We start from the raw sequence: 144,179 nt of genomic DNA on the forward strand, positions 1-144,179 counted from the left end.
GTGCATAGTGTTTCACTTTATTCCTTTATAAAAGATCCGCTACCTGCCAAACAGTGTTTACCCACTTCAACACCGGCCATTCCTGACACTGCACAACATTTTTTTGCTATAAAATAACTTAGAATCTCCAAATATTATATTTTTTAACATAAGCCCTAGAGAATAAAATGGTGGGTTTTGCAATTTTTTATGTCACATGGTTTTTGTGCAGTGGCTTTTCAAATGCAATTTATTTGGAATAAATACGCTCTACTGAATTTTAGTTCACATAAACACTATATAATGCCTAAATTTTGGTAAAATATAAAAGATGATGTTATGCCAAAGAAATAGATAAGTAACATATCATGCCTGTGGAATGGTGCCATAATACAATACCTACAAATCTCCATGGGGGCACTTTAAACACCATTACAGGTTACCAGTTTAGAGTTACACAGGTCTGGAGGTAAAATTATTGCTCTTGCTCTGACGTTCTTGGTGATGCTTCACATGTGTAGTGTGATCACCGTTTACATATACTGTATGTGTGGGAATTACGTGTGATTTAGCATTTCTACATGAGCAAGGGGGGAAGAGGGCACTTTATTTTTTATTATTATTATTTATTTTATTTAAACACCATCCCTTGTGACAGCATGGATCCTGTATTTTAAGGTGTTGGGTCTATTAGACCCCAGATCACTCCTCTGGCCTCTAATGCAGCTGATCAGACACAGATGAGTCTTATGACGGCCAGGTAAAGAAAGAACGGAAACTGGAAGTGGAAAAATCCTCACCACTTCCTATTTCAGGGTTCACAGAGAGGGAGGAACAATTCCAGTTCCTCTTTCTCTGTGTAATGCAGCCAATGCCCCAGATGGGGAACCCTGTTCCACTGCCTGTAGAAGTGATCGAATAGCTGTATAGTCACTCAAATTACTTCTACTTTACAGGGAATTTGCTGCTATAAATAACTGAGATAATGCCTGTAGGTGCAGGCAACAACTTGGTATAGCCCAGGACATTGTATGATGTCCACCTGGGTGAAGTGGTTACAATAAAATGACATTGGAACATGTCCTCCCTGGCAGTGACCAGCTACCTGTGCTGTGTACGGTGTGCACTGTTCGGAACCATCCAGTAAGTCAGGTTCCCAGATCAGCCAATGATGATGTGACAATTGCTACAGTTCCATTGTTACAGAATAACTGTATTTCTGATTAAATATTATTTATGTTAATATATACAGGATTATAAACCACTAACCCTGCTTTTTCTTTCTCTGTGCATCTTCTTTATGCACCGCAGCAGCATATGCAAGTTCAAATCCTGTCAGCGGCTGATGATCAAGTATGCATGCCATCATATGAGGCTTGTTAAAACCGCAAAGAAAATCATCCATCATCATCATCTTTTTTGAAATTCTGTCTATCACACACTATGATTTTTCTGGCCATGAAGCTGAGAAAAATAAATGAAGAACATTAGCACTTCATTTTCAAACATTATCGACAGACAAAGCAAATGGGATGCTTGTTTGTTTCCAGACTGGCAATCATATCTTAGATATTAACCACCTGGATACCGTGACATGTTCAAAAATGGAGGGTAGGTAAATGTGGATTTTTTTCAGTGCCATTTAAAAGTGATGCTCTATTTACTACTTGTGGACTTGCCAGATCACAGGCAAAATGCACATTTAGAGTTGCTCTGTGCCTTGTGATTCCTGTGATGGCCAATCACAGTGATCACTAATGTAAACACCACCAGAGTTTACATTTGAGAGTCCTCTACTTCCTTTCACAATGTATAAAGGAGGATTTAATAAATTAATGATACTTCTTTAGAAGCAGATAAATATGTTGCAGATTCAAGGCCGAGCAGGGGGTATTTGATTGGTTGTGGGATTACTTTTTATCCCTTTCTCTTCCTCCTCTCCTGTAGATTACATTTTGCATCCTGTCTCTGTGGTGACCTATATATTATTGCTTTCATATCCCTTATCCGACTCACTAACCCCCACATCTCCATTCTCCCACTGTATGTGATCTGTACATTAACCAGGTATGACCTGTACACTAATAATGTGCTGTATCTAGTGCATCACCTTAGGGTATCTTTTCCCAAAAAGGGTAATTAAGTGTTCTTGCATGGCAAGACCACTTACTGTTATCTCACATATATATTCTTATTATTATAGCCAAATTTACCACCCTAACTCCTCCCACAGTTTTTACACTACATAGACAGTAATATACCGAAACGTGCGGATTGTTTCCGATTGGTGTGCTATTACTTTGCGGAACGTTTCGCCGAATGATTCACAAAATATCACAGTTTTTGTGGTGAAATTGGTCCCATAGGAATGAATGGCAGAATGTTCCAAACTAGAGTGGGAGCTGACGATAGCTAGAGTGTGAGCTGAAAAATCAGGACATGATTCCTAAACTGCCATCACTCCCTCATTTTCAAGCCCACCTACACAAATCTTATATCAAAACGTTCAGCTATCCCTGCTACCACTAAAAATGTCCACGGCTAAGCTATAGTCCTGATAGTTTTCACAATATGACCATTTGTTTGCAACTCACGCTGATCATTGACATTCATTGAAACTCTACTCTAGCCACCTCAAATTTGAAGGGCAATTTCTAAACTGCGACTGTGCCTTCATTTTTAATATTTCAGAGACATACTATGCATCAAAATGTAGGTCTGGGTCTTGTGATTCTCGCAATATAAAGGTCTTTGGTGTAGGATTTATAATTTTTAAAATACAACCGTTTGAATATGGCAACCGCCAGTGAAGTGAGCAAGTTGGAGCAGTTTGTTTTTAACCCCTCTTCTCTGCCCTTGCTGTAGAGTGAGTTGCCATAGGAACCCAGGTGTGTGAGCAGGCAAGAACACTTCACACAATTTCCCCAGAAATTTTAGTTTTTCTAGTTTTGGGAATGTTTTACTGTCTTGCCATTTTTATTTGATATGCTTTATAAAGGTTTTACCTTTTATGTATAAACTTTTTTATTTTTGGCCTTTTTTATATAATATAATAAAAATATATAGAAATATAAAATAAAAACAGTTGTTAATAAATACCACAAAATTTCTATATGTCTCAAAATAATTATATGTTTACTGTATTGCAAGACTGATTTATTGTCAGCCAAATTATCATGGCACAGAAAACTGAAAACAAAAATGGTTATGAAGGGATATATACTGGCAAGTGCTCAAAGCAGTTAGAGATAATTTGATCCACAACCCGGACTGCTACCTAGATATGCTAATTTTACCATTCAGCTGCTTCTTGTCCACCATCATCCAGCAGTGCCTGCAATATTCTCAAATGCATATTATCATATGTGTGAGAAACTAAACAGAGAATATTTGTCCTCTATTCCCCATGAAAGGTGAACTCCAGTCTTGACAATCATCTTGCACAGTTGTCTTCTCCCGTCATGAAATATTTTACTCTAATTTCACTGCACACTGTGAGTTTCTCACAGTGCATTAGAAACCACAGGAAATAAGATAGAGCCTCTCATTTTCAAGGATGTTCAAAAATATCTGACCTTTTCTCATCCCAGTCTTACTGTTTCTGGCCCACCCCTTTTAGCTCTTTCAACACTTTGTCACCAATGTATGTCAACTACAGCAGCTGTAGTCGTCTGTTGATACTAAAGTGTGGTGTCTTGTGAGCTACTATGGTGTATTCTAAGTGTTAATAAATATTTAAATATTATCAATAATAAAATTGTGGCAAAATCAATACAATAGTGAAAATAAATTATAATAAAAATTGTGTTATAAACTGTGAAAAGTAGTGGTTCGCTTACACTCTACACATACTCATACCATTGTGTCACAGGGAAAGAAATAAAATAAGAAATAGTGTCGCGCTCCACTACCAATTGCAAAAATGTGAATAAAGAAATATTAAATAAATAACAGTCCAGCTTCGAAAGAATGCATATCAATATCTCTGCAATTATATTACTGCTGCAAACATGGCCTTAAAAACTCCATGACCTTGACACTTCTTCTAGTGCTGTGATACAAAATAATACCCATGCAGTTCACCAATCATAAAAAGTATTATGCACCTTCACCGGTTGTACTCTCACCTGGTGTATATGACCAGACCATTAAGTGAGGTCATAAAAGGCTTGTGTGGGGCGTGTCCAAGATGGTGACCGGAGCGGCCGCATAATCCTGAGCTCCGGCGCCGAAGTTTTCAATCCGCTGTCATCCGTGCAGCAGCGGATCACGGAGAGGCAGCGGAGATCCCTGGGGACATCTCCTAGACCTGGGAGAGGGGCTCCGGGTAATATTTCTGCCCTCCGTGGCGGCGGATATCTGCGGCCTGGTGCGGCCGCATGGGCCGGGGCTCTGGCGCCTCACATCCACACCCACTGCCATCCGGGTGGTGGGGGATCGTCCAGGGACATCCGAGGCGCCCTCTGCATCAGCTGGATCTGTGAGGGGGTCGCCGCTCAGTGTTGCCACTCCCTACTGCGGCGGGCAGCTGTGGCCTGCACCATCTGACGGGGCCTTCCTCTCATCCGGTCACAGTGAGTAAGGGGGGACGGGCTGACAGTCCTCAGGTCCCCCCATTGCGATTTGGGGACTGGGTTTCACAGCTGCGGCCCCAGACGCCATCTGCCTCCGTTGCAGCGGCCCCTGTCGGGCTCCGTGGCCTACTGGAGCCCTGATACTGCTCCGAGGGGTGTTTTTTTTGGATTTGCCCTGGAGGGCCCTGTGCTTGATATTGGAGGCCCTCTGCTCCACGCTCTGCATCCCTCTCAGGCCCTGGGGTGGGACATGGTGCTGTGACCCTGCTCCTGCAAGATATAAAGTGGTTACTGCGGCCTGTGTCCTCTCTGCCTTTTCACGGCCTGCTAAATATTTTTACAATATAACGTCTTCGCGGATGACCCCGACAGCATTCATGTAACTACAACCTTTAATCTATTTTGGGCGTTATAGGTCTCCTGGGGTTATTTTCTCCATTTCTTATCCAATTTTCAGCTGATCACCCCCAGGAGACTCCCTGTATGCCGTCCACCAAGAAAAAAAAAGGGACAAGCTCAAAAGTCCCTCACGACATACCTACTTAAGGCACAAGAGCTTTGCAGCATGTCTGCAGTCACTACAGAACGAGCATCCCTGTCCGATCCCACGCAGGATACCATAGCTCCTTCCTTAGCCCTCGTCAGTGAAAATACACAGCAACTCACAAAGGGGGATCTGGAGTCTTGTCTGGAATCTATGTACACCAAGTTGGCCACCAAATTCCAATCAGAATTGCATAAAAGCACTAATGTTCTCTCTCAGGAAATAGCCACATTGGGCTCCAGGACCGACCGCTTAGAAACCAAACACGATGAACTTAGCTTAGCCTATGGTGAACTTTCCAGAGAGCATGACCATCTACAAACGGCTTTTTTACAATTGCAGGTGCAGGTAGAGGACCTAGATAATCGCAACCGCAGGAATAATTTGCGAATCAGGGGAATTCCGGAGTCTATATCTGACCTCTCATTAACCACAACCAAGTTATTCAAGTCACTCCTTCCGGATCGCGACCCTGGGTCTTTTGCCTGTGACCGCATCCATAGAGCCCTGCGCCCTAAACCTCCTAATGACAAGCCGCCTAGGGATATTGTCCTGTGTATGAAGGATTTCCTGACCAAAGAAGACATACTTAGAGCTGCTCGTAATACCCCAACAATCTCCTTCGATGGCTCGGTTTTACAAATCTTTCCAGATGTTTCCCCGGCCACGTTGGAGAAACGTAAAAAAATGAAGGAAGTTACCACTGCCCTGTTCTCAGCTCGTATCCGCTACAAGTGGGGCTTCCCTTTTAAGCTGATAGTTCCACATAATGGGAGCACATATATTGCCACATCCCTTCTTGAAGGTAGGGAAATTTTGGCCAAATTGGGCCTGGCGGATGCCCCATCGCCTCGGCGTCCACCCTCCACCCCTCGTGTTTCTCCCATTTGGCATACTCCATCTCCACGAAGGGATAGAAGGAGAGTCAGACAAGCACCGGGCTGACAGGACCATTTTCACATGCCTGATACCCATTGTTTTGACGGTCCTTGGTCCTGCCTATTGTATATTATGACTTTGACAGGAACTGGGACACAGGGATTTTGCTCTTTATCTCTTACACTGTCAGGATATGCATTTTTGTGGTCGCTGCTCTGATATCTTTGTGGTTCTGCGAACTATGTGTGCCTTGTATTAATAGCTGGACGAGTTAAGTTTTACAAGGGTCTGCGTGCCCTCTTAATTACGCCCATTAAACCATGGTCTCACAACTCTTGGACACGTTTCCCCACCCTGCCTCCTGACATGGCCGGAGGTGTTGCCGCCCGATTGAGGGGTGACGGCTCCGTTTTCCATGTTTTACGGAGACAGGGTCTGGGCCCATTTGGCCCGTTAATGTCTGAATTTTTTGTTTTATCGGGTATGGTAAATTTCCTGCCTGATCCATGTTCTTTAGTTACCCTCTCAACTGTAGGAGCTATTAAAGCTTCGTTTCTATTGTTTTTTGCTCATTCTCTTCACAAAACTTTAGTGTATGACGTTGGTATTGTGCCGGTCTGTGGACGTCACGACCCCCATGTTGGGGTCTGGGGGTCCCCTAGGCTGGTACTGCTGCAGGTAGATCTGTCTGATGTGGACCTGTGGGTCATCATGTCTAGCCAAATAATTTTAGGAGATATCTCTCCAGTGTGTATTTTTACGCTGATAGTGTCAAACTTTGTTTACTATGGTAATTCAATGTATCTCGCATAATGTCCAGGGTTTCAATTCGCCAAATAAGCGCAAAACAGCCTTTCTTCAATATAAGCGTCTAGGAGCTAAAATTATATTATTACAGGAAACACATTTTGCAGCCGCAAAACACCCAACATATTTTCATAAATCCTATAGGCAGGGGTATTATACCCTACATTCCTCCAAGAGTAGGGGAGTAGCCATCTTTCTACATAACTCATTCCCCTTTGAGGTTCAACATGTGTATCGTGATCCGGACAGTAGGTTTATCATTCTTAAAGGCACCCTTTCCGGTCGAGAACTTACGATTGCTAATCTTTATGCACCGAACTCGGCACAATCTTCCTTCTTTTCTAAATTTTTTGGTGCTCTGGATAGGTTTTTATCCCCTCATCTATTGGTGGGTGGTGATTTTAATCTAGTGGCAAACCCTCTTTTGGATCGTAGCTCCTCCTCACACTCTTCCCAAGCTTTCCCAAAATCCCTTACCAAGAAACTAGATGCCCTCCAGTTGGTGGATGCCTGGAGAGCGCACAACATGGGAGCCAGGGATTACACATTTTATTCTCACCCACATGACTCTTATGCCAGATTAGACTATATCTATTGTACCCCGATTTTACTAGCTAATTCTAAGACAGCTTGTATTCACTTGAGCCCCTGGTCGGATCACAATATCTTGGCTTTATCTATCACATTTATAGGATTGGCACCTACTCCCTTCTCTTGGAGACTTAATGACTCTATGCTAACTGATATTGACTCTCGTCAAGAGGTGGTTACATCTATCCGGGAATATTTTCAATCTAATTCAACCCCTGATATATCCTCGGCCACACTATGGGTAGCCCATAAGGCGGTCCTACGAGGCCGACTTATCTCCATGGCTTCATCCAGAAATAGAAAACATTGGCAGCAAGTACTACTTCTTACCCGAGAATTAGAAGCACACTATAGAAGTCATGTTGCTAATCCATCTCTCCTCAATAAACAGTTATTGTCCCAAAAACGCTTAGAACTGAATACCCTGTTTTCTCAAAAGACTGAAAAGGCCCTCCGCTGGTCGAAGGCCTCGTTCCTATTACATAGCAACTCAGCATCTACCATGTTTGCAAGGAAATTGAACCACTCTCTGCGCCCCCCACACGTGTATAAACTACGCACTAATTCGGGTACTATCTCATCTCTACCTCAGGAAGTCTTAGGTATTTTTGAAAACTTTTATTCTAATCTACTAGCTTCTCCGCAGTCAGATTCTGTTCCTCCATCAGACTCATGGCTGGATTCTATATCCCTCCCTGCTCTTACACCTTCTCAGATTGCCTCCCTTAATGCCCCCTGCACTTTGGAGGAAATAACTTGTGCGATTAGTGCGCTAAAACGCTCTACTGCACCGGGTCCAGATGGATTTACCGCTAGTTATTATAAGCATTTTGCCCCCACGCTGGCTCCCTATTTGATAACTTTATTCAATGATGTTTTGCAGGGGGGTAGGTTCCCTGAGGAGATGCTATTGGCTAATATGTCCCGAATACCTAAACCGCAGAAAGACCACTGTTTGCCACAAAACTATAGACCAATCTCAGTAATGAATAACGATCTGAAGATATTTAGCCGTATTTTGGCGAACAGGTTGGCCCCTATCATCTCCTCTTTGGTTTCTCCAGACCAGTCGGGTTTTATTCCCGACAGATTTATTACTGATAACATTCGCCTCACTCTAAATGTTATTCAAGATGCTAATTTACATTCCAAAGAGGTTCTGTTGATGAGTTTAGATATAAACAAGGCCTTTGACAGTGTTCTTTGGCCATATTTATTCTCCCTGCTAGGGAAAATGGGCTTTAGTGACGGGTTTTTGGCAGGCGTGCACGCCCTATACGACTCTCCTAAAACAAGAATAAGGCTTCCAGGTTGTAACTCTGACTTTTTTACATTGGGTAGAGGCACCCGCCAGGGTTGTCCTCTTTCACCCCTTCTATTTGCGCTGGTGTTGGAACCTTTGGCATTGGCGATCAGATCACATTCGGATATTTCTGGTTACTCATTATTAGTTTCACATTTTAAAATGAGCATGTATGCCGATGATGTTATGCTTTTTCTTACTAACCCATTGACTTCATTGCCTAATTTATGTGCTGTATTGAACAATTTTGCCTTAGTGTCAGGTCTCACCGTTAATTTTACCAAATCGGTGATTATGCCGGTTAATGTTCCTGACTCCCTAAGTGCATCTCTCCGTAGCTCTTTCCCATTTCGTTGGGTCAAGGACAGGATCTCCTATCTGGGGATTAATCTCACCCCTAGATACTCGGATATGTTTACTGCTAATTATCCATCATGTGTATCACGTCTCTCTACTCTATTGAAGATTTGGCATGGTTATCATATTTCCTTTCTGGGTAGGCACACGGCGGTTAAAATGAATATTTTTCCCAAATTGCTTTATCTTTTTAGATCACTGCCAGTTCCAGTTTCAAAAACGTTTTTGGATCACTTTCAGCGGACTGTTAATAATTTTATTTGGGGAAATAAGCATCCACGTTTTGCTTCATCCATTTTGTACCGCTCACAACGGACGGGAGGTCTTGGCCTCCCCAACTTTTGGCTATATTACCTCTCTGCTCGTTTTGCGCAATTATCACAATGGGCTACTATTAATTCTCAAATCCCATGGATCAAGTTTGAGTCTCAATCAATACGCCCATTTTATTTACCGGGAATTCTATGGTCTAAAATTTCCCCCCGATCGCTTACTTTTCATAACTCCATAGTGACTCACTCGCTGACTCTCTGGTCCAAATACAAATCTAAATTGAATCTAGTCTCTCTTACCCCCCCAGGTGTTTCATTTTTTGGTGACCCCACTTTTGTTGTAGCTTTTTCTTTCCCTCAACAGTTTCGTTGGTGGTATGATCGATCCTTTATCAGATTATCGGATTTTCAAAGAGGAGGATCTTATATTACCTTTGATATGCTACGTGTGTTGTTTGATGTTCCTCTTCGCGAGTACCTTCGCTACCGACAGATTAGACATTTTTTTTAATTCACACTTTGGCCTTATGCCATCTTCCCCGATTTATTTTTTTGAACGTATCAGCCGTGACTCTCCTAGGGGTAGGGGTCTTATCTCAGATCTTTATCACCAATTTTTGATCTGCCTTTTTCATACACCCCCCTCTTATCGACAAAAATGGGAGGAGGATTGTGGTATCACTTTTTCAGAGGAGGATTGGGATTCCATGGTGGATAATATATGCAAGAGTTCTAGATCTCTTTCGGTTCGTGAGACAGCCCTTAAGGTTTTAACCAGATGGTATTACACCCCATCAAGACTACATGTATTGTTCCCACAAACGTCCCCTTTATGTTTCCGGGGCTGTGGCCTCACAGGTACTTTGGTTCATATATTCTGGGATTGCCCGACCATATCTTTGATTTGGTGTAAGATATCTGAGGTGGCTACCTCACTGTCGGGTACCCCGATACGATTGTCCATACAGACCTGTTTATTGGGGAACATTATCCCAGGGGTCTCTGATGCCAATCTGAGATTGATACATACATTATGTATTGCCACCTTATGGTCTATTGCCTTACACTGGAGGTCCAATGCTGTACCCTTGGACTCCGTTTTACACAGAATTGATACTGTAATGCTCATGGACCGCATTCATTATACCCTACTGGATAAGATGCACTTATATGATAAAAAATGGGAGTCATGGAGAGATTGTAGACACTTATTGCATGTTTAACAATATTCTCAGTAAAAGTTGCCTGACATGTACTGTTGACGGATGTATCTTTTAGCTTATCTTATTGTTCACGTATTTCATGCACTCGTAATTTACTCTTTTCCTTTTTTTTTTTTTTTTTTTTTTTCCTCTCTTTCTTATGTTAATATACTTTTCTGTATTGTACATTTCAAAAGTGCCTTGTTTTCGTTGAAAATAACACTTGAAAGTGTGCTGTTGTTTTACAGTCTACTTATATTCAATAAAATCGTTTGTAAACAAAAAAATAAAAGGCTTGTGTCCCTTTAATAGGGCTTAATGGTAAATGGATGGGATTATCCCTCTTTCCCTGGGATGGATGGATGGACGAACGGAGTGTTCCCTTTTTCCAGCAGGGGGTCTCCACGCTTCCTTATGGATTTTCCTGGAGGCGGATGGATAGACGGGAATATCCCTCTTCCCACTAGGGGGTATCCTTGCTTCCTTAGGGATATATCTCCATAGGTGTAATGGCCACGTTAGATAATAAAAGAATATAGTGCCTTATCCTCATAAAAACATAATTTATTAAATATAGTAGTGCACTCACATGTGTTACAAGTTAAAACCACATTAAAATGTTGAGATTTTAATCCACAGTAAAGTTTGCCAATATTGATGAATACTTGCTGTATGTTGCTTTAAGCGTTGTGACTAGAGATGAGCGAATTTCTCAAAAATTCGATTCGGCTGATTCGGCGAATTCCAGTGTGAAATTCGATTCGATGCGAATTTCTTCGCTACGAAGATGACTTATAAAAAGGGTTTCTAGGCTTCAGAGAGCCTTTAAATTAGTGCAGAACACTGTACCTTTAATTTAAATGCCCTTGGAGATGAGGAAAGAGAAGGAGAAGGAGAAGGATGAGAAGAAGGAGAAGGATGAGAAGAAGGAGAAGGATGAGAAGAAGGAGAAGAAGGAGAAGGATGAGAAGGATGAGAAGAAGGAGAAGGATGAGAAGAAGGATGAGAAGAAGGAGAAGGAGAAGGATGAGAAGAAGGAGAAGGAGAAGGATGAGAAGAAGGAGAAGGAGAAGGATGAGAAGAAGGAGAAGGAGAAGGATGAGAAGAAGGAGAAGGAGAAGGATGAGAAGAAGGAGAAGGATGAGACGAAGGAGAAGGAGAAGGATGAGAAGAAGGAGAAGGATGAGAAGAAGGAGAAGGATGAGAAGAAGGAGAAGGATGAGAAGAAGGAGAAGGATGAGAAGAAGGAGAAGGATGAGAAGAAGGAGAAGGATGAGAAGAAGGAGAAGGATGAGAAGAAGGAGAAGGAGAAGGATGAGAAGAAGGAGAAGGAGAAGGATGAGAAGAAGGAGAAGGATGAGAAGAAGGAGAAGGAGAAGGATGAGAAGAAGGAGAAGGAGAAGGATGAGAAGAAGGAGAAGGATGAGAAGAAGAAGGAGAAGGATGAGAAGAAGAAGGAGAAGGATGAGAAGAAGAAGGAGAAGGATGAGAAGAAGAAGGAGAAGGATGAGAAGAAGAAGGAGAAGGATGAGAAGAAGGAGAAGGATGAGAAGAAGGAGAAGAAGAAGGATGAGAAGAAGGAGAAGGATGAGAAGAAGGAGAAGGATGAGAAGAAGGAGAAGGATGAGAAGAAGGAGAAGGAGAAGGATGAGAAGAAGGAGAAGGAGAAGGATGAGAAGAAGGAGAAGGAGAAGGATGAGGAGAAGGAGAAGGATGAGGAGAAGGAGAAGGATGAGAAGAAGGAGAAGGAGAAGGATGAGAAGAAGGAGAAGGATGAGGAGAAGGAGAAGGATGAGAAGAAGGAGAAGGATGAGAAGAAGGAGAAGGAGAAGGATGAGAAGAAGGAGAAGGATGAGAAGAAGGAGAAGGAGAAGGATGAGAAGATGGAGAAGGAGAAGGATGAGAAGAAGGAGAAGGAGAAGGATGAGAAGAAGGAGAAGGAGAAGGATGAGAAGAAGGAGTAGGATGAGGAGAAGGAGAAGGATGAGAAGAAGGAGAAGGATGAGAAGAAGGAGAAGGATGAGAAGAAGGAGAAGGAGAAGGATGAGAAGAAGGAGAAGGATGAGAAGAAGGAGAAGGATGAGAAGAAGGAGAAGGATGAGAAGAAGGAGAAGGATGAGAAGAAGGAGAAGGAGAAGGAGAAGCAGAAGGAGAAGGATGAGAAGAAGGAAAAGGAGAAGGATGAGAAGATGGAGAAGGAGAAGGATGAGAAGAAGGAGAAGGATAAGGATGAGAAGAAGGAGAAGGAGAAGGATGAGAAGATGGAGAAGGAGAAGGATGAGAAGAAGGAGAAGGAGAAGGATGAGAAGAAGGAGAAGGAGAAGGATGAGAAGAAGGAGAAGGAGAAGGATGAGAAGAAGGAGAAGGATGAGAAGAAGGAGAAGGATGAGAAGAAGGATGAGAAGAAGGAGAAGGATGAGAAGAAGGAGAAGGAGAAGGATGAGAAGAAGGAGAAGGATGAGAAGAAGGAGAAGGATGAGAAGAAGGAGAAGGATGAGAAGAAGGATGAGAAGAAGGATGAGAAGAAGGATGAGAAGAAGGACAGTTCTGTGACAGTTTCTGTCTATTTCTGACAGTTCTGGGACATTCACTCCATACAGCTGTTTCAACCGCTGTATGGAGGGAATGTCATAGAACTGTCAGAAATAGACTATTAATGACAGTTCTGGGACTGTCCTTCCATACAGCGGTTGAAACATTGTATCTATTTGTTTCCATAAATGGATCCATTTATGGAAACAAATAGATACAATGTTTCAACCGCTGTATGGAAGGACAGTCCCAGAACTGTCATTAATAGTCTATTTCTGACAGTTCTATGACATTCCCTCCATACAGCGGTTGAAACAGCTGTATGGAGTGAATGTCCCAGAACTGTCAGAAATAGACTATTTATGACAGTTCTGGGACATTCCCTCCATACAGCGGTTTCCGGCAAAAAGTGTATGTGCAGAGTTCCTCTATTCTGCAGATACACTTAGAGGAGCTCTGCAGATACACTTAGAGGAGCTCTGCACATACACTTTTTGCCGGCTTGGAATTATTCTTATTTTCATCCTACTTCTTCTTCTTCTTCATCCTCATCCTCATCCTCTTCTTCTGAGGATGAGGATGAGGATGAAGAAGAAGAAGAAGAAGAAGAAGTAGGATGAAAATAAGATTAATTCCAAGCCGGCAAAAAGTGTATGTGCAGAGCTCCTCTAAGTGTATCTGCAGAGCTCCTCTAAGTGTATCTGCAGAATAGAGGAACTCTGCACATACACTTTTTGCCGGCTTGCAATTATTCTTATTTTCATCCTACTTCTTCTTCTTCTTCTTCTTCTTCATCCTCTTCTTCTTCTTCTGAGGATGAGGATAAAGAAGAAGAAGAAGAAGTAGGATGAAAATAAGATTAATTCCAAACAGGCAAAAAGTGTATGTGCAGAGCTCCTCTAAGTGTATCTGCAGAATAGAGGAACTCTGCACATACACTTTTTGCCGGCTTGGAATTATTCTTATTTTCATCCTACTGCTTCTTTTTCTTCTTCATCCTCATCCTCATCCTCAGAAGAAGAGGATGAGGATGAGGATGAAGAAGAAGAAGAAGAAGAAGAAGAAGAAGAAGTAGAATGAAAAGAAGAATAATTCCAAGCCGGCAAAAAGTGTATGTGCAGAGTTCCTCTATTTCTGACAGTTCTCTCACAGCTTCTTCACATGTACAGCGGTTGAAACATCTGTATCCTAAATGGAAACTAATAGATACAAATTGTATCTATTAGTTTCCATTTAGGATACAGATGTTTCAACCGCTGTACATGTGAAGAAGCTGTGAGAGAACTGTCAGAAATAGAGGAACTCTGCACATACACTTTTTGCCGGCTTGGAATTATTCTTCTTTTCATCCTACTTCTTCTTCTTCTTCTTCTTCTTCATCCTCATCCTCATCCTCTTCTTCTGAGGATGAAGATGAAGAAGAAGAAGAAGTAGGATGAAAAGAAGAATAATTCCAAGCCGGCAAAAAGTGTATGTGCAGAGTTCCTCTATTTCTGACAGTTCTCTCACAGCTTCTTCACATGAACAGTGGTTGAAACATCTGTATCCTAAATGTAAACTAATAGATACAATGTTTCAACCGCTAAACATGTGTTCCTTCTGTCAGAGAAATGTCAGAAATAGCGGAGCTCACTGCAGGGACACTTTTGCCGGCTGATCGGGAAATGTTCGATTCGCGCACCCGAAGTAGGCAAAATTTTGGTTTCGCCGCGAATTGAATATTTCCTGAAATTCGACTCGAATTCCGGTTCGCCTGGTTCGATTCGCTCATCTCTAGTTGTGACGTCAGAGCCCCTCCCCTACGTGTTACGCTACCGGGTCACGTGGCTTTATCAGGGGGAAGTTGTCTGTTGACTGTCAGGTGGCAGTGGTCTGACAGCTGTTCAGCCACTGGATTGCTTCCACAGATCCCTGGTAGTGTACCCCCATAAACAAAAACCCCATCTTGTTTTAGTGGCACTGATGTCCCACCTGCAAACCTAGGATCCCTATGGCGAGTGCTGCTAGGTGTTCACTGATCTTCCCTAGCTACAATGAACACAGGAGCAACATGCATTATGTCACTTTTGGGTTTGGCATTCATTTTGCCTGGTTGCTGTGGTTTGTGAAGAAACTGAGTAAAATAGTGGAAAAAAGTTACACCCAAGCACTGAGAAATGCTCATATGAACATAAACACATGAGTTGGTGGCATCGACATACAAAAATGTTGATTGAGCTAAACATTACATATTGCTATGTACACTAAAGTGAAACCAATAGTTATATGGCCAATTCTAACTCTAAACCAATGCCCTGCAAGGACCTTTACAGTGGTGGCTATGGAAAATTGTGGGTACCAAAGTTCATTGTTTTTGCAGACAAATGCAATTTTAAGTCTTGACATGTTTGGTATTCAATGATTTGGTGCAACCAAATTTACAAAAAATGGGTAATATATTATGTTTGTGTCCCAAACTTTTGTACCAATATTATTATTATTACATAGAGTTTATATAGCGCCAAAGGGTTTGCTCAGAGCTGTACAATAGAGGGGGGGGACAATACATAAAACAGTACAGCAACAACAAACAGCACACGAGGGGTTAGAGGGCCCTACTCTTTCGAGCTTACAATCTAGGAGGGAGGGGGTAGTGGTACAGGAGGAAGTGGCTGTGGGGGATGGAGTGGTGGGAGGAATGAAGGGGAACGGCTGTTAGGTGAGGGTGGGGTAGGCTTCACTGAAGAGGTGGGTTTTGAGGGAGCGCCTGAAGGTGAGGAGGGAAGGTGACAGTCTGATGGATTGGGGTAGTGAGTTCCAGAGGATGGGGGAGGACCTGGAGAAGTCTTGCAGTCGTGCATGGGAGGAGACCAGGGAGCAAGATAGGAGGTCCAGTGAGGAGCGAAGGGTACGGGTAGGGTGGTATTTGGGTATCAGGTCCGTTAGGTAGTTAGGGGCAGTGTTGTGAATGGCTTTGTAGGTCAGAGTCAGTAGTTTAAATTTGATGCGTTGGGCAACCGGGAACCAGTGGAGGGATAGGCAGAGGGGCGTGACAGAGGTGGAGCGGTTGGTGAGGTGGATGAGTCTAGCCACTGAGTTCAGGATGGTCTGAAGTGGGGAGAGCCTGCACTGGGTAGGCCGGTTAGAAGGGAGTTGCAGTAGTCCAGGCGTGAGATAATCAGGGAGTGTACGAGTAGTTTAGTGGTGTCTGGGGTGAGGAAGGTACGTATCATATATCATATAACATGAACAATATCATATAACATGAACAGTTCTTGAAGTTTTTAACTAATTTTTAGTCATAAAATAAATTATTAAACATGTGTGTAGTGCTAACCGCCATAGGGATGCTGGAAATATATGGGTCTCCCTTGCCTGTTCAGAGGCTGCCAGCCCTGGTACCATCTCCAAAAACATACAGACAAAATTAGGCTCACTCTAGGAATGTCTTTTTGAAGTGTTATTGCAGATTTTGAATATAGGCAGGAAGGAGGGATAAGGGTGCAGGATATGCAAAAACATTGGTCTTGTAGCACAGATTCTCAAACAAAGTCCTCTTTCAGCAGTAATGTGGACCCCCAGCCTAAAAGTAATGCTGGAGCAGAGCGGGACAACTAACTAACCTGATACTCTATATGAGCTGTCACAGTCCTTGCAGCAGCCTCAAACATCTAACCCTTAAATCACTTGCACACCTAGAGCTATAGGTGAATTTCCAGAGGCAGCTCTAAAACAGCTCCAGTGCGAAACTCTTCAGTGAAAGGTTTTCTTATCAGCCCATCTTCTCCAGGTAGTATCCTCCAGCAAGTCCAGTTCCCTTCTGGCCCACAGCCGTAGAACATGCTGAGGCCTAGCAGCAGTAGCTCTGTGTCACACACAGGCTGCATCTTGGAGGGGGAGACCCCAGGAGAAAGAGAGCTCTGATCAGACCCTACCAAACATGTATCTACTGGGTATGCTAGGTAAGCCTCCTAGGGATTGGCTAATGTCCAATAAATATTCCATAGTCCAGTTACTGATTCTTCTACATTATATCTGGAACATTCTTCTAGAAGCAGGCAGAAGAAATCAGCCACTAGGTTTAAGACTGAACCTTATCAGACCTAACAAGCAAAGAACAGCTCAGCTGACTGTAGCAGAGCTATAAACTAAATATAGCCTCCCATGGCAGGGGCGCAAAACGTGTGCAAAAAAAAAACATGCACAAAAATGTCTCTGGCAATGAAAGGGTTAATCATGGGAGCTCAGCATGATGTGATCATTAACTAGGCAGTTTACATGCAAATGCAACCAGCCTAGGAACTCCTATCCATTTAGGCTAACATCTACCAAAGAAATAATTGAAACTGCAAAGGCAGCAGTTCATAATCACAAGCTGTGAATATGAAGCAAACTAAAACTTATCCTCTTGTCATGTTCAGCAGGCAGCACCACCTGTCAAACATGACCCATGCAACTGAATGGGGCCACACCACAACTGCCATTCAACCATATGCAATGCATACAGTTGTAGTGTGATGGCACAGTTTTTTGGTTGGTGACTGAAAGGATGATTTTCTTTGTCCCCTCAGAGACCCCCGGTCTGTGGAGAGATTCCTGGTTTATCAGCAGAATTCTGGGAACACCCCTTGAACACGGAAATAACGGCAGCTTACGTTCAGAGATGTTCAAAGTTTATTAGGCATTAGTAAGATTATATAGACTACAGATAAAATAAGGGAGGGGGGAGCGAGTTTCAAGACTGTAACTTGTAAATTTCCATCATGAGCTGACTACATGAAACATGACATACATTTCTTGGTACAAATTGTTTTGGCTAGCTTTCTGAGAAACAACCAGACAAAGATATTGCCAGGGTCATGTTAGCTTCTGTTGATACATCCTTGAGCAACTAAAACAGTTCCATTAAGCTTCTAATATATCTGCAAAAAGCTAACTTAATACTTAAAATGGCGTACATTAAAACAAAATTCTATCTAATAACACAAGTTTTGGCTTTGCATACACCTCAATGATCTGGAATAATTATGCATTTAAAAAGTAAAGTAGGAAAGCATTAAACCCCTATCGGGGTATATTTTCCAATTTTTTGTGTCTAAACAATAATAGCAAATTCAGCTGACAATACATATGAAGATTGTAAATTTAATGAACTGTACTTTCCATTTCTTATTAAGTTTCAACACATTTTGCTGATGTGCTTGAAGTTTATTTATCTAAATAGCAGGGGCATCATGCAGAAATAATGAGGAGATGAATGTGGCAGTAAGAACAAATTATATTCTGATGTCCCCACAAACTGAAGTGCATATGGTTCCCTAAGGCATCTTAACCACTTAAAAATGAGAGGGCAGTAAAAACATGTGATTGAGCCATGTTTTTACCATCCCCAACCCCTCGCACCTAAACTAAAGAAATAATTGAAACTGCAAAGGCAGCAGTTCATATTCACAAGCTGTGAATATGAAGCAAACTAAAAATTATCCTCCTCTCATGTTCAGCAGGCAGCACCACCTGTCAAATATGACCCATGCAATTGAATGGGGCCACACCACAACTGCCATTCAACCACATGCAATGTATACAGTTGCAGTGTGATGGCACAGGATTTTAGGAGTTAAAACAGGCAATGAGGAAGCAAAATAACACCACATCACAACCTGTCTAACACAAATGCAAAAAACCCTAAATAAAAGGGCAAAAGGACATGAAGGTACATAAAGCTAACAGCAATGCTCTATCTATAAGTAGTATCTATGAGTAGTTGCAGAGCCATTAGTCTCTAAATCCAGAAAATGATATTGTTGAAAGGTAGACTTTTTCATCTTCACAGTTAAAATGAGGAATTTGAGGTGGCGTCCTCCTGCTCCCCAGATTCCCTATGTAAGCATCTGCCTTCACAGCCAAGGTGTAGATAAATCATTACTAACAAATATATGTTCCATAGGGCGCTCTTGTTAGAGACCAACCTCTGTGGGTATGGGATGGAGGTGCCGGATGGATATCAGGGATAGATGGAAGCAATGACGCCGAGGCAGCTCTCTTTAGAGTGGAGGCAAGGCTCTAATACAATGAACATAAAGAAAAGGAAGGCGCCTATCAGTGTAGTATTGATGATTTAACCACTTCAAGTCCGGACACTTTTACCCCCTTCCTGTCCAGGCCAATTTTCAGCTTTCAGTGCTATCACACTTTGAATGACAATTGCTCGGTCATACAACGCTGAACCCATATGAATTTTTTAGCATTTTTTTTAGACAGATAAAACTTTATTTTGGTGGTATTTATTCACCACTGGGATTTTTCTTTCTTTTTTGTTATATAAATGAAAAAGTCAAAAAAGTTTGAAACAAACGTGTTTCTTATAAAATTTTGCAAATAATTAATCTTCATAAAATCTTGGCCAAAATTTATTTGGTTATCATTTTAGTAAAAAAAAAATAACCTAAATTAGTTTATAACCAAAAATTATAATTTTTCAACATTTTTTTTACATTTTTTTTTTTATATTATTAATGGGTTTTTTTTAAACATACTGTCACTCTAGCAGTACAGTGTCACCATAGTGACACTGTACTACTGGTGAGGGGTGATGAAGATTTTTTTTTTACACTGATTGCTTTTACACCCATAAAGGCTGTAAAAGCAATAATTTCTCCTTCTCCCTGGCTGCATTCTTGCAGCCATTGAGAAATACTGTGAGAGCTGTGATTGGTCACAACTTCACACGGTACAAGGCTGTTGTAAATAGCCTTGTACCATGTGATCTCTGTAATAATTCACAGATTTCACAGGTAGTGAGCAATGGTGTCAGAAGCAGAGGCGGACTGACCATTTCGAAACTCTGGCACTGCCTGAGGGCCCGAGGTCAGTAGGGGGCCCCATGAGATGCCCCTGGTACCTTTTTCATAGGATTTTTTGAGTTTGGGCAAGGACACAGGGGCCCCATGATCCCATATTGCCCGGGGGCCCCATGAGTTGTCAGTCCGCCCCTGGTCAGAAGTGACATCTTGCTTACTACTATTCATGTGATCACTGATTGCCCAATCAGTGATCACATGATCCGGACCTCACACAGAAGCCCCGTACAGCGATCGGTATTCTGCTGTGTCGCACAGCCTGAAAATGTGGGCGTCATTTATGAACAGCAACCAGCACTGGTCCCGTCTGACCATTTATGTATATGAGCCAGACAGGAAGTGGTTAACACCTGCTAAAAGCCATCCCTCTATTCACATCACAGCATAGGGCTCTCGAAAAGTGTACTAAGGCCAGGTACTGTGATGTTTTCAGGAAGCTATGTACACCACTCTGCTGGCTCATTGCCAACATTGAATAGAGAATTGCTGAGACCGAATGAAGACATCATTGGATCTGAAATATGGTATCCAATGAAAACAGCATGTTGATGGGTGGGGAGGAGTGGGGTGGTGGAGGAACCATTGAATGCAATATATAAACAGATTCAAATTTGGCTTTAAAGGAAAACAAGTAAACATTTTTTAAAAACCGTGAATGGAAAAATAGCAAAATGCATTGTACAATTTGACTGGAAAAATCAGAGGTGGTGGGGTTTTAAAAACATTTATTATCAATAAGGGGTCTTAATACGACATTCAAATATAATGGAAGCATCCTGCTCACTAGGAAAAAAGAACAATAAAAAGTACAGACAAAGCCTATTGCTGAAAAAAGTAATAAAAGTGCAAAATAGTCATGACTATTCAAGAAAAAAGCAAAAGGAACCCGTTAAGAAATCTCATAAGGTTTATTGTAGGACCACATCTTTGTATAATCCAAGTCTGCCATTCCTAAGACTAAGGTTTTATTAATGTATTGTCACACAGAGGGTTATTTAGTAAAACTGGGGAGTGCAAAATCTGGTGCAGCTCTGCTTAGAAACCAATCAGCTTCCAGGTTGTATTCCTAAAGCTTAACTGAACAAGGTGAAGTTAGGAGCTGATTGGCTAACATGCACAGCTGCACCAGATTCTGAGTGCACCAGCTTTAGTAAATTCCCCCATAGAGTTTACCTAAACAACTTTATTGTTTTACCTTTTGCTTTACAATTACAATATATTGTACAATTTAATATAATAATGGTGATAATACTAATAATAACATTTACAGTGCAAGAAACACATTTGTCATCTCTAAAAACTTTAGAAACATAGAAGCAAAGAAAAGTGATGGCAGAAAACATTTCAGCAACTTTTTTGTTTGAGCATTGATGTATGTCTGTCCCAAGCATGCTTCAAGCCACTTACTGTTGACTGACTCACTACCACTGATGGAAGTTTATTCCAAGCATCTTGTACTCTTAAAGTAAAATAAACCTTTTTCTTTTCTTAATTTTTACATGCTTTTTTTTTGGGAGGGGGGGGGTGGGGGTGGGTTTGTTTGTCTCAGTTTTTTTATTCAGCAACTTTTTTTGTTTGAGTATTCATGTATGTTTGTCCAAAGCATGCTTCAATCCATTTACTGTTGACTGATTTACTACCACTGATGGAAGTCTATCCCAAGCATCTAGTACTCTTTCAGTAATACTACATAATACTTTCTAAGATTTTTTATTCCAGGTACTTATATAGCGCCATCAATTTACGCAACGCTTTACATATATATTGTACATTCACATCAGTCCCTAACCCTCAAGGGGCGTACAATCTAAGGTCCCTTCACATTCATATATACACATAATAGGGCCAATTTACATAGGATCAAATTAACCTATCAGCATGTCTTTGGAGTGTGGGAGGAAACCGGAGTACCCGGAGGAAACCCACGCAGGCACAGGGAGAACATGCAAACTCCAGGCAGGAGGTGCTGTGGCTGAGATGCGAACCAACGCCCCTAGTACTGCCAGGCGGAAGTGCTAACCATTTAGCCAATGTGCTTTGAACTTTCCTCCAGTTAGTTTGAGGTCATGCCCCCATGTTCTTTATCTTGGTTTCATACTGAAAATACTGCCCTCTTGAACCTTATCCGCCACCTTGATGTATTTAAAGGTTTCAATCATGTCCTCCCTTCTTTCCTCCAGATTGTACATGTTAAGTTCCTGAAATCTCTCCTGATATGTTTTATCCCCCAGATCTTTCTCCATTTTGTTATACGTCTCTGAACTCATTCTTTCTTATCAATATCTTTTTTGTAAGTGAGGTCTCCAGAATTGGACACAGAGGAAGCTATTTATTAAAACTTAAGAGTGTAAAATCTGGTGCAGCTCTGCATAGAAACCAAATCGGCTTACAAGTTTTAGCCCTGGTTCACAGTGAATCAGACTTTGAAATCAGGCTACTTCACTTGTAGTTGCATGATTTCAAAGCTGAAGATCAGTGAGCTTTCAAATGTGACTTGCCTGACATCTGTGTAACTTCATGCACACTTAACTGCTTAACACCTAGCTGCCTCTGACACATGCACATGATTTCCTAAAGAAACACATCTTACTATTGAATCACCAACAAGAAGATTACTTCTCCTTTTAGAAGCTTTATCCACAACACTACTTCGTTTTCAACCTCAGACAAAACAGATACCTTTGGAAAAAAACTTTTTTTTCTCTCAGGGACCTCCTTCCTATGCAGAGAAGGGTTGCCAATATCACATGCAACTGTTTGCAACCTTTGTATCTGTTTCTATCTCAGAAAGAACACTATAGGAATTATGCAGTGCCATACCAAAAGCTACATGTTTATGGCCCATAGACCTCACTCCTGGCCCAATAGTTGTCCACACTGCCCTTCTCTTGAACAGTTATTAACCGCTTCCCATCTGCCCTAAATACTGCTTGTCAGGGATCCTACAGCGGTAGCCTCTAGTGTACCACAGACCGGATTCCCCCAAGGCGCGGAATCTAAGTCCCTACCTGCTTGTTCACCAGGGCCCCTGATGGTGGGGATGGACTTGGAGCAGGCTGAGACCAGGTCGCGGCCCCTGGTTCACCCAGCTGTGGTAGAAGCACCGTTGGAGGTGTATAGCAAGTGAGAGTCTGATGTGAGGAGGTAACAGGAGCAGCGTCAGGCAGGCCGGGTCGGTAACAGTGGTGGCGGCGTGGTACAAAATCAGCAGGCAGAGGAATAAACAGGTCACAAGCCGGGTTCGTTAACAGGAGATCAGAACGTGCAGGGTTAAGCAGGAGAATGGTCAGACAAGCCAGGGATCAGAACAGGAGACAGACAGCAAATCAGGGTCGGCAACAAGACAATCTACTAAACAGGAACTTCAGGAAACAGGTAAGACCATATGGCACTTGAGCATAGCAAGAGCAGGGTTTAAAGAGCCCGCCCGACTCCTGACAGGCGCTCCTGGGTCCTAGTGCCTGCCCGGCGCCGTCATTGGTGACAGGCGCGCCTGGGTCCTAGTGCCTGCCTGTATGCTTTGTCAGGATTCTACGCATGTGCAGATTCGATCGCCGCGGCGATCTTCCCATTCCTTCCCTGACACTGCTACTGGGCAGCACGGGTGCATGCCTCGCGTTGGCCCTACCCACGCCACCATGTAGCTGTCAATCACTGGTCCTGACTGGTGATTACTTGCCGGCTCCCGGTGATTTCCGACGATCTCCGACAGGGAGAACTGTTTTATTTACTACCAGTTCTCCTCCCTGTCAGCTCGGGCACACTGCTTTTAATGGCTGTGCACATCACAGCCATCCAAAGCAGTGTGCTTACAGTGAAGCACACGGACACAGCCCCCTAGTAACACAATCCCAGCAGTTAACCCTTTGATCGCCCCTCATGTAATCCCCTTCCTGCCCAGTGCCATTAGTACAGTGCTTTTTTTTTTAGCACTGTATGGTGTTACTGGGGATGTCAGTGACACCAAGTCAGTTCCCCCCAGTGTCTGAATGCCCGACGCAGTCCCACAGCCCCGCTGATCGCCGCCATTACTAGTTAAAAAAAAAATTCCAGTATCTATACCGCTATTTGTAAACGCTAACATTTTCACGTAAACCAATTAATTTACACATTTTTTTTTTTAGCAAAGACATGTAGCAGAATACATTTTGGCCTAAGTTTATGATGAAATTAGATTTTTTAAAATTTTTTCTGGTAATTTTTAAATAGCAAAAAGTCAAAAATATTGTTTTTTTCTCAAAATTGTCAGACTTTTTATTTATACCACAAAAAATACACAGGTGCTCAAATACCACTGAAAGAAAGCACTATTTGTGTGAAAAAAAAGGACATACATTTCATTTGGGTGTAACATTTCATGACCGTGCAATTGTCAGTTAAAGTAACGCAGAGACGTAATGCAAAAAATGGCCTGGTCAGGAAGGGGGGTAAATCATCTGGGGGGCAAGTGGTTAAGGAAAAGGTGGCTTTTTGCAAGACAGCTCAATGGAACAAAGTGGCTTAGACAACCTCCTGATCTCAGACTGAAGGGCACAAACTAAAGAATTCAGACAAGCTTTGTCATCATGTAGACTAGAAATCTGCATACAACTGGCACAGCATCACAGCTTCCAAAAATTACCACAAAAAACAAATGCCAAGAAAGTATTTCACTGAACTAAATTAGACATTTAAAAAAGAAATTATTTAAACTCCTACACTGATATTAACCAAAGATAGTTAGCTGTCTCCAAACTCCTGTGTTTTTCAAACTACTGCTCAAACTATGCACTTTTGTCCTGCTGCAATTTCAAAGAGCAAGCTCCACAGAGGAAACTACAAAGGTGCTACCCCTCTTAAATACAACACTAATTAGGCTCCAGCTGGGATAATAGGTCACCATGTGCTAACTGACAACACCCAGTACTAAACACTTCAGCAGCACAATAACAATTACTCCAGTACCTAGTAAACAATCACCAATAGCAACCCATCCACAATGCCAAGGTTAAAAAAAGTAAACATTTTAGGAAAAACAATTAGAAATACTTTAACCACTTACCTACTGGGCACTTTCACCCCCTTCCTGCCCCGGCCAATTTTCAGCTTTCAGCGCTGTCACACTTTCAATGACAATTGCGCGGTCATGCAACACTGTACCCATATGAAATTTTTATCATTTTTTTGGGGACAGATAGAGATTTCTTTTGGTGATATTTATTCTTCACTGGGTTTTTATTTTTTGATAACTAAAAGCAAAAACAACTGAAAATGTTGAAAACATGTTTTAAATTAGTAATTTTTCTCCTTCACTGATGTGCGCTAATGAGGCTGCAGTGATGGGCACTGATAGGCTGCACTGATGGGCACTGGTAGGTGGTACTGATGGGCACTGATGAGGAAGCACTGGTAGGTGGCACTGATGGGCATTGACAGGCATCACTGGAGGCCATTCACAGACATCACTGATGGGCACTGAAAGGCAGTATTTATATATGACACTGACTGGCGGCACTGATTGGTGGCACTGACTGGTGCTGATAGGCGGCACTGGCTGGCACTGTTAGGTGGCACCGACTGGAGCTGTTAGGTGGCAATGACGGGCACTGTTAGGTGGCAATGATGGGCACTGATAGGCAACTCTGACTGACAATGATAGGCGTCACTGATTGGCAGCACTCATAGGTGGCACTAACTGGCACTGATATGTGGCACTGACTGGCACAGATAGTTGGCACTAAAAGGCAGCTCAGATGGGCACTGATATGTGGCATTGATGTGCACTGGTAGGCACTGATATGTGGCATTGATTTGCACTGACAGGTGGCATTGATGAGCAATAACAGGTGGCATTGATGGACACTGACAGGTGGCAATGATGGGGCTACACTGATCATCAGGGCACTGCTCATCAGTGCCCTGATGATCAGTGTAGATGTCCCCTCTAAGGAATGCCAATTACCGGCTCTCCTCTCCTCACGAGCTGTCAGTGTGACAGCTCGTGAGGAGAGAAATGCCGATAATAATTTTGGGGTGCTGAAAACAAAAATGACCCTAAAAAATGTTGATTGGCTCTAGTTTCCATGATATATTCACCCATCTAATGACGTAAGCCATTCAAAATTATGATGCAACTTCAGCTGCATATTGCGCAATTGATACTGGTGACCAATAGAAAATTGCATGTATACTGAGATGATGCAATATTAGCCTTTAATTGCATCACTTCACTGCATAAAAGCTGCAGTATCTGTAGATAATTGTAGTTCGACAGCGTCTTTACATTTCGTTTTATGCTTATATAGGCTACTCAGTAATGCCTCGAACTTGTGTGAATAAAGCAGATAATTTCTGCTATATCTGCTGTGAAATAACTTTTATCTCACAAAAAAGGAGGATAACAGGAATGATTAAGAAAGCTTACAACTTGTATTTTGGCTGCAAGATAGGAGACCAGGACAAGAGCTGGGCACCACATATATGCTGCAATTCTTGTGGGACGGCACTGGAGCAATGGTTGAATGGAAAAAAGGCATCTATGCCTTTCGCTGTGCCAATGATTTGGAGAGAGCCAACAGATCATGTTAGTAATTGTTACTTTTGTATGGTGCCTCCAATTGTAAAAGGGCTAAATAAGAAGAAAAAGTTATCTGTGCACTATCCAAATATTCCATCGGCAATACGTCCAGTTCCTCATGGAGAGGGGCTACCAATTCCTAAAGCACCAGAATCCTTCGTGGTTGAGTCAAGTGAGGAAGAACCTGAAGCGTGTAGTCACGTGCAGTTGTAAGAGATAGCCCTTTCCTCGAATACAAGAGAAAAGCCAAGAGAAGCAAAACCGACACAAACTGAAGACAAAACTAGTGAGAATCCTAAGTATTAAAATGATTCAACTTAGCATATGGATATAATTTTTCTTGGTAATCCTATGCAATATATTATGCCATTTAGGCTTTGTTATGTAGTCTATCACTTGCTTTATATTTGTGGAAAGACATCTATCTATATAATTATTGTGCATTATGTAGTCATTACGCCTATAGTAGAAAACTTTCCGTTTACAGAAAAACTAGAGCCAATTGACAAATTTCATTGTTATATTTGAACTCAGAATGTGAAATTCATTAAGAAATGGATCCTTTTGTTTCCAAAACTGGCAAAAAATAAAAATTTGTTGAACAGTGTAACCAGCATTTCCTTATTTACATGCGATCAGCTGTGATTGGACACAGCTGATCACATGACAGAGCCAAAGTCATCAGCTCTTTCTGCTGATCGGTGAGCCGCTGTGTCCCAGGGACACAGCAAACCAGTGATCGCCGCGCTGTGCGCCCTCAGGGGCACGCATATGCAGTTAGAGTGGGACGAAGCCATATGATTTCCTACCAAAATGAGAGAATTGCCTTGCACCCATCATTTCCTTATATGGCAGGCGGGAGGTGGTTAACCATTTGCCGCCCGGCCTATAGCCGTTTGGCGGCCGCAAAAATGCATTATCTTTCCGGGGTGTACGCCATTTGGCGTCCTCCCGCACATGCGCAGTTCGCGCGGTTGCAGAGCCGTGCAGCGGCGTGATCTATCACCGGCCGTGTACCTCGGACACGGCCGATGACAGATCTGAGTGCCGGAACCTGTTGCCGGTACCATGTGACCTGCTGTGACCAATCACAGCAGGTCACATGACAGTTGTATACAATGGATGGCTTCATTCATGCCATCCATTGTATACTAGTGTCTAGCTGTGAATGGTCACAGCAAGTCACATGCACATGTCATAAGATTAGCTGTGTCCAAATCACAGCTAAAGCTAAGCACAAAAAAAAAAAAAACCTGAATGAATCGATGTCATTCAGGTAAATGCTTGCTTATAGCAAAGTAATTCTTTGCTATGAGCAAATTGGTAAAAAAAAAAAAATACTGATCACTTCCCCAAAGTAGTACAATGTTACTATGGTAACATTGTACTACTTTGGTCATAGTAAAATCTTAAAAAAAAATCTTAAAAAAAAAAAAAATGTAATAAAAAATTAAAAATAATAAAAAAAAATATATATATTTTTTTTTTTCATACTGTCACCAGTCAGTGTCCCTGTTCACCGCCATGCCAGTTATATGATGATGCTGTACTGCACTGGTGACAGTATGTAAAAAAAAAAGTGAAAATAATTTTTTAAATTTTTTCATTTTCCGAAAAATTATGACAAAAAAAATACAACTTCAAAAAACTTGCCATGCCTTTTATGAAGTACGTCGGACTGTCTACTCTGCAAAAATGGGTCATTTGGGGGATATCTGTACTGTTCTGACATTCTTGGACCTCAAGAAAATAGATTGGCTGTCAGTACTTCAGGATTGATCAATATTCAGATCTATACCATAGTTTGTGAACTCTATAACTTTCCTACAAACTAAAAAATACATCCTAATTTGGGTTATTTTCACAAAAGACATGTAGCAGAATACATCTTGGCCTAAATTTATGAAGAACAATTATTTATTTGTAAACTTTTATAACAGAAACAAAGAAAAATGTGTTTTTTTTCAAAATTTTCAGTCTTTTTTTGTTAATTTAGCAAAAAATAAAAACCCCCGTCGGTGACTAAATACCACCAAAAGAAAGCTCTAGTTGTGTGAAGAAAATGATAAAATTTTAGTTTGGGTACAATGTTGTATGACCGCGCAATTGTCATTCAAAATGTGAGAGCGCCTGAAAACTGGCCTGGGCAGGGTGGTGTAAAATTGCCCGGTATTGAAACGGTTAAAGCAATAAGAAATCATTTAAACTTACTGTATTTAGCTACTACTGTTCAAACATTGCACTTTTGTCCCGCTGCACTTGTGTCCTATTGCAATTCCAAAGAGTAAACTTCAGAGATTTTTTTGTCCAATGTCTTATAATTGTATTATATTGGCATAGCAAAATAGTTTTTGATCCTAATTACTATACTTTAGCTACAAATAAAGTATTCTGTAAATAGAAGTACAGTTTAATTCATGCAATACACTGTATGCTATTCTTTTCCTAGTTATTTAAAATGTATTATTTTTATCTTGCTGATATATACAGTATTATCTATAATTAGCAGTGCCATATTACAATCCGTATACTCATGTAATCATAAGGTGTTTTAAAAAAATAATCTAATCATTACATTTCTCTCACAGGCATGAGTGAGCTAAATTAGATTCATTAAACCTCACACAAAGTACTACTGAACAATCTCCTGAGGACATGACATTTGTTTTTGCTTTAAGTCAGCAATATATCTAAAATAAAATAAAAAAAATACAGAGCTGCACAAACAACAAAATTAGGCAATGAGATGATGACAGGTCACTATCTTTGCTGGACAGTTTTCTTGAAAAATCTGTCGAAACGTCCTGTGTGTAACCACTGTAAAACTCCTATTCACCCCAATTATAAGCCCTGGTCTGTCATTCACTCCCCTGGCAGCAAACCTTAATGCATTCAATGTTTCATGGCTTGGAAAGATGCCAGAGAAGAGACTGATGGACCATGAATGGTGATTGGATCACAGTGTGACAGAACTGTGAGCTGAATGCTTCGATTTTATCAACAAACAAAATGATTTTTTATACACTGTTTACCTAGTACCTATATTATCAATACACTGTCACAGTTAAGGTGGGAAGGCTTATTTTAAGAGGAAGGACTGAATAGCCAGGGGAACATTTAAAGTGCTGTTTAACCTCTTCAGTCTTGTACCCCCTTCCTCCCCAGGCCAACTTTCAACTTTCAGTTTGCTACTTTGAATGACAATACCTCAGTTATGCAACATTGTACCCAAACAAAATGTCTTTGATTTTTTTTTGAGACAGAGAGAGCTTTCATTTGGTGGTATTTTATCATTGATGTTTTGTTTTTTTTTGCAATATAAGCAAAAAACCCTAGAAAGTTTTTGGGAAAAAATAATTCTTAGTTTCTATTATAACATTTTGCAACAAAGTAATTTTTCTTCATAAATGTAGGTCAAAATGTATACTGCTACATATCTTTGGTAAAAAAAATAACCCAAATCAGTGTATATTATTTAGTCTGTGTGAAAGTTATAGTCTACAAGCTATGGTATGCATCATTGAAAATTGATTAATCCTGATGTACTGACTGCCTATCTCAGTAGTTGAGGTCCTAAAATGCTAGGACAGTACAAATATCACCAAATGACCCCTGTTTAGAAATTAGACAGTACAAGTTATTTAGTAAGAGGCATTGTTCTGTCTCTCCAATCTAAACATTGAAAGTGTGATCTCTATAACTTACAGTTGTGATGAGATAGTGATAACTCCAATCTTAGTTGAATAACACAGGCAGTGACTGGATCAGATGACACCTTGAAGATCTTGTGAAGTTTATTCCATAAACTGAGAGAATCTTACAACAATGAACATCGGATAGGTCAAAAGATCATATTGTGATCTGCTTCATGACATGAGGCTAGAAGCTGAAATGGATTACTGGGAAAAGGGGTGGGTTATCTACACAGCATTAACTAAACCAGAGGTAAGGGAGGAGCAGAGACAAAATACAAAGAACACTTAAAGGCATATGACAGTCATGTGAAACATGATAGGCATAATTAGTCTTTTGAAGTTATTATTATTATTATTATTATACAGTGTTTATATAGTGCCAAAAAGTTTGCTCAGAGATGTACAATATAGTGGGGGACAGTACATGAGACAATATAGTAACAAAACAATATACGAGAGGTTCGAGGGTCCTGCACTTTCGAGCTTAAAATCTAGGAAGTTGTAATTTTCTTCCCAAAATTCTTTGGAAAATAAAGAAATTAAATAACATTTGTATTTTTTTTTCACAACAAATTGTCATATTAACAAGTTGTTTCTCGCACATGGCATGGCATACTTGTAATTACACCCCAAAATATATTCTGTTACTCCTCCTGAGTAAGGGGATACCATATGTGTGAGACTTTTTCACAGCTTAGCCACATAGAAGGGCCCAACATCCAAGAAGCAGCTTTAAGCGTTCTAGGGGCATACATTTTCTGACTACCTATTACACCAGGAGCACAAGGACAGTGGAAACACCTACAAAACGACAACATTTTGGAAAGAAAACACCCAAATATATTTTCTTTGAGGCATATTAAGTCTCTTGAACATGTAATTTTTTTCTATGAGTTTTTGAAAAATGTGGAAAGAAAATGAAGACTTTTTTTTTACATAAAGTTGTCAATGTATAACATATTTCTAACACACAGCATAGACATACCAAATACATTTTGCTACTCCTTTTAAATATTACATTACAACATGTGTAACACTTTTTCAAAGCCCAGCTAAATGTGGTCAGCAACATCCAAAGGAATTGTCCAGGCAGCATGCAGAAATATGGTCCATAAACAGCCCAGAGTTGGTAGAGGCAGCAGGCAGAGACATGGTCCATGAACAGTCCAGGGTATGTACAGGCAGCAGACAGAGATATGGTCAGCACAACCAAAGTATTGGTCCAGGCAGCAGGCAGGAACATGGTCCATAAAAAGTCCTAGGTTATTACAGGCAGCAGGCAAAGATATTGTCAGCACAGTCAAAGTATTGGTCCAGGCAGCAGGGAGGAAGATGGTCCATAATAAGTCCTAGGTCATTACAGTCAGCAGGCAGAGATATTGTCAGCACAGCTAAAGTATTAATCCAGGCAGAAGGCAGGGACAACAGGCATAGGGCCTCAGTTAGGTAAGATCTAGGCACAGGGGTTGAGGCTTTTTTCCACCCTTTGACTCCTCCTGACTACAGACCCTGATCCAGAAATTAAAAAACCTGGAGAAAACCAAAAACTGGTTTTCTCTACCCCTTACATATGTGAACCCCCTATATTATCTTGAATCCCAATACTACAGTAACAGGGCAAAATGTCAGTCCAAGCGGCAGGCAAAAACATGGTTGATTTACAGACCAGGTCAGTGCAGATGGAATGCAGAAACGTGGTTGACAAACAATTCAGACGGCAGGCAGAGGCATTGATGATAAAGATACCAGGGCCAATTCAGGTGGAAGGCAGAAACATGGTTGATAAACAATCCAGATCAATAAACAAGCCAGTATCAGTTAAAGTGGAAGCAGAGGCAGAGACATGGTCAGTCAAGGCAGCAGGCAAATGATCAATGAAATGGCAGGATGTTAGAAAAATGGGCACTATACCTTCACTAATATTTTAGTGACGTGTGGTAACATCGGAAGCAGTCTCCAGTGCATAGGCTTGTTTGGGAGGGACATTGGAGACAATGAAAGCTGGTGTCTCTTCTCATCTTCGGCCTGCTTCTGTGGGTAAAATGTGCTCTAGAAAATGTCACTCATGAAGTCTACTCAGAGAATCAGAGTGAATGTTTTTGGGTGGAGATCCTTGCTGGTAGATCAGGGCAGTGATGATATTTACCATAAATTTGAGAAAGGTATAGGGTCTTTGCATGGATTTACAACGAGGGCATCACCAAAGGAACAAGAGGAATGCCCAATTCAATGGCCAGGGACTTCTCTATGAATTCCCAGCTGCCCCAGAATCCACATATGAAGATAATTGATATCAGTTCAGGACCCAATGAATGAATACAGGTGGCAGAATTCAAGTTCAGTTCAAGATCACCACAATCTGAGGGACCTAGACCCAAGGCCCTGAGCAAATAGTGCAGGACTTTAATATGTGATTGTTGACCCCATAGTAAAAGCATAGGACAAATTTCAGGTGATGAGATCGCTCTTGTGGAATGAGGCATGTTTTCACTAATTGCATGGGTTCTTTTGATGCCAGGATAGTTGCAGAGGACAGAACTTGCCACAGATAATGCCACTCTAAGCTGTCGAATGCTTTGGCAGCATCCAGGGAGAGAACTGCTTTTGCTCCCTAACATCCATTGGAATCTGTAAATTCAAGAATTCCCTTCTGATATTCAAAGTTGTTGACCTTCCAGAAATAAACCCAGATTGATCTGGGTGAACCAGGGTATATACAACCTTATTGAATCTAGAGGCCAACACACTCTCTAACAACTTAAAATCTGTGCAGAGCAAAGAAATATGTCTATGTGACAAGGGATGGAGAGGATCTCTTCCTTCCTTATGTTTCATTATAATCATGGCTTCAAATCATGGATGGAGGTAGTTCTCCTTTATCAATTGCCCAATTTAACACATGCAGGAGCTCTTAGAGTAATATTTCTCTATATTGCTTATACATTTCAGTTGGAAGCCTGTCTAGTTCTGGTGCTTTATGATTAGTGGAAGTTGCCACTGCCGTCTAAAGTTCCTCAATGGTAACAAGAGTTTGTAACATGTTTTTATCCTCATCTGAAAGAACTGAAACCTCAAAGTCTTGGAAAAGGTTCCCCAACTGCCTTTCCACCTCTCATGTTTTGGAACTATATAATTCTGATTAACAGTTTTTAAAAGGGTTCATGATCTCCTCAGGGCAAGCGGTGACCCTTCCAAATTCAGCCACGATAGATGATACAATAGTGGAAGTATTATGAGTCCTCGCCAGAAGGGCCAAATTATGCCCAGTGTTTTCCCCCTCCTCATAATATTGCTGCTTCATAAAAAAACGTTTGTTCTCAGCCTTAGTTAGGGAAACCATATGATACATCTGCTGTATCGCAAATCACTTAGATAAGTTATCTGGCGATGGATCTTCACTATATACGTTTTCAACTTCAACCACCTCTCACATAACTGTCAACTCGCAATCATTCATGTTTTTTTTTTATCTTAGAAACTTGCTGAATTAGAGTCCCCCTTAATAAAGGCCTTAAGAGAGTCCCATACCATTACCTGCTATGTTGACATTCTACTACACTCTAGAAACTCAGGGTCTCTATTATTATTATTACTATTATTATTATTATTATTATACAGTATAGGACTTATATAGAGCCAACAGTTTGCACAGCGCTTTACAATATAAAGGGAGACAGTACAGCTACAATACAATCAAAACAAGAGGATTAAGAGGGCCCTACTTATAAGAGCTTACGATCTAATAGAGTGGGGCAAGTGTTACAAAAGGTTATAACTATGGGTGATGAGCTGATAGAAGTGATAAATGTCTATTCATAGGCATGATAGGCTTTCCTGAAGAGAAGAGTTCTCAGGGAGTGCCTAAAGGCAGCAAGAGTATGGGATAGCCAGACAGATTGAGGTAGAGAGTTCCAGGGGATGGGTGAGACTCTGGCAAAGTCATGGAGATGAGTATGGGAGAAGGAAGCAAGGGAGCTTGAGACCTGGAGGTTATGAGTGGAGCGCAGAGGATGTATAAAGACTAAAATACAATTACATAAGAAAAGATAAATGGGATAATGGACCTTGGGTTCACAGTGAACTCTGTAGCAGAAATGTAGCAGAACCAAATTCAGTGCCACATGCACGGATATACAAAAAAACAATAAGAACGATGTAAATTAACAAACTGAAGAATAAATGCTCATAAATAATGTATAAAAAATATATAGACCAGGATAAAAATGTAAAAAATATATAGACCAGGATAACTATAAAAATGCAAGTGAAGTAAGGAATGTCCTAACAAGACTAAAAATAAGTGTGGTGGAAAAGTCAAAGCAGCATATAATATGAATAAAGATAGATAAAATGAACTGTTGTCTATAAAACAATTAATAGCCACTTCTACATTATGGCCATCAGGAGTCAGGTTTCTCATCTCATATATCCATCTTGTTTCCATTTGTGAGACCAATCTACACTTATTAGTGCCTCGCCAGTGACCCTGGGCAATAGCAATGCCAGTAAATTTTAACATTGTCGGTTCTCTATTGTGACAGTATCTGAAATGTTTGGATAGTAAATGTTCCTTCAATCCTTTTTTGATATTGTTGACATGTTCCCTGAACCTGTCTCTGAGTCTTCATGTAGCGCGGCCAATGTATTGTTTTTTACAAGGGCATTCTAAAAGGTACACTGCATAGGAACTGTTACATGTTAAAAATGTGGTAATGCCATATTTTCTTACAGTCTTGGAGGATGTAAATGACTCAATTTTTCAGTTATATGTACCACTTTCTCTACATATGACGCACTTATTGCATGGATAAAAGCCTTTCATATTCGCAAAAAATTTAGTTTTCGGAGGGGGATCAATGATGTTGGGGGTGATCTTATTCCTGAGTGTGGGAGCCTTTCTGAACACAATCTCTGGTCTGTCCGGCAAGGCTCTCGATAAGACAGGGTCAGCTTTTAGAATATCCCAGTTTTTCCTAATGATGTTACTAACGGTCTTATGCTGTATATTAAATGATGTAACAAAAGGGAAAAACATATTATCCTTACGAGTGATGGGATTAGATAACATAGAGTCACGGTTCATATTATCTACGTTATGCATCTCTAAATCTAGAGTGTCTTTATTATATCCCTTTTCAACAAATCTTTGTTTGAGGATGGTAGCTTTACTATGATAAGTGTTAATGTCTGCACAATTTCTTCTCACCCTCATAAACTGGCCCTTCGGTATGTTGACCAGCCATCAGGGATGGTGACAGCTATCAATAGGGATGTAGCTGTTCCTGTCTGTCGTCTTAAAATACACCTCTGTAATTAGATAACCCCCTTTATTAACCAATGTAATATCTAAAAAGTTAATTTCAGCAGTACTGTAAGTATACGAGAGTTCAATATTAAGGTTATTGTTCAATGACCCGAAAAAATGACTAGTGCCTCTTCATCACCTTGCCATAGAAGGAGCATGTCGTCTATATATCTTTTATAGAATAGGAGCTCCGGCCACTCCCTAGAATAGACCATATCCTTCTCCCACCTGGCCATAAAAAGATTTTTTTTATGGCCAGGCTGGGAGCAAATTTCGCTCCCATGGCGACTCCCCTGGTTTGCAGATAGAATTTTTGGTTGAACCAAAAATAGTTCTTTCACATTGCAAAGTCGAGTAAGTCTAAAATGAAAGACTTATGTGCTATAGAGATATTGTCTTTTGTGTTGAGATAGTATTCCACTGCAGACATGCCATCCTCATTATTTATATTGCTATACAAAGAGGCAACGTCTGCAGTTACCAGAAAAGTTAATCGGTCAGAATTCCATGTAAGGGTCTTAGTTTCATTTAACACTTGCTTTGTATCCCTTAGGTACAGAGGTGTAGTTAGGACTAGCGGCTGTAAATAATGGTCTATGTATTGACCAATTCTGAAACACAAAGACCCTATCCCGCAAACTGTGGGTGGTCCGGGTGGGTTGATGGGGTCCTTCTGAACCTTAGGGAGACAATATAGGACTGGGAGTCTGGGGTCCTTTGGGCACAGGAAATCTTTTTCTTTCTTGCTAATGATGTTACTATCATAACCTTTATTAATTAGATTTTTCAGGGAACGTTTGTATGTGACGAGTGGGTCCTTCGGTAGTACCAAGTATGTATCCTTATCATTCAGGATTCTATGAACTTCTTTCATATAGTTCGCCGGCAGGTTTTATCACAAGATCTTTCTTCTCTAATTAAATATTTAATCCTGCGTCTATATCGTTTTGGGTATATGGCCGTTTGATTTTGATCGACTCCATTTCTTTCAATACCATTTCCTTAAAAATATTAATATGTGATTGCGTCTGTTGGGGGGGTTGAAAAGGGAGGCATTTTTTAAATGAGAACCTGATGCTCTATGCATATTAGGGTCTGTTGATAATTGTTGATTCAGAAAATGCCTTTTTATTGCCAGTCGCCTGGTAAACTTATGTATATCAATATATATCTGAAATTTGTTACGTTTAGCTTTTGCTGCATATTTTAAGCCCTTATTGAGGACTTTTAGTTCCTGTTGTGATAAGGTGGTTCCACTTAGGTTAAAAATCCCTTTATTCGTAATATCCTCCTCTTTTTTGGATCGATTGATCCTCTTACCTCCTCTGCTTCCTCTGTTTGGACGCTTCTTTTGCGTGCCTTCCCTCCCCCTAAATAATGGGGCTGTGGAAGAGGCCCATCTCGATTATCATGTGATCTATTGTCATAATCGTTATCCTGGTTATTCTCGTTTCTGTAGTGCGAATGGTTATAAAAGTTACTGTGCTGATTATTCCTGTTAAAATAACGGGGTGTCCCCCTATTCCTTATAGGTGTATTATTTGGATAGAGTATATGTTGGTTCTGGGTCCCCCAATTTTGGTGATAGTTGTTATTCCCATTATATGTTAGGTGTTGAGCTTTCTTCTGCAGATTCCTCCTTTTGTTATGTACAGGGTGCCACCTCATATCTCTTGAACCTATATTATCATCAGATACCTGTGGTAAATGTTCATATCTATTATGTAGCGGGATAGGAGCTCTATAGATAGAGCGTATTCTCTCTGGGGACCTATGGTCAAATTGATTACCCCTTACTGAGTTAGATGTGGGTTTCCTCTGTGGGGTACCAAAATTATTGATAGGGATAGTGCTAGTGGCATACGTTGCGTTATTAGTCTGATCCAATTTGGGGGTTTTCCACTTGAAAATACACTTCTCCTGGTAGTCCCTGGAGTCTCTGGTGTATTTTTTTCTCTTTTTTATTTTTTGATCTCTTTCGACTCCTTCTAGATAGCGTTTTAATCTATTACATTCTATAGTGTAGTCTTCTGAACCTTTATAAGGGATCGATTTTTCTCTAACTTTATTGATCTCGTTATCTAGGTGTATGTTTTTTCTTTTTCCTAATGATAAGAAATTTTAAGAGATCCAACCCCATGCTGTTGAAAAATTGTTGTCATTCTGACTCACTATTTATATCTTCCATCTCCGGGGAAATGTCCCACCTAAGGGATCTTGGGACCATATTTTCTTTGCTGTATTTTTCTAAGAATGATATGTCCCACAGTGTTCTGATTTCGGATGAGGCTACGTTTTGTAAATGTAAAAGTGAGCCACTCAGATCATCTGTGTCATTCTTAACAGTAAAGACATCCTCTGAGATAGCTGATCTCATGGATCTAATTTCAAAAATGTCCATGTTGTAAATAATGGGATAAATGTATGGTAAGCTGCTCAAGCTATCAGGTAATTAAAAAGGCAATGTAAAAGATCAGGTTCAGCGAGCGCTTAAAAATGAAAAACCGGCTACAACACTAAAAAGGGAAACCATAAAACCTTCTATAAAACCATATAAAAACATGTAGTGCATCGCTAAAATATACATGATCTTAATAATTAAGATCACGTATATGCGCATTTAGCTGTGGATCGGATATCATGATCTCACACTTATTTTTGGGACACAGATTATATATATGATGACTCCTCTCAGTGGTTTTCTTTATTGGAGGCTGTTACCTCATTCGTTGCTATCATCTTCTTCGGGTTGTAATAACCCACGAGAAAATGGCACCTGTGTTTCCGTTCATGCGCGGTTAGTACGGATCACCGGCAAAATGGTACCCGCGATCCCGCACATGCGCGGTTAGTGCGGATCGCCGGCAAAATGGCGCCCGCGATTCCACACATGCGCAATTGGCGCTAATCACTGGCAAAATGGCGCTTGTTTAATCAATAGCAGCGCCCAACAACTATAAATAGGTCCAAACTGACGTCCGGCTGCTATGGCGCACACACCTTTTGAGAATGTATGTTTGGTACGAAATGCATTAAGGAGGAGCCCCGCGCGCCAAGACGTCACGCTGCCGGATCACGGAGGTCCGGCGGCCATCTTTATAACCAGCTGGTTAGTGCACTCAGCAGCTTTCAAGCTGCATGCTACCTATTTGCAGATTTTTACTTCATACTGCTACTTGTTACTGACCCATGAGTAATATTTGAATGTGTGTTCATTTATCTTTTACACTACTTAATAAACAAAGTATATGTGAAATACTACACTATGGGCACCATTTTTTGCTCCGCACCAAGCACCTAATCTCCCAGGAACCCAAGGTGACCATCCCAGGGCCCAGAGGAGAGACACCTGTTGCAGACCCTCACCGCAGACCTAAAGGGGACCTCTATAAGTTATAGAAGAGGTTGTTCATTCCAGGCTGCATCTTTACCAGAACAGAGGGGACCTCGGGCTTATCTGACTTAAATGCGCATTTATATTGCGCCTCTGGTGAGTGTGCAATCTTATCGTTTCTCCCCGTACGTCACCGGACTACAGTTATCACTGTGATTAAGAGAAGTCACCTATCGATACACCTGTTGAATTTAATATTGGAATAATTTACACTATTGTGGGGATGTTTACCATTCCTTCTGATATATGGTCACGCGGACGTTATCCATATCCACATGCCTCACTATATATAGTGATTCATATTGTATTTTACAAGTATTAATTATTAAGATCATGTATATTTTAGTGCTGCACTACATGTTTTTATATGTGTATACATGGAGGTAACAGCACGTAGTGTAGTTGTCATTTTAGTCATGTAGATTGTAATTGAGGCCTCGTATAGGGGGGGAGCCCCCTGGAAATATGTACTTGCCAGATGTTTTTTTTTCTATTCCTGAGAGTTCTAACACCACAGAAGAACCCATTCTATCCTCTTTCCATTTTGTATGCAAATGTGTCATTGGGAATGTGATGTGATTCATACCAAACTGATTTTTCTGTGATTTTATGCATACAAACTTGCATTTGTTCGCCTGGACTTGGCTGGAGTATGGTGACCTTGCTTAGATTTCCATGGTGTTGGGGTGTGGAGCTCCAGTAATCAGTCTTATTACTTATATATTCTTATATACTTTGGGTATAGTTTGCTTTAAAACCACCTTTGTAATGCTAAGATAGAAGATGGTGACAGATATCAGTAAGTTTTAGGGATACAATAGGGAGCAGGGACGGACTGACCATTTGGAAACTCGGGCACTGCCTGAGGGCCCGGGGTCAGTAGGGGGCCCCATGAGATGCCCCTGGTACCTTTTTCATAGGTTTTTTTGATTTTGGGCAAGGACACAGGAGCCTCATGATCCCATATTGCCCGGGGGCCACATGAGTTGTCAGTCCGCCCCTGATAGGGAGCAGTCAAATGTTTTGTGGTTAAATAATGCAGATACAGGAAATGTTTCATCTTTAAATTAGTAACAGAAATCAGAAAGCTAAAGATAGAAAGTATTTAAAACTTGCAGAACTTTAAGTAAATCCTTTTTTATGTGTCGGTGATGACCAGGGGCGGACTGACAACTCATGGGGCCCCCGGGCAATAGGGGATCATGGGGCCCCTGTGTCCTTGCCCAAACTCAAAAAAGCCTATGAAAAAGGTACCAGGGGCATCTCATGGGGGCCCCTACTGACCCCGGGCCCTCGGGCAGTGCTCAAGTTTCCAAATGGTCAGTCCGCCCCTGGAGATGACAGTTGTGGACTGTCCCTGAAACAATGCTCAAAACAGTTAACCCAAGTATTCATGTAAGTTATAAACAAAGGGAATGTTTGTATTCTTAATTGAATTTACATACTCCAGCACTGGAGGCAGAGGCAGGCTCCAGCAGCAGAATTCCCAGAGTTGATGTTTTTGACCATTCAAGTCAAAAAAGTAAAAACTAAAATTGGAATTAAATCTTTTTCAAAAGCGAGACAATTGGAAACATTAGTTAGTTATTGTAAAGGGTACATTTTTTTTAAATAATAAACTTGTTATACGTACCTGCTCTGTGCTCTGAATAGGTTGTTTTTCAATGTAAAGGTTCCCATATACTTTAAGGTGACCTTTTTCAAGTGATTTTGCCTGAGTGCCATTGACAGCACACTTGTGACTTTGCAGTCAACAAAAAGAGGGAGTCTTCAAAAGCTACTTTTACTTCACAAGTTGGAAGCAGTAATGCTCACTGAATGTCCAACTGGTTTGTCTTGCCAAACAGAATCATGACTCAGGTTTCCCAGGCTCATGTCATGATGCAAACATTCTTTGACACAAAAATCAGTATTGGAAATTTGAAAAAGGACACATACCCTATTTCTGCCTTGTTGGTAAACATTTAGGGTTTCAGTATTAAAGATAACATTTTTGTAAAACCAGAATTTTTTTGTTAGAAAATAGGTGCAGAAACTGACCCTCCAGGCTCCACACCCACAACCCCAGTGTTTCTCATGGACAGACATAAAACAGTGCCAAATAATCTGCGCATTGCAAAATGTGCAAGAGGCACACAGTACTGCACTCAGTACTGCATAAAACACAGGGCTGAGGAGTGTGTACTGTGCAGTGCTGTGGTGTTTGTATCACACAGGGCAAAAATAGCAGAAAAATAGCAGCATAAGAAACAGTATTTACATATCCCCGCCCACAGTAACTATGTATTGCTCACCTATGCACACCTCTTTGCTTACCTCTGTGCTTCTTATCCACTGGTTTTATCTGTACCCCCTGTCCACAGCTCACATGTGCAACCTGCTTCCACAACTCATCTATGCCTCCTCTATCCACAGACCACTTTTTTCCCACAAGTTATATTAAAGATGTGAAAATATTCTCAGTAACATAGGAAGAGGGCAAACTGGTCACCTAGTAAAATGAATGCTGATTTAACTTCCACTTTAACTCTCTAGGCTGATAATACCCTAGCATGCTGGAGTCACAGCAGCCATGGTATTCTGCAAATCTTATTAGCAAAGGTTGGGAGCTAGCATCTGCAAAAGTGGATATATTGTGGTTATAAGGGACTAATGGCATTAAGGTGCTATTAAACCCAAAAACAAAAATGTATTATATTGCAGCTAGCCAAAGTGTAAATGGTAGATGCATTTGTTATCAGTTGATCATGACAGTAAGTCTGTGGTATTTCAACCTCCCTTAAGGGGCCAAGCCATCAAGTAAAACTGGCACTTAGAGGGTAGAAAGAAACTATTTAACACTTGTATTTATGATAATCTTTTATTCATTTATGTAAAACACGTATCCCAAAATGAAAAAAACTGTTGCTTCAACTGCTTAAAAAGTGTTAGATGGAGTTCAGGTCCATCTAAATCTGTTAGTCCATCTAACACTACCCACTCCCCAGATTGACAATGCTGTTGTCCAAAAGTGTCTCCGTTGCTCCTCCATCCAGAGTGGAGACACCCTAATACAGAAAGTGTGTTACTGGCCAATTTTGGAATGAAAAAATACTAAAAAAATGAGAAATTAAGGCAACCAGTACATTTAAGGTTTAATAAGCTACAATATATTACATGCTTGTTTTTTTAATGCTTTAATGATTTGTATAAACAACCCATCATGCTAGAGGTAGTTTGGAAAGAACAAGCAACCTCTCCAACTCTTTTCTCAGTGTAGGTAGTATATAATAGTTTCCAGGCAATGGATATCAATGTTTCTTATATCCTCACATTTACTTGTAGGCAAAGCAGTAGTTTGCCAACATCAATAACAAGTTAGAACAGTTCCACACTTACCATCAGTACTGGTAACACATTTACAAATGTTTGGTGTGTACTATCGCTGCACACAGGGGTGGACTGACAACTCATGGGGCCCCCAGGCAATAGGGGATCATGGGGCCCCTGTGTCCTTGCCCAAACTCAAAAAAGCCTATGAAAAAGGTACCAGGGGCATCTCATGGGGCCCCCTACTGACCCTGGGCCCTCGGGCAGTGCTCTAGTTTCCAAATGGTCAGTCCGCCCCTGGCTGCACATGTCAAAATATGCAGGCTTACACATTTATGATTTGCAGGTTTCTCTAGCAGATGTTCCTACCTCTGTATTCTAATGGCATAGGCACAACAAGGCACTTATATTTTAACTTTTTTGGTAAAACAAACATCCTTTTGAATGTATTATGAAGAAATATGGCTGAGGTACATGCATATTCAGTTAAAAAAAAAAAAAAACTTTCATCAGCACCACCCTTTCTATGTCAATGCAAAAAAGCTAGAATTAGAAACTACAGTTGTGTCCAAAATTATTCAACCCCCACTGAAATTGAGTGTTTTGGCCAGTTTGACATTGCTTTTGATCATTCAGTCATCTTGCTTACATTTACATTAAAGAGGCACTTGTAGGTCAGACAAATATAACATAACAGTTATAATGAAATAACCACAAATGTCTTTTCTGTGCTCACAGCATTATCAGTTTTATTCAACCCCCAAGTGACATTCAATCTTAGTACTTAGTACAGCATCCTTTTACAGTTATAACAGCTTTTAAACGTGAAGCATAGCTTGACACAAGTGTCTTGCAGCGATCTACGGGTATCTTCGCCCATTCTTCATGGGCAAAGGCCTCCAGTTCAGTCACATTCTTAGGCTTGCGCACTGCAACTGCTTTCTTTAAGTCCCACCAGAGGTTCTCAATCGGATTTAAGTCTGGTGACTGCGATGGCCACTCCAAAATGTTCCAGCCTTTCCTCTGCAACCATGCTCTAGTGGACTTGGAGGTATGCTTGGGATCATTGTCCTGTTGAAAGGTCCAACGTCTCCCAAGCCTCAGGTGTGTGACGGACTGCATCACGTTTCCATCCAATATCTCCTGGTACTGAAGAGAATTCATGGTACCTTGCACACGCTGAAGCTTCCCTGTACCTGCAGAAGCAAAACAGCCCCAAAGCATGATTGACCCTCCACCATGCTTCACAGTAGGCAAGGTGTTCTTTTCATCATAGGCCTTGTTCTTCCTCCTCCAAACATAGCGTTGATCCATGGGCCCAAACAGTTCTAATTTTGTTTCATCAGTCCACAGAACACTATCCCACAACTTTTGTGGTTTGTCCACATGGCTTTTGGCATACTGCAGTCGACTCTTCTTATTCTTTGGAGACAGCAAGGGGGTACGCCTGGGAGTTCTGGCACGGAGGCCTTCATTACGCAGTGTGCGTCTTATTGTCTGGGCTGAAACTTCTGTACCCACATCTGACAAATCTTTTCTCAGTTCCTCAGCAGTCACACGGGGACTTCTCTCCACTCTACGCTTCAGGTAGCGCACAGCAGTCGAAGTCAGCATCTTCTTTCTGCCACGACCAGGTAGCGTTTCAACAGTGCCCTTTGCCTTGAATTTGCGAATGATGCTTCCTAAGGTGTCTCTTGGTATGTTTAACATCTTTGCAATCTTCTTATAGCCATTGCCCTTCCTGTGAAGAGAAATCACCTCTTCTCTTGTCTTCCTGGACCATTCTCTTGCCTTCACCATGTTTGTAACCACACCAGTAAATGTCTAGAAGGAGCTGAGTATCACAGTCATTTTAAAGCTGCCTAATTGGTGCTTATTATGCTTGATTGCTGCTCGGTGACATCCACAGGTGTTTTCAATACCTGATGGAAAGCACCTGTATGAACCTCTGTTCTTCAGAGTGGTAGTCTTTAAGGGGTTGAATAATTGTGGCAATGAAGAAACCACATAAGAACCATTTACTACTGTATTACATAAACAATTGATGTCATTTTAGTTGCATTTGGGTAGTTACAACGTCCTTGTAGGATTTGATTCTGAATACAATTCCAAATGTACACTATAGTCCCTAAACCCCTTTACAGCATTGGGGGTTGAATAATTTTGGACACAACTGTACATTTATACCTGGGCTTCTCTTGGTACTATATCTTTAACATTTTAGCTGCTTTGTATAGAAAGCAATTATACAAAAAAATGCAACTCTACATGGATAATGTTTTTGAAGTTATTCATACAGCTGCACATGCAAATTAACAATGTAATCCCATTTCCATCTGTAAGTTATAACAGTAATAATAGAATGCAGATTATTTTTTCCAAATAATATATATGCAAATTTCTTAACCCTAAAAATTTATGACTATGAAACTGCTTTAAACAACAAATTGCAGTTTTTAAAACAATAGACTTTAAAAATGCAATGAAAATCCCCTGTCTCAGCAAAGTTCGGCTAATTGATTATTATATAGTAACCTTTCTGTTAAATTATGTGTCAGGAATACAGCTGATGCAATGCTAAATTTGCAAATACGATGCTAAGTGTGTTTAACCTGTACAAAACTAATGACGTGATGACAATAAAAAGGAATAATTGCTTTGCTTAAGTAATTTACATGCATCAAAGTGGACAGCTTCTGGATGTTAGATTAGTATAATTTGCATATATACAGTTAGAAAATTACAGTACCTTAAAACTTGCAAAGTACATTAATCAAGACATGCATTAGGTTCACAAAGATCTGAATATATAACTCAATACAAGAAACTGTATCTGTCAAAACATCAGTCTGCAAGAAAAAAAAGCCTTACACTGTTATAGTAAATCTCCAGATACAGAAAAAAAAGCAAAATAAATTAGAATGACCACACTGCAAATGAATATGAATACAGCAATAGTTAGCAAAACAATTTTGTACATGCAGGTCATCAATATCTGAATGAAATATCTTGGCAAACCCAACAAACAAAATAATTAGTTTTGGAATACGGTATATAGCTTCTCATTGGGGATGAAAAAGAAAGAAAGTTAAGTTTAGTATCCCGGTATTTCTAGGCATGCCTGGAACACACATTTGTATCCTTCTGGTTCAGCAGATCACTACTCTATCTACGGTATATGCAGGGTACCATCTAGTGGGCGATGGAGAAATTCAATTATAGAAGCAAAGGATGCCAATTTACACCTTCCTTAGCATGACTCAGAGCTGCCTGTAGTAATGTGCACAGCTGTCTGAGTCAACATTTGTAATTTAGGTGACATCACGACCATGTGGATCATAATTCAGTAAGTGTTTTCACACAGAGAGGACTTTAATTCTTTAAAACTGCAGTCACATCTTAAACCCCTGTCAGATTTTATTTTTTGCTGTCACTGTCCCATTGATACGATTTCCCTTCACTTCCTGTCCCAATGTCATAACAGGAAAGGAGATGAAATTTCTACAAGGTAAGGATGTCCCCTCTGCAAGATTTACTCTAACCTCTTGTTCTGTTGCCAACTGTAAAATTCTGGATTTCTCATCACTTCCTGTCTTGGTGGCCATGGTCACCAAGACAATTAGAGAGTGTAACAGAGAATAGGTGTCTATAAATGCTTGACAGGGGTTTCAAACCCTCCCTTCTCTATCCTAAACTGAAAAAAAAACGTGAATACATATATATTTCTCTTTTAATATATTCAAATTCTAGAAGAAATCTTTAATGTCTTTCTTAAAAATGTACATGAAATAATGACAGGATACCCAATAGCATTGACAGGATTCCAAACCAAATAACTACTAGGGAAGAAGCAACTTCACTGGAGTTTCTAAAAAGTCTTAAATGCAGCAATAGTTAATGTAGTGCAATGTTTAAGAGATTTAAAAAGTATATAGAAATGTTCACATAAATCTCTGCTATCACTCCTTCCATAGACATGTAGAAAAATGTATGCTTATTCTAGGGACACATCATTCAGAAATCACTTTTCTTATTATTATTACTTTGGATTGTAGAGGAACCTAAACATAAGCGGAGGTGAGGACATATAAACTCCATGCAGCTAATATCATTAGCAATCCAGAGTGTCTAGTTTTAGACTGGCAAGAAAAAAATGTCACCAGCACACCGAGGATCACCAATATGGGTCCAAAGGTTTTAATAAACCATCACATAGTTACAGCAAGGCAACATTTCGGAGTCTCGCAGGACCCCTTCATCAGGCATAGTTTTAGACTGGCATACTTAAATTTGTATTCCATATGCATTTAAACTACTTATGGGGAGCATGGCCATTGGAAACAGCAATGGCTGCATAACCCACAGGCTCTTCTCTGCAGCAACCCATTAAGTGACCTCAGAGTGGCAATAGCCAATAAATCTCTCCCAGCCTGGCAGACATTAATCCAGCTCCCCCTCCGGACATGACTAGGAGGAACAAGAATAAGATGGAACCACAAAACCTTATAGATTTCTACCCTGCAGCATCACTGAAGAATTCACACGATGGCACCAGCTACATAGCACTCAACTAGCTCCCTCCCAATTCTGGCAGCAGCATCAAGGGGAACGGGGTAGGGACAAGGGGTGGGTAGGAGGGGCAAACACCATGGGAAATCAGCAGGACACAGCTTCCTGTTTGCTCTGATAGCTATCCCATCTACCCACAGCAGACACAAAACACTGTGCATGTGAAACTACCTTTTAGCTGCTTGTGTGTGCAGTGCTCACTTTACACCAACCATGGACAGCTGCAGCAGTGGGGAAGAGAATGGGCGCAGGGCAGTACACCCATTATACAGCATGCAATTAGAGCATGGGAGGAGGGGTGCAGTTTGGTATCCTTGCTCTAGGCAGTGGATGAACTTGTTCAGGTACTGAAGGAGAATGCAGACAGGAGAACACACAGGAAAGTATGGATCAACAAGAAAAAACAGTTTCTTCTACTGTTGAGCAATCTTCTCCTGACTCCCCCACAGTGTGCAGCCCTGTCAAACAGAAATAGAGGAAAACGGAGAACAATGTTCCAGCAATAGAGCACTCCCTGCCATATGCGATTTACAGGCTGTATTATCAGGTACACACATAGAAAACTTTCTGGAACAAATCAATGGGTCTCTGCTGCTACTGTGAAGCACATGCTTATGCACATGCCTGAAGACATTCCCTACAACAACATATGTTGCATATTCTTAATAAAAGTGGCTCTCATGTTCAAAACCTGGGAAACAGAGTGTCTCCTGTAGAAAATAGAATAACTGATATATCCACAGCAGGGGCGGACTGACCATTTGGGTACTTGGGCACTGCCCGAGGGCCCGGGGTCAGTAGGGGGCCCCATGAGATGCCCCTGGTACCTTTCATAGGCTTTTTTGGGTGTAGTTTGAGTGTGGGCAAGGACACAGGAGCCCCATGATCCCCTATTGCCCGGGGGCCCCATGAGTTGTCAGTCCACCCCAGATCCACAGCACATAGAGATGTGGTAAATTATTATCCCAACCAACAAACAGAAATCAAAGTTAAAAATCAAAATAATTGACTCTTCAGAAGAAACAACCTCAAATACCAAGGTATAACAGAATCTCTGACAAAGGCAGATTTATAGAAATATCTACACCAAATAATTAAAGTTCTAGTCCCTGAAGCTAAGAACTTTGCATTTATCATTGATAGAGTCCACTTATTAATAAGAGCTCTATTCCTTTTAGAACACACTCCTAGAGACATTCTAACTAAGATCTACTTCTATCTTATTAAGGAAGAAATAATGCCAGCCTCTTAGGAAGAAAGGTTCCTCTCCCAGCAAAATTCGCAGGCATTTCAGTATTACAGATTTGCTCCAATTTACTATGTAAGCCAGAAAAAATCTGACACTGATTACAAAAACACTGAGAAATCATACGGTATTATACAAATGGGGATGCCCAATCAAACTCATCATCAACCAGTAAGGAAAAACTACCACCATCTCCTTCCTGGATGCAGATATAACTCCTGAAAGATTGAAGCATTATTTCTGAAAATACTTCAGCTCCCAGACAATCATTCCCCTCTAAGCTGTCCCTAGAATGGCAATGATCAAAGACTTATATCTTTCAACACTCCAAGCACTGGCCTTACAACACATTATTTAGTATTTACTAGGAAAAAATATAAGTGAGCGCTTTTATGAAAAAGCTGCTAGCACCAAAAAGGTTACACACTAACCTTATAAAATTGTACAGAAAGAAGAATAGTGCAACGTTAAATAGCATTAAATAGAAATATGACATTACCTTACATGTGAAGAATCATCAATACATGAAATATACAAAATTATACAGTACATGTGCAAAGGAAATCACTCCCAATTGCTACAGTCAATGCCCAATTGAAACATTAATCCATATATGATAAATGGACTGATACTACAAGTACTAATCAGACAGTGGTAGAAAATAGATAAGTCCAATCCATAAAGTGTATATCCAGATTCATATAGTGTCCAAAACAATGCAAGGAAAAAAAGATCAAAGAGCTTCTTCACCCTGAAACCACAATGCAATCCTCCACCCATATGCACACACCAGAGGGCTATAATTCAAGTGCATGTATCATAGCCAGCGTATTAATTCCAAGCAATAACTTCAGCTTTTCAATCCCTGGTCACCATTCAGATGTCCTAGATGGAAAAGAGCTCACACCATAGAGATCAGGAAATGGTATATAGTGTAGTATATTTTATTAAAATCTATATTACATGAAACTAAAAACAACCATGTGGATGCATCAAACAATCAGTCCAGACTTACAGAGATGGCCGCCGCTCCAAATTCCGGAACCGACAGCGTGAAGTCAGCATGTAAGGTCCCCCCAATGTGTTTTGTGTGCATATATGTCTTTAGGGGATATGCCTACTGTTGATGTCAATCACCCTTAAATAGCCTGCCAGCACAAAAAGGAGCAGAAGCCACCAGCGCCATTTTGTTGTTGTCATGGGCGTAAAGATATCAGATTCCCTAATACAATAGACATCACCAGTACCATTTTATTGTGGTCACAGTATGCAAACGCGAAACTGCATTTTACAATGGACCAATAGCCCAATATAGACCAATAGACTCCATTTTGCAGTGGATTGTCAGGCATCATAGGAGCAAAAGTTACCAGCACCACTGTTCAATAGTCACAAGTGTACAACTATAACCAGCTCCATTTTATATTGAAACAATTTTTCATGTATTGATGATTCTTCACATATAAGGTCACTTCATATTGCTATTTAGTATTATTTAGCGCTGCACTATTCTTTTTATTATTTAGAATTTGCTGTAAGAGCTGTATTTTAATTTTTTTTTTTTTTTACATATGTGTATTTTCTTTCACAACACTGGTCAAGCAGTTCAATCTGTATTTTACAACTGAAAATTTTATCAGGAATTTTTTTCTTATTGTTCATTTTTTCTTAATAATTTACAACCAGTCTTTCTCTACCCAGAACTCTTTAGATCAAGTTTTCAAAATGAATGTATCTAAAGCCACACACTTTAACTACAAAATTGATGCATATCAAGTAACTCTGGGCCTTTACCAAGGACCTCTAGATGCTTGAAATTGTCTAAGATACAATTTTATATCTTCTTGCAATGAAAAATGAGCTGCTTATCCATGGTATTGAAATTTAACCTCATTACCCTAAATACAGAGGGTCCAAACAGCCCCTTTAAGAGAACTGCCCTGCAGAAAGACTTCCACACAATGAAAGGGGATATATCATTTGTCCAAGAAACCCATTTTCCCAACCAAGAACATTCCTTACATATTCTTTGCAAATTCAGGAAAACATGCAGAGAATGTCATCTCAATATTCTGTTATGTAAAATTAATAATGTGCCCTATACTACTGTAAATGTTTATGTGCCCAATAACAAACAGTGTAATATATGAACTTTTTTAAGAATATTCATAAAGTCCAGACAGGGTTGCTATTAATAGGAGGGGACTTAAACTTAGTCCAAAACACCAAATAGATTATATAGCTGATCTTCCAAAATCACACCCTTCCCTTTATTATGGTACATGGTACAATGGTACATGCCAGGGATGCTCGTTTTCCCCTTGTTGTTTATCCTCTGTTTGGAACAACTGGCTATAGCTATCAGATCCAATCCAGATATCCATGGGATATGCATCCACAATAGTGACTTTAAATTGTCTTTGTTTGCTGATGATATCTTGCTGACACTGACAGAGCCCCACATTACTCAGCCGGACTTACATTGTACTCTACATCTTTTCGGTGCCCTGTCGGGTTATAAGGTTAACGCGTCTAAAACCGAAGCATTACTGCTCCACATACCACCTACCATTTTATCTTCTCTTCAGTCAAAGACCATATCAATGGTGCCCACACGCCTTGAGATATTTAGGTATCAACCTTACCTCCTCGTACCACTCCTTTGTGAAGCTAATTTCCCCCCTCTGTTTCATGCTATTTCTCAATCCTTAAAATCTTGGAACAATCTTGCCATCTCCTTCCTTGGAAGGAATAATGTGCTAAAAATGCCCATACTGCCCGAACTTCTGTATCTGTTTGAGACGCTTCCTGTTCCTATTCCCATGTCCAAGTTGCGCTCCCTTTACAAATCCTTCCTCCACTTCATCTAGCATAATAAATCTCACCAAATTGCCCATACTGTCCTTCTCTCTCCTCGATCTAGGGGAGGTCTAGGGGCCCTAGAAATTACGTTGTATTATTTGGCTGCTCACCTTCGTACTCTTGTCTCGTGGTCCTCCCAGCGCCCCCCTAATAAATGGGCCGAAATTGAAGGGCTACAATTACGTCCAACGCACCCTTGTTCTCTACTCTGGTCTATGGCCAACTTTGAAACCACCTCTCACAAACATCTCCTGTTTGGGCCCATGCATTTTACATTATCTATATGGAGGCGGTGTAGGGTTAGATTCACCCTGCCTTCTTTGTGTTCCCCCCTGACCAATGTCATACTTAATCCCAGTCTCCTTAATAGTTTGGCTTCGGCTCGCGTGAGTCCCTGGGCCAAGGCCAATCTATTTCATTTGCGACACTTGATCCACCCAGTGACCCATAAGCTAAACCCTTTTCTGAGATTCAAAAAGCTACTCATATGTCACCTCACCAGCATTATGTTTATCTACAGATACATCACTTTTTCTCCTCCAAAGCCCCATCTCTAACCCTTGAGAAGCCTACTCTCTTCAAGGCATCTGCATTCGGGGTCCATACCAACGGGGCATAATTTCCTCTACTTATAAGCTGCTTCAAGACGCCTGTCCCCTTGCTATTGATACACACCTTTATATGCGCAAATGGCCCTGAATCCTCCAACATGATATTGCCCTGGATCAATGGAGTAGGATTTGGTAGACTGCCTCTAGATCTTCTGTATGTAGTATATAAAGAAAACACTTATAAAATACTGATGTTTGGTATAAAGCCCCTGAGGTTCTCCATGCTCGCAATCCGAGTGTTTCTCCTGTCTGCTGGTGATGTGGCGAGGAAACTGGCGCTCTCTTTCATATTTTTTGGACTTGCCAACACATTGCACCCTTCTGGAGAGAAGCCGTTAACCTTTTGCAGCTACTTTTACAGGCTCCTATTTCATTTGTGCCCATCCACTTTTTGCTGGGCCTACCTTTTCCAGGCCTCTCCAAATTTGCCAGGAAACTATGACAAATATGTTTTAACGGCGGCCAGGAGAACCATTCCCATGCATTAGCTTTCTACTACGCCTCCTACATGATTGGAATTGGTAAAGGTTATAGCAGAGATTAGAAGAATGGAGTACCTCACTGCTTTGCATGCTAACTCTGTCCCCATCTTTGAAGCAGTTTGGGAACCGTGGGATCTTTCCATTTCCGATTTGCAGTTGTCTGAGAATGATGGCTAATTCACTGTTATGCACTGACATTGATGTAACTATATGCCTCCCATCAATTAGCCTATTTCTTTGTTATTGTTATTTAGCAATTATATGCAACTCTGTTTGTTGTAAGCTCTTTAAAAGTTAATAAAAAGTAAATTATAAAAAAAACGATCTTATGACACTAAGGTTTGTACATTCTTGCATTGTTTTCTTTTTATCTAATAAATAGCTCAAAAAATTGCACATAATGATTATATTGCTATTCAAACACCAATCACATTTTTAATCTGAGTTCTATAGTAAGCTTATTATTTTGTGAATACCCATAATTAAATAGGAGAAACTTGTCTTTGTTGCAAATTATTTTAATTGCTTATTAGCTGTATACACAGAACAAGTCATTTAAAAGCTTATGTATATATCTTTTAATAGCAAAAATTCAATCTCTTCTATGCTTTTTGAATTCAACCTGTTGACTCAGTGAGGAATTGTATGTTTCTTTGACAGCATCATAGATAATTATACCTGACTCCAGCTGCTAAGGAGCAATCTTTAATAATTTGAATTGTTTGCCTTTGGATGTGCTGTATAGATTCTTGTGTTATTAAAGCTGGCATTTATTGTACCTATAGTTATACAGTTGTCAGGTGACAGTCTGACAAAGAGTCATCAACAGAATCCTTTTGAAACTAGCGTTGGATGGAAAAAAACAGCAAGTTAGAATTGTACACTGGATTGTTACTGGGTGCACAGAGAGAAACAAAAGTCAAGATACAAACTAGTTTTACAACATAATTTGCTGTGCTGTATATAAAGCATATTTAAAACCAAAGGAAAATGTATATTGCAGCTTTCCAGTACTCACATGTGGTGGCTGCATTAAGACTTGTGTCCCTTTATTTTATATTTTGGATTCTGCCAGTAACACAATTCCTGTCCTAGGATGAAAACATTTATCCCTGGGCTATATCCCTGAAAGAACAGCGTTGTCAACCTAAACTTCTTTCTAGATTTGGACTACAGACAATTCCCTCTCTCCTCATCCCCATTACATATAGAGAAAGGATAACGTAGTTCACAAAAAATAGCATCTAAGGCCAATCACAGTGTTTCAGATTTCAGCTTATTACACAGAACGTTATAGGCACAATACATTTCTATCATGATCAAAAGGTACTTTTCTGTTCTTGGGTTTAAATATACTACTGGAGTCTAGGGGTGTATATTAGTTAAAGAAAGTAGTGTGCTCTATTAGTTTTCCATACTAGCGGCAAGGTGATGGACAGTGAGGTGTGGGTGTTGGTTTAAAATAAAAGGCAAGTTGCTGACTTTTTCTAGACTGCCATTATGCCTGCTGCTTGAGATAAAATGTTTGCCTTAAATTGTGTTGGAAAGGTGGAAATGTGTCATGAACCTGGCAGAGGAGTATGAAGAGATGAGGGTGACCTCTCTTATGCCTCCAGTTCAGGAACCCTGAACTTAACTGCACTTTCTGTCTCCTCCTGGTTTATGGTTCCTGACCACTTTACAATGCAAGTCAGACCTGTTCCTTCGCAGCTGTTTACTGATTCCAATAGCACTTTTATCTTGTTTTGTATAAATTAATAATATTTATAGAGTTTTAGTGCAATGCATAACCTCTGTGATCAGAGATACAGTATATATAGTTTTCTCTCCAATGCCAATCGCACACTTAATTTTTTTCACAATCATTTATTTATTTTTACTTTTACAGTTTTATCCTAAAAGATAATAATATGCTAGATTTGACAAAGTTTAGTTTGATTTTTTTCCTGCATACATACATTTGTGGTGGTTGGTGAACTTCCTTATTTCATGAATACATTCTCCAACATTTTCTACTGTCTCAATCCATTCATGCATAAAGGAAATACATCCTAATGTCTAAACCCAGATTTGAAACTTTTGAATATGTTAATAAAACTGTATATATCATCACAACGTTGTAGTGTATCCAGGTAAATCATACTTTTACTTTTTTTTTTTTTAAATTGGACCTTGATTTTGTTATAAATGGTAATGCATATATATATATATATATATATATATATATACTGCGACAGTGTGGTGATCTGTCACGATGTTGAAAGGTGTTTTCACCCGGGATTCTCAACAAGGAAGGTTGAGGGGCTCCAGGGTAAGTGTTTGATACAGAGGAAAGTGGCTTTTCACTTTCCTCATTCGTTTGTAAGGTCCTTTTTAGGACCTGGAGCATGGAGATTTCAAACCAATTTGGGAGGGATGAAATCTCCAATCCTTGGACCAGGTTTTGGGAATGGCCAGGATACTGATTGCTCAGGTGTGCATGGCTCTTTTCTAGAGTCAGGACCAGGGTTCTGGGCTCCACCCCGGCAGACAGGAGTCAGGAGGGCTCCACCCCCAACAGACAGGAGTTCTCTGCCTTGGAGTCAGGAGGGCTTCACCAAGAAGAGGTGAAAGCCAGACTAGCTGTGTGCTACTGGCTAGCTGTGTGCGGAAAAGTCATTTTAGAAAGAGTCTGTAGGAGACAGACATAAAACTGTGCACAAGCCAGGAGGCTGAATATTCATTTGCATTTGTTTGATGGTGGATACCCCTGCATGGGAAGCTTTATGGAACTTTTTCTTTTAAATAAAAGTGGGCTAAAAAGGCCTTAAAAAAGAAAGCGAGTTGCTGTATGCTTTAAAAAGCTCTACCATTTGAAGCGAGTTCCCACAATACATTTTTTATAAAAAAAAAGAAGTGATGCAAAAATAATAGAAACAAATGTATATTGGTAACTATAAATATCTTGTAATTGCCATGACCCACTACCAAACATACCCCTACTCCTAATGTTTGTGCTGATACCACATATGTATTGTTTAGACCCATAGGTGAGCCAATAAACAATGGTGGACCTTTTCATTTTTTTTTACACCACCTAAAACACACTAACCCAGACATTTGAACCTGATCCTTATACTAACACTAACCCAGATCAAGCCCTAATTCTGCCATTTTATATATTTTTTTTAATTATTAATTTTTTTGCACTCTTCTCTTCTTACTGGGAAGAAAATATGCAATGTATCCTCCATTTAGAGGAGAAAGACAATAAAAGGGCAGATTTTATTGAGTAATTACTTTGATAATCACTTATTATCACAGCAATCATCTGATTGAGATCCAACCCTCCCAGCTCCCGATCATTAATATGAGACCAAGAGCTGTCAGTGTCAGCTTGGTCTCTGTGATTGTTCTGCCTGCATCAGGGAAATTCAGCTTGAAATATTACATTTGGCCATTAGATGGGGCCTGTAACAAATTCACTGTTTTACAGAAACCATTGTTTATGTGGTTAATGAAATCTATCATCCTTCAGTCTGGGAAAGAGAGGCAGGTGCATCTTGGGAGTTTGGACTCCATCTTAAGAACTGAGGGAAAGAAACCAGTAAAAATTCTCTGCAGCACATGTATTGGATTGAACTTATGTCCCATACATGCATTATCACTGGTGAGCATGGACGTATTGTCATATACAGCTTAATCATTTCTGATTGTGTTCTGTATGTTTCATGCATTGATTGTATGTATTTCTTATCTGTTTTTTCCTAATAATTTCACCCACCCTGTTTTGTTGATAAAGCTTCAAAATTACATTCATGGCTTTTTTCAGAATAGGAGGGTTTAGCTGCATGGCAAGTTAAACTTAGTGAAATGTGTAATGAGGACAAAACAGTGATCTTCCAGCACAAATGTCTGTATGTGGTGCCTCAGAAGAAGGCTCACTTACATCATTCCACATGTATTTGTGAGCTTTATTATAAGCTTACCTGTAGGTAAACGTATAAAGAAATGAGTTTACTTCCAGATTAAGGGTAATAGAAAACAAGGAATAATCTCAGCCTCTGGATGTTGTGTTAGTTGTTAACAAGCATCAAAAAATAGATGCAAATTACATGAACGCATTATGTAAAACATTAGTTCAGCAGGTTTTTTTGCATAACTTGTCTAAAAAAATTCCTTTTATCCACATTTGTAAATAATATGTAGACCCTTGCCGTTATACAAATGTGTTGAAACAATGTTACCAGAAAGAAAGGCAGAATTTAACAGCATAACATGATTAAGAAATACATATTTTATTTCTGCATAAAACTCAAATAAAAGGAATAAGTGCAACACCATCTAATCACAATCAGTTTTATGCAGAAATAAAATGTATGATACATACAAACACACAACAGTACAAAAAATGGCCACTGCCCCAGTCTATAAATGGCCCTCAGAACAAGGAGCAAAGGAAAGGGCAGTGCATGTCAAACAACAAAATAGAAAAATTCCCAGCTCAGCTTGCCAACCAGCCTGCAAACAAACCGAATTAACCTGTCTAGCAGTATGCATTAAAAACAGGGGTTTATTAGCATGCATTTGCAAATACATGCGTAAGCTACAGAGCCTCGTCACGGCACCCCGATATTCTGTAGTTCCTAACTCTTCAAATTTTGAGAGCCCCCATAATAGAGGCACATGTATTTAATGGATAGACCAAGGGCAGGTGGACCTGAGGGAGCCCACCCCTCCTTAAAGGTATAGGAGCGCACTGGACACCAAGCATGTAGCACAATGGCAGCTAAGGTGTCCAGTGCGCCCCCTCACCAACAATTCAACAGTACAAAAAAATGGCCACTGCCCCAGTCTATAACTGACCTTCACAGCAAGGAGCACATGGAAGGTTCACGCATGTCAAACAACAAAATAGAAAAATTCCCAGTTTAGCTTGCCAACCAGCCTGCAAACAAACCGAATTAACCTGTCTAACAGTATGCGTTAAAAACAGAGGTTTAGTTAGCACACATTTACAAATACATGCGTAAGCTACAGAGCCGCGTCACGGCACCCTGATATTCTGTAGTTCCTAACTCTACAAATTTTGACAGCCCCCATAGTAGAGGCACATGTATTTAATAGATAGACCAAGGGCAGGTGGACCTGAGGGAGCCCACCCCTCCTTAAAGATATAGGAGCGCGCTGGACACCCAGCATGTAGCACAATGGCAGCAAATGTGTCCAGTGCACCCCCTCACCAACAATTTAACAGTACAAAAAATGGCCACTTCCCCGGTCTATAACTGGCCTTCACAGCAAGGAGCACATGGAAGGTTGACGCATATCAAACAAAATAGAAAAATTCCCAGCTCAGCTTGCCAACCAGCCTGCAAACAAGCCGAATTAACCTATCTAACAGTATGCTTTAAAAACAGGGGTTTAGTTTGCATACATTTGCAAATACATGCATCACTACAGAGCCTTGTCATGGCACCCCAATATTCTGTACTTCCTAACTACATATACATATATCATATATTGATAATGAGTTTCAGGTGGTATGCCCAGATCTGACCTTAATTGTGGGAAAGGTTTCAGTTGATTTTGTGAAAATAAATTGCCTATGGATAAATTAGTGTAGTTGGGCCTTATCTGAACGTTTAAGTTTGGAATTAGTAGAGACAGGGTAGAGAGTGTGAGCCTGATATGAAAAACTTGAGTTTGTGTTCCAAGAGGAAGCTAACATTTTATGCCAGGTTTTCGCTGCTGCAATTATTGAAAGGGAGAGATGTTTAGGGATCTTTATAGTGGTATTAAGGCTGTAGAGCCAATACTTTAAGTTGTTGCCAGGTACGACGTTATGCTCTAATTCCGTCCAGTGAGTTGATGGTGTTGGGATAAACCATTCCATTAATTGGGCTAGGATAGTTGCATGAAAATAATCTTTTATTTCCACAAGGCCTGGTCCTCCCTCTGCTCTATGTTTAATAAGTCTGCTTTGAGAGACTCTGGGTTTCTTTCTTGCCCGTATGTGTTTGCTTAGTAATGTTTGAAGAGAGTTTAGGTAGGAAATTGGTACTGGTATGGGTAAAGTATGAAAGATGTACATCAGTTGTGGAAGAGTTGTCATTTTGAAGGCTGCTAATTTACCAGCCCATGAGAATTCATGTAAAGATAATTGGTGCAGGGATTGAATAAATCTTTGTTTGTAGGGGTAGTAATGTTCTTTAAATAAGCTTTTGGTGGATCTCGTTAAGGTGATACCCAAATAGGTAATGCCTGAGTCAGCCCACTGGAAACGAAATTGCATTTATAAAAGATTTTGTGTGGTTCCATCAATTCCTACATCTAGAGTTTAGGACTTAGCAGTGTTTACTTTGTTGTATGAAACTTCACTGAATCTCTGTAAGATAGAATGCACTGCTGCCAAAGATGAGTGGGGGTTTGTGAGCATTAATATTACATCCTCTACAAATAAGCTAATTTTGTGTTCAGCCAAAGCTATGCGGAATCCTGTAACTAGTGATGATGTCCTAATGTGTTCATCAAGGGGTTCTATAGCTAAGTTAAAATGAGGGGTGAAAAGGGGCAGCCTTGGGCAGAAAAGGGGCAGCCTGACGTGTTCCATTCATTATCTGGAACAGTGTCGAGATCATTTCAGCCACATGTACTTGAGCTGATGGGTTGAAATATAGTGCCATGATGGCAGAAATTATTCTATGGTTGAACCCATATTTAATAAGTACTGCTCTCAAATAGGCCCAGTGAAACCTGTTGAACGCCTTCTCCACATCGAAAGATAGGAGCAGAGAGGGCACTCTAGAACTGCATCATGGATTATATTTATTAACCTCCTAGTGGCATCTGAGGATTGGCAACCTGTGATAAAGCCCATCTGATCTTTGTTGATCAAGGAAGGCATTATGTGTGTTAATCTATTTGTCAACAGCCTAGCATATATTTTTATATCCGTACTGAGGAGCAAGATGGGCTTAAAGTTTTGTCGAGTGTTGGGTTATTTCCCCAGTTTAGGCAGGGCGACGACTAAAGCAGACAACTTTTCCTTAGGAAAGGAAGAGGAGGAGGCAGCTGCATTGATGGTAATATTCCCTTGGGATTCAGGACCTGGGGCCTTGTGAAATGGCAGGGTTTCTATGTCTTGAATTATTTCTTGGATGGTAAAGGGTAATTCAAGGCTTTTAAGTTGGTCTGTAGTAAGGGAGGGGAGTTGAATATTGGCTATAAAAACTTGAATATGTTCTTAGGTGGGTTGGGTGTGGATTGGTCGTTTTTGAGTTTATAGGGATTCCAAATAGGATCTAAAGGCATTAGCCATATCTTGGGGGTTCATGATTTTTGCTTTTTGCTATCCGAGGTGGCCACCTCGGATATCCTGCGCCAAATCAAAGATATGGACGGGCAACCCCAAAAAATATGCACCAAAGTGCCTGTAAGACCACAGCCCCGAAAACATAGAGGGGACGTTTGTGGGTACAATCTATGTAGTCTTGATGGGGTATAATACCATCTAGTTAAAACCTTATGAACAGAAAGAGATCGAGAGCCATCCATAGTACCATCTAGTTAAAACCTCACGAACAGAAAGAGATCGAGAGCTTTTACAGATATTATCCACCATGGAATCCCAATCCTCATCCGAAAAAGTGGTACCACTATCCTCCTCCCACCTTTGTCGGTATAAAGGAGGCGTATGAAAAAGACAAAGTAAAGATTGATGATAAAAATTAGAAATAAGACCCCTACCCCTGGGAGAGTCACGGCTGGTACGTTCAAAAAAGGAAACCGGAGAAGACGGTGTAAGGCCAAAATGTGATTCAAAAAAGTGTCTAATCTGTCAATAATGATGGTACTCACGAAGGGGAATATCAAAAAGTGCGCACAGCATATCAAAGGTAATGTAAGATCCTCCTCTTTGAAAATCAGACAATCTGATAAGAGATTGATCATACCACCAACGAAACAGTTGAGGAGAAGAAAAAGCTGGTGCAAAAGTTGGATCACCAAAAAATGAAATACCGGGGGGATAGGAGAGACCAAATTTAATTTAAATTTGTATGTGGACCAAAGTGTCATTGAATGGGTCACTATGGAATTATAAAAGGTAAGTGATCGTGGGGAGACCCTGGACCACAGAATGCTCAGTAAATAGAATGGGCGTATAGACTGAGATTCAAACTTGACCCATGGGATCTGAGAATTAATAGTTGCCCACTGTGATAGCTGCGCAAAACGAGCCGAAAGGTAATATAGCCAAAAATTGGGAAGACCGAGGCCTCCAGTCCGTTGTTAGCGATACAAAATAGCTGAGGCAAAACGTGGACGCTTATTACCCCAGATAAAATTATTAATGGTCCGCTGAAATTGGTTCAGAAACGTTTTTGAGACAGGAACTGGAAGTGCTCTAAAAAGATAAAGAAGTTTAGGCAAAATATTCATTTTAACAGCCGTGACTCTACCCAAGAAGGAAATAGGATAACCATGCCAAATCCTCAGTAGAGTAGATAGACGTGATATACACGGTGGATAATTAGCAGCAAACATATCTGAATAACTGGGAGTGAGATTAATACCTAAATAGGATATCCGGTCCGTAGACCAGCGGAATGGAAAAGAACTGCGGAGAGATGCACTTAGGGAATCAGGAATATTAACCGGCATAACCACCGATTTGGTAAAATTAACAGTAAGACCTGACGTTATAGCAAAATCATTCAGTATGGCACATAAATTAGGCAATGAAGTCAACGGGTTAGTAAGAAAAAGCATAACATCATCAGCATACATGCTTATTTTAAATTGTGAGACTAACAATGGGTAGCCTGAAATATCCGGGTGTGATCTAATCGCTACTGCCAAGGGTTCCAACACCAGTGCGAATAAAAGGGGTGAAAGGGGACAGCCCTGACGGGTACCTCTACCCAATGTGAAAAAGTCTGAATTGCAGCCAGGGAGCCGAATTCTTGTCTTCGGAGAGTCATATAGGGCGTGTATACCGGCTAAAAATTCATCATTAAAGCCCATTTTCCGTAGTAAGGAAAACATATAGGGCCAAAGAACACTGTCAAAGGCCTTGCTTATATCCAGACTCATCAGCAGGACCTCTTTAGAATGTAAATTGACATCTTGAATAACATTGAGCATGAGGCGAATATTATCAGTAGAGATGAGCGAATTATTCAAAAATTTGATTCGGCTGATTCGCTGAATTTGCGGGAGAAATTTGATTCGATGCGAATTTATTCGCCACAAATTTAACTTATTTAAAGGGTTTCTAGGCTTCAGAGAGCCTTTATATTAGTGCAGAACACTGTACCTTTAATTTAAATGCCCTTGGAGTCTGCTGGGGAAGAGAAATAATACTGTCAGTCAGTATGACATGCAGATGAGTGCCGTCGATCTTAGAATCACCGCACACTTCACTCATTTGGGCAGTCACGGGGCACGATGAAGAAGAAGAAGAAGAAGAATGAAAAGAAGAATGAAAAGAAGAAGAAGAAGAATGAAAAGAAGAAGAAGAAGAATGAAAAGAAGAATGAAAAGAAGAAGAAGAAGAATGAAAAGAAGAATGAAAAGAAGAAGAAGAATGAAAAGAAGAAGAAGAAGAATGAAAAGAAGAATGAAAAGAAGAAGAAGAAGAATGAAAAGAAGAAGAATGAAAAGAAGAAGAAGAATGAAAAGAAGAAGAAGATGAAAAGAAGAAGAATGAAAAGAAGAATGAAAAGAAGAATTAAAAGAAGAATGAGAAGAATGAAAAGAAGAATGAAAAGAAGAAGAATGAAAAGAAGAAGAAGAAGAATGAAAAGAAGAATGAAAAGAAGAAGAATGAAAAGAAGAAGAAGAAGAATGAAAAGAAGAATGAAAAGAAGAAGAAGAATGAAAAGAAGAAGAAGAAGAATGAAAAGAAGAATGAAAAGAAGAAGAAGAATGAAAAGAAGAAGAAGAAGAATGAAAAGAAGAATGAAAAGAAGAATGAAAAGAAGAAGAATGAAAAGAAGAATGAAAAGAAGAAGAAGAAGAATGAAAAGAAGAAGAAGAAGAATGAAAAGAAGAATGACAAGAAGAAGAAGAAGAATGACAAGAAGAAGAATGAAAAGAAGAAGAAGAAGAATGAAAAGAAGAAGAAGAAGAAGAATGAAAAGAAGAAGAAGAAGAATGAAAAGAAGAATGAAAAGAAGAAGAATGAAAAGAAGAAGAAGAATGAAAAGAATAAGAAGAAGAATGAAAAGAAGAAGAAGAAGAAGAATGAAAAGAAGAAGAAGAATGAAAAGAAGAAGAAGAAGAATGAAAAGAAGAAGAAAAAGAATGAAAAGAAGAATGAAAAGAAGAAGAAGAAGAATGAAAAGAAGAAGAAGAAGAATGAAAAGAAGAAGAAGAAGAATGAAAAGAAGAAGAAGAAGAATAAAAAGAAGAAGAAGAAGAAGAATGAAAAGAAGAATGAAAAGAAGAAGAATGAAAAGAAGAAGAAGAAGAAGAAGAATGAAAAGAAGAATGAAAAGAAGAAGAAGAAGAATGAAAAGAAGAAGAAGAAGAATGAAAAGAAGAATGAAAAGAAGAAGAAGAATGAAAAGAAGAAGAAGAAGAAGAATGAAAAGAAGAATGAAAAGAAGAATGAAAAGAAGAAGAATGAAAAGAAGAATGAAAAGAAGAAGAAGAAGAATGAAAAGAAGAAGAAGAAGAATGAAAAGAAGAATGACAAGAAGAAGAAGAAGAATGACAAGAAGAAGAATGAAAAGAAGAAGAAGAAGAATGAAAAGAAGAAGAAGAAGAAGAATGAAAAGAAGAAGAAGAAGAATGAAAAGAAGAATGAAAAGAAGAAGAATGAAAAGAAGAAGAAGAATGAAAAGAATAAGAAGAAGAATGAAAAGAAGAAGGAGAAGAAGAATGAAAAGAAGAAGAAGAATGAAAAGAAGAAGAAGAAGAATGAAAAGAAGAAGAAAAAGAATGAAAAGAAGAATGAAAAGAAGAATGAAAAGAAGAAGAAGAAGAATGAAAAGAAGAAGAAGAAGAATGAAAAGAAGAAGAAGAAGAATAAAAAGAAGAAGAAGAAGAAGAATGAAAAGAAGAATGAAAAGAAGAAGAATGAAAAGAAGAAGAAGAATGAAAAGAAGAAGAAGAAGAAGAATGAGAAGAAGAATGAGAAGAAGAATGAAAAGAAGAATGAAAAGAAGAATGAGAAGAATGAAAAGAAGAATGAAAAGAAGAAGAATGAAAAGAAGAAGAAGAATGAAAAGAAGAATGAGAAGAAGAATGAAAAGAAGAATGAAAAGAAGAATGAGAAGAATGAAAAGAAGAATGAAAAGAAGAAGAAGAAGAATGAAAAGAAGAGGAAGAAGAAGGAAAAGAAGAAGAATGAAAAGAAGAAGAAGAAGAATGAAAAGAAGAATGAAAAGAAGAAGAAGAATGAAAAGAAGAAGAAGAAGAATGAAAAGAAGAATGAAAAGAAGAAGAAGAAGAATGAAAAGAAGAATGAAAAGAAGAAGAAGAAGAATGAAAAGAAGAAGAAGAAGAATGAAAAGAAGAATGAAAAGAAGAAGAAGAATGAAAAGAAGAAGAAGAATGAAAAGAAGAAGTATTCCAGTATAGCAAAAAGTGTATCTGCAGAGAGCTCCGCTATTTCTGACAGTTCTCTGACAGTTCCTTCACATTTACAGCGGTTGAAACATTGTATCTATTTATTTCCGAATAAAAACATCTGTATCCTAAATGGAAACAAATAGATACAATGTTTCAACCGCTGTAAATGAACTGTCAGAACTGTCAGAAATAGCGGAGCTCTCTGCAGTGACACTTTTGCCGGCTGATCGGGAAAAATTCGATTTGTGCACCCGAAGTTTGCTAAAATTCGGATTCGATGCGAATCGAATTTTTCCTGAAATTCGAAACTAATTCCACTTCGCCAGGTTCGATTTGCTCATCTCTAATTATCAGTGATAAATCTGTCAGGAATAAATCCAGATTGGTCCGGAGAGACTAAAGAGGAGATAATAGGGGCCAACCTGTCCGCCAAAATTCGGCTAAATATTTTCAGATCGTTATTCATAAATGAGATTGGTCTATATTTTTGTGGTAAGCTGTGGTCTTTCTGTGGTTTAGGTATTAAAGACAAGTTAGCCAACAGCATCTCCTCCGGGAACTTACCCCCCTGCAAAACATCATTAAATAAAGTTATCAGATAGGGAGCCAACGTAGAGGCAAAATGTTTGTAATAACTAACAGTGAATCCGTCCGGACCTGGTGCAGTAGAGCTTTTTAGGGCACTAATTGCACGAGTTATCTCCTCCAGAGTGCAGGGGGCATTAAGAGAAGCAACTTGAGAAGGTGTAAGAGCAGGGAGGGGTATAGAATCCAGCCACGAGGCTGCTGGTGAAACAGAGTCCGACCGTGGAGGGGCTAATAGGTTAGAATAAAAGTTTTCAAAAATGCCCAAAACCTCCTGAGGTAGAGATGAGACAGCACCCGAGTTAGTACGCAATTTATAAATATGTGGGGGGCGCATGGAGTGATTCAATTTCCTTGCAAACATAGTGGAAGCCGAGTTGCTATGTAACAAAAACGAGGCCTTTGACCAGCGGAGAGCTTTTTCAGTTTTTTGGGATAGCAGAGTATTCAATTCTAAACGCTTTTGAGATAATAACTGTCTATTAAGAAGAGATGGGTTAGCAATATGACTTCTGTAATGTGCTTCCAACTCTCGGGTAAGAAGCAGAATTTGCTGCCATCGTTTTCTATTTCTGGATGAAGCCATAGAGATAAGACGGCCTCGTAGGACCGCCTTATGGGCTACCCATAATGTGCTTGGAGAAATATCAGGCGTCGAGTTAGATTGAAAATATTCCAGAATAGATGTAACCACTTCATGGCGGGAGTCAACATCCGTAAGCATAGAGTCATTGAGTCTCCAAGAGAAGGGAGTGGGTGCAAGTCCCATACATGTGATAGACAAGGCTATAATATTGTGATCTGACCAAGGACTCAAGTGGATGTTAGCTATCCTAGAGTTTGCTAATAAAATAGGGGTGCAATAAATATAGTCTAATCTAGCATAAGAGTCATGTGGGTGAGAATAAAATGAATATTCCCTAGCTCCTACATTATGCGCCCTCCAGGCATCTACCAACTGGAGGGCATCTAGTTTTTTAGTAAATGATTTTGGGAAGGCGTGGGAAGAGTGCAAGGGTGAGCTACTGTCCAAAAGAGGATTTGCTACCAGGTTGAAATCACCACCCACCAACAGATGGGGTGACAAAAATCTATCAAGAACATCAAAAAAGTTTGAGAAAAAGGTAGCTTGTGCTGAATTCGGTGCATAAACATTTGCTATTGTAAGTTCTCGGCCTGAAAGGGTACCCTTAAGGATAACAAAACCTACTGCCTGGATCACGGTACACATGTTGAACCTCAAAGGGGATTGAATTATGCAGAAAAATTGCCACCCCTCTACTCTTGGAGGAGTGTAAAGTATAATACCCTTGTCTATAGGATTTATGGAAATATGTCGGGTGTTTTGCGGCTGCAAAATGTGTTTCTTGTAATAAAATAATTTTAGCCCTTAATCGCCTATATTGGAGAAATGCTGTTTTACGCTTGTTTGGCAAATTGAAACCCTGGACATTATGCGAGATACATTGAATCACCATAATATGCAAAAAGTATTACTATCAGCAAAAAAATACACATTGACAAGACATCTACTCGAATTATTTGGCTAGGTGTAAGGACCTTCAAGTCCGTAACAAATAGACTTACGGGCAGCATTACCAGTCTAGGAGACATCCAGACCCCAAAATGGGGGTCGTGACGTCCACACACCGGCACTAAGCCAACATCATGCACTAAAGTTTTGAGGAAGAAAAAGACAAAAAACAGTAGAAGTGAAGCAATGATAGCTTCTACAATGAAAAGAGTAACTGAGAGACATGGATCAGGCTAGCAATTAGCCGTACCTGAAAAAACAAAAAATGTCAACATCAAAGGGCCAGTCGGGCCCAAACCCTGTCTCCATAACACATGAGAAACGGAGCCGTCACCCCACAATCGGGCGGTGACCCCTCCGGTCATGTCAGCAGGCAGGGTGGGGTAACGTGTTCAAGAGTTGTGAGACCATGAATCAGTGGGCGACATTTAGAGGGCCCGAAGACCCTTGTTAGACTCAAACACATCCAGTTATCAACGAGAGAGCATACATAGTCCATAGAAACACAGAAACAACACAATAGTGTCCACAAAAACACACATCCCCAAGGTGTAGGGGACACTGAACAACAAAAGTCCCTGTGGGTTGCCTCTTATCCCAATCAAGGGAAACAGCGGACCAGGAATATCGATACAAGTAACAATAGGCAGGAAGGCATGGTCCCATCAGCCTAGTTCTTGTCGGGCCCTCCTCCTATCCCTCCGTGGAGATGGAGTGTGTCAGATAGGAGAGACACGAGGTGTAGAGGGAGGACGCTGAAGCGATGGGGCACTCGCCAGGCCCAACTTGGTCAGGATCTCTCTTCCTTCAGGAAGGGATGTAGCAATATATGTGCTCCCATTATGTGGAACTATCAACTTAAAAGTAGCAATATATGTGCTCCCATTATGTGGAACTATCAACTTAAAACCAACGTAGCCGGAGAAACATCTGGAAAAATTTGTAAAACCGAGCCTTCAAAGGAGATCGTTGGGGTATTGCGAGCAGCTCTGAGTATGTCTTCTTTGGTCAGGAAATCCTTTAGACACAGAACAATGTCCCTAGGCGGTTTATCACTAGGGGGCTTAGGACGCAGGGCTCTATGGATGCGATCATAGGCAAAGGACCCGGGGCTGCGATCCGGAAGGAGAGATTTGAATAGCTTGGTAACGGTTTGTGAGAGATCAGATACAGATTCCGGAATTCCCCTGACTCGCAGATTATTCCCGCGGTTGCGATTATCAAGGTCCTCAACCTGTGCCTGCAGTTGTAAAAAGGCCGTTTGTAGATGATCATGCTCTCTGGAAAGGTCCCCATAGGCCAGGCTAAGTTCATCATGTTTAGTTTCCAAGCGATCGGTTCTAGTGCCCAATGTGGCTATTTCCTGAGAGAGAACATTAGTGCTTTTGTATAATTCTGATTGGAATTTGGTGGCCAGTTTGGTGTACATGGTTTCCAAGCAAGATTCCAGGTCACCCTTTGTAAGTTGCTGTGCATCTTCACTGACCAGAATTAATGAAGGAGCTGTGATATCCTGCATGGGTTCGGATGGGGACGCTCGTTCTGCGTCACCTGGAGACATGTTGCAAATCTCGTGTGTCTTAAGTAAATATGTCGTGAGGGACTTTTGAGCTTGTCCCTTCCTTTTCTTAGTGGACGGCATACAGGGAGTCTCCCGGGGGTGATAAACTGGAAATTGAATAACCAAAGGAGATGTTGACCCCAGGGGACCTATAACGCCCGATTCAGGTCTAGGGTTGTATTTACATAAACGCTGTCAAGCTTATCCGAAAAAACTTTATATTGTAAATATAGTTAGCAGGCTGTAAGGATGTAGAGTGGACATAGGTTGTGGTGAACCCCATTAATAGCTCCAGGATCTGGGAGGAACAGGGGGGCAAGCATAGATCGGAGGATCCCCCATGATGGCCTAAGAGTCCTCCAGGGCAAATCCAGTCAGCCCATGCACCCCTCCAGGGCAGTATATAGGCCTCAGTGGGCTTCTGGGCCCAGCAAAGGCCGCAATCACAGAGGAAGGGGGTCCCTGGAGCGGTAGGCGGGAGTCCCATCTCCCTAGTCACTGAAGGGGGATAGGATGGTCAGTATCCACCAGCTTCCTGCACTTACCGTGGCACGGATGTGAGGGGGAGGAGGTCCGGACTGGATGTAGTAGGCCGCAGCCACAGGGAACGGCAATATGCTGCGCCGCCTCTCCCTCAGGCCTAGGGGATGCAGAGGGTGTCACCGATGTCCCAGGGAGATCCGCCGCCGCCCGGATAGCAGCGGACGCAGACACGGACCTCCGGAGTCCCGGACCATGCGGCTGCGCCAGGCCGCGCGTGTCTGCCGCCACAGATGGCGGAGATATCCTCCGGGGCCTCTCTCCCAGGCACAGGGGAAGCACCCAGAGTTCCAGCCACTCCACCGTGGTCTGCAGCAGCACAGATGGCGGTGGATTATGTGGGTCGGCGACGGAGCTCCGGATTATCAGTTTCAACACATTTTGCTGATGTGCTTGAAGTTTATCTAAATAGCAGGGGCATCATGCAGAAATAATGAGGAGATGAATGTGGCAGTAAGAACAAATTATATTCTGATGTCCCCACAAACTGAAGTGCATATGGTTCCCTAAGGCATCTTAACCACTTAAAAATGAGAGGGTAGTAAAAACATGTGATTGAGACATGTTTTTGTCATCCCCAACCCCTCACGCCTAAACTGCAAAGGCAGCAGTTAATATTCACATGCTGTGAATATGAAGCAAACTAAAAATTATCCTCCTCTCATGTTCAGCAGGCAGCACCACCTGTCAAACATGACCCATGCAACTGAATGGGGCTGCACCACAGCTGCCATACAACTACATGCAATGCATACAGTTGCAGTGTGATGGCACAGGTTTTTAGGAGTTAAAAAAGGCAATGAGGAAGCAAGATAACACCACATCACAACCTGTCTAACACAAATGCAAAAAACCCTAAATAAAAGGGCAAAAGGACATGAAGGTACATAAAGCTAACAGCAATGCTCTATCTATAAGTAGTATCTATGAGTAGTTGCAGAGCCATTAGTCTCTAAATCAAGAAAATGATATTGTTGAAAGGTAGACTTTTTCATCTTCACAGTTAAAATGAGGAATTTGAGGTGGCATCCTCCTGCTCCCCAGATTCCCTATGTAAGGATCTGCCTTCACAGCCAAGGTGTAGATAAATCATTACTAACAAATATATGTTCCATAGGGCGCTCTTGTTAGAGACCAACCTCTGTGGCTATGGGATGGAGGTGCCGGATGGATATCAGGGATAGATGGAAGCAATGACGCCGAGGCAGCTCTCTTTAGAGTGGAGGCAAGGCTCTAATGCAATGAACATAAAGAAAAGGAAGGCGCCTCTCAGTGTAGTATTGGCGATTTAACCACTTCAAGTCCGGACACTTTTACCCCCTTCCTGTCCAGGCCAATTTTCAGCTTTCAGTGCTATCACACTTTGAATGACAATTGTGCGGTTATGCAACACTATACCCATATGAATTTTTTAGCACTTTTGTGAGACAGATAAAACTTTATTTTGGTGGTATTTATTCACCTCAGGGATTTTTTTTTTTTTTTTGCTAAATAAATTAAAAAGTCAAAACATTTTGAAAAAAAGTGTTTTTCTTATAAAATTTTGCAAATAAATAATCATTCTTCATAAATATTGGCCAAAATGTATTCAGCTATCTTTTTAGTAAAAAAAAACCCCTCAAATTAGTTTATAACCAAAAAGTATAATTTTTCAAAAATACTGTGAGAGCTGTGATTGGTCACAGCTTGTCACATGGTACAAGGCTGTTGTGAATTGCCTTGTACCATGTGATCTTTGTGATCATTCACAGATTTCACACGTAGTAAGCAATGATGTCAGGAAGTGACATCTTCCTTACTACTATTCATGTGATCACTGATTGGCCAATCAGTGATCACATGATCAAGACCTCTCACAGAGAGCTCTTACTTCCTGTTCCTGTACAAGAAGTAAGAGCAGGAAAAACTCTTGTTTCCAAAACGAGGCATGGAGCGCAGCTTCAGATGTGACAGGAGAAGGGGCGGTAATGCATTTTGGAGTATGCTCAGTAAGCTCCTTCATCAGACCTAAGCCCCAGTGTGGTGCTGACAATTTTATAGTGTGAAGAGAATCAGGAAAGCAAGTGGCTCCTAGGTCCTAAGGACCTGTTCATTAAACTACATTGTGGGAACTGTACAGCAATAAATACAATGATCAAAACAGGATGATTGCTATAATACTTAAGGATTAAAAATGATATATATGTATTTAAGCTGAAAAACTGTATTGTGATAAGGGGTGAAATAAATAGAAGACGGCTGGATGTCTCATCAGGAACCATGGATACCACACAATGAGCCTTTTTAACACTTTTATCCTGTAAGTGAAATTCACTAATTGTTCTCTAATAAATCGTTAATGCTACACTGAGAGGCGCCTTCCTTTTCCTAATGTTTATTGCATTAGAGCCTTGCCTCCACTCTAAGAAGAGCTGCCTCAGTATTATTGCTTCCATCATCCCTGATATTCATCTGTCATCTCTATTCCATAACCACAGAGGTTGTCTGCTATGTCTGTTAGTAAATCGGTGATATGTGAGAAAACTGATGGGGTGAGCTGAGGAGTAGAGAGATAGATTTGAGTGTCATCAGCATAGAAATGGTATTGGAAACCATGGGAAGCCATCAGCTGACCCAGGGAAGAAGTGTAGATCGAGAATAGGAGAGGTCCAAGGAAAGAACCTTGGGGGACCCTGACAGTAAGAGGAGTAGGAGAGGAGGAAGTAGAGTTGTAAGTGACACTGAAGGTGCGGTGAGATAGGTAAGATTCAAACCAACGGAGAGTACAGTCATAGAGACCAAGTAAATAGAATTTTTTAAAGAGGAGGGGGTGGTCAACTGTATAAAAGGCAGCGGAGAGGTCCAAGAGTAAAAGTACAGATTAGTTACCATTGGTTTTAGCAGTTAGTAAGGTGTTTGTGAGTTTTAGGAGAGCAGTTTCTGTGCAGTGTTGTGGGTGAAATCCAGACTGAAGGGGATAGAGAAGGTTATGCTCAATAAGGTGGCAGCCTTAAAGTAAGTTTATTCAGGATCTGTTTGCTAAAGGTCCTGGGTTATAGTTACGCCACTCTGATGCATTGTGCACTAATTGGCCTTAGTCATAAAGATAATTATTCATATTTATATCATAACATAATTAAAAACAGTCACAACATCTTTTCATACCTAAGGGGGCATGATACACATTAATCAAAGTTCTCTGCACACATATATCAGAAAGCATGCTTATTATAAACATTTTATTTTTCACAAGACAATGGTGCTTATATTCAGTTTGCACTGTCTCTCTATAACTGCACAAGTTAATCAGTGATTTTTATTCCCTTACTGCTTTACTTTCTACAAAACTTTGCAAAATGGAATCATTTTCATTTATCTGGAAAATAACAGCAACAACTTCTATAGAAATTTGATGGTTTTAGACAAATAAAAGAAAATAGCTGATGTTGGGTAATCTTTTACAATACAATACAAAGGCTTTAATGAGAATGATACATTCAGCTTGATATTTTTTTTTTGTTTATTAATATTTTAAAGATTGTTTTTAAAAGTTGCAGGGGTGGCAAGAGTCTCTTTGGGGTTATATACATTAAGACTTAAGCAAAATGAACAGGTATATCACCACTGGTGCTCATTAAGGAAAGCATTCTGATATATCAACAAATAATAACATTTGGATCCATCAACCAAACATTTGCCATGTGGCCTGAAAGCTATTTAATTCTACAAAATGATTTATTGAATTTACAGACAGTTATCTACTTCACATCAAATACCCCTTCTTCACCCATCTGTGTTACAACAGTTACTAGCAAGTTGACTTTTTTCCAAACATCCTGGCTGGATATGACTGGATCAGAAATTAATTTAGAAAGGGGATAAAGGGTTGGCACCAGAGGCACACACTGTTACGAAACACAAAGAGAATAAAATGTGACATTTCTTAAACAGCAGGCTCTGTACTTTGGTCAAAAACTTTTCTATGCTGTTCAGGATTGTTCACATGATTAACTGAACGATTAAGTATGCTTAGCAAATTCCTTTATGTTTTTTTTTTTTACTACTTTACTTTCCTTCCTCAGTCACTTATTCCACCTCAACAATTCTTACCAAAGTTTTATATTTCCAATCAACCGTACAAAGCATACCTATACCAACTAATTCTAATAGATATTATAATTAATTTAATGGAAAAATGAAATATCCTGATAAGTCACTATCAACTCCAACTCAGCAACATTTATTTGTACAGTTTTAATAAATCAGCATTAGGAACAAGTGTTGCCCCATGCATTCGACCCAAACCCAGCTTTTTTTTTACACCTGCTGAACAAGCAAACAAAATGGCCAGATATGGCCAGTTTGCCCACACATCAGAATCTCTAGCTGCTGCAAACTGAAGTCATTCATTTAGTGGCAGTATCACGAGGTCCCTTCCTGGGAGGTGCCCTCTAAAAGCAGAGGGGATGTGGTGATATGGTTCAGGATGTGGAGGGAGAAAAGCTCACTGTCCTCCCCTCCCCATTTTCTGGCCAGCTAGGCTGTATGCATGGATAAAGGTCTAGTATAGATTTAGAGTAGACCACATGGCCCTTTCTTTTTTCCTGAAAAGGACAGTATATATTTTTGTAAACAATGTATACTATCTTTCTAAAAACAAAAAAGGTATTTATATTGATGCAGTTTTTTACAAACAAAATCAAACTGGCTGGAAAATGTAATTTAGAGTCAATAGTTATTTTTCATTCCAAATGTCTTTTTTTCTGATGTACATCAAACAGGTATGCAATTTCACATGCAGATTTAGGCAACTGCCCAAGTATGTTATTTAGGATATACTTAAAGACCCACGTTATGTTGAATGTTTTTTTGCATAGGTATATGTATACCTATAAATTTTTTGCATAGGTACATATCCATTTTTGTAAAAAAATTCTTGCAAATTGGACTTGAGGAAGGCCAGAAAAAAATAACACCCACGCCTCCTATAGACTTCAATGAGATTTGGATGCCATATTCGGGCATATTTCCCACTGGGTTCAACCAGCATCCAGCAAATGTAACTTTGCTTAGTTCATTTTTTTCTATTGAGCATCTATGTTTCAACTTGTTCTTTTGTATGAAATAATAAACAATTAATAATACTTATACAATAACCCTATCTAGGTCTAAAATCATCTGCATAAACACATTTCATTTGTCAATATATTCTGTAAAGTGATATTTTGAATCTGTCTTTCACTTCCTGTAAATTGTTCACACATGTCCAGTCAATCAGTTGAAACACAATACTGGAAATATTGTAATATTATACAGACTATTAGTGGCAATGTCTGATAATACAGAAGTACTGGTATATTTACTAGTCATGGACCACTGTTTTCTGGCAGAATTTTTTTCATTCACATTGATCAAATTGAGGAATTGTTTAGGTTTGTTTTTTTTTGTTAAATCCATGGGCTGAACAAAAAAAAGAACATTACCTGTATGTTCAACATTAGAAGATTGGATATGTGGGGGAAGATTCTAATGGTGGGCATACCATACACTTTTTCTGGAAGAGATTTCTTCATCCACATATATTTATGTGAATGGAAGCATCTGTTAGGTCCTTTTTTTGTATGCCCAATCATTAGGAGCATGGGTGGTCAGTGGGCAGTGTCTCCTGTGCTGTAACATATACTCTTTTCAATCTTTCCTGGATGAGATTTCTCTATCCACATCAATCAATATGAATGGAGGAATCTATTTCTTTTTTTTTTGTTCATGTATTCCCAGCATTAGGTTTTATGTGTATTTTGCAGACTTTACAACCACTTTAACGATGTTATAAATGGAGCATCATGTCTTTTTTGTCTCTTAATAGTTTTGTACTTACAATATGTTTTCATTTTAAACTGATTTTTACCTTGGAATTGCTATAAAATACCTTTGTCTTTGGAAATGCACTTTGTTCTCCCACTCTAATGCTGGTATAAAGGAGTAATAGCCCGATCCCCCAATTAACACTTGTGCTGATGAGGAAGTAAGGAACCTGTTATGGTTTCTTACATCAAACTTGGGTGTCATTGGATTACAAAGTTATGTTCATTCACACTGTTAATGAAAGTAATTGCAGCTTTCTTTTTTGAGGGGCAGTTGGAAAGCAGAGGAACTGCTGCAACCAGCATAAAACATTACCGTAAGCTTGCATACCAGTATGGAAATAATAAAAACTTTATATTTTAAAAGAATAATAATAGCACATACATCCAATGTACAAACATGTATTATCTACAAAGTGTCCTACAAGAATCTTGGCGGAATTGTCCAAATTTTTCACTCTCCAGTTTTAATAAATCAATCCCTCTATGTCACAGACTGAATTATCTGGTGTAGTGCATGCGAGATAACAAAAAAGGGACCAAGGGGCGCATGCGCGACCAGGGACGATGGCGGCTGTGTAATCCCTGAGCTCCGCTCATCCCCGGCCAGCACGGACTCACCCGTCATGCGCCACTGCCTTCCTTCAGCTCCGGGTGAGTCATACACCCTCTGCACCCAGCACGGCACCAGTACGAGTCCTCTATGGGGAAGATAGGGCGCTGGAAGCCCCCCTCCCCGCAGCCACAGGATCCGCAGCCGTCACCGCTTCGGCGGTTCCTATCCAGGCCGCAATCCCCGGCCTCTGGAATGTCCAGGAACCCAGGGAACGATCCCGGACTCCCGGTGGTCACGGAGGGTACTGCACCCTCAAGCATTACAGCTCCTCTGACTGCCTCTGCCCTGCTCCAGCCCCAGATGGAGGATCCTGATCCCCAGAATATAACTGGGGGGGCAATAGTTCATCCTGCCTCAGGCAATCAACACCCCTCCACCCAGATTTCCCAGCAGGCTGTCACATCATCTTCTCTCACAATTTCAGCGCTAGATGATAAATTGCAAATATTCTTACGCAATATCACCGCATCCATTTCCACTGAAATTGGAAAACTGGCGTTGGATCTCAGAGGGGAAATAGCGCAGATTGGTGACCGCACGGATAAATTGGAAACTGAGTTTGATGATTTGGTGCAATACGTTCATGTTCTGGAAGAGGACAACGCGTATTTGAAACATTCCATGTCCCAAATGCAGCTCCAACAAGAGGATTTGGAAAACAGGGAACGGCGCCAAAATATCCGTATACGCGGTATGTCCGAATCTATTGATGATGCACAACTACACCGTCACCTATTATCCTTTTTCACCGCAACTGCTCCCTTGGTTCCAGAAGCTGATTGGCGTATGGACAGGGCTCATCGCTCCTTGGGCCCAAAACCTGTTGAAGGCACCAGACCTCGCGACGTCATTGTTCGCTTCCATTTTTTTCAAAGCAAGGAAGCCTTATTATCAGCAGTTCGCCACAAGCCATCTCTGGAATTTAAAGGTGACAGACTCCAACTCTTCTGCGATCTGTCCCCGATTACCCTGGCCAAGCGGCGAGCTCTGAAGCCGATCACCTCACACCTCCAGCAACACCGTGTCCTTTATCGGTGGGGGTTCCCCTTCAGGCTGATCGTAACTAGGGACAATACTCAAGTTGTGCTCCGTGATCTTCCTGAGGCGGATTCTTTTTTTAAGCGCCTGGGACTTCCACCTTTGTCAGATGACATGACCCCTCTGCCACCCACTCCAGTCCGTCCATCTGCCACCCCCAACAAGATCTGGACTCCAGTCCACAGAGGCCGGAAGAGGCTCTCACGTACCCCACAACGTCCACGACATCCTCGGACAACTGATCCGCCTGTCTGATGACTCCCTGGGGTGCTTCTCCGAAGTGACTGCGATGCCGATCCTTTCCTCCTGGTTTATACATGTTTTTTTCCACAGGTTTTTCATTTCTGGCCGGCCGAACCATTGTTGGGTGTTTTGTTTTTTTTTTTTTTTGTTTTTTCACTTTTGTTTTTTCTGGCCGGGTTTGGCGATCTCCCTGATGTCTTGGTTGTCGTGTTGCTCCCGATTTTGTCTAGCCATAGGCCTAGACGACTTGGGCCAAATTGTTGCTCCCAAGTTTATATCCTTGCGGATACTTATGTCAACTACTGTGTTTGTTCTTTCTTGTGTTAGTTTAATGTTTTTTGTTCTCCATTTTTCTACATCGATGGTATATTATGCATTTCTCATGCTAATACATGTGCTTAATTTATTATTATTTTATAATGGCTTTGAGGTTTTTGTCATATAATGTCAAGGGTCTCAATTCCATTCAAAAACGTTGGATGGCTTTGCGGGAATTTCGATCCTCAGGAGCAGACATTATTTTTGTCCAGGAGACCCATTTCAAATCAACTGGCTCCTTCCGTTTTGCCTCGAGATTTTTTTCTCAAGCCTATTCGGCCTTTGATCCTTCCGGAAAGGCTGGGGTGGCAATTTTGATTAGGTCTCACTGCTCCCTTTGGGTTGTTTCCTCCAGGGTTGACCAACAGGGTCGCTTTATTATTTTGGAATGTATGCTTGGTGACACTCCCCTTGTTTTGTTGAATCTATACGCCCAAATTCGGGTCAATTGCAATTTCTTTCACAAACACTCGCCAACTTAGATTCCTTTCCCATTTCGCATGTGATTGTTGGGGGCGATTTCAACTTGGTTTTTTCCCCCCATAAAGACAGGAAAGTTCTTTTCGAGTCCACACCCTCGAAGCGGCAATGCTCCTCTTCAAAATCTTTCCGTAGACTGATAAGGGAGCATCGTCTCTTTGATGCCTGGCGGATTAAACACCCCCTCCATAAACAATTTACTTTCTACTCCACCCCTCACCGTAGTTTTTCCCGCCTAGATCATTTTTTTATCTCTGCCCCACTTCTTCCACTCCTGGTCGCCTCTGAAATCAATCCCATTACCTGGTCTGACCATGCCTCTCTGACTTTAAACCTTTTTTTCCCTCCTATTATACCCAAACCATGTCATTGGCGCCTTAATGAGACCTTTCTTTCTACAGAACATCTTAGGGATGAACTGTCACGGGGACTTGATACCTATTTCACCCACAATGTTGGCTCCGTGGCTTCTTCCTCAACCCTATGGGAGGCTCATAAGGCGGTATTTCGAGGACTCTGTATTTCTATGGGTTCTCGTTTAAAAAAATCTTCAGCGAGTGCTAGGGCTTCTCTCATCCATCAACTATCTTTGGCAGAATGACAGTTGTTGGCCAAGCCGTCCATTTCTGGGCTCCGGAAGGTAACATCTCTACGTGACCGCATTAAAGCTCTTGACTCTAGTAAGTCTGCGCAATCCCTCTTATGGGTTAAGCAAAAATTTTACGAATTTTCCAACAAACCTCATCGTATGTTAGTCAATCGACTCAAAGCTCAGTCTCCTTCCACGATGCCTGATCTTTTAATCCAACCAAATGGACGCCCTACCTATGATCCTCAGGTCATGGCATCCCTTTTTGGCTCATACTATAAGAATCTTTATAACTGTTTGACCCCAGACCTTCACCCGCCCCTCACACAGTTATCTTTTGATAATTTTTTTGACCCCCTGTCACTTCCGAGTCTTTCACCCTCAGACATTGCCACCCTTAACGCTGATATTACGCCAGAGGAATTGTTTGACACAATTAAACACCTTCCCTCTCGTAAAGCCCCAGGACCAGACGGATTGCCCTACTCCTACTATAAATCTTTTGTTGGTATCCTGGCTCCTCATCTCCTCTCCTTTTATCGAGATCTTTTCAAGGGGGTCACACCCCAGACTGAATTCTCCCGAGCATATATCTCGGTTATCCCCAAACCCGATAAAGATCACTCTATAGTAGACAATTACCGCCCCATTGCCCTACTTAACTCCGATTACAAGATTTTCACTAAAATCTTGGCTAACCGACTGTCTGGAATTATTTCCAAACTCATACATAGGGACCAAGTGGGCTTTGTACCTGCCAGACACGCTGCAGATAACACCAGGCGATCCATTGATCTGGTTGACTTGATTAACCGATCTTCCACCCCCGCTATATTATTAAGTTTAGATGCTCAAAAAGCTTTTGACCGTTTAAGTTGGCCTTACATGTTCATGGTCTTGGAAAGATATGGTTTCAGGGGTCCATTTGTAGAAGCCTTGAAGGCCCTTTATTCTTCCCCCTTTTCGCAGGTCAGATTAGCCTCTTTTTTTTCACTCCCCTTTCAGATGTCAAATGGTACACGTCAGGGTTGCCCACTCTCTCCTTTACTGTTCATTCTTTGTCTGGAACCTTTAGCCATCGCCATAAGGTCGAATCCGGATATTCGCGGGATACGATCTCATAACCATGAATACAAATTATCGCTGTTTGCTGATGACATCCTCCTCACGCTTGCGAGTCCTCATACCTCCCTACCGATTTTGCATAAGACCTTGAAACAATTTGGGGTCATATCTGGCTACAAAGTTAACACGTCTAAAACTGAGGCGCTCCCGATACATGTCCCTTCTGGCGTTTTATCCTCGCTTCAGGAAGCCTTTCCCTACCGGTGGTGCACCACTCTTTAAAATATTTAGGTACTACTCTGACTTCCTCTTACCAATCCATATACGAGGCCAATTTCCCCCCATTATTTATAGCAATTTCTCGTTCTCTGAAACACTGGGATGCCCTGCCCATTTCTTTTCTCGGACGCATTAATGTACTAAAAATGACCGTGTTACCCAAACTGTTATACCTGTTTGCGACTCTCCCCGTTCCCGTTCCTATGTCCAAACTTCACTCCCTCCAGAAATCTTTCCTGCATTTTATATGGCACAACAAGCGGCACAGGATTGCACGTTCTGTTTTGCTTTCTCCGCGTTCTAGGGGGGGCTTGGGGGTACCGGATATAATAACATACTACTATGCAACTCATCTTCGTTTTCTCATGTCATGGTCTACTCTCTATCCTCCCAACACGTGGGCTGAGATTGAATCTTTACAATTGTCTCCGGCTCATCCATGCTCCCTCCTTTGGTCGACCTCAACAGTGAATGTCTCTTCTTTTCGCCACCTATTCCTTGGTCCCATGCACTTTTCTCTGGCTGTTTGGCGGAAATGTAAGGCTAAATTTACACTGGCCTCTGATTGCTCCCCACTGACAAATATTCTCCATAACCCTAATCTTCCAGATAATATGGCCATGTCCCGGATGTCTCTTTGGGTAGCAGCTAACCTTTTTCAATTGCGTCACTTGGTACACCCGGTGACTCGTAAGTTACACTCATTCCCAGATCTACAGAAAAAATCTCTTCTACCTTCTCAACACCTATATATTTACCTTCAAATACGCCACTTCTTTTCTACCTTATCACCCTCATTAACCCTGGGGAAGCCTACTTCCTTTGAACGTTTATGTATTCAGGGCCCCCACCAAAGGGGTATTATTTCTAACACATATAAACTACTTCTAGATGCCCCCTCCTTGTCCAATGCCACTCACCTTTACATGCGTAGGTGGTCTCAATTCGTACAATGTGATATTGATCTATTAACGTGGAAGAAAATCTGGGAAAATGCATCTAGATCTTCTGTTTGTGTGGTTTTTAAGGAAAATATTTACAAGCTCATGATGTTATGGTACAAAACACCTGAAGTTCTTCATGCTTATAATCCGAATGCTTCTCCTGCCTGCTGGCGCTGTGGTGGAGACCAGGGTTCTCTCTATCATATCTTTTGGACATGCAGCTCCATTACTCCTTTCTGGAAAGATGTTCTCTCCCTGTTACAATCACTAATGCGTACCTCTCTCCCACTTGATCCACTACATTTTTTGCTAGGTCTACCATTTCCGGGTTTACCTAAACCATCCGGAAAACTTGCTGTACATGTTCTGACCGCGGCTAGGAGAAGCATTCCTATGTGTTGGTTGTCTTCTACCCCTCCTTCAATGGCGATTCTGTACAAACTTATTGCTGATGTTAGACAGATGGAATACTTGACTGCACTACATAATTGTTCGTTTGCTGTGTTTGAGATGATTTGGCTCCCATGGGATACCTTCATTTCCTCTATGCCGGCCCAAAATGTAAGGTCCTGATAACCTTCACACTGTTATTTTATGTTTTTGTTGGTCCTGTCCTTACGCAGTTTTGCCATCGATGTAACTTTCTGTTTTGCTTGTTTTCTTTTCTTATCCCTTTTTTTTTTTTTCTTAAACATACTGTTTGTATATTTTTGAAAATCAATAAAAATTGTTATTACAAAAAAAAAAAAAGGGACCAATATACTCGGGAGAAGGGTGTCCAGCACCTATGGCAAAGATGCCAGGCTGTGCCCCCCCTTTCTGTTCATGATGTGTGAGCTTAGGGGATCTGCATAGGGGGTGCAGATCTGGCACCTCCTCCCAGATCTCTCCTCACTGCTCTCAGTTCTGGGCTGGCAAGAGTAGTGACACTGCTGCCACTACTCCTGTCAGCCTTGTAACAGAAGGAACTCAGAATAGGGTGCTCCCATCCCTGCAATAAACCAATGCACCCAGGGCAGCCGCCCCTCCTGTCCTGCCCACTCCTTGTGCCTGCCCTGGATACACTTCTGTCACTAGTCTTTAGATAACATATTAATATATACTATATATATATATATATATATATATATATATATATATAATGTATATACAGTATATACATACACTATATTGCCAAAAGTATTGGGACACCCCTCCAAAGCATTGTATTCAGGTGTTCCAATCACATCCATGGCCACAGGTGTATAAAATCAAGCACCTAGGCATGCAGACTGCTTCTACAAACATTTGTGAAAGAATGGGTTGCTCTCAGGAGCTCAGTGAATTCAAGTGTGGCACAGTGATAGGTTGCCACCTGTGCAATAAGTCCATCCATGAAATTTCCTTGCTACTAAATATTCCACAGTCAACTGTTAGTGGTATCATAACAAAGTGGAAGCAACTGAGAATAACAGCAGTGGGCCACATAAAATGACAGAACTGGGTCAATGCATGCTAAAGTGCACAGGGTGCAGAAGTCCCCAACTGTCTACAGAGTCAATAGCTAAAGACCTCCAAACTTCATGCGGTCTTCAGGTTAGCACAACAGTGCATAGAGAGCTTTATGGAATGGGTTTCCATGGCCGAGCAGCTGCATCCAAGCCTTGCATCACCAAGTGCAATACAATGCATCGGATGCACTGGTGTAAAGCACGCCACCACTCTAGAGCAGTGAAGACATGTTCTCTGCAGTAATGAATCATGCTTCTCTGTCTGGCAATCTAATGGGAGTGTCTTGGTTTGCCAGGAGAATGGTACTTGCCTGACTGCATTTTGCTAAGTGTAAAGTTTGGTGAAGGGGGGATTATGGTATGAGGTTGTTTTTCAGGGGTTGGGCTTGGCCCTCTTAAGGCGTCAGCATACCAAGACATTTTGGACAATTTAATGCTCCCAACTTTCTTGGAAACGTTTGGGGATGGCGCCTTCCTGTTCCAACATGACTGCGCACCAATGCACAAAGCATGGTCCATAAAGACATGGATGAGTGAGTTTGGGTTGGAGGAACTTGAATGGCGTGCACAGAGTCCTGACCTCAACCCGACAGAATACATTGATGCTTTAGAACAGGGGTCTCCAAACTTCCTAAACATAGGGCCAGTTTACTGCTCATCAGACTTTTGGGGAGCCAGGCTGTGGCCATTGGGAGTAGAACTTGACCTGGCATCAGTGGGAGTAAACAATGCATATTTGGTATTAGGGGGAGGAATAGCTCTCCTTCATTGGTGTCAGTGGGGGGAATAGTGCTCAGTTGTGTCAGTGGGAGGAGTATTGCCCCACCATTGGTGTCAGTTTGAGGAATAGTGTCCTATTGTTGATGTCAGTGGGGGAAATAGTTCCCCATCAAGGGTGTCAGTTGGAGGAATAGTGCCCCATGGTTGGTGTCAATGGGAGGAATAGTGCCTCATAGTTGGTGTCAATGGAAGAAATAGTGCCTCATTGCTGATGTCAGTAACAGTAATTATGTCCTATTTTTGGTGGGAGAAAAGGAATAGTGTCTTGTATCAGTGGGAGGAAAAGTGCCCTGAGAGCCAGATAAAGGCAAGCAAAGGGCCACAGTTTGGAGACCACTGCTTTAGAACACAGACTGCGAGCCAGGCCTTCTCATCCAACATCAGTGCCTGACCTCACAAATGTACTTCTAGAAGAATGGTCAAACTTTCCCATAGAACCACTCCTAAACCTTGTGGACAGTCTTCCCAGAAGAGCTGAAGCTGTTCTAGCTGCAAAGGGTGGGCCAACTCAATATTGAACCCTACGGACTAAGACTGGGATGCCATTAAATTCATGTGCGTGTAAAGGCAGGCGTCCCAATACTTTTGGCGATATAGTGTGTATATATATATATATATATATATATATATATATATATGTACAGTTGTGTTCAAAATAATAGCAGTGTGTTGAAAAAAGTGAATAAAGCTCAAAATCCTTCTAATAGCTTTTATTTCCATACACACAAATGCATTGGGAACACTACACATTCTTTTCCAAATCAACACATGAAGAAAAATATATCAAATTTGTGCTGCTCCTCTAAAAAAAAATTGAAGAAAAGTGAATATTAGACTGTTCAAAAAAATAGCAGTGTTTGTATTCTTCTTTACAAACTCAAACATTCACTATATAAACTGAAAAATGTTTGAAGATTTTGCTTTCCTTTGAATCATAAGGCAGCATGACCTCTTCAAGTATTCTGATGTATTCAAACTGATCCATGATCCCTGGTATGCGATAAATAGGCCCAACACCGTAGTATGAGAAACATCCCCATATCATGATGCTTGCACCACCATGCTTCACTGTCTTCACAGTGTACTGTGGCTTGAATTCAGTGTTTGGGGGTCGTCTGACAAACTGTCTCCGGCCACTAGACCCAAAAAGAACAATCTTACTTTCATTAGTCCACAAAATGTTGCGCCATTTCTCTTTAGGCCAGTCAATGTGCTCTTTGGCAAATTGTATCCTCTTCAGCACGTCTTTTTTCCAGCAGTGAGACTTTGCGGGGGCTTCTTGCAGATAGCTTGGCTTCACATAGGCGTCTTCTAATTGTAACAGTACTCACAGGTAACTTTACACCTTCTTTGATCTTCCTGGAGCTGATTGTTGGCTGAGTCCTTGCCATTTTGGCTATTCTTCTATCCATTCGAATGGTAGTTTTTCGCTTTCTTCCACGTCTTTCAGGTTTTGGTTGCCGTTTTAAAGCATTTGCGATTATTTTAGCTGAGCAGCCTATCATTTTCTGCACTTCTTTATATGTTTTCCCCTCTCCAATCAACTTTTTAATCAAGGTACCCTGTTCTTCTGAACAATGTCTGGAACAACCCATTTTCCTCAGAATTTCAGAGAGAAATGCACTGTAACCAGCATGTACAACATTTGCTGCCTTCCTTCCTTAAATAAGGGAAATAATTGCCACCCGTTTTTCAAAGAATGAATGACCTCACTAATAGAACTTCACACTGCTAATATTTTGAACATGCCCCTTTCAATTAGTGATTCAATTACACAGAATCAGCAGCATGGATGTCATGACTGTTGGGTCTGTTGGATTTCTATTACTCTACTACACCTGCTAGTAAATTATTTGCCATGTAGAAATATCATTTCTACCAAAAACAGTGATTGATCAGGTTAGTGATGTCTGACTGCTATTATTTTGAACACAACTGTATATATAAATATATATAAATATATATATATATATATATATATATATTCATAAACTCACCTAGAAGCTATGGACAACATTACACTAGTAAATTATTAACAGATGGACACTTGCCTGATAATCATAATCCCGGCTTCTGGTATGGAATAGTAACTGTGGCTCCCTGAAGCTTCCAGCTTCTCCTCCTTTTCCCTCCTGCTGGCTTTGGATGCTACAGGGGAGCCAAAGCAAGACTAGCTATGAAAATAGTTTCCCCGTGCTGCTTTGACCCCCCCCCCTTGTATTGGCTCTACCTCACCAATCTTCCAGTGTCCCCTCTCTGCAGCACTGCTGGCTGGCTTCCCCTCCTCCCCCCACCCGCTGGCTGCATGTGCTGCTGGGGAAGGAGATCAGTGTCAGGATGGAGAGCGGAATGAACACAGTGAGCAATGGGTACTGATCACTGTAGCATAGAAAACTGAGTTCAGTTTGGGAACTGGAGCCACTGCTCTGTTCAGAGGCTTCTATTCATTCATCTGCAGTGCAGCTGGGGTTGCAGAGAAAAGTAATGAGTACTCTATGTCCTGAGTTCTTTTCTCTGGCTTAAAAAAGTGACATCAGGAGTAAGTTTATACCTCCGACATTTCACAGAAGCCCCCCCCCAAATAAAACAGTGTAAAATATTAAAAATACCATTATATAAAAATAGTAAGCCCTCATTCACACTGAGTATACTACAGAGTACATCTGTGCAAGGCTATGCTTGTCTATGCATTCCCAAGTATTCAGTCCCATTGATGTTAATTGAGAAGCAGCAACTGCATGAACACTTCCATTTTTCTCGATTTGACAGCCATGTGTATGTGGGTGCATGTCACTGAACTCACAAATTCATAAACATGACCCTCACACAGGCATACACTTTAGTAAGCCCATGTGAACAAGACCTTAGTAGTATCAATACTAAATCAGCACATGTACAATCAAAATATGTTTATCTGTTATTAAAAAAATCAATTAACCTATATGCAAATATTCAGTTCATTTGGCTTGTTAAGCTTTGAACTCTACATTATCAGACACATTTAAATGACAAGGTACTTCACAAAAAAGGATATAAAACATGAAAAAAAACCTACTTTTTTTCATATTAGCTCTGTGCATTATGCTGAATGGTAACATTTTTGCAAGCATTCCCTTTCAAAATAAAACACAAAGCAAAGTGCACATGAACAGGGAATTTTGGCTTGTTCTTCTGGATCACTGGAGATTGCTAATTGGGGCAACAAAAAGTGTACAGAACATTATGGATTCTGTGTTGTTTTCCAGTTAAGTGAGCTGCAAAAAATTATAACAGTTAATGCATGACAGTGATAGTCCTATTAAAAGGAGCAGCCTAAAACTAGTGTATTTGATCTAAAACAATATAAACCAGTATAAATGAGCATAAATTCAAATTTAAAAAAGTATTTATTTCCATGATTATTATTATTATAAACTTTTTTAACATAGAACATGTAGGGAAGAAAGGTTGCACAACAATACTTACCTAAACCTGACAGTCCCTCCTAGGTACCAAGATTGCCAAAAAGACTAGTGTCAATCTGTATTAATCACTTTTGTCTAGGTAAAAGTCCATTTTTTGGAGATCTTTCTCAGTGTATCTACATGGCAAGGCTGGTGTCAGCATGTGGATGGCTGAGTGCTTTTAGGCTCTTTAGTTATGGAATGGTAGCCTGCAATGTGATGGACTAGTACAATTTTTTATTTAGCTTTTCCTTTTTTTGTACAAATACAAATGCAAGTACTATACAAAAACAATGTTTACAAATACTCCTGTAGCATGAGAGGAATGCTTCCATACTTATAGTAGGTGAAAATTGAGAATTAGCAATACTGAGAGTTCACACTTCACTGGAATTTTTAAATAAATTCAGAGTGAGCACATTGACTGAGTTATCATTGGCATGGCTTTGTTGAAAATGTAATCATATTGCTAGAATGGCTTTGTTTATCAGCAAGAACTGACATGGTGATGGTTGGCATTGCTGATAAACAAATGTATTAATCAAAAGTGTTAAACTGAACTGCCAATCTCATGTATTAGGCTACTTCCAGAATCCCTGCCAGGACATCCAGAATCCCTGTAAGTACTTCCAATCATCATCATGGGAGATGCCACGACGGCCACTGTGGAGACTGACTTGGCACATAGGGCCTTATTGCCACCTCCCCAAGATGTCAATAAATCTCGGGACATTATCTGCAAAATCCATAAATACTCCTTTAAGGAGGCCATCATGTCTGCAATGCGAGGGAGGCAATTTGTTGACTTTGATGGAGTACGCTTACTTCTTTTTCCTGATCTGTCCAAATGCGACACTCATGATGAGAAGAGCTCTTGGCCCAGTGTTGGCAATCCTCCATCAGGAAGGGCCAACTTACCTCTGGGACTTTCCTTTCCGCCTCACCGCACGAAAGAACAAAAAATCCGCCAATACATTTACCTTCTCTATTTTTCCAACGAGTGTGTTGGATGTTTATGACCTTTATCTGGAAAGGGAAATGTCCTAGACTGGCATATTCTACTCTCCGCAGATGTAAGGAAGATGGGGGACTGGGTGTACCCGACATCTCTTTATATTACAAGGCTGTGGCATTAGTTTGCATCTTTGATTGGTGCCATATTTCCAAGGGGAAGATATGGGTCTCACTGGAGAAATATGTGGCTGGTAGGAATCTGGCTGGATACCTTCTGAAGCCAGGGGTCTCTCCAGTTGCACACCTCTACTTATATTGAACACCCTGAGAGTTTGGAACCTGATTGATAAAAGGGGGCAACTTTCTCCTCCAATTTCACCTCTAACACCTTTGGGAGGCTTCCCATGGTTCTTCCCTGGGGAGGATATTTCCTTTTTTAAGACTTGGGGTAGAGATGGAGATATAACCTGCCTGAAATTGGCCCCTGGGGGAGCCTCCTGCCCCTTGACAAGCTGCAGAGTTCTTATGGTCCATTTCCCATGGACTTCTGGCATCATAGGCAACTACTGTAACTGACTTCTTTTGAAAGTTGGCTCTTAAAGCATGCCCACACGATACATTCACACCCTTTGAATCTCTTTGTAAAACTCCTGGGGACCTTAACCACTTGCTTACCGTGCTATAGCCGAATGACAGCTACAGCGTGGTTACCCAGTTCTGGGAGGGTGTCATATGAAGTCCTCCCAGAAAGCACCCTCCAGCGGCGCGCACCCGACGGTCTCCTTGATTGCTGTGTCCTACCGACACAGCTGATCACGTGATGAGGTAAAAGGCCAATCACAGCAGCCTTTTACGATGTGATCAGCTGTGTCCAATGACACCGCAGATCATGGAGTAAATACAGCTGCCGGTTATTGGCAGCACTTTCCTCACTCTGTCACAGAATGAGGAAAGTACTGCCGATAACCAGCAGCTGTCGGAGAGCAGATTGGCACTGATGATCAGTGCCCTGATGCTCTTTGCCCCGCAGTGCTGCCCACCAGTGCCACCCACCATGTGCCCAGCAGTGCCTCCCATCAGTGCCCAGAAGTGCCACCTATCAGTGCCCAACAGTGCCCCCCAGCAGTGCCACACATCAGTGCTGCCCAGCAGCTGCACCCATCAGTGCACAGCAGTGTCACCCATCAGTGCCCATCAGTACTACCAGTCAGTGCCGAACAGTGGCGCCAGTCAGTGGCACCAGTCAGTGTTGTCAGTAAGTGCTACCCATCAGTGTCACCCATCAGTTCTGCCTGTCAGTGCCCATCAGTGCCATCTATCAGTGACCATCATTGCTGCATATCAGTGCAGCATCATCAGTGTCCGTCAGTGCTGCCTATCTATGCCACCTCATCAGTGCCCATCATTGCTTACTATCAGTGCCCATCAGTGCTGCCTCATCAACACACATCAGTGAAGGAAAAAAATTACCTGTTTGCAAAATTTTATAATAGAAACAAATAAAAAACTTTTTTTCAAATAGTTTGCTGTTTTTTTGTTTATAGTACAAAAAATAAAACACCCAGTGATGATTAAATACCACCAAAAGAAAGCTCTATTTGTGTGAAAAAAATGATAAAAATTTCATATGGGTACAATGTTGCATGACCGCGCAATTGTCATTCAAAGTGCGACAGTGCTGAAAGCTGAAAATTGGCCTGGGCACTTAGGGGGTAAAAGTGGTCAGTAGGCAAGTGTTTAAACACATACTTTCCCAGATGTATAAAGGCCTGTTGGCTCTCCACTCTCAGACCACTCCTTATTTCATATGGGAATGGGAAGGGAAACTAGGGCTAGCCTTCACACCGCACCAGCTACAGAAAATTGTTAAACTATCTCATGTATCCTCAATTAGCTCAAAGACCCAGGAAGTATGTTACAAATTTTAATCCTGATGGTACAGGACATCTTCTCACCCGGCTAAGATCTTCTCGGGAGCTGATGGTAATTGCTGGAGAGGCTGTGCGCAGGTAGGCACCTTTATTCATGTTTGGTGGCATTGCCCCAAAATTCTGGAAGGATATCCTGCCCTGGATCCATAGGACCACTTTTAAGCCCATACAGCTCACTCCTCTCCACTGTCTTTTTCACTCTACTCCCTCTTCTCTTAAGTCATATAAACATAGTGTTACCCCACATCTCCTGAATGCGGCCATAAGGCAAATACAGAAACTTTGGAAGCAGCCTCTTTGTCCCACTTTAACCGCTTGCCTAATGGGCACTTATACCCCCTTTGTGCCCAGGCCAATTTTCAGCTTTCAATGCTGTTGCACTTTGAATGACAATTGTGCAGTCATGCAACACTCTACCCATATGAAATTGTTATAAATGTTTTCATACACACTCAAAAAATTAGCAAATCATTTGAAAAAAAAGTTTTTCTTTGTTTCTATTATAACATTTTGCAAACAGGTAATTTTTCTCCTTCACTGATGTGCGTTGATGAGGATGCACTGATAGGCAGCACTGATGGTCACTGATGAGGTGGCACAGATAAGCAGCACTGCTGGGCACTAATATACTGCACTGATGAGGCGGCACTGCTGGGCATTGATGAGGAGGCACTGATATGCAGCAATGGTGATCACTGATAGGCAGCACTGATGGGTGACACTGATGGGCAGCACTTACTGATGGCACTGACTGACAACACTGACTGGCAGCACTGACTGGCGACACTTATGGGCGCAACTGCTGGGGCAGCACTGATGGATGGCATTGCTGGGGGGGCACTGATGGAGGGCACTGCTGGGCATTGATGGGCACTGGTGGGAGGCACTGATTGGCGACACTGCTAGGCACTGGTGTGTGGCACTGCAGGGCACTGATGATCAGTGCCGTTCCTCTCTGTGACAATTGCTGGTTATTGGCAGTACTTTCCTCGCGTTGTGACAGCGCGAGGACAGTGCTGCCGATAACAGGCAACTGTATTTGCTCCATGATCTGCTGTGTCATTGGACACAGTTTTTCATGTGTTAAAAGGCCACTGTGATTGGCCTTTTACCTCATCATGTGATCAGTTGTGTCCGTAGGACACAGCGATCACAGAGATCGCCAGGTGCGTGCCGCTGGGGGTGCGTGGGAGGGCACGTTCTGGGAGGACATCATATGACGCCCTCTCAGAACTGGATAACTGCACTGTAGCCGTCATTCTGCTACAGTGCGGTTAGCAAATGGTTAAAGGATTGGAGGGGGGAAGTGGATAGGATAATGGAGGCTGAGCGCTGGGTCCATACCATTAACAATACCCTTGTCAGATTCCACGACTTATGGTCTGGCTGGATGTACTAATCTGTAGAACTGGATAGTCCAGACTCCTGACTGCTACTACTCCTGGGAAATTCCCTATGAGTTGCCTTTTGATGACATCACAAATGTTTGGAGATTCTTGACCAACAAGGTATTTAGTTTCATATTGGTTGTATACGCATAGACCTATGGTCCTTTCTATATGTAACATGTATGTTCATCCCATCCTTAGCTTGTGAATACCCAGTGATAATTGTTTTATCTCTCCCTATTATGGTTTTGTTTTAATCACTTTGGCCACATTTTTTATGTTTGTGCTTTGTACTTCATTTCATGCTGGGACAAGAGACAATACTTATGTCATACTTTCTCGAATGGCCTGTATCTGGTTACAATTCAGTTTCCCGTTCAGAGCCCAGTGTTCGTGTGTAGAGATGTAGCTCCTGCACAACCGCTGGGCTTTCAGTTATTGATGGCACTTATCCCTTTGGCCCATAGCAGTGGGCAGTTGCTACAATGGTACTCGGGCTTATCAACACAGTTTCTCTAATTTTGTAAACTGTATTGTTATCTCTGTCCTTGACTATCTGTGCTGTTCTGTTTTTGTAACTTTATTTTGTTTTATAACAATAAACAGAGATTATAGAAAAAAAACAGAATTTGAAATGGCAGTTGTGCCGTGTCTTCTCAATTTCTATCTTTTGTTGCAAGAGCTATAATATTTGAGATTGCTTAATCATTGCTTACTCAGATTGTCCCTAACTATTCTTCTGCTTGCTATCTGCCTATATCACTGCCTGGACCTATCTATTCTTCTGATAGCCATATGCTAAGAACACTGTCTGGACCTGACTACTCTTCTGCCTGATGCCCACAAAGGCCCCTTGTCTGCACTTGATTACTCTTCTCTCTTCTGCATGCCAAGACTCCTGTCTGGACCTGAATGCCTACCACCTTGTGCTGCAGTCTCCTGATCATAGTCATAGCCTCTCCTTCCTGAACATCATGCAGTCAGCTACCTGATGATGGTTGAAGTGAAGCAAACTAAGGACTACCAGGATCTCTGTCCCATCTTCACTATGAGGAACTCTTGTGACAACCAATTTTCACTTAGACCCTGTACCTCAAGTGAGATGATATCACCTGCTAGAAGGCCACAATAACTGTAAGATATAGCCATATTTTCAGCTACTGGAAACTACTACATTTGATGAAAAATGTATACTGATTTCTGCACTCAGTATTTATGTCCAAAAGATATATATATTGAGAGGCTACCATCAGACAGAGAATCACTTTCAATCCATCTGGATCCTCTTCGGACTTTCTGCTTCAACCTTGCCTAGCACGAATTAACCCAAGGTTTCTCTGCTGGCCTAATTCTCAAGAGACCACAATCAGTTCAGAGTGTTTTGTAGTGCCTGTCTTGTTAACCTCTCTTTCTTTTACCATAGACCTTTTCTAAGGAGTACATTAAAATTGGAGCTATTATTTGCCAACTTCAGGGTAAGCCACTGGTGTCATGGTGCCTCATGGATCAGGGAAGTGAAGTATTCCCTGTTTGAAGAAATGGCTGAACTCTGTGACAGTATTCATCAAGCTGCCACAACAGAGTTAACCTCCATCAGGTCAGAGGCTTGTTGGTTTTAAGAGATTGAGCATAGACACAAAATTGAATAATGTGGCACTCAAAAACCAGTCCTGCTTTGGAATCTTATGACAGGTAAAAGACAATCTAGCTTGTTTTGAATTTCTGGATTCACTAAGTGAGTTGCCCGAGTTAGCCAAGCAAATTGACCTTCACCTTAAAGAGCAGAAACAGAAAAAGAAGGGAGCTTACCATGCCTCTGGAGCTACTTTTTATCTCTTCCTGAAATGGCAATGCCTCCTTCTCTTCTACAACACACTGAAGCACTTGAATCAATTAGTCTGGGCTTGGCCCAGCCATCCCTTGCTCCTGAAGTGCACCTTCAAGCTATCCCCTGTCTCTACTCCAGATAGCTGCATCGTTTTCTTCAGGACTGTCCTGGTAAACCATCCAGTAATTAATCACTTCAAAACTGGACACTTTAACCCCATTCTGTTCAGGTCAATTTTCAGCTTTCAGAGCTGTCGTACTTTGAATGACAATTGTGCGGTCATGCTGTACTCATCTTACACTTTTTGAGAGAGATACATTTTTCTTTTGGTGGTATTTAATCATGTCTGGGTTTTTCACATTTTTTGCTGATTTTGAGAAAAAAAATTGCTAACACCCAAGCTGTTAATCATTTGGGTGAATGTGTGTACTTCTTTGATGCATCTCCTGGGAATAACCTGGTTACAAACTATAAATTCCAGTATCAGCTGGTTGTCAGGAAACTACTGTGAGATATCAGGCAGCACATTTATGGTTTTCATTGGCACCAAACAGCCTAAGCCTTTATCCCCTGCTCACCGTTAAGGATTGGCACATTTGGGGAACAGGGGGGAGTGGGTACACGAATTTGACAGTTACCCACTCCCACTTCCGCTGAGATCGCCTAAGGTGATCGGAAGCGGAAGTTGTCCTCCCTCCCCATAATCTTCTGGGACACATGACAGGTACCAGAATACTATGGGACCATTCAGAAAGCACAGAGGTACTTGTGCATGCACACTGGGCATCCGGCTGTGAAGCCGAAAGCTGTCACTGCTAGGTGCCCACACTGAAGATGCCAGCTCTGGGGAGAGAAAACTATAGCTAAAAAAAATGATAGACCTCCTCAAAATGAACACAAATATAATTTTGGAATGACTGTAGGAATCTTGATAAATATGACATTAACATTTATTTATTGTCTAGGAAATATAAAATAGTGATTTCACAATGACAAGCAGAGGAAAACAGAATAGACTTGCACAGAGTGATAAAGTCTTACAAGGCTTTATTTAAAAATAAAATAACAATTACGAATAGTATAGTAGATCAGCTGTGTGGACTCAGCTTAAGTCTTGGTTCATGTGGACATGCACCACACCCACACAGATGTCAAATTGGGAGCAGTGGCTATGACGATACAGCTGCTGCATCCATTTGAAATCAATGGGACTGCCTGCATGAGGATGCATGGAACACCTTTGCATCCCTGAGTGGGTAAACACGGCCTCACAATGGCATACGCTGTAGCAGTGTCTCTTTTTTGAAAAAATACAGTCCTCAGTCCCTTTCTCTGCAGCCTTAGATGCACTGCAGATGAATGAATAGGATTGGTTTATATGCACAGCTCCACCAGATTTTGAACTCTCCAGTTTTAGTAAATCAACCACAAAGAGTCTGGTATGTATTTTGTGGGACTCTATGCAATTTTTTTCATTCATGTAATACATGAAATTTACAAAGAAAAAAGAGATACCATTTAAATTGCTATCAAATGACATTTTATTGCCAGAAAATAGGTGTTTATGGTTTGACAAATTCAGCTCCTATTATTTTAATGAGTTTGAATTCAGTATCCAAACTTTTGAAATTTAATGAGCAATGCTTGAACCAAACCCAGGGCTTATCATTATTCATGACTGTGTTGAGCTGATCATGCAAGAGTCAGCAGCTGTGAGTCCAGTCTAGAACTAGCTTCTGGAAGTGAGATACTGAATTTTTTTTTTGTAAATGGTTCTATACTTTATTCTAAGAAAGCAAGCCCCATACTGAATATGAAGTCACTCAAATTGAAACAATACAATAGTCCTCCACCTCAGCCCAAGAGGCCAAGTTACACGTCCTTTCAATGACCTGAAAGTTAGCAGAAGGATAGAGAATCAATATCTACACAGAAAGCTGTCAACCTTATTGGATAGCGCATTATTTTGTCCAGATTTGGAAATCCAAGTTCTTACCTCCAGAAGACAAATTAATTAAGCATGCTTAGCTAGTTGGACAGCTATTGTCAGCTTTCAAGGTTCCAGCTATGGTGGCCATTGAGAAAGTTCAAACACAATATGACAATCCATTCACCAGAAGCAACAATATTGCAGATAAAGCTGTGAAGCAGGCAGATCTGTATAACAGGACACTTGTGGAGTCTGTGAAAATCACAGATTTTTAGAGCTCTGGCCTAGGAAAGCTAAATAAAAATCCAAGAACAAGTCCAAGATTTGTTTAAATCTTGCTATTTTGTTTATATTGCTTTGTGGCAGATTTATGTAATATCAACCGATGATGTTTTTTTCCCTCCAGATGTTTATCTGTCCAATAGTCATTCATTCTGTATGTTAGATCCAATTATTACCAATGTCCTGATAGTGTGTTTCATTGGCCATAGTATTGGCCATTTTTGGCCAGTCTCCATTTATGTTATATTTTTTCCTATTATTAAATGGTGGTTTTGTGGTCTAGATCTTGCTTTAGCCTTGGTTGAGGTTTTGGCTCCTTCCCGTGGCCTTTTTTGATATTACAGGGCTGTTTTTGTGTCTCTGGTTATATTCTTTAACTTGGACGTTTTTTGACATCCGACGTCGCTGACTTATGATGTAATGAAGCTGACGTCATCGCTGTGCGTCATTCCATGTGCTCACAATACTTCCTGTTTGAAGTTTTGGCACCAAACCACCACTATTTAAGGTCCATTGACCTTTCAAGCACCAAGGACTACACTGGAGCTTTTGTTTGGGCAGGTCTTGCCCCTTTTTTGTCCACTGCTGCGACTTCTGCCTCTTTGCCATCCGGGTGCGGCCAATCTTGGGCTTCATCATTGGATCTTGATGGTTGGCTGCCGCATCCTTGCACAATTGGAATGGTATGTTTTCTTGGCTTTATATAATAATTTATCTATTTGTCTATTTACTTCAGCCAAACAATGGGTCTCTTTTGTATTTTGGTCAAATATTTTATTAATTGACCCTTCTCTGTAATATATGCAATTTGTTTACTAACTTTAGGGAGGAGGGGTTTAGTTGGTTTTCAGAGAAGTAAGAGACTTATATATATTCTTTTATTGTGAAAAGTTTTTTAGTCTTTAATTATTATCTTTTGGATTGATGGTTCCCTAATAGGACCAGAGATACTCATGGACTGGTGGTTTCCTTCCCGATGTCCGCTGAATAAAGATTTCTTGTATTTTTTACCAATATTGATGTTCATCTACATCAGGTGTTACTATTGTACAGAGCATCATCATCGGTTTGTAATTTTCTGCCTTTACTGTATTCATGTATTTTTGCTTTAAATTTTCATTGAGTTTATTATTATGTTTCATTTGTATTTTCATTGTTAATTGGTTTTGTATTTTTTTATTCCACTGTAGGCACTGTTTTGTTTTTCCTAAATTCCCTATGGAAATACATTTGCCTAATGACAATCTATTTTTTTAATGTTATCGGTGGGGCTCTTGGACTTTTGCTTGTGATGCTTTTGCGTACCATGCCAGAGCCTTTTCCCACTGGTGCCATTTATATATCTATATTGTGTTTTTGTTGCTTTACTATGTATGTGCCTATTTTGGCTATTGTCTTTCTTAACACTTGTGTGGGTTATTTATAAATATTACAATAAAACATGTTCTATTTTATCTAGTGTTTTCATGTTGTGCATTTCTATACTTTCACATGTTATGGTGCCTTGAAAAGCCCAATTAGTTTTTTCTCAGTTAGGGTTTTTGCTTTTTTTCTGATTAAATAGGGGTGCGGCACCTATAAAACCACTACACAAGGACAGGTGAGATTGAATGTCTCTCCAGCTCACATCCAATTTTCTATCTAACAATATTGTAATATATAATGTATTGTGTAAGACACTTTTCTACAGTTAAACTGGTCTCTGTTTAAAGTTTGTTTTTCAAGATCACATGCTGGGGATCAGATCTGAGAGTACAACCAATAACTACTTTGTAAATAATTCCTTTGTCCTCTTCACTTCTGTATAGTAGTCCTGCCTTCTTGCTAAATAAACTAGAATTGTTTTTAAATCACTCCAAGCAACTTGGTGTCTGTCTGTTTAATTGACAATTAGACTCAACTCATCAACTCTTATGCAGGCCATAGGCAGTTCATTTTTTGGGTGATTTTTTTGTCCAAAAGAATAATCTGCCGATTTTCACACTGTTAGTGGGGCAATGGCATCGGCAGTTCCTCCTCATTTCGTCTATCGGTCATGCTGGAAAATTCATGAAAAACGGCTGATTTTCAAAATCAATGATGGCAACATCGGATTACAGAACGAATTATGTTTCATTTTTCAAGCGAAAAATCGGCCGATAAACGAACCTGTCTATGGCCTGCATTACTGACAAAACTCAAAATTCCATGATGGTGCGTATACTTTATTTTACAACACAGGAATCAATATTTAGATTGTAAGCTCGAAAGAGCAGGGCCCTTGAATCCCTCATTTTGTTACTGTATTGTCTCATGTTCTGTCCCCCACTATAATGTACAGCGCTGAGCAAACCTTTTAGTGCTATATAAATACTGTACAATAATAATAATATTTGCAAAACAAAACCCTAGAAGCTCTCAAGCTTCCATAGCATCTGGCCTTCAGGAGACATAAAAAAAGTTGCAAATTTTTCCCTGTTTGTGCCTCCATTCCTACTAGTGCATGATGCAGACCTTGTGTGCCCTCTTCATTCAGTGTCCCAGCCATCTTTCAAGCCATCTCACTGTCAAATCTATTTGCACAGAATGCATGTGGCCTTTACTATGTATACTGCATTAGATGTGAGTTATTGTGTGAGTGCAGAATTTGCCACTTAGTGGCCAAAATTTGGAATGCACAACCAACTATGCAGTGTGTATATGTCAGGCAATAGTTAAGACCCAACTCTCTGTATCCAGGACATGCTTGGAATATGATTTCAAAAGGTGCTCAGCAAATGCCTCATCCCCCAAAAATGCCATTGGCACAGATGGCTTGGTTTTTCCAGGAAGTGAACAGATGGGGGAGAGAGACCCAGAGCCTTGAAACATGTGAGTGATAATGTCTTTGATTAAGGGCATGGAGAATGCTGTACAGCTGATTCGGGTGTTCCATTCTTGCAATATTGGCTATTGTCAACCTGTGTTCATTCAGGCTGTCATCACTTTTCCTCTTCCCTGGATACCAACTTTTATACAGGGAGTGAGTCAAGTCTGCATACACTAATCCATGTTAGGAAACATGATCTGTGATGACAATTTCCAGGATTTGGTGGGTGCAATTCATTCTTTTGTAGTATTGTTAATAATATGTTTCACCTGCCCTATCCAGTGTGTTTTGCTTGTTCTTTTGTTCTATCCACATTAAAACTCCTAAAAATACAATGGAAATGTGAATCAATATGCTCCAACAATGGGTGTCAATGCACAAAGAACATGTACATTGATGCACGTCAATTCATTAGAAAGGCAAATTAATGTGTGGCAATGAACAAGGGCAAAACATTTGATGCATGCCAATGCACCTGTCGAATGCTATCAAATATTGCACTTCAATGCACACACTTTAAATGGGCCCTTAAACTTTTTTTGTTATAAATTTTATTTTATTGAGTTTTGGATAAACATCACAGTATAAAAAAAAAAGAAACAGTGCACAATGCACCATAGACAATAATAAACAACTCAGTTGTACTCTACTCTTGGAGATTCAAAACATTAGTATCATAAAGAAAAGTAGTAGGCTAGCAAAAAAGGTTATTTGAAGCCAGCAAAAATTAGCAACATGTCTTAGATTTTAGGCAAATAACAACTACATTGCCAACCACCTCCATCTTCATTTACAGAAAATAACATTAAGCCACTCTCAAATCTTGCGGCTGTACTTATAGGAAAGAACATTAATTTAGAAATTGTATCTGATTAACATAGATAATTAAGTACTTACATGAAAGAGAAACATACGCAACAGAATTGCATTAGGACTTTACAAAAATAATTTTTTTTCTAAATCTAGATGAATTACATAAATTATCACATTACTTTGCATGCGTTAAAGGTAGCACTTAAGTTTGCATATATTTTATCTGTGTACATTTTAGAGAACAGAAAGCAGTTATTAAATGTAAAAATAAAAATATGAATCATTTTAATATATGCATAAATGACAAGTATTCTGCAAAGGATATAACATATTGAATAAGTGTTTTAGTATTTGTCTTTGGGTACTTGGTAGTGAATTGCTGCTTTTCTATTTTCTGTTTTACTCTTAAAAGAACCTTTTAGGCCTTTATGGCTGACAGCCTTCCTTATAACCACAAACTTTTTTATAAGTTCTCAGATATAATTTGTTTAACCACTTGCCGACCGCCCACAGTTCTTGTACTACGGGCAGGCAGCATGTACAGGCAGAGCGATGTACTGGTATGTTGCTCTGGCTGTACTAACATAGGGGGACATAGACACACCAGACACAGTGGAATGCAGATCCCAGTAATCGGGACCCGGTGACCATGTGATTGTTATGCGATCACATGATAACAATGTCAACAAAGCTATTATGAATCAATCTGATTCATAACAGCTTTGCTTCCCTTCTTAGCGAGCTGTGATTGGCCCGCAGCTTTCACATGGTACAGAGTCAGTAAGCGTCCCTTCCAGCACAGCACCCTGCGCCATGTGATTATCTGTAGCCAATCACAGATCACTAATATCTTGAACTGTCATGAACCTAAGCCATTTATGACAGTTCAAAGCATTGCTGGTGCAATGATCTTTATTGCACCTACAATGAAAAGTATAAAAAAAAAAAAATCCCTGATCAACCCCCAGTGTATTACAATGTTACTCTGGTAACCTTGAACTACTCTGATAAATGTGTAAATAATACAAAAATGAAATATAACGTTAAAAAAATAAATTATTTTGAAAAATATTTTGTTTTAAGTTTGTTTTTGTTTTTTTAACTACTTGCCGACTGCCCGCCTGCAATGTGTGGGTGAGCAGCGACTCTGGGCAAAGTAACGTACCCTTATGTCACAATTTATTTCTGGGTATAAGTGCGCATGTCCCCTGCAGCCCCCCATCGGTCCATGGAGAGAAGAAAGAGTGAGTAAAAGCACTACATTTTACACGAACACATTATATTAGCACATTTAACCCTTTGATTGCCTTTATTAACCCTTTGATCACCCCTGTCACCCAGCCAGTGCCATTAGTACAGTGTCGGTATATAGAATGTTTTACTGATTACTGTATTACTGGCACTAGCGACATCAGATAATATCAGAGTCAGTAAGCGTCCCTTCCAGCCAGGGTCAGCTAGTGTTAGATTGCCCGCATACTATCGCACTCACGCTATAGGTTGCAGATCACCGCCATTACTAGTATAGTGTTTGCACGAATCAATATATTGATCAAGAAAAGAACTATACTAGTGCCCCTGTCATGTACCAGGATAGTGAGCCTGACATGAAGAGGAAGGCCTCTCGTACAGCTCCGGCTATAAAATATATCTAATAAGAAAAAATAAATAAATAAATCTAGGCCAAAATGTATTCTGCCACATGTATTTGGAACAAAAATCCCAATAAGTGTATATTAATTGGTTTACATGAAAGTTATAGGATCTACAAACTATGGGATATATACTGGAACTTTTATTTAGTTATGTATGTATGTATGTACAGGTGAAACTCGAAAAATTAGAATATCGTGCAAAAGTTAATTTATTTCAGTAATGCAACTTAAAAGGTGAAAGTAATATATGAGATAGACTCATTACATGCAAAGCAAGATAGTTCAAGCTGTGATTTTTCATAATTGTGATGATTATGGCTTACAGCTCATGAAAACCCCAAATCCACAATCTCAGAAAATTAGAATATTACATGCAATCAATAAAACAAGGATTGTACATAGAACAATATCGGACCTCTGAAAAGTATATGTACTCAGTACTTGGTTTGGGCCCCTTTTGCAGCAATTACTGCCTCAGTGCAGCGTGGCATGGAAGCTATCAGCCTGTGGCACTGCTGAGGTGTTATGGAAGACCAGGATGCTTCAATAGCTGCCTTCAGCTCTTCTGCATAGTTTGGTCTCATGTCTCTCATCTTTCTTTTGGAAACGCCCCATAGATTCTCTATGGAGTTCAGGTCAGGCGAGTTTGCTGGCCAATCAAGCAGAGTAATCCCACGGTCATTGAACCAGGTTTTGGTGCTTTTGGCAGTGTGGGCAGGTGCAAATTCTTGCTGGAAAATGAAGTCAGCATCCCCACAAAGCTCATCTGCGGAAGGAAGCATGAAGTGCTCCAAAATCTCCTGGTAGACGACTGCGTTGACCCTGGACTTAATGAAGCACAGTGGACCAACACCAGCAGATGACATGGCTCCCTAAATAAACACAAACTGTGGAAACTTCACACTGGACTTCAAGCATCTTGCAGTGTGTGCCTCTCCATTCTTCCTCCATACTCTGGGTCCTTGGTTTCCAAATGAGATGCAAAAGTTGCTCTCATCAGAAAAGAGGACTTTGGACCACTGAGCAACAGACCAGGTCTGTTTTTCTTTAGCCCAGGTAAGACGCTTCTGACATTGTTTGTTGTTAAGGAGTGGCTTGACAAGAGGAATACGTCATTTAAAGCCCATGTTCAGGATTCGTCTGTGTGTGGTGGCTCTTGCTGCACTGACTCCAGCCTCAGTCCACTTCTTCTGAAACTCCCCAACACTTTTAAATGGCCTTTTCTTGAAAATCCTCTCCAGGCTGCGGTCATCCCTGCTGCTTGTGCACCTTTTTCTTCAACACTTTTCCCTTCCACAGAACTTTCTATTAATGTGCTTTGATACAGCACTTTGGGAACATCCAACTTCTTTTGCAATTACCATTTGAGGCTTTCCCTCCTTATGGAGGGTGTCAATGATGGTTTTCTGCACAACTGTCAGGTCAGCAGTCTTTCCCATGAATGTGATTCCTACTGAACCAGACTGAGAGACCATTTAAAGGCTCAGGAACCCTTTGCAGGTGTTATGGCTTAATTAGCTGATTAGAGTGGGACACTTTGAGCCGAGAATATTGCACCTTTTCACAATATTCTAATTTTCTGAGATTGTGAATTTGGGGTTTTCATGAGCTGTAAGCCATAATCCTCACAATTATGACAAATCACGGCTTGAACTATCTTGCTTTGCATGTAATGAGTCTATCTCATATATTAGTTCCACCTTTTAAGTTGCATTACTGAAATAAATGAACTTTTGCATGATATTCTAATTTTTAGAGTTTCACCTGTATGTATTTAATACTAGTAATGGCAGTGATTAGCAACTTTGAGTGGGACTGTGATAATGTAGTGGGCAATCTGGCACTAACTGATGGTTTGTGGGAACTGACTAGCTGACACTGACATCACCAATGACACTAATACAGTGATCAGTGCTAATATTATACACTGTCACTGTACTAATGACACTAGGTTGGAAGGGGTTAACCTCTAGGGACAATCAAAGGGTTAACTGTGTGCCTAACAATGTGTATTGTGTGTAGTATGTGCTGATTTTACTAAGCAATATGCTTGTTTTTACTCCCTGCTTTGCAGGGAGAAAAAAGGCACATTGCTTCTCTCTGTATAGAGACCTGTGTTGCTTGTCAACACAGGGCTGTGTTCTTTCATTTGCTCAGCTGATCAGCAGGTTCCAGCCATAAATCATTGGCCAGGACCAGGGGAGGACTGACAACTCATGGGGCCCCCGGGCAATAGGGGATCATGGGGCCCCTGTGTCCTTGCCCAAACTCAAAAAAGCCTATGAAAAAGGTACCAGGGGCATCTCATGGGGCCCCCCACTAACCCCGGGCCCTCGGGCGGTGCCCGAATTTCCAAATGGTCAGTCCGCCCCTGGCCAGGACCTACTAATCGGCTTGTGCTGTAGTGAATGACAGAACAGATGGGGCTGTGGGAGCACGCAATCATACCCCCTACCCAGAAGTGCTGGAATACGTACTGTACATGTATATGAACTGGTGCAAAGGGACCACTCTGCTGCTGTAAATCTGCTGTAGGCAGTCAGACTCTGGTTAAAATCATATGGCTTTTTCTTATTTAGGTTATGAACATATGTGTCTAGTCTGGACACTAAATAAAACTTTAGTAGTCGAAAAAAGCATTTTGCTCCAACAACTACAATACTAGACATGTTCAGTATAACAGAACACTCAAGTACTGTACAATCCCAGACCTAACATTGCAGAGGACATGGGACTTGTACTTTTTAGAGGACTGAGTGGTGCTGGATATACGTGAAGGATTGAAAGGTCACAATGTCACATGGAACACTTTCACACCCACCATACTAGGAATTAAAAAAAATAAAGGAATAAATAGAGGAAACTGCAATTTTGAGGTCTGTAAGGCAATAATAAGCCCAAACTCCTCAAAGAGTCTCTGATTGTGGTGGAAAGACACATGAAAGACAAATGAAAATTTGCTTTTACTGACACAGCAACACTGATTTCATATTGCATAAAAATATGTAAGTGCTATTAGAGTAAGAGTTGTTTATTGTTAAAAGGGTCTTCCAGATTTGGAATAAGATGCCCTAACCACGGACCCCCACAATCATTAGGCCTGGGTTGTAAAGAAGAGAGTTTTGTACTCATTAACATGGGGACAAAGTGCTTTGCAGGGAGGTCCCAATGTATTACCAGCCATGTAAATAAATGGGGCCAGGTGACATCAATGTTTATTAAGACCTTTGTGGAGATTGCACCTGCCAGCATCCTTAACAACTATTGACAGCAGCAATCTGTCATGTATATTGGTGGATGTAATACTGTTATCATGACTTTTGGCTCCCACCAAATGCACAAATGTTTGGGACTTTGTCCAAATAACCGTACAGTCAAGGTCTGGTTTAAACACAGCAAACCTTCAGCCAGGGCTGGCGCTACCACTATGTGAACTAGGCAGCCGCCTAGGGTGTACTGCTGCCTAGGGCGCAGCTGAACCTTGTCTCACGTCTTCCTTCTCCTCCTCCTCATTGCCCCCAGCATCCATCTCAGAGTCCCGAAGGGAACAGGACCAGTGTAGGACTATTAGCTATGAAGTTTCCTTCAGATCCCAGCTCCTCACTCGGCTGGAGAGAGGGGAGGATGTGCTGGTGTCCTGATTGCTGATGCTCAGTGCAGCCAATAGGGGGGTAGCACCAGTCCTCCTGTAGGGGTCTCGGGCACACAGAGACACAAACAATAGGGAATTCCAGTTGTAAGCAAGCCAGGGAGGGAGATCAGGGTGGGGGAAGCAATCACAGGAAAAATGCCCTGTGTCTGTGTATCCTCCCCCACCGGTTTTCAGCTGCTGCAGGGAGAGACACAGACACAGGGCATTATTCCTGTGATTGCCCCCCCCCCCCACCGCACCCACGGTTGCCAGATTTTTCAGCCTGGAATGAGGAGTTGTGGGGATCACTGTAGTGGAGGTTCCCCAGGTGTCCCACTACCCCGCACTGACCAGTGATGCTCTCCCTGCACTCCCCCCTCCTCATCAAGGGCAGAAGCTGGCTGGGAACTCTGATGACTGTTCCTCACATTACTCTGCTGTCCAGGGCCAGTGTGAAGATACCAGAGACAGATGTACTGATAAAGATCTGGCCCCAGGGGATCTTCAGTGCCAGAGCCCTGGTTGTGGTGAGTGGAAACTGAGGTCTGGCTATAAGCTGCAAAGTAGATCTGTCACCCACCAGCTGGATGCCCTGACAGCTTCTGCAGGACTTCTATTTCCACAGGAGCTGAGGGATTCACGCGGACAATCCAGGTTTTGAATCACATCTCCATATTTCAGTCCACATGAAAAATGGACACATTATTCAGACCAGACCAGAGGTGTAGCTTCAGGGTGCCAGAGCAGCTTACCTGTCACCCCTGGACAGGAGGGGTGGTGGGGCGGCATTTACTAGAACTATTCACCTGTATTTTCCTCCTGCAGCAGCTGAATGTCATCTTCTCTTCCTCTCCCTCCCGTTATTTAGCCACTGCAAGTGGAAAATACAGGTGAATATTACTAGTAAATGCCACCCCTCCTGTCTAGCTTCCCCTTTCTTCTGCTACCCGCAGCCTCTGTGCTTTCCCCTGATCTGCTCCACTCCCCTTTCCCCCTCTCTTCCCAGCCATTAAAGCAGGTTTCTCCAGATGCAGGGAGCTCAGTGACTAGTAGGTGCTAGGGGTACACTGAATAACACACAGATTGTTTTATTTTTTTGGATGGGTGCAAGTGGCTGGTCTTGCCTAGGGTACAAAATAGTCTAGCACTGACCTTGCCTTCAGCTCATACCTAATGAGCACTATGAATAAATGCATTAGGAAGGATATGACACTTCAAATGATCCTAGACTAAAATGCCAATAAGGGAGGAGTGAACAATCTTGACAAGGTGACAGCAATGTTCAGATTTCAGTGAAGGACTTCAAGATTGCTACTTTTGATTTCCCACAATATTGTTGATGTTTCTACTTCTAATACATAAAGGCAAGCAGAAGTAAAATGACAGTAAATTTGCAAACTTGAGGAATTTGTCAAGGCACTTGTCAATCCAATGACTGAAAGACCAGCACTGTTAACAGGACTCCGTGTCTCTTGCAGCAACCAACATGAACAGATGTATGGCTAATGCAGATGAAAGCTCCTCCACAGGGATGAGCTGAACTGCCCTGGATTTGGTTGGATCAGAGTTTGGCGAACTTCAAAAAAATGTCTGATGTTGAACAAAGACCTCTTTGAAATCAATAGGAGCAAAACCTTTCAAATCAAAAATGCCCATTTTCTGAGCTAGTAGGTAAAGGATTTTTTTTAAATAACATGAGGGTGTGGTGTGCACTGCCCTGGGGAACCAATGAAAACCATTTTTTTTTTTTTGGCAGGGACCAGTGATTTGTTTTTAATGCAATGTCATTTACAAAGGAAAAATGGTTTATCATTGCTGGAAAATGAGACACATAGACCCCTCCAAAGCCCCCCACATATTTGGGGGATCCTTGGAGGCGGTTGTGTGAATTTTTGTTTCTTTTAAGAGAAGCACATAATAAAATGTAATTTGACAGTAATTTGTATCTTTCTAGATTCCACTTTTGCTGTAGCACATCCTACAGAATGTGCCTGGTGGTTGCTTGTCAATGACTTTCCAATCCCCCCTAGTGCACTAACCAATTGCTCGTATGCATGGGTGGCCATCATGCTACTATGTAGCACTGCTAGTGGTGTCCTAGCATAGTAGTATGAGTTGTACACCTATGCCATGCAGTGCGCCATGACATCTGCTGCATTCCTGGTTGTGGCATGGATGTCCAATGCATGCGCAGTGGGGGACCTTCCTTTTAGATGTGTTGTATCCTCCCCTTCCCCATTATGCCAGTGATGTCAACTTTGGGCATGATGGAATGACATCATAGCTATTCCAGGAATAGCAGCATGATGGTCTCCCTTATTGAGTGGGGTGAGATATTTAAATAGGCAGTAATCTCCAAATATGCTCATCTGCTCCCTTGGGACTATGTACTGTTAACAAGACCAGCTTGACTTATACATTTGTATACACATGTTTCATGGAGATGGGGCACTTCATAGAAGCTTGGCCACCCATGGGAATGCTCATGAGACACATGGCCAGTAATAGAATTGATCTTTTGGGTTGCTTTTTATTTTCTTATAGGGCACATGAATTCTTCTAGCATTGTGGGAATATAACTATCTTGCTACCCTCCATGTATATGTGTTTTTTTTATATATGAGTCGGCACTATTTTTGGATGTTCCAGTGACCTTTTAACTATGGTAAGGTATTGTGATTCAACAGGGCATATCACTGTATTTACATCAAATGAGCCTCAGATTATTAACCGCTTCCTCGCCACCATATAGCACAAATACTGCTACAGGGTGGCAGAACTGCGCAAAATCACGTATATATGTGATTTTGTATTTCTGGGTAGGGGGCGCACGTGCCCTACCCACACAGCCGTTGGCAGCTACAGCTGTCAATCACCGGGTCCCAGCCAGAGATTCCCTGGCGACATCCGGTGATCACCGACTATCACTGATGGGGGGAGAGATCTGTATGTAAACAATACAGATTTCTCCCCTATCAGCTCCAGCATACTGCTTTGTATTGCTCTGTCTAGCAGAGCAATACAAAACAGCATGCCTCCCTAGTAAAGCACACACACCGCACACAGCAAAACACAGACAGCACACAGGTAACCCTTTGATCACCCCAGATGGTAACCCCTCCCTGCCCAGTGTTATTAGTACAGTGTAAGTGCTTTTCATTAGCACTGATCACTGTTTTGGGGGTTGTCAGTGACAGTTAATCAGTTCCCACCCAATGTCACAATGCCTGCCGCAGTCCCGCTATAAGCCGCTGATCGTGCCATTACTAGTATAAAAATAAATTCCAGTATGTATACAGCGATTTTTAGATGCCATAACTTTCATGTAAACCAATTAATTTACACATATTGGTATTTTTTTCAGCAAAGACATGTAACGGAATGCATTTTTGCCTAAATTTATGACGAAATTTAATTTTTAAAATTTTTTGTACTGTTTTTTTTTCAAAATAATTTTTTTGTTTATAACACAAAAAATAAAAAACGCACAGGTGATCAAATACCACCAAAAGAAAGCTCTATTTGTGGAAAAAAAAGGAAATATGGGTGCAGCATTGTATGACTGCAAAATTGTCAGTTAAAGTAACGCAGTGCTGTATTGCAAAAAATGGTTTGGTCAGGAAGGGGGGTAAATCCTCTAGAGGGCAAGTGGTTAATCTTTTCCCCATGATTGCTGTTCTTGATAATTATGTCTAATATTGGGAACTCCCCTATGTCCCATGGGCAAGCTATAGTGATAACTTTTTTTGCTATTTTGGAAATGGTGAACTTTATTTATATAATCACTGGGGGGGATGACATATTCAACCATGAGCTCAGTGTTTTTGTGCTCCTAGGTCCTTGTGACTCACAATGTTCCTCCTGTGGTCGACTATGGTTCTCCTAAATTCCAACATGAAGACTGTATTTATTGGCTAATAAATTGGTTTATTCTGACATGTATTGATAGATGCTGTATTTCTTTCACACATCTTTTGTATCTAAAATTTCCTCTTGCCCCTCAGTTTGAAACAAGTCAGATCAAGCCCACGGGTACTACTGCAACAATAGCGGATATGTTGATATCTTAACTTTTGTCAATTTGTTTGTTTGTTTGATTGTTGATGTTCTAAAATATAATGTCAGCCTGTAATTTTTTTTTTCATAAATCCGTTTACAGAATACTGTACAATAATGTGACCAAATCTACATAACAGAGGTTACACACAGTACATGTAGTAAGCTTTTACAAGAATAACACAGTATGTCCTCACAAGGTCCCTACATCATTCCGTATCCAAAGGCGCTAACCTCTCTCAGCATGCTACCAACCCTGAGATGACAGATCTAGGTAATAAAATGACCCAAATAGGATGGAACAGAGAGGGGAGGCCTATCAAACTATGGTGTAGCAGAAAGGAGAAACCTGAACGAAGGGAAAAACAGAAAGGTAAAAGACATAGAAGTAAGAAAGGAGAAAAGAGAAGAAGAGAGGAAAAAAAGAAGATGGGAAGGGTCAAATAAGAAGGGAAAAGGAAGGGTAAGGTCCAATTTCAATCTCCCCCCTCCCCCCCCCCCTCCATTGTAGTGAAAGGGAAGAAGCCTGATCATTTAATTCCTTCTGCAGATGGTAGCGCTATGAGGCATAACAGAGCACAGTGATCAAGTAATATCTGTTACATGTACAGTTGTGTCCAAAATTATTCAACCCCCACTGAAATTGAGTGTTTTGGCCAGTTTGACATTGCTTTTGATCATTCAGTCATCTTGCTTACATTTACATTAAAGAGGCACTTGTAGGTCAGACAAATATAACATAACAGTTATAATGAAATAACCACAAATGTCTTTTCTGTGCTCACAGCATTATCAGTTTTATTCAACCCCCAAGTGACATTCAATCTTAGTACTTAGTACAGCATCCTTTTACAGTTATAACAGCTTTTAAACGTGAAGCATAGCTTGACACAAGTGTCTTGCAGCGATCTACGGGTATCTTCGCCCATTCTTCATGGGCAAAGGCCTCCAGTTCAGTCACATTCTTAGGCTTGCGCACTGCAACTGCTTTCTTTAAGTCCCACCAGAGGTTCTCAATCGGATTTAAGTCTGGTGACTGCGATGGCCACTCCAAAATGTTCCAGCCTTTCCTCTGCAACCATGCTCTAGTGGACTTGGAGGTATGCTTGGGATCATTGTCCTGTTGAAAGGTCCAACGTCTCCCAAGCCTCAGGTGTGTGACGGACTGCATCACGTTTCCATCCAATATCTCCTGGTACTGAAGAGAATTCATGGTACCTTGCACACGCTGAAGCTTCCCTGTACCTGCAGAAGCAAAACAGCCCCAAAGCATGATTGACCCTCCACCATGCTTCACAGTAGGCAAGGTGTTCTTTTCATCATAGGCCTTGTTCTTCCTCCTCCAAACATAGCGTTGATCCATGGGCCCAAACAGTTCTAATTTTGTTTCATCAGTCCACAGAACACTATCCCACAACTTTTGTGGTTTGTCCACATGGCTTTTGGCATACTGCAGTCGACTCTTCTTATTCTTTGGAGACAGCAAGGGGGTACGCCTGGGAGTTCTGGCACGGAGGCCTTCATTACGCAGTGTGCGTCTTATTGTCTGGGCTGAAACTTCTGTACCCACATCTGACAAATCTTTTCTCAGTTCCTCAGCAGTCACACGGGGACTTCTCTCCACTCTACGCTTCAGGTAGCGCACAGCAGTCGAAGTCAGCATCTTCTTTCTGCCACGACCAGGTAGCGTTTCAACAGTGCCCTTTGCCTTGAATTTGCGAATGATGCTTCCTAAGGTGTCTCTTGGTATGTTTAACATCTTTGCAATCTTCTTATAGCCATTGCCCTTCCTGTGAAGAGAAATCACCTCTTCTCTTGTCTTCCTGGACCATTCTCTTGCCTTCACCATGTTTGTAACCACACCAGTAAATGTCTAGAAGGAGCTGAGTATCACAGTCATTTTAAAGCTGCCTAATTGGTGCTTATTATGCTTGATTGCTGCTCGGTGACATCCACAGGTGTTTTCAATACCTGATGGAAAGCACCTGTATGAACCTCTGTTCTTCAGAGTGGTAGTCTTTAAGGGGTTGAATAATTGTGGCAATGAAGAAACCACATAAGAACCATTTACTACTGTATTACATAAACAATTGATGTCATTTTAGTTGCATTTGGGTAGTTACAACGTCCTTGTAGGATTTGATTCTGAATACAATTCCAAATGTACACTATAGTCCCTAAACCCCTTTACAGCATTGGGGGTTGAATAATTTTGGACACAACTGTACTAAATACTTGATAGTAAGACTCAAATTGTTTTGCAATATCATCACTCCAAGCTCAGACTTTACCTTTTTGATCTCGAATATGGCTGAATTGCATTGAAGGACTACAAGAATAGATAGCTCATTCCAGCAGGTGTCTGCTTTTGCTGCCCTGTTCATAGAACACCTTTTGGTGGAGAACATAGCATCTTCTGAATGTCTTTCCCAGTTCTTCTAATAGACAGGAGTGTGCTCCAAATAATTCCTAAAATGTGTTCTGTGTACATGTGCGCTTATGAACAGCTTCCAAAGTTTTAATGCATTCAGTGAGTGACTGAAGTGTATCTTGGCGTTCCCTCTTTACCTTGACAGCTAAAGATAGGAGTTCCCCCTGTGTGATGCATGTATGAGCCTCCCAGAGCTTGAGCAGGGAAATTTCTGATTTGGCATTTTCTGAGAAATAATTTTGGAGGCAATTGGAGGGCAAGCATACATTTTCTACATCTTTCAGGATAGAAGAATTAAGACTCCATATTTTCATTCTGGGCAATTTGTCAGCAAAGACCAGAGAGACTGTAATGGGGTGGTGGTCAAATAGAAACAGGGGTTCTATGATAGTTCCATGGAGAAAAGGTAGATCTGCCTGAGATATGAAGAAGTAGCCTATTCTGGAGTATTTTTGGTGTGGTGCAGAATAGAAAGTATAATCTATCATGAGGAAATAGAGTGCACCAAGTATCATTCAGAGCCAAATTATGAAGCTGAGTTTTAATTTGTTGCAATGCTTTGAAAGACAGTGTCAAAAGGGTTGAGAAAGACATTAAAATCACCCCCAATAGTAGCAGATAGGAAGGTGGAAAGTAGTTCCCCAATGGTACAAAAAAAAAAAAATGACTGTGTTCGTTAGGACAATAAATATTTGTTAAAGTAACTAGTCATGTACTAATTCGGACTTTTAGAAACAAGTAGCATCCTTCAGGGTCCGCCAGCATATCCAAGAATTTGAGTCAGCTTGTAATTTTATCATGCTTTAAGGATTCTGTTATAATAAAATATTTCTGGATTTTTTTCATAACTTTTTGTATTGTAACAGTGCCTAAAAAGGGCCATAATTTTCAGAAAGGTTGTGTTGTCAATAACTGTATATATGAGAATGTTGGCACTTACATCAAGAAAATTGGTCAGTTTCTGAAGTTAAGTGGACTGCTGTCCCCATCTCTTTTCTTAAGTGGCTGGGGACTCCTGGCCATGTAAGGCAATGTGCTGGGATTGTGGCAGTTGCTTGGGAGCCACTGACAGCAGCAAATGTGTCAAATAGAAGTGGTAGAAATACCATTTACTGTATATACATGTTGCTCAGCTTCCACCAAGCAGAGGGGCTAACAGGCAACAGCCTTTTTTTCCTCAAGGACAATCAAATACCTTTATATTGTTCTTGATCAATGACCAGTTAAGCAAATTTAAAATTTCTGACAAAGTTTTTTGTTGTTTGACTGGTTTGTGAAATGTCCTGCATGAGTCAATTTGACCAGACATAATACTGTAGCTGTCCTTTTTTTTCTTACATAATATGAGCGTTTAATGGTTTTAAAAATGTTTGTACATACTAATATGTTGGTTATTAGAACAAATATTATATACAATTGTTTGCATTATGTTTATTGCATTCAGAAAAACCCAAAAATGATTACAAAGATATTTATTGTACATTGAATTAGAATATACAAACGGTGTGAGGTTTCAGGTTGAAGTACTACAAATACAGCAGAGTCCATACAGGATTCATTTATGTTATTTTGGTGGTATTTTATCAAAAATGAATACCTTTTAATCACTACAAAATATTTGCACAAAATAATATATTTATTTCTTTTAGCCTGGGAAACGGAGCCAAGATGTTTTCAGTCTATGCCATCTGCTTGTTCCTTGTGTTGGCTCAAATGAAGAAGTACACTAAGAGATGGATTGATATGAAGAAGATACCCTGCTGTTACATAATTCCATGCACATGTTCTATTTTAGGAATGGAAAAACCCTATCTATATTGTTTTTACTTATAAACAGCTTGTCTTACTAACTGTACTTGCATCTGCTGTGTTCAGAACTGATGTAGATGCATTTATTGTGAACTGGAGGTTGTAGAAGTGGCTATACCTCTAGCATTAGTAGTAGAACTTGTAATAAATAGAAGTGAACAAGGATAGCAGCTGCATTAGCCAGAATAGAGGGGATTTCAAAAAAGAAAGAAGAAAAAAATATTAAATTGTTAAACAAAAATACTGTTGGAAAAGTATTTACTATTATTATTAGAGATGAGCGAATCGAAGTATCCGAAGTGGAATTCGAGTCGAATATCGGAAAAATTTCGATTCGTGCCGAATCCGAAAAACAGCCTAATTCGGACGCGCGAATCGAAATTTTTCAGAAAATGGCGGCTGACATGTGCGGCGACGGAGCGGGGATGTCGGGGAAGGCGCGCAGACAAGGCGCGCTGCCCCATAATGCATTCCTCAACGACATGTGATCGCATCAGCCAATCAGCAGCCAGCCAGCCAGCACTGTGTAATGGTCGAGGTATATATAGCGGCCATTTTGGAAATCTTCATTTGCCTGCAGTCATTGAACAGAGGCAGACCGCTCTGTACTAGGGACAGGGACAGAGTTAGGGCCACAGAAACGAGAATTGGGGACAGAGAGAAGTTACTTAGGGACAGAGAACCATTACTCAGGGACACAGACTTGTTAATGAGGGCCACAGAATCGTTATTTAGGGACAAAGAAACGCTAGTTAGGGCCACAGAATTCATACTCAGGGACAGACAGAATTGTTACTCAGTGCCAGAGAATTGTTACTTAGGGCCACAGAAACGTTATTAGGGCCACAGAATTTTTACTCAGGGACAGACAGAATTGTTACTGAGTGCCAGAGAATTGTTACTCAGGGACAGACAGAATTGTTACTGAGTGCCAGAGAATTCTTACTCAGGGCCACAGAATTCATTCTCAGGGACAGACAGAATTGTTACTCAGGGACAGACAGAATTGTTACTGAGTGCCAGAGAATTGTTACTCAGGGACAGACAGAATTGTTACTGAGTGCCAGAGAATTGTTACTCAGGGACAGACAGAATTGTTACTGAGTGCCAGAGAATTGTTACTCAGGGACAGACAGAATTGTTACTGAGTGCCAGAGAATTGTTACTCAGGGACAGACAGAATTGTTACTGAGTGCCAGAGAATTGTTACTCAGGGACAGACAGAATTGTTACTGAGTGCCAGAGAATTGTTACTCGCACAGACACAAAATTGTTACTTGCACAGACACAGAATTGTTACTCGCACAGACACAGAATTGTTACTCAGGGCCACAGAATTCATACTCAGGGACAGACAGAATTGTTACTGAGTGCCAGAGAATTGTTACTCAGGGACAGACAGAATTGTTACTGAGTGCCAGAGAATTCTTACTCAGGGACAGACAGAATTGTTACTGAGTGCCAGAGAATTGTTACTCTCACAGACACAAAATTGTTACTTGCACAGACACAGAATTGTTACTCGCACAGAGACAGAATTGTTACTCAGGGCCACAGAATTCATACTCAGGGACAGACAGAATTGTTACTGAGTGCCAGAGAATTGTTACTCAGGGACAGACAGAATTGTTACTGAGTGCCAGAGAATTGTTACTCTCACAGACACAAAATTGTTACTTGCACAGACACAGAATTGTTACTTGCACAGACACACAATTGTTACTCAGGGCCACAGAATTCATACTCAGGGACAGACAGAATTGTTACTGAGTGCCAGAGAATTCTTACTCAGGGCCACAGAATTCATACTCAGGGACAGACAGAATTGTTACTCAGGGACAGACAGAATTGTTACTGAGTGCCAGAGAATTGTTACTCAGGGACAGACAGAATTGTTACTGAGTGCCAGAGAATTCTTACTCAGGGACAGACAGAATTGTTACTGAGTGCCAGAGAATTGTTACTCTCACAGACACAAAATTGTTACTTGCACAGACACAGAATTGTTACTCGCACAGAGACAGAATTGTTACTCAGGGCCACAGAATTCATACTCAGGGACAGACAGAATTGTTACTGAGTGCCAGAGAATTGTTACTCAGGGACAGACAGAATTGTTACTGAGTGCCAGAGAATTGTTACTCTCACAGACACAAAATTGTTACTTGCACAGACACAGAATTGTTACTTGCACAGACACACAATTGTTACTCAGGGCCACAGAATTCATACTCAGGGACAGACAGAATTGTTACTGAGTGCCAGAGAATTCTTACTCAGGGCCACAGAATTCATACTCAGGGACAGACAGAATTGTTACTCAGGGACAGACAGAATTGTTACTGAGTGCCAGAGAATTGTTACTCAGGGACAGACAGAATTGTTACTGAGTGCCAGAGAATTCTTACTCAGGGACAGACAGAATTGTTACTGAGTGCCAGAGAATTGTTACTCTCACAGACACAAAATTGTTACTTGCACAGACACAGAATTGTTACTCGCACAGAGACAGAATTGTTACTCAGGGCCACAGAATTCATACTCAGGGACAGACAGAATTGTTACTGAGTGCCAGAGAATTGTTACTCAGGGACAGACAGAATTGTTACTGAGTGCCAGAGAATTGTTACTCTCACAGACACAAAATTGTTACTTGCACAGACACAGAATTGTTACTTGCACAGACACACAATTGTTACTCAGGGCCACAGAATTCATACTCAGGGACAGACAGAATTGTTACTGAGTGCCAGAGAATTCTTACTCAGGGCCACAGAATTCATACTCAGGGACAGACAGAATTGTTACTCAGGGACAGACAGAATTGTTACTGAGTGCCAGAGAATTGTTACTCAGGGACAGACAGAATTGTTACTGAGTGCCAGAGAATTCTTACTCAGGGACAGACAGAATTGTTACTGAGTGCCAGAGAATTGTTACTCTCACAGACACAAAATTGTTACTTGCACAGACACAGAATTGTTACTCGCACAGAGACAGAATTGTTACTCAGGGCCACAGAATTCATACTCAGGGACAGACAGAATTGTTACTGAGTGCCAGAGAATTGTTACTCAGGGACAGACAGAATTGTTACTGAGTGCCAGAGAATTGTTACTCTCACAGACACAAAATTGTTACTTGCACAGACACAGAATTGTTACTTGCACAGACACACAATTGTTACTCAGGGCCACAGAATTCATACTCAGGGACAGACAGAATTGTTACTGAGTGCCAGAGAATTCTTACTCAGGGCCACAGAATTCATACTCAGGGACAGACAGAATTGTTACTCAGGGACAGACAGAATTGTTACTGAGTGCCAGAGAATTGTTACTCAGGGACAGACAGAATTGTTACTGAGTGCCAGAGAATTCTTACTCAGGGACAGACAGAATTGTTACTGAGTGCCAGAGAATTGTTACTCTCACAGACACAAAATTGTTACTTGCACAGACACAGAATTGTTACTCGCACAGAGACAGAATTGTTACTCAGGGCCACAGAATTCATACTCAGGGACAGACAGAATTGTTACTGAGTGCCAGAGAATTGTTACTCAGGGACAGACAGAATTGTTACTGAGTGCCAGAGAATTGTTACTCTCACAGACACAAAATTGTTACTTGCACAGACACAGAATTGTTACTTGCACAGACACACAATTGTTACTCAGGGCCACAGAATTCATACTCAGGGACAGACAGAATTGTTACTGAGTGCCAGAGAATTCTTACTCAGGGACAGACAGAATTGTTACTGAGTGCCAGAGAATTGTTACTCTCACAGACACAAAATTGTTACTTGCACAGACACAGAATTGTTACTCGCACAGAGACAGAATTGTTACTCAGGGCCACAGAATTCATACTCAGGGACAGACAGAATTGTTACTGAGTGCCAGAGAATTGTTACTCGCACAGACACAAAATTGTTACTTGCACAGACACAGAATTGTTACTCGCGCAGACACAGAATTGTTACTCAGGGCCACAGAATTCATACTCAGGGACAGACAGAATTGTTACTGAGTGCCAGAGAATTGTTACTCAGGGACAGACAGAATTGTTACTGAGTGCCAGAGAATTGTTACTCAGGGACAGACAGAATTGTTACTGAGTGCCAGAGAATTGTTACTCAGGGACAGACAGAATTGTTACTGAGTGCCAGAGAATTGTTACTCAGGGACAGACAGAATTGTTACTGAGTGCCAGAGAATTGTTACTCAGGGACAGACAGAATTGTTACTGAGTGCCAGAGAATTGTTACTCAGGGACAGACAGAATTGTTACTGAGTGCCAGAGAATTGTTACTCGCACAGACACAAAATTGTTACTTGCACAGACACAGAATTGTTACTCGCACAGACACAGAATTGTTACTCGCACAGACACAGAATTGTTACTCAGGGCCACAGAATTCATACTCAGGGACAGACAGAATTGTTACTGCGTGCCAGAGAATTGTTACTCAGGGACACCTAATCGTTGAATTAAATAGTATGTCAGACAACATGCAGAGGAGTGGCAGAGGAGGCAATGTTTTAGGAGCGAGCAGACGTGGCAGCAGAGGAAGGGGTCGAGGCAGCAGTATTCGCAGCCAGAGGCCAGTGCTCCCGGTGTCATCCAGCGGTCGTGTCTCCACCGACAACCCTGCCGTCATTGATTGGTTGGCTCGGTCGTCTTCCTCTTCCCAGGTCACCTCTGACACCTACAGCCAACGGTCGGTGGGTACGTCAGACACAACCGTTAGTTGGCATGGCCCGGGACCAAGCCCACTGAAATCACGTGTCCTCTACCTGCCCCTGTCCTTTGCTGTTCCCTCACCAAGCGAAGTATCGCATGCTGTGGGCTCAGCCCCACTGTACAGTGAGGAAGAGCTAACAGAGGGCGGTCAGGAACGGGGGGAGACATCGGCCTTTTCAGCAGCCAAGCGAACAAGTACTGGCGAGGAGAGTGGCTCGGTAGCCGGTCTAGAGACAGGTCTGTCTCCTGACCCAGACGCAGCCGAGGGGGCTAGTAGTGAGGCGGAGACCCTACTTGATGATGAGGAGGTTGATCGCACTTGGCAGCCTCGTCGTCATCAGGCAATTTCTTCCGCATCATCAGGAGAAGAGGGTGGCAGCTTGGCAGCGAGCAAAACAGTCGGTGGGTTGCCCAGGAGACAGCAGCAGGGTCGCATCAGTGTCAGTGGAGCCAAACGTCCACGGAGTAGAGCACCAGCTCCACTGCAGCCTACCACCACGGCCAGTAGTGGTGCCGGTGCGCACGGAGGAAGTAGCAGTCAGCCAGTGAAGAGTAGCGGGGGCAAAGTTTCCTACTCGGTGGTGTGGCAATTTTTCCTCAAGCCGCCCGAGGAAGTAAACGTAGCCGTATGTCGACTATGTGGCCAGAAATGCAAGCGTGGCCAGGGGGCCCATGTTGGGACTACAGCGTTGCGTCAGCATATGCAGCGTCACCATTCGGTGGCCTGGGAAAACCGTGATAAACATACGGCGGTTCTGCCTGCCCCAGCCCCCGCTCCATCACCCGCTCCGTTACTTGCTCCGTCACCCGACGTCGTCAATCGCCCTCTATCAGCCAGTCAAGGCTCCAACACCTCTGCTGAGGGGAGTTGTCGCTCATTGGCATCTTCCGCTCGTTCAGATGCTCCTTCTCCTGCTACTCCTCTTCTCGGATTCCGTCAACAGTCTTTCTTGGAATCCGTATCCAAGAGACAACAGTTTGCGAGCACGCACCCGACGGTGCAAAAGCTGAACGTCCTCCTGTCCAAGTTGCTGGTGCTGCAGTCCCTCCCTTTCCAACTGGTGGACTCAGCACCTTTCCGAGAAATGATGGCTTGTGCCGCGCCGCGGTGGAGAGTGCCAAGCCGTCATTTCTTTGCCCAAAAGGCAGTGCCAGCCCTGCATTCACATGTAGAAGAGATGGTGGGCCAGTCTTTGAGCATGTCGGTCTCTGCCAAAGTGCACGGCAGCGCCGACGTGTGGAGCTGTAACTACGGTCAGGGACAGTACATGTCATTTACGGCCCACTGGGTGAACGTGGTGCCGGCACAGCCGCACCAGCAACTTGGACAGGTCACGACGCTTTTGCCTCCACGTTTGCACGTCCTTGGTCCAGCAAGCATGTCCGCCTCTACCACCTCTTTTTCCGCTGTGTCCTCAGCCGCCACCCCCGTGCCAAGTCCCATTACCCGACCGGCATATCACATGTGCAGGGCGCAACGGTGTCACGCTGTGCTGCACCTGGTATGCCTTGGCGAACGTAGTCACACAGGGGAGGAACTGCTGAGTGTAATGAACAGAGAAATCGACAGATGGCTGTCTCCGCGCAAACTAAAAATCGGAACCATGTTGACTGACAACGGAAAGAACATGGTGTCTGCTCTGCGTCAAGGAAGGTTGTGCCATGCGCCATGCATGGCTCACGTGTTCAATCTGGTTGTCAAGCGGTTCCTAAAATCCACCATCCCACTGCAAGACATCCTTAAAATGTCACGTAAACTGTGCATGCATTTCAGCCATTCCTACACCGCAAAGAACACCCTCATTGAGCTGCAGCGGCAGAACGGAATTCCACAGCATCGCCTGATCTGCGACGTTGCAACAAGGTGGAATTCAACCCTACACATGTTAGACCGCCTTTACGAGCAGCGAAAGGCCATCACCGATTTCCTGATGTTACAAGCGGATAAAGGTACTCCCCTGTGTAACTTAGATGTCAGCCATTGGCAGCTCATGCGTGACACCTGCCGCTTGCTCAGGCCCTTTGAGGAGGCCACGCTATTCGTGAGTCGGCAGGACTATGGGATGAACGACGTCATTCCTCTGTTGCACGTCCTGGAACAAATGCTGTTAACAATGGCTGGTCAGGGTGCGGTAGACGTGGCGCACAGATCTCAACGCCACATGACCCCTGTGGGGGCAGGACAGGAAGAAGAGGAGGAGGTAGAGGAGGACATTTGTGCTCAGGAATTATTGAGTGAAATGGGTGGTTTTTCCACTCAGCGGACAGGAGTGGAGGAGCAGGAGCATCTGGTAGAGGAGGAGGAGGAGGAGACAGAGGACCCAGACGCACCGTGGCAGTATGCTGTGGAGATGGAGGCAGGGAGTCCCTCGCATTCCTTGGCACAAATGGCCCATAGCATGCTCGGTTGCTTGCGTAGCGACAGCCGAATAATAACCATCAGACAGAGGGATGACTTTTGGCTGTCCACCTTGTTGGACCCTCGCTACCGGTCCAAAATGGTGGCCTTTTTCACACCTGCTGAGAGGGAGGCCAAAATTACGTACTATAAAAACCACCTATGTAGTCAGTTGGTCTCTGCCTTTGTGCGCCATCGTCCATCCTCAGACACTGTGGGCCCTGTGCGCTCGCGTTCCGCTGGCATGGCAGCAGGGGAGGGGTGGGGTGGTAGGAGCAGTGGCAGCTCCACCAGCAGCGGCTGCCTCAGTCTGCAGTCGATGATGAGTAGCTTTCTTCACCAGCGCAGTGAGGAAACTACTAACCAGCCGCAGCAGCAGCAGCAGCATCAGGTGGACCTGGAGCAGGAGCTCAAACAACAGGCTTGGGCCTACTTGGACAGCACCCTGCCAACCGAGGTAGACAATCCCCTTGACTACTGGGCAACGAAACTTGACCTTTGGCCCCAACTAGCTGAATTTGCCCTTGAAAGGCTGTCATGCCCGGCCAGTAGCGTGGCATCGGAGCGCGTGTTTAGTGCGGCAGGAGGTATTGTAACTCCGCGGAGGACACGACTGTCCACCCAAAGTGTGGAGAGACTCACGTTTGTGAAAATGAATCAGGCGTGGATTAGTCTGGATTTCAAACCACCAGTTCCTGACACAACTGACTAAATCCGCCATGAATCATGCCTCAAACATGTGCCACTTTCAGGTCTCCTCACACTGCTGGTGTGTTGAATTTTTTGACATAGGGTGCTGGCAGATTACGGGCCTCCTATAGCTGCTGCCAGGCCCCTAATCTGCCATAGGCCCCTATATACCACCTCCTCCTGCTGCTGCCAGGTCCAGAGTCTCTCATGGGTCCCTGTACGGCCTCCCATTGCTGCTGTCTCCATCGCCACACTCTGCTGCCATGTGCCACTTTCAGGTCTCTTCACACTGCTGGTGTGTTAAATTTTTTGACATAGGGTGCAGGCAGATTACGGGCCTCACATAGCTGCTGCCAGGCCCCTAATCTGCCATGGGCCCCTATATACCACCTCCTCCTGCTGCTGCCAGGTCCAGAGTCTCTCATGGGTCCCTGTACGGCCTCCCATTGCTGCTGTCTCCATCGCCACACTCTGCTGCCATGTGCCACTTTCAGGTCTCTTCACACTGCTGGTGTGTTAAATTTTTTGACATAGGGTGCTGCAAGATAACGGGCCTCACATAGCTGCTGCCAGGCCCCTAATCAGCCATGGGCCCCTATACCGCCTCCTCCTGCTGCTGCCAGGTCCAGAGTCTCTCATGCCATGTGCCACTTTCAGGTCTCTTCACACTGCTGGTGTGTTAAATTTTTTGACATAGGGTGCTGGCAGATTACGGGCCTCACATAGCTGCTGCCAGGCCCCTAATCTGCCATGGGCCCCTATATACCGCCTCCTCATGCTGCTGCCAAGTCTAGAGTCTCTCATGGGTCCCTGTACGGCCTCCCATTGCTGCTGTCTCCATCGCCACACTCTGCTGCCATGTGCCACTTTCAGGTCTCTTCACACTGCTGGTGTGTTAAATTTTTTGACATAGGGTGCAGGCAGATTACGGGCCTCACATAGCTGCTGCCAGGCCCCTAATCTGCCATGGGCCCCTATATACCGCCTCCTCATGCTGCTGCCAAGTCTAGAGTCTCTCATGGGTCCCTGTACGGCCTCCCATTGCTGCTGTCTCCATCGCCACACTCTGCTGCCATGTGCCACTTTCAGGTCTCTTCACACTGCTGGTGTGTTTAATTTTTTGACATAGGGTGCAGGCAGATTACGGGCCTCACATAGCTGCTGCCAGGCCCCTAATCTGCCATGGGCCCCTATATACCGCCTCCTCATGCTGCTGCCAAGTCTAGAGTCTCTCATGGGTCCCTGTACGGCCTCCCATTGCTGCTGTCTCCATCGCCACACTCTGCTGCCATGTGCCACTTTCAGGTCTCTTCACACTGCTGGTGTGTTAAATTTTTTGACATAGGGTGCAGGCAGATTACGGGCCTCACATAGCTGCTGCCAGGCCCCTAATCTGCCATGGGCCCCTATATACCGCCTCCTCATGCTGCTGCCAAGTCTAGAGTCTCTCATGGGTCCCTGTACGGCCTCCCATTGCTGCTGTCTCCATCGCCACACTCTGCTGCCATGTGCCACTTTCAGGTCTCTTCACACTGCTGGTGTGTTTAATTTTTTGACATAGGGTGCAGGCAGATTACGGGCCTCACATAGCTGCTGCCAGGCCCCTAATCTGCCATGGGCCCCTATATACCGCCTCCTCATGCTGCTGCCAAGTCCAGAGTCTGTCATGGTCCCTGTACGGCCTCCCATTGCTGCTGTCTCCATCGCCACACTCTGCTGCCATGTGCCACTTTCAGGTCTCTTCACACTGCTGGTGTGTTAAATTTTTTGACATAGGGTGCAGGCAGATTACGGGCCTCACATAGCTGCTGCCAGGCCCCTAATCTGCCATGGGCCCCTATATACCGCCTCCTCATGCTGCTGCCAAGTCCAGAGTCTGTCATGGTCCCTGTACGGCCTCCCATTGCTGCTGTCTCCATCGCCACACTCTGCTGCCATGTGCCACTTTCAGGTCTCTTCACACTGCTGGTGTGTTAAATTTTTTGACATAGGGTGCAGGCAGATTACGGGCCTCCCATAGCTGCTGCCAGGCCCCTAATCTGCCATGGGCCCCTATATACCGCCTCCTCATGCTGCTGCCAAGTCCAGAGTCTGTCATGGGTCCCTGTACGGCCTCCCATTGCTGCTGTCTCCATCGCCACACTCTGCTGCCATGTGCCACTTTCAGGTCTCTTCACACTGCTGGTGTGTTTAATTTTTTGACATAGGGTGCAGGCAGATTACGGGCCTCACATAGCTGCTGCCAGGCCCCTAATCTGCCATGGGCCCCTATATACCGCCTCCTCATGCTGCTGCCAGGTCCAGAGTCTCTCATGGGTCCCTGTACGGCCTCCCATTGCTGCTTTCTCCATCGCCACACTCTGCCATGTGCCACTTTCAGGTCTCCTCACACACTGCTGGTGTGTTGAATTTTTTGACATAGGGTGCTGGCAGATTACGGGCCTCACATAGCTGCTGCCAGGCCCCTAATCTGCCATGGGCCCCTATATACCGCCTCCTCATGCTGCTGCCAAGTCCAGAGTCTGTCATGGTCCCTGTACGGCCTCCCATTGCTGCTGTCTCCATCGCCACACTCTGCTGCCATGTGCCACTTTCAGGTCTCTTCACACTGCTGGTGTGTTAAATTTTTTGACATAGGGTGCAGGCAGATTACGGGCCTCACATAGCTGCTGCCAGGCCCCTAATCTGCCATGGGCCCCTATATACCGCCTCCTCATGCTGCTGCCAAGTCCAGAGTCTCTCATGGTCCCTGTACGGCCTCCCATTGCTGCTGTCTCCATCGCCACACTCTGCTGCCATGTGCCACTTTCAGGTCTCTTCACACTGCTGGTGTGTTAAATTTTTTGACATAGGGTGCAGGCAGATTACGGGCCTCACATAGCTGCTGCCAGGCCCCTAATCTGCCATGGGCCCCTATATACCGCCTCCTCATGCTGCTGCCAAGTCCAGAGTCTGTCATGGTCCCTGTACGGCCTCCCATTGCTGCTGTCTCCATCGCCACACTCTGCTGCCATGTGCCACTTTCAGGTCTCTTCACACTGCTGGTGTGTTTAATTTTTTGACATAGGGTGCAGGCAGATTACGGGCCTCACATAGCTGCTGCCAGGCCCCTAATCTGCCATGGGCCCCTATATACCGCCTCCTCATGCTGCTGCCAGGTCCAGAGTCTCTCATGGGTCCCTGTACGGCCTCCCATTGCTGCTTTCTCCATCGCCACACTCTGCCATGTGCCACTTTCAGGTCTCCTCACACACTGCTGGTGTGTTGAATTTTTTGACATAGGGTGCTGGCAGATTACGGGCCTCACATAGCTGCTGCCAGGCCCCTAATCTGCCATGGGCCCCTATATACCGCCTCCTCATGCTGCTGCCAAGTCCAGAGTCTGTCATGGTCCCTGTACGGCCTCCCATTGCTGCTGTCTCCATCGCCACACTCTGCTGCCATGTGCCACTTTCAGGTCTCTTCACACTGCTGGTGTGTTAAATTTTTTGACATAGGGTGCAGGCAGATTACGGGCCTCACATAGCTGCTGCCAGGCCCCTAATCTGCCATGGGCCCCTATATACCGCCTCCTCATGCTGCTGCCAAGTCCAGAGTCTCTCATGGTCCCTGTACGGCCTCCCATTGCTGCTGTCTCCATCGCCACACTCTGCTGCCATGTGCCACTTTCAGGTCTCTTCACACTGCTGGTGTGTTTAATTTTTTGACATAGGGTGCAGGCAGATTACGGGCCTCACATAGCTGCTGCCAGGCCCCTAATCTGCCATGGGCCCCTATATACCGCCTCCTCATGCTGCTGCCAAGTCTAGAGTCTCTCATGGGTCCCTGTACGGCCTCCCATTGCTGCTGTCTCCATCGCCACACTCTGCTGCCATGTGCCACTTTCAGGTCTCTTCACACTGCTGGTGTGTTTAATTTTTTGACATAGGGTGCAGGCAGATTACGGGCCTCACATAGCTGCTGCCAGGCCCCTAATCTGCCATGGGCCCCTATATACCGCCTCCTCATGCTGCTGCCAAGTCCAGAGTCTGTCATGGTCCCTGTACGGCCTCCCATTGCTGCTGTCTCCATCGCCACACTCTGCTGCCATGTGCCACTTTCAGGTCTCTTCACACTGCTGGTGTGTTAAATTTTTTGACATAGGGTGCAGGCAGATTACGGGCCTCACATAGCTGCTGCCAGGCCCCTAATCTGCCATGGGCCCCTATATACCGCCTCCTCATGCTGCTGCCAAGTCCAGAGTCTGTCATGGTCCCTGTACGGCCTCCCATTGCTGCTGTCTCCATCGCCACACTCTGCTGCCATGTGCCACTTTCAGGTCTCTTCACACTGCTGGTGTGTTTAATTTTTTGACATAGGGTGCAGGCAGATTACGGGCCTCACATAGCTGCTGCCAGGCCCCTAATCTGCCATGGGCCCCTATATACCGCCTCCTCATGCTGCTGCCAAGTCTAGAGTCTCTCATGGGTCCCTGTACGGCCTCCCATTGCTGCTGTCTCCATCGCCACACTCTGCTGCCATGTGCCACTTTCAGGTCTCTTCACACTGCTGGTGTGTTTAATTTTTTGACATAGGGTGCAGGCAGATTACGGGCCTCACATAGCTGCTGCCAGGCCCCTAATCTGCCATGGGCCCCTATATACCGCCTCCTCATGCTGCTGCCAGGTCCAGAGTCTCTCATGGGTCCCTGTACGGCCTCCCATTGCTGCTTTCTCCATCGCCACACTCTGCCATGTGCCACTTTCAGGTCTCCTCACACACTGCTGGTGTGTTGAATTTTTTGACATAGGGTGCTGGCAGATTACGGGCCTCACATAGCTGCTGCCAGGCCCCTAATCTGCCATGGGCCCCTATATACCGCCTCCTCATGCTGCTGCCAAGTTCAGAGTCTGTCATGGGTCCCTGTACGGCCTCCCATTGCTGCTGTCTCCATCGCCACACTCTGCCATGTGCCACTTTCAGGTCTCCTCACACTGCTGGTGTGTTGAATTTTTTGACATAGGGTGCTGGCAGATTACGGGCCTCCTATAGCTGCTGCCAGGCCCCTAATCTGCCATAAGCCCCTATATACCGCCTCCTCATGCTGCTGCCAAGTCCAGAGTCTGTCATGGGTCCCTGTACGGCCTCCCATTGCTGCTGTCTCCATCGCCACACTCTGCCATGTGCCACTTTCAGGTCTCCTCACACACTGCTGGTGTGTTGAATTTTTTGACATAGGGTGCTGGCAGATTACGGGCCTCCTATAGCTGCTGCCAGGCCCCTAATCTGCCGTAGGCCCCTATATACCGCCTCCTCATGCTGCTGCCAGGTCCAGAGTCTCTCATGGGTCCCTGTACGGCCTCCCATTGCTGCTGTCTCCATCGCCACACTCTGCCATGTGCCACTTTCAGGTCTCCTCACACTGCTGGTGTGTTCCATTTTTTGTCATAGGGTGCTGGCAGATTATGGGCCTCCCATAACTGCTGCCAGGCCCCTAATCTGCCATGGGCCCCTATACCGACTCCTCATGCTGTGACGTTGCAACAAGGTGGAATTCAACCCTACATATGTTAGACCGCCTTTACGAACAGCAAAAGGCCATCACAGATTTCCTGATGTTAAAAGCAGATAAAGGTACTCCCTGTGTAACTTAGATGTCAGCCATTGGCAGCTCATGCGTGACACCTGCGCTTGCTCAGGCCCTTTGAGGAGGCCACGCTATTCGTGAGTCGGCAGGACTATGGGATGAACGACGTCATTCCTCTGTTGCACGTCCTGGAACAAATGCTGTTAACAATGGCTGGTCAGGGTGCGGTAGACGTGGCGCACAGATCTCAACGCCACATGGCCCCTGTGGGGGCAGGACTGGAAGAAGAGGAGGAGGTAGAGGAGGACATTGGTGCTCATGAATTATTGAGTGAAATGGGTGGTTTTTCCACTCAGCGGACAGGAGTGGAGGAGCAGGAGCATCTGGTAGAGGAGGAGGAAGAGGAGACAGAGGACCTAGACGCACCGTGGCAGTATGCTGTGGAGATGGAGGCAGGGAGTCCCTCGCATTCCTTGGCACAAATGGCCCATAGCATGCTCGGTTGCTTGCGTAGCGACAGCCGAATAATAACCATCAGACAGAGGGATGACTTTTGGCTGTCCACCTTGTTGGACCCTCGCTACCGTTCAAAAATGGTGGCCTTTTTCACACCTGCTGAGAGGGAGGCCAAAATAACGTACTATAAAAAACACCTATGTAGTCAGCTGGTCTCTGCCTGTCTGCGCCAACGTCCATCCTCAGACACTGTGGGCCCTGTGCGCTCGTGTTCCGCTGCCATGGCAGCAGGGGAGGGGTGGGGTGGTAGGAGCAGTGGCAGCTCCACCAGCAGCGGCTGCCTCAGTCTGCAGTCGATGATGAGTAGCTTTCTTCACCAGCGCAGTGAGGAAACTACTAACCAGCCGCAGCAGCAGCAGCAGCATCAGGTGGACCTGGAGCAGGACCTCAAACAACAGGCTTAGGCCTACTTGGACAGCACCCTGCCAACCGAGGTAGACAATCCCCTTGACTACTGGGCAACGAAACTTGACCTTTGGCCCCAACTAGCTGAATTTGCCCTTGAAAGGCTGTCATGCCCGGCCAGTAGCGTGGCATCGGAGCGCGTGTTTAGTGCGGCAGGAGGTATTGCAACTCCGCGGAGGACACGACTGTCCACCCAAAGTGTGGAGAGACTCACGTTTGTGAAAATGAATCAGGCGTGGATTAGTCTGGATTTCAAACCACCAGTTCCTGACACAACTGACTAAATCCGCCATGAATCATGCCCCAAACATGTGCCACTTTCAGGTCTCCTCACACTGCTGGTGTGTTCCATTTTTTGTCATAGGGTGCTGGCAGATTACGGGCCTCCCATAGCTGCTGCCAGGCCCCTAATCTGCCATGGGCCCCTATACCGCCTCCTCATGCTGCTGCCAAGTCCAGAGTCTCTCATGGGTCCCTGTACGGCCTCCCATTGCTGCTGCCTCCATCGCCACACTCTGCCATGTGCCACTTTCAGGTCTCCTCACACTGCTGGTGTGTTCCATTTTTTGTCATAGGGTGCTGGCAGATTACGGGCCTCCCATAGCTGCTGCCAGGCCCCTAATCTGCCATGGGCCCCTATACCGCCTCCTCATGCTGCTGCCAGGTCCAGAGTCTCTCATGGGTCCCTGTACGGCCTCCCATTGCTGCTGTCTCCATCGCCACACTCTGCCATGTGCCACTTTCAGGTCTCCTCACACTGCTGGTGGGTTCCATTTTTTGTCATAGGGTGCTGGCAGATTACGGGCCTCCCATAGCTGCTGCCAGGCCCGTAATCTGCCATGGGCCCCCGTACCGACTCCTCATGCTGCTGCCAGGCCCGTAATCTGTCATGGGCCACTGTTGTCGCTTGTTGGCATATTCCGCTCGTTCAGATGCTCCTTCTCCTGCTACTCCTCTTCACGGATTCCGTCAGCAGTCTTTCTTGGAATCCGTTTCCAAGAGACAACAGTTTGCGAGCACGCACCCGACGGTGCAGAAGCTGAACGTCCTCCTGTCCAAGTTGCTGCTGCCAGGCTCGTAATCTGTCATGCGCCCCTGTACCGCCTCCTCATGCTGCTGCCAGGTCCAGAGTGTGTCATGGGCCCCCGTACCGACTCCTCATGCTGCTGCCAGGCCCGTAATCTGTCATGGGCCCCTGTACCGCCTCCCCATGCTGCTGCCAGGTCCAGAGTGTGTCATGGGTCCCTGTACGGCCTCCCATTGCTGCTGCCAGGCCCGTAATCTGCCATGGGCCCCTGTACCGACTCCTCATGCTGCTGCCAGGCCCGTAATCTGTCATGGGCCCCTGTACCGCCTCCTCATGCTGCTGCCAGGTCCAGAGTGTGTCATGGGTCCCTGTACGGCCTCCCATTGCTGCTGTCTCTATCGCCACACTCTGCCATGTGCCACTTTCAGGTCTCCTCACACTGCTGGTGGTTTCCATTTTTGTCATAGGGTGCTGTATGGCCTCCCATTGCTGCTGCCTCCACCGCCACACTGTGGCTCCACACTCTGGTTTTGGCCCCGTGACTGCCCAAATGAGTGAAGTGTGCGGTGATTCTAAGATCGACGGCACTCATCTGCATGTCATACTGACTGACAGTATTATTTCTCTTCCCCAGCAGACTCCAAGGGCATTTAAATTAAAGGTACAGTGTTCTGCACTAATATTAAGTCTCTCTGAAGCCTAGAAACACCCTTTTTTAAGTTAAATTCACAGCGAATTTATTCGACTCGAATCGAATATTGTCCACGAATTCGCCGAATCAGTCGAATCGAATTTTTCATTTCTTCGCTCATCTCTAATTATTATGAAAGGTACTTTTACCAGCATGTCTTTGAAGTGTGGGAGGAAACTGGTGTACCCAGAGGAAACTCACGCAGGCACTGGGAGAACATACAAACTCCAGACAGGTAGTGCTGTGGTTTGGATTTTAACTGATAACGCTAGTGTTATGAGGTGGAATTGCTAACCACCATGTAGCTACTGTGCTGCCCTAGGGAATTCACCCAGTGATTTCTTCACTAGGAATGAGCCAGACTGCCCTGGGTTTGGTTTGAGTGTTGTTTGATGAACTTCAAAGAAGTCTGGCTATTGAACCCCATTTGAATCAATGCTATTCAAATTTGTCAAGATAAAAATGCCCATTTTTTGTGTTAATAGGCAAGGGGTGTCAAAAATAAAATAGAGTGGGCACTGTACTTGGGAACATACACCAATGCAAAGAAAAAAAAAGTTTTAAAATTCCATTAGGTCAAGAGCAGTGATTTTTTTAAATGCTAAAAAGTGGAACATTAAAATACCAAGCCCCTTTAAATACCCTGCCTGGGGGTGCCCTAATCCTCCTTATGAGAGGGGCATATCTCTGTGATGCACAGAAAGTGCTGAAGATGCATTGACATTTACACAGGAAAACAAGTTTAAAGTTGATGGAAATTTACATTTCATTGCCAGCATTAAAAAAAAAAGCACAGCAACCGTATCTTGTATGTGTATTTTGGTGGCCTTTGGAGGGGTTAGTTTAGCTAGCAATGCAGTGTACAGGTATATAAATGTATACACATATAAAAATGTACATATAAAAATAACACCTATATCGTGTCTTCAAACTAAATATAAAACCAGTACATACTCATCATGACAGTATAATAGCAAAAAAAACCAATAAAGAAGCAAAACAGAATCTGCAAAACTCAAGAACCGAGATGATATATCCAATATCCAATATTCACAGTAATGTGCTGACCAGAGACCCCTTACATTAGAGTTCCCCTTTACATCATGGTCTGCAGCATTCCCCTTTACATTAAGGTCCACAGGGTTCCCTGCTACATCAGGGATCATCAAGTCTTCATCTATAATAGGAGTTTCTCTTATCGGCTCCATCACTAAATTTTCTATATTTTGCAGATAAAAAAAAAAAAATGTCACACAAACTAGTAAACAAATAATAAATTGTCCGTGAATATTCCTGTAATCTTCCACCATCAAATCACTCTTATTTTACTTCCAGTGACACCTCCACCAAATTCGAAAAGGCACACCCTCACCTTGTTGATATACTGTATATAAAAGTACAGTGCATCCAGAAAGTATTCACAGCACTTAACTTTTGCCACATTTTTTTATGTTACAGCCTTATTCCAAAATGGATTAAATTCATTTTTTTCCACAACATTCTACAAACAATACCCCATAATGACAACGTAAAAGAAGTTGATTTTGAAATCTTTGCAATTTACTAAAAATTAAAAAAAAAACACATTTACATAAGTATTCACAGCCTTTGCTCAATACTTTGTTGAAGCACCTTTAGCACCAATTACAGCCTCAAGTCATTTTCAGTGTGGTGCTACATGCTTGGCACACCTATTTTTGGGAAATTTCTCCCATTCTTTACAGTACCTCTCAAGCTTCATCAGGTTGGATGGGGAGTGTCGATGCACAGCCATTTTCAGATCTCTCCAGAGATGTTCAATCGGGTTCAAGTCTGGGCCACTCCAGGAAATTCACAGAGTTGGCCCATAGCCACTCCTCTGTTATGTGGGCTATGTGTTTAGGGTCTTTGTCCTGTTGAAAGATGAACCGGCGCCCCAGTCTAAGGTCCAGAACGCTCTGGAACAGGTTTTCATCAAGGATGTCTCTGTACATTGCTGCATTCATCTTTCCTTTGATCCTGGCTAGTCTCCCAGTTCCTGTCGCTGAAAAACATCCCCACAGCATGATACTGCCACCACCATGCTTCAATGTAGGGACAGTATTGGCCAGGTGGTGTTTGGTTTCCTCCAGACATGATGCTTGACATTCAGGCTAAAGAGTTCAATCTTTGTTTCATCAGACCATAGAGTTTTGTTTCTCATGGTCTGAGAGTCCCTCAGGTGCCTTTTGGAAAACTCCATGCGGGCTTCCATTTGCCTTTTACTGAGGAATGGCCACTCTACCATACAGGCCTGATTGGTGGAGTCCTGCAGAGATGGTTGTTCTTCTGGAAGGTTCTCCTCTCTCCACAGAGAGTTCTTTAAGAGTGACCATCAGGTGCTTGGTTACCTCCCTGGCTAAGGCCCTTCTCCCTCGATCACTTATTTTGGCCAGGCAGCCCACTCTAGGAAGATTCCTGGTGGTTCCAAACTACTTCCATTTATGGATGATGGAGGCCACTGTGCTCTTTGGGACCTTCAATGTTGCAGAAATGTTTCTATACCCTTCTCCAGATCTGTGCCTTGATACAATCCTGTCTCGGAGGTCTACGGACAATTCCCTGGACTTCATGGCTTGGTTTGTGCTCTGGCATGCACTGTTAACTGTGGGACCTTATATAGACAGGTTTATGCCTTTCCTAATCATGTCCAATCAACTGAATTTATCACAGGTGGACTCCAATCAAGTTGTGGAAACATCTCAAGGATGATCAGTGGGAACAGGATGCACCAGAGCTCAATTTTGAGTGTCATGTCAAAGGCTGTGAATACTTATGTACATGTTTTTTTATTTTGAATAAATTGCAAAGATTTCAGAATGATATACTTTCATGTTGTCATTATGGGGTATTGTTTGTAGAATGTTGAGGAAAAAAATGTATTTAATCTAATTTGGAATAAGGCTGTAACATAACAAAATGTGGCAAAAGTTAAGAGTTGTGAATACTTTTTTGATGCACTGTATATAACGTTTATCCTTTTTATAGTCAGCTGTATCCTCTTCGGTGGATGAAGGCTATTCTCACTCCAGGAATCAATACATGTTCAAATACAAAAGGAAGGGAACATAAGGGTTGATTTATTAAAGGCAAATAGACTGTGCAATTTGCCAGAGCAGTTGCACTCTGCAAGAGTAATTGCACCAGAGCTTAGTAAATGAGAAGAAGCTCTGACTTCCAGCGTCCAATTTTAATTGCATGTGATTGGTTATTATTTGCAAAGTGAAGCTTTTCCTCAATTACTTGCAAAGTGCACAGTCTATTTGCCCTTAGTAAATGAATCCCATGGTGCTCTCCATAATGCTATGTTTTATATTAAAATTAGATACACTCACTTATTTATTACCATAGACAAACCTTCACTCACAGGAGTGTGCACATGAGGGCAGCGCTGCATCAACTCCTGCATGGGCTCCACTATAGTCCAATCTCCTTTGGCCAAAAAGAACAATACTAAACTCCTTTCACACAGAACAATCCCTAGGTTCTACCTAACATGCTTTGTCAATATACATATATAGTGAAAGCCCAAGTCTTGCCGCTGTGTTAAAGGAAGGAAATAGCACACATGGTACTCAGTGTCGCAGATTGAGAGGCTGCAAAATATTAGTTCTAAGCGGAGAAGACCAGCTTTTCAGTTTTCACTGAGTTTTGTCATTCCTGGATTGGGTTCTGGAGTTCAGCAGCTTCAAAGAGTCTTGAGACAAAGCCTCTACTGCTGTGTTCAGGTCTTTCCGGAGACCAGAAGGCAGGTTTGCACCACCGATGAGACCAAAAGCTTAGGCTAGAGGCCAGAGCAACTGCACTGCAAAAGACAGCTAAAAGGCTTAATGTCATATATTTTTGTCATTGAAGTGATACTGGAAACCCCTGCAAGGGCGAATTTGTTTTCTTGAATTTTTACAAAACAGAACTTCCTGGCTGGAGTGAACTCATTGGGAAGTACTAAATCTTGAGTAAAAAAACCCACATTTCACTATATATATATATATATATATATATATTCCTGAACTCAAAAGGTTGATTAATGATAGTTTGAATTATTTCCAGCCAATAGCACTCACTTTAGTGGTTATAGAGGGATCTATGTATAAAACATTTGCATACCTATCCATCCAGTGAATCTGCATATACATTTCTTCTGTAAGAATGTAACATAAACAAGTGTTCCTTAGGGTATTTTTGCCTTTGTTCTTTTGTACGGGGAGTTATAAAATACCTCATTATGACCACTAGATAGATCTGAAGAGCATAGGAAATACATAAGTCTTTGTAACAAGAGATATAATGCAATGATTCTAGAGAACACTAGAAGAAACTAGCAAATAACCAATAGTTATATTTATTTTCAGATTTGTATACTCATGTACCCACATACAATACAACTGTATGAGTAGCTTGAGATGATGAGGGTGGCCTCTTACACAATTCTAGTCAGAGCACCCCTGTAATTGAAGGCAAGGACAGCTAGGGCAATGGAAATAGGCAGGTGCCAGGAAGTTGGATTCACAGATTTGAACTTGGGACCGCTGTTGTCAAGTAAGCAGGAGCACAGTGATGACAACACCCCAACTTCACCCAGACCAGTAGAGAGCAGAGCAAGGCTGCAGGTAACAGCCGGGCAAGAAGGCACCAAATCAAGTGCAAGATCAATGTAAGAGGTGAACAGAATGTGGCAAAGTCTAGGCAATGTGGCACAAAATGAAATCTTGGTCAAGAGTACATGCCAAGGTTGGTAACACAAGTAAGCAGCAGACAAACAGGCAGGGGTAGTCCAGGGGCAGGTCAGATGAAAGTAGGGTCAATAACTGAATCAAACAGGATTCATGATCAAGGATAACAGAGACACAAGCTAAAAGTAATGATCTCAGCAGGTCTTAGGTTTAAATAGTCCACTAGGTGCCAGAATCTGTGGTGAATGTGCCCACGAGCACACTGTTGAGCAGACAAGCTTGCACATTTTTGCATGCTTAATTAGGCTTCCATGCCTGAAAACACATGCAAGTTTATGTACATAAAAATGAGCATGATCTCTCTGATAGCTGAAAAGAGGTTCCTAAAAATACCCAACACAGCTAGGCACAGTCACTGACATCTATGGTAGGCTAGGAGTCGAATCTGTCAAATTAAAAATGCTGATTTTCTGGATTGATAGGCAAGGGGGTGGGCTCTGTCATGGGGAACATGTACAAATGTTTTAAAAAATCCGCTCAGCCTGGAGAAGTAATTTTTTTAATGCTTACACTGAACCTAATGATGTTAAAATAAAAAAGCACACAGACCCCTCCAAGGGTCTGCTATGCTTTTTGACAAGCCTTTAGAAGGGTTTGTGTGTTTTTTTCTCTTTTTTAAAGAAACTGGCAATGAAATGTAATTTAAACTATACTTTTTTCTTTTTAAATGTAAGTTTGCTATAGAACAAAAATGAAAAAAAAAAAATGGAGTTGTAACCAGAATACATACCAGACTATCTGAGTCTCGTATGATATTTAGAGTGGTAACTCACACAAACAAATGTGTGCGGTCCTCCTCCTAAAAACCTATACCAGACACTTAGTCCAAGCATGTAGCCTTCAAGGACAGCAATGGGGGGAGGTTGAATGAGCACTGACCCCACCCCGAACCTTACCAGGCCAGATGCTTCTGGGAGAAACTGCTTGACCCTCTAATTGAGACTTCATAAATTTAAGTTAATTTGGCTATTTTTAATATTTTTTGAAATAGCCAATTTGACAAAACACTTTCTTAGAAATAAAAAATGCCTTACAGAAATACAAAACACAGGATACTTTATTTTCCCATTAATTCTATTAGACTAGTGTGACTTTGAAAACTTTTAATGTGGAGTAATAATTACAATAACATATGTGGTGAAATAGAAGGGTTTAATCAGCACAGAAAATATAAAAGCAAAAAGGACCAATGCACAGAAATACATCCATTTCCTTGCTCAATGCAGAAATAGTATGCAATATAAATATGCTTTCTTTTTTAACTTGTTCCTTAGAAGTGTATCTTTCTTCCTCTAAATTCTCTGAATTTCCCTAAAACATTTTAATGAACTACTTAATTATGCACAGTCTGCAGATTGATAAGCTCAATAAATATTTTTTCCAAAACTCATTAATGTACAAGCACAAGTGAATTTTTGTTGCTCAAACTAAGAAAAAGATGCTTAAATATAAGAAAGGCTAGTGGGTTGCTTGCACTCTACTTTGTCTATTCATAAAATACTTCATATAAATATCACAAGATGCATGACATTCTGTGAATGGACAAGAGGAGGAGCAGATGAACATCAGGATCTCTCCCTGTCCTTTCACAAAACACTTTGCATTCTGTGAAAAGAATATAAGATATGTTCTGAACAGATAAGGTGGAGTGTGAGTAAATAACTATCTTTCACTGTATGTGCTAGAAGTCTCGGCACCAGCAGTTCAGCACTTACTGTACTGTTGGGAATGAATGAATGAAACTAAGAAAAAGTATTTAAGACAAAGCATTTTAGTTAATTTCTTAGTACATAGCAACCTTGTATTTTGTGCTAAAGTTCAGTTTTAGGTAGGAAAAATACTGTTTTTTTACTGTTTTTGTTGTTTAAGTCCTATGAGCTGACAATTTGTTTCCAGATTTAGTGCATTGAAAGTTGTACTTCAGGCCTAAAATAGATGTTTGTTTCATGAAATACATCGCTGTTGTTGTCCTAGTTACATTTTCTAAACCCAGTGTACTAAAGCTGAACATAGTTAGGAAAATATTTATTTTTTCTGATCTAAGAGTAGTGGTGTTTGCTGGTTCACATTTTAGACTTAGGTGCTAACTATCTGCACTTACAGTGAGTGTCCAAATGCAGACCTTAAAAAAAAATGAAAATGTATTTATATATTCTATTTAGAAAAAAAATAAAGGTCTGAATTGTCAGCTGATTTATTTGTCTCCTGTTATCGATGTATTTTTATTTCTTCATTTGTTTTTATAGCTTACATTTTCATAGTTGATGTAATAGTTTTGCATAATCCTGTCAATGAGAAATTATTCATTTTAAAGCAATAACCTCATACAGATTGTATATACACAAATAAATGGTTCTGGCATAAAGAGCAAGATGAGTTAGCCTTTTCAGTAAGAACTTCCCTGAAGAGTCACATTTATTTGTTAAGATATTTTCTTACTACTTGGCCTTGGTGAGTAGACTGACCTTTCCACTGCAGAGTTCAAAGAATCAAGTAACTCTCTGATGCCATTTCAGCAAGGAGGGTTAAGGTCTATTGCATCTGACAAAAATAGATGGGCTGACAACTAAGAGTAACCCTCAAGTCAAAAGTCAAAGGAAAAAATATAGAAATGCAGTCCCTTATTTAGAAAGCAAGACAAAGTAAAGGGAATGAGAAATTACTTTAAGAAAGCAAACAAGATTAGATCTTTTGCTGAAAGAATGGCAAACACCCAAATCTATCTCAAGGGACCTACAATGAATCAGATCTAATCTAAGAGAGACCGCAATGAAGGAAGAAAAGATCTACAATGCTGTGGTAATGGCTCTGTATTGGATGTGTCTGATGCTTTGAAATTCTGACATTACATAACTGCTGTTCAGGCAAAGGAATCTTTGAAAATATTACAAAGGAAATGGGTTGTTCCCTTTTATTTTGGATTAACCGTGTATCAAACAACATGCTATTTTAACATACCTACTATGAGATATAGCTTATTAAATTTTAGTTTTTTAACATGGATAAGTACAGTAACTGAACTGATAGTAACATTTTAAATGTCACTTAAATACAACCACATATGAAAAATATCTATATATAATAGCTATTAGATTTTAAAGAGACTCTGTCAACTATGCGTTTAAAAAAAAAACTCTCCGTGAGATTATATGTGTCTTTATGCATTTTATTCACCTGTAAAAGCCCTCCTTGTGTACACCTCCAAAAGCTCTGAGACTGCTGCTGGACACTGTTATTTTGGATGTGATGTCAGAAGCCCCATTAGTCTCAGACTCACCCAAGAGGAAGTCTATAGTATTCCCCTTTGCTACTCCCCTTGCAGCTACATCAAAGGTTATCAGAAGAGGAGAGAGATATGACATGCAACTGTGCTAGAAAAATTACTCTTCCTGGAGGAGTCAAACTTTCTAGCACATTCAAAGGCACATTGCAAGTAAAAAATAATGTATGAAAAATAAAACATAGTAAGCATTTAAAATAACTGCATTTACATGCATTTTTGGTGACAGGTAAGGATGAGCTTTTGGTTCAGGTTAAGTACAGGTTAGACCACTAGCTATGAATAAGGTATGTTTATTAGACTGAAACACCCTTTGCCAACATAGCAACCGATGACTAATGCTCATCCAGGCTTCTGAACTTAGGCCGGGAGGCTTAGAATGGCCAATAATGGGTGCTTTGTAATGAGGGCCCTCATTATAAAAGGTAAGGTTGCCAGCAGCCATATTGTAAAGTGAATAGATCATATACTATATTGACAAGTATTGGGATATCTGCCTTTACACACACATGAACTTTAACGGCATCCCAGTGTTAGTTCGTTGGGCTCAATATCGAGTTTGCCCACCCTTTGCAGCTATAACAGCTTCAACTCTTCTGTGAAGGCTGTCCACAAGGTTTAGAAGTGTGTTTATGTGAATCTTTGACTATTCTTCCAGAAGCGCATTTGTGAGGCCAGGCACTGATGTCACACAAGCAGGCCTGACAGAGAAGCGCGATTCGTCACTCCAGAAAACATGTCGCCACTTCTCTAGAGTCCAGTGGCGGCATGCTTTACCCCACTGCATCTGACATTTTGCATTGCACTTGGTGATGTAAGGCTTGGATGCAGCTGCTCGGCCATGGAAACCCAATCCATGAAGTTCTCTATGCACTGTTGTTGTGTTAATCTGAAGGCCACACGAAGTTTGGAGGTCTTTAGTTATTGACTCTGCAGACAGCGACTTCTGCGTACTGTGCGCTTCAGTATGTGCTGACCCCGCTCTGTTATTTTATCTGGCCTACCACTTCGTGGATGAGTTGCTGTTGTTCCCAGTTGCTTCCACTTTGTTTATTACCACTAACAGCTGACAATGGAATATTTAGTAGCAAGGAAATGGCACGTATGGACTTATTGCACAGGTGGCAACCTATCATGGTAAAATTTACTGAGCTCCTGAGAGCGACCCATTCTTTCACAAATGTTTGTAGAAGCAGTCTGCATGCCTAAGTGCTTGATTTTATACACCTGTGGCCATGGAGGTGATTGGAACACCTGAATCCAATGATTAAGAGCAGCACAGTGGCTAAATGGTTATCACTTCCGCCTGGCAGTACTAGGGTCGTTGGTTCAAATCCCAACCATGGCACCACCTGCCTGGAGTTTGCATGTTCTCCCTGTGCCTGCGTGGGTTTCCTCCAGGTACACCGATTTCCTTCCACACTCCAAAGTCATGCTGGTTGGTGAACTGGATCCTGTCTTAAGTGGCCCTAGTATGTGTATGTATGAATGTGAGTTAAATTGTATGCCCTTTGAGGGTTAGGGACTGATGTGAATGTACAATATATATGTAAAGCGCTGTGTAAATTGACAGCGCTATATAAATACCTGAAATAAAATAAATAAATTAAGAGGGGTGTTCCAATGCTTTTGGCAATATAGTGTGTATCCAGCTCCCTGCTATGGGGCTGTGACATTCCTTATCCTGTTCCCTCATTATTGTGCTATATATGGAAATATAAATTAATATTAAAACAATTACTTACTGTGCATGGCAATATGATAAAATGGCATGGCAATTTTAGTAAAATATAGTAGATGGGGTCAGGGGCGGACTGACAACTCATAGGGCCCCCGGGCAATAGGTGATCATGGGTCCCTTGTGTCCTTGCCCAAACTCAAAAAAGCCTATGAAAAAGGTACCAGGGGCATCTCATGGGGCCCCCTACTGACCCCAGGCCCTCGGGCAGCGCTGAGTTTCCAAATGGTCAGTCCGCCCCTGGATGGGGTTGCAACGAATAAAAATATAAAATCCTGTCAAGACTCAAAACTCTATGCTCATGTGAAATGGTGAAAAACTAAGGTAACTAAAATTATTTATAGGTGACACTTTAAAAGCCTTTACAAGTTATCAGTTTAGAGTTAACCATGAATTATTATCCTAGAAATATTTCTCTCATTCCGATGTTCACTGCGATACCTCACATGTGTGGCGCAGTCAGTTTTTACATGCACATGCAGGACCTCTGTTTGAGTTTCCATCTACTTATTTATTATTTTTGTTTATTTTAGTACAATTTAGTGTTTTCACACCTTTTATTATATTTTCATTTAACTTCATAGCTATTAAATCCCCTATGTGGCTGCAGACATGAGCTGGTTTTAACCACTTCATGTCAAGGACATTTTAAAATGTCCTAAGGATATGAAGTAGTTAAAGCAGTATTTAAACCCCAAATCAAAAATGTGTTATATTGCAGCTTACCAAACATTAGAGGTGGTGGCTGCATCAGTTTTGTTTCTTTCGCTTTTTACCTGTTTTATTCTGGCCAGTAAAATACCACCTGTATTAGTGAGACACAACAGTGGGGGAATGAGCACAGGACACAGCAGACAGCAACATTGTCCGTCTGGGAGGGAGGGTATTATTAAATGTGTTATAAAATATAGATACACTTACAAACTGAATCCAAACTCCAGCTCACACTTTACAATCAGTTACAGCAAACAGTTTTTTTTTCTCCATTTGGGGTAAAGTCTTTGCATGATTAAATAAAAGCTGATCATTTAATCACCCCTGCCACTGTTACTGCTTTAAGCACTTTAAGACTGTCCCAAGCAGATATACTGCGGCAGGGCGGCCGTACTGTGCTTGATTATATACCTAGTACATGATCCGTGCGTTCTGCAGGGGGCGTGTGCATATGTGCCCACCGCTCCAGCTGTGCTGTGATTCCGCACAGCATAAGCTGATCAATGGGTCCCAGCCAATTATTATTATTATTATACAGTATTTATAAAGCGCCAATAGTTCGCTCAGCGCTGTACATTACAAAGGGGGACAGAACATGTGACAGAACAATACCAATACAATGCAAAACATGAGGGGATTGAGGGCCCTGCTCTTTCGAGCTTACAATCTAGGAGGGAGGGGATGGTGGCACAGGAGGAGATAACTGTGGGGGATGGAGTGGTAGGAAGAGTGGAGGGGGTCGGCAAGTTAGCAGGGGGTGGGGTAGGCTTCCCTGAAGAGATGGGTTTTCAGGGTGTGCCTAAAGGAGAGGAGAGTAGGTGATAATCTGATAGGTTGGGGCAGGGCGTTCCAGAGGATGGGTGACACCCTTGAGAAGTCCTGGAGCCAATGATTGATAGCTGGACAATAGTCAGCTAGAGTATAAGCTGCTCATCCTAAAACTATATGATTAAAAAAAAGAATACCCCCTTTGGACTTTAATGCACCTTGAATGCACCACACATATATTAATATAAAAAAGTAATTTTTTGAGCAAAACAAAAACTGTTTAAAATCATCACATACTGTATATTGTAAAACCCCTATAGTAGCTCTGACAGCATTATTAGAGATAATCCCCCATGCGAGAGCAAATATCATACAAATACATAGAAAGGAACCAACGTATTGTGATCATTTCAATTCAAGATCTTCTTCAGGGGGCAAAAAATAGAGAATATTTCTAGATAAATACACAATAAATTAATATATCACATACAATGAATGACACATATTTCATTATAGTCAATAACAACAGAGTATCTCCTAATCTCATACTTACAAAGCAATAGCTTGGAAGACACGTGCCTATCTGAACATCTTAAAAGCGATAATGTCCCTCATGATGGACATTATCATTTTTAAGAAATTCTGACAGGCACGTGTTTTCCAAGCTATTGCTTTGTAAATATGAGATTAGGATATACACTGTTGTTATTGACTATAATGAAATATGTGTCATTCATTGTATGTGATATGATATTAATTGATGGTGTATTTCTATATTTCCTCCTACATGGGGGGTTGTCTAACAAGCCTGTCAGTGCCACTATAGGGGTTTTAGCATATATATGATGATTTTAAAGAATTTTTGTTTCGTTCAATAAAGTATATATTTTTTGTTTTATTGTAGTTGTGGTATATTCAAGCTGCATTAAAGTCCCAAGGGGATATTCTTTCTTTTGAATGATTAATGCTTGGGACATGCTGATAGGTTTGCTGAATCACAGAACAGTGCCCACTGTTTATAAACAACACTGGGCACTGTACACAGAGAAGCGATCCTTGGTAGAAGGAAACAATGTGAAAAAGAAAAGAAAATTGCTCAATTCCCCCATCAACACAGGCAATGTTGATGGAGAAATCCCTCCCAAGGAGCATTTGTTTACTGAAGTTGGGATGTTTCCCTGCCTCAGAATATAATGAGCAGTGCTTGTGGCTATAGCTACCAGCCATGATTGAATGAAAAAAACACAACACACTAGTTGTACTGAAGTTGATTGATAGATTTTCTTCAGTACAACCAGCCTGCCCAAGCATAGATTGTAATTTGTCTGGTTCCTGCTGAGCTGAAGGGCCCGAGAGCTTTTTGGGGCTGTCAAGGAGCATACATTTGGCATCTAATTTCCTGACTACCTATCATAATTCAGGAGGAGAAACACCCAAAAAATAAACACATATTGGAAAGCAAACAACCCAAGGTATTTTCTGAAAAGCCTAATGAGTCTTTTAAAAAAGTAATTTTTTGCCACAAGGTTTTGGAAAATGCAGGAAAGAAAATGAAAATGTATTTTTACACAAAGCTGTCAATTAATAGGATATTTTTTTAACATGCAGCATGGGGATATTTATATTTACATCTAAAAACACATTCTAATACTCCTCCCAAGTACAGTGATACAGTATATGTGGGAATTTTTCACAGCCTAGCCACTTAGAGAGGGACCCAAAATCCAAGGAGCACCTTCAGGCTTTCTAAGTTACGTATCTGATTTCCTTACTAGCTATTACAATTTTGGAGGCCCTGGAAAACCAGGACAGCAGTAACACCCACAAAATGACCATATTTTGGAAAGCAAACACCCCAGTCTTCTATGATTTATGGTGAGATTTTTGAAGACTTCATTTTTACCACAAGATTTTGGAAAATTCAGAATGAAAATGATTTTTTTTGCACTTTGCACAACATTGTCAATTTAATAAGATATTTTTCCATACAGCATTGGCATACTCAGAATTACACCACAAAACAAATTCTTATACTCCTGAATATGGAAATACCCTATATGTGAGACTTTTAAAATGTTTGAAATAATTACGTACTGGATATTGTATCTTATGTATTACACAATCAGCCACAAGCAGTATACTGTGATGATAACCTCTTTATGAGTGGTCAAGTAATAAAACTCAGTGTAGAATCACCCGTAGCAGCCCCTATTCTAAAGAACCCTAACCTACTGTTACAGAGCTGTCCCTATGAATACCATGTTCACTGATCAGGAAGTACAGGAGGCTAAAGAAAGAAAGAATAAAATAGTTCATGTGGTTCCAGGAGTGCAGTTATCACAAGGGATGGCTAGAATAGTGCCTCACAAGAGCATAGTCAGTTATATGTGCAGACGGGTCAGCTCAGACATTATGCAGAGACATTGTCAGCAAATAGGTAAAGGATTGGTCCAGGCAGCAGGCAGAGAGATGGTCAATATACAGGCCAGGGTTAGTACAGGTGGCAGGCAGAGGCAACACTGCGCTGGTGTGGGGGTGATCAGGAACACAACCTCTGTCTGCACTGGTCTGGTGAAAGTGGGACAGGTGTGGTGGCAATCAGGAAAATGTTTTTAGACTGCACTGGTCTGGTGTGGTGGGAATCATGAACATTTGTGCTGGCTACACTGGTCTAGTGACACTGTGACTGGTGTGATGGTGATTAAAGACACCAACTGGTTGCACTATTAGGGCTCATTAACACATGGGGTTGGGTGGTGGTAAAACCTAACAGTTGGGCCATAGTTTTACTGTCCCCCAGCTGTTAGTGGTTAAAGTAGGTAGGGATTGAAGCAGGTAATAGGAAGATGATACATGCCTTCTCACTACCTGTCAAATGTTCTCTGAAGAGCAATCTGAACACAGATTGCTCTTCAGAGAGCACCACACGTGAACAAGGCCTTATGGTATGATGGTGATTAGGGACACTGTGACTGGTAGAGCGATGATGACACTGTGACTGCATGTACTGGTCTGGTGACACTGTACTGCTGTGACAGTGATCAAAGATAGTGGTTGGTGGCACTGACATATTGTGATATCTGAGCAGAAAACCATTGTACATGATCACCATCACAGCAATATAATGTCACCATAGTGACACTGTACTCTTCTTGTGACAGTATGTATTTTTTTTTCTGTGCAGCACTTCTGAGCCAGTGCCATGGAGCATGCACCAGACTGCACCAGCTCAACAACAGTGATGGGCCGAACACCCCTGTGTTCGGTTCATAGTCGAACATTCTAACCTAATGCACATTTGACAGTGAACTTCAAACTCAATGCAAGTCTATGGGACTTGAAAAATTCAAAGGTGCCCATTTTGAAGGTTTATATGTAAGTTATTGGGCATAAAAGGGGTATGGGGACTCGGGTACTGCCCTCAGGGACATGAATCAGTGAAAAAAAAATTCAAAAAGTACCATTTTAAAGGGGCAGTCATTTTTCATTGCATAAAGTAAAAAAAAATAAAAATGTCTTTAAATATCATGCCTGGGAGGTCCCCTTAAACTACCTGCAAAGTTTCACTTCTGTACAATGTATAGAACCTGCTGCAGCAGAACTGACATTTTATTTTTAAATTACATTTACAAAAAATTTTAAATGAATTAAAAAAAAACAGCATGGGGTGCCCCCCAATCCCTACCAGACCCTTTAGGCACCCCACAGTAAATATGTTTAGGCCTGGTAGGACCTTAAGGGGAACCCCACCCCACAAAAAATGGTGGGAAAAGGGTCCCCCCTAAATTCCTACCAGACCCCAGATCGGAGCACAGGCCTGACAGGGCAAGAAAGGGGGGTGATCATGTGCCCTCCCCCCCGCTACTAACCCTTAATTTAAAAAAAAAAGGCCCCAAAAAATGGTTCTATAGTTGTAATTCATCATCAATCATGACATTCAGTATTGTCACGACTCGCCAAAATAAAAAAAACCCAAACACTAGCTGACCCATCCTTAGCTGCCGAGCACTTGCCACAGTCTAACATTTGCCAGTCAGATGTAAACAACTGAGTGTAGCGATTGGTGGTGTCACTGCTAGCTCATCCCATAAGTGCTGTGATTGGCCAAAGCATTGCACCTGACCATAGGTCAGGTGCACTGCTTTATCCAATCATGGCTCTCACAGTGTACTGTGAAAGCGCAGTGCATTGTGGGGTGCTCGGCAGGCGAATAGTCCGCCGAACACTCTAACCGTTGGTGTGTTCAGTGAACACAGAACGGCTGCTGTTTGAGTCGAACTTACATTCAACTCCAACATCAAGCCAATCCCTACTCAGCAACCTGTCACCTCATCCCAGTGATACTGGTATGCATATTGGACTCTTCTTCTCCCTTCTAAGATTTCTATCTCAGGAAGTGCTGTATCATTCCGTATCTGTGCTTTAATGCTCCGAGGCCTCACTCCACTTTTTGTGACTTCCAAGCTGGATCCCTAAGATACCCTATACTACAATCAGACCAAAATTGGGGTACAGATTGTTAGGGAAGGAACCAAGCACACAGGCTCCTTTGCTACTGGGGGACTCAGTCATCTAGGCCCAGTCACCTCAGCTTCCTGACTGGCTGTCTGCTATAACGCACATAAACACTTGTACTGTAGTTTCTAGCAACAGCAACACATCCCTGTGAAGGTTAATTTAACTGCTTGATAGGACATTGGTACTGCATATTCTCTTAACACTGTACTGGCCCCTGATATGCCCATGTTATGTGATACACCATGCATACACCCCTTTACATATGTCTGAATAAATTCAGACCAGGCAGAACTTGTGAACAACAGAACTCATTTACTGATGGCAATTTATCCAATACATGTTCACATTACAGTACAGTTTTTGTTTACATTGTTACACATTAAGTAATCCTTCCTAACCTCTAGTGCCTCATGGTATCCTTTGCCCTATAATAGCTCATGCCTCAAATATGTAGACAGTCCATAATGTCCATAATGTCCATGTCCTGTGAACTCCAATTGGGTTCCAGGCAAGTGGAGAATGATTAGGTCCAAGTGAATCACATAGCAACATAATCTGCTCTCTAGTTCCCAAACATGATGGGAGTGATGATGAAACTGCTCTTCCCCTGTATTTATATATTACTGATAGGGAATGGCACCATTAATACCTGAGAACAGGACATTTCTTCCTATCCCAGGGGCACCAGTTAAAGACACAGTATAGCAGTCAATACAGAAAAGAGCATCTGAAACAGTAAAGTACACATAATGCAATAAATCAATTTTATGCATCTGCCTACAAATTCATCAATGTGTATTCCCTGAGGCTAGTCACTTCAGTGGGCTTAGAGTATGTATGGGTTTATCATCTCTTTAAACACACACGTTTTTAAAATACATTTTGAAAGCTCACATCTTTCAAATCACAACTTAGGCATGGTCTATAATCCCCCTGATAGCGCTGCCTCCTATTTTTCTGGTGTTTAGAGAGTTAAGTAACAAAACATATAATTTTATGTTGCAATGTAATTTTTTTAAAAACCGTGTGATTAGAGGAAGAATTTTTTTATGGATTTAGATTGTATCATTTATCCGGGGAATGTGATAATTCTAGCACGTTTGGATCTTTTTAAACAATTTGGTGTTGAATGGAATTTTTCTTTAATATATACACAAAAAAATAATTTTACAGGTTGACTTCTGGTTTCATGCATACCTTTCAAATGAGAGCCATCATGGCCTATTAGCTGTTCCTTAGAGCCAGCCTTTGATTATGTTACATCTTGTGCAAAAATCTAGTAAGACACCAACTCATGTTGAAAGAAATTTTTTTTAAAGATGCTTTTTGACATTTTATAAATGCACATTAACAGTAAATTACAAATAGGCACATTCAGGCATGTTTAGCTATTTTGAGCATAGTTAGCAATGACATATTCTTGTAAAGGCAGAAAAATTGAATCTTACAGAAGTAGGAAATTAAACATTGTAACTGAAAATGGTTCTACAGTCACATATTTTTTGATGCATGCTATGTATTAAGGTAAAAAAAAAAAAACCTTCCATTTGCTGTTCCACCCCACTTTCCCTAAGTAATATCTGAGTCTTGTATGGATCCAGTGCTGTGTCTATTTGGAGATCTTCTGTCCTATCTCCCCACTCTCACAGGCTGGGCTGAAAGTAGCAGGAGCCATCAGCACCTGCCGCTGTCAGTCTAATCCAGTAAGGAGGGAGTGGGGCGTGTGGTCAATCCAGGCTATGTTTGTCTGTGGACACACACAGTCCAGCTTGGAAGCACGCTGACATTTGTGCCCCCATAGGAAGTGGCTTCCTATGGCTGCTCACGGAGAAGAGGCAGAGCAGAGAGTGCTGACAGGGTAAACAGAAAAGTTTGTTCAGAGGGCTGCTCTGTGCAAAGCCCTTGCTCAGAACATTTCTTTTATTTTAATTTAAAAAAAGTGACTTTACAAGTTCTTTAAAATTGAACTGTTGTTCCTCTGCTCTTGCCATTTTGTGA

Source organism: Staurois parvus, unplaced genomic scaffold, assembly GCF_062004578.1.
Source record: "Staurois parvus isolate SC_StPar_1 unplaced genomic scaffold, SC_StPar_1.0 ptg000153l, whole genome shotgun sequence".
Taxonomy (NCBI): Eukaryota; Metazoa; Chordata; class Amphibia; order Anura; family Ranidae; genus Staurois; species Staurois parvus.